The following is a 144,179-nucleotide window of genomic DNA, read 5'->3' on the forward strand; positions in this document are numbered from 1 at the left end:
TGCTTTGGTTTTTTCCCCCCTCTCTGCTTCTACTGATTTGCAGAGAATGTCCAGGCACACAGATTTAAAAATATTATTTAGACCTGTGTGTCCAAATTCTACAGATGGAAAGCACAAAAACCACTACTAATTGTCTTTGTAGAACACATTAAAATGTACCAATTAACACTGCTATTCATGAGTTGGGTATCATTACAGAACATCAAGAATAAGAAGCTACATATACAACACAAACTTCAGATAATATTAGTGTTGAAGTGGTCAAAGAGTAAACACAATACCTTTTTTAACACTGGCTAAGCTACCTGGCTACAGGACTGGGTGATTTTCCTCCCACCAAGTGTTTGGCAAACACAGATTTTTCTTCTTGTTATTTCTTTTCACTCACATAATTTCCAGTTTAAATATTAAATTAGGTGGCTTAGATCACTTTAAGTTTCCCATGAAAAGAATAATAATCCTTGGGGGAAAATGAGTGAGAAAATTAACACGTGTACATGTGTAGAGTTATTACTGATGCTTTTGCAAACACTTCTGCTGAATATTTGTGCTTCCTGTTTAACATCAGAAATTTCTCTCCCACAGATCTTGGTTTCACTCTTCGTTTTTTCCTTAGGCATTTAAATGGAACCTTTTGACATTTTTGTTTAGCCACACATTGCTAAGAGTTTCAGAGGCAGTAACAATACTGCTCTATGAGATATGTCATAAATTATATGTCTCATAAAATATTATATGTCTCATAAAATATTGCTCCAGTTTCTCTCCATGTAGAATCTAAATGTACAGACTTTCATACATAGATACCAGACAAGTAACCACATGTAAAACTTTACAAGGATACAGAAACCAGCATTAGGGAAAAATCATTTAGCCATATAATAGAAAATGCTCTGAAAGCAATGTCATAAACACAGGAGCTAAGCTGGGAAGGTAACTGTCCCTGGATTACGACTGGAAGAGCCCTCTGATGGTCTGAAGCTGGATGTATAGAACTGGCTGATCAGGTACTTTTTGACCACAGCAATCCGGGAGTTAATTATAATAAAGCAATAAAATTACTTTGGGAACGAAGGGAGATAAGCTCTGGAGATGAGTGTATTTTTTCAGAACTACGTGTCATCCTTACTTGTATTATTAAGAAAAAGTGCATTATTTTATCACTAATTCCACTGGGGAAAAAAAAGTGAGACAAAATCAGGAGACAGAATTTATAAGGTAAGAGCTCCAAAGCTGTACATCAAAACGAAGAAACTCCTCAATGCAAATCACTTCTTGGTTTCTGTGAGATCAGGATTAGGACTGGATTATTCAGAAGGAGGCACAAAGTTCCTGCAAAATGTAGCAGTGAAATTTCACTCTCATTTACTCATGAAGATGTTTAAAGCAGAGTCAGCACCTTCCCCAGGTAACGGGGGAGGCAGTGTCATAGCTAGAATGACAACATGGGAGCCTCTAAACCACATCCCTGTTGAAGGTCACACTTCCCCACACCTGGTAATCCTACAAAAACACATCAGGACTCGACAGAAAGGGAGAAATTAATATACAGACTTCTAGGAGAAGAGGGAGAATTAAGACTGTACACCCAGGTAAAGAGGGAAAACCATGCATTACCCCACACAAGGACACACTACACAGCACAGGGGGAAACCCCTGAGTTCTACATATGAATCACATTTGTTAATAATGAAATTATAACCCAAACCACAAAAGGTATTCTGCATTGATCTTTTTTCTTTTTCTTCAAAAAAGATAGGAAATGGGGACAAAATTGCTACTGTCTCTCGCACTCTAAGAGAAACATGTCTCAATCGCACAGGCTTTGTACTTCAAGTTTGGGAGAACCTGGGAGATCAGTCTGGGCATGGGAAGATAACATTTGGAACAGTAAGTATTCAAAATGAAGCCCTTGGTCCTTCTCTCATTGTCTTGCTTCCTGTCTCACACAAGTGGTTGTGGAGCCACGGGAACGACTGCTCCCTTTAGTCCCTAAATACCAACATAATTTAGGTTGTGCTGTATTTGCAACGTGAAGGAGAGGGTCTCAAACACTCTGAAACTGTTCTACTTAATAATAATCATGAACACAGCTGCAGAGAAAACCTGCAAGCCAGTACACCATGGTCAGGCCAGCCTCCACCTGTCCTGGCTCTGGCCAGGATTCAAAGCAGTGATTTTTCTCTTTGGAAAATGCAGCCCATGAGATGAAAGAACTTGTCTCCACACTCTTGGTAAAACATCTCACCTGCATGCTGCACTCCATACTCACACTGCTCATATGCATATCCGCTTTCTAAATGACCCTCCTGAAATTACACTCATTGAATAGTGTAAGATAAGCTACAGTCTTTTATTCCACAAACAAATGCACCAAATTTTACGTACAGAAAGGTCCAAGTTGAGAAACTCCATCTAAAATTTGATCCAAATTTCTATTCCATACCATTTCTGCATTACCACTGCCCTGTGCATTATCAACTAGAATTCCTCAACATAACTGGGCTCCTCCATCTGGCAACACAGCTCAGGTCTAGGTTTAAAGAGTGGAAAGGTAGTGAACTCCTGAATTTTGAAGCCTCAACCAGTGTTTTCTAAGGAGTGATATTTTTGGTTTGGGACTAAATGCACACAAACAAACAAACAAACAAATAAATCTACTATGATCTTTTGTATCAGTGTCACAAAAGGCTTCAGAAAAGCCCATGAAGACTCTTACTATTCCATTTTCTACAGCAGTTGAGTCCTGTTTAACATAAAGCCAAATCACAATGGTTCCAACGTGACAGTCACTTCTGATGGTTTTGGCAGCAAATGCAGTACGAATTTTGCTATTACACTATAAAAAAAATGGAAAAAAAGACATTTTGTAGCCCCAGTGGCTCACTGTCACACTTCCTAAAAAAACACAGAATGGACTCTTGGATTAAAAGAATCAGAGAATCCTCTTGCCATCCTCTAGATGTTGGCATCCTGAGAGGTGACATCTTTCCAAGAAGTCCATCCTATCCATTACATTTGCTTTTTCCTCTACTGCTTTAAGAAACAGTTGGTCAGTCCAATTCAGCAGTAAATTTTCTCATTTTCTTGAATTCTCAGTATTTTCAAGAGATTTTCATGTCCAATATTATCAGCTGATATCATCTCCCTTTTTCAAAGGATACAATCACTTGCCTCTGCCATCAGGGGAAGTAATTTTCAGCCATAAAGTGTTTTACTGAATTCCAAAATACTCAGAATTCCAAAACTAAAAACATCTCACCAGAAAGAGAAAAAAAAAATAATCAACAAAACCCACATATAATTCTATCAATAACCTTCAATTTTCAGATGCTTGTGCTAACAATGGCTAAGTCTGACATTCAGTAACCAATTGCACTATCTGCATAGGACAAGAAAGAACAATCAGCATTATATGTCCATTTAAAACAGGAGGAATCAAAATCTGAGGGTAATTTCATGTCAAAATATGAAAAAAAAAAAGAAATAAAAATCATATTACACCAAAACAAAATCACAAAATCTTTCAAATAGGAGATGTTTTACAGTGATAATATTTCATTTCCTTCTGGAAACATCAAGAGCTTTTTCTGAGGTCCTCAAAAGCTGCTCAAAGCCTCCAATTTTGCACAGAAAGCTAATTACCAGAAAAGGCTTCTGCAGAGTAGGGATTGGGAACCAATGACAAAAGTCTGCTGCTTTACTTCAATACCTGGCTCAAATCTTTACACCTCAATCTAGGAAAAAATGGCTTGTGTTAGATCTGCTCATTAAAGGTTGAAACAAGAATTATTTGCAATAAAAAGAATATATTACATAAATTCAGCATCTAAGGGCAACTATCCCTATTTAAAATCCTGAAGTGTCCAGGATATTTACACCCTATTTGTATTTACAGTATTAATGGGCTACATCCTGCATTACACTGAACTCCTTCACTTTTCCATTGTCCAGAGGTGGACAGTACCTTTATGTTCACCTGTTTTTATGTGGGTTTTTTGGTCCATCCTGTTCTCCCTTCCTACCCTTGGTTCTCCTCTGTGCAGTGTGGCCATTCCCAAAGCAACATGTTAACGTTTGGATGCAAATGTCATTCCACTGACAGCAGCACGATGAGGTGATTACAGTCCAACAAGCCACAGTCGTTTTTACACATCTGTGACTGGTGTTCTCTGTGGTTAAAAAGGGAACTTTTCACTGCTCACACGTTTACTGTTCCCCACTTTACCTCATGGTTGTACTACTGACATGCCAAATCCAAATCTTTTTTTTGAAGGGGCACAAAATGACACATTCAAGGACTTCTTGGCTCCTATTACATCAACTCCTTTATGTAACTAAAACTTTTAAACTGGGATCTGAACAGCGCAGGGGGACAAAATGCTTAACTCTCTCATGCATTTGGTTATGGAATCTATGACTGAAGTTGCTATGATGCATTTGCCACCAATAAATCACTGTCAATCTTTCCTGCAGCGAGATATGGAAAATGAAAAGTACAGTAATTTGAATAACGGTGGGAAGGCCAATACCCCCGAAAATTTCTCCATCGCTTTGGCTTCCACTGCCAAATTTGTCACTAAGAAAGTCCAGAGACCAAGTGACAAACCAGCACTAAAATTTCAACCTCGCTTTCCACAGTACATTCTACTGACCTTCGTATCTGCCTGTTGAAGCAGAGAATCATCCAGAGCAAGGTTACACAATGTAATTGTGTAATTTAAACTTGCACTCTGTGGTTTAATAGGCTTCTCATGTGCTATCGAGATGGTGAAAATCGAGCAAGAAGAGTATAAACTCTAATCAGATCACTGTGGTCCTTTGTGAAACCTCTAACTACATGATCGAAGTTTCAGTTTCCTGCACTTTTTATTACTGGTGAGCAAAAGTTAATGGTAATAGATATGATGAGGTCACAGAGCATACGGCTTTATGGTATTTGGATACTTTAGCCCACTTGCCTCAGATTATAACCCATTGCTTCAGCAGAGCAATTGTGAAAATCAGTCCTATTCTTTCTGCTACTGTGCTGTTCGGTCTTGCATTTCTGCGAACTGCTTCCAGAGCTGCAGAAATGCAAAAACTTCTTTCCCAAACTCCAAAAAACTTCGATGCACAAGGCTTAACTCTGCTGAACACAACTTTTCTAGGAATCGTTATTACCCATCACTACTTAGGAGCACGTTCAGCGTAACACAAAGCAGCTTCTCTCCCGTATTTATACAGTTAACAGAAAGGATCTGGATTTCACTTGTCATGGCTGGGCGCTATTATAACATGAATAACAGGAACAGTGCACACATTTAAACTGAAAACATGTTCTAGGTCTGAAGGGTTTCACACCTCCTGCAATTCTGCCACCTAACCAGCCTCCACTGGTTAGGAATTCAATACTCCAGTCTCCTCACTGGCCAAGTACCACAGACATTCACTCTCCCCATTACAACACAGATGTTGGGAAAACTTGTTTCTACCAATACCTACAGATCTTTCCAGAGCATTCCATGATGCTCTTTCGGCACTAAAGGGAAGAACTGCTCTGTAATTTCTGAGTTCCCCATTTAGACTGAGAGATGGGCACGAGCTGATACAGGTGCTACACTGATGGTCCAGATCACGACTGAGTAAGAACACCCAGATCTCCTCCCAGCCCACGCAACTGCATTTCCTTTCTGAGAAAACCAAGGCACAGAGGGAAGGTGACGCACGCACGGGTCCTGCCCGGCCACGGCGTCATGACGTGGCTGGGGCAGACATGTAGATCTTAGGGCAGCTGCTCTCCTGAAATCACCACATTATGAAACGTGCTCTTACCACACTGGGATCTGGAATTTTTATTGTGTGCTCACACACACCGTTGAGACCTTGAGCAGCTCTGATCACTGTACTGACGTTCTTATGGCCAGTCAACTGACTGTGATTTTTCTACACATAAAACACTCGTGTTGAGTTTATGTTTTTTAAATGAACTAGGGACGCTGAACTGCTGTGCCTAATACGAACAAATGCAGAGTAAACTCGTAAAACTTATCTAGACAGGAAAAAATATTTTAATAGTAACAAAGAATTGCAGACACATACGAAATTCAGCTTGTCTACTACAGCACTTGTGTTAGGACCAAAGATGGCTTTGCTCCATCCGTGTTAGTAAAATCATCTTCAACATGAATGAAAAAAACAGAATATTCCTTAGCTCTGAATCCCCCTGACACCCACAGAGGATTTTTCTAGGAAAAGATACCTTTTCTTCAGTTTTGTGTTTAAATTCATATCATGCCAGGTCCCTAGTATGGAAATTTGCCCTTGTAATCACTATTAAATTTGCATTTGTATTCATTATTTCTGTGGTGTTTCCCTTAAAACTCTCACTCTTAAAAATGAAGCAAATTACAACTATTAGTTGTTTTTGGTGAAATAGGGGAAGGGATGCAGTGCCCTCATTTCCAAAGATGAACAGCAGAAATTCAAAGGGCTCAGGCAAGGACAACAAAACAAATCAAATTTCTGTTGTTTTGTTGGTTTGTACAGCAAATAAGTAGAACAGGAAAAAAAGCCACAGGAAAAAAGTTCCACATAATTTTGAGTGTCACAGCACAGGTAGACAGGAAGACTCACCACCTTTCCCAGTACAAGGACCAAAAGGTAAAACCATCAAATAAACCAGGATCAAAACATGCAGAGCTGCAGTAGGTTGATGAGTGGAACCTGCAAACCATTTGTGCTGTGAATCTAAGAGTGGTTCAAGGCAGAGCCTGGACATACACTGTGGGTTAGTTAATACAAAGGAACCACTTCCAACTGAGTAATTCCTCTGAGCTGAGAACAGCTGGCTTTGGGGATAGTTCTCAGGAGCACCATATGCCCTGAGTTTCTGATTGTGGCTACCTCTGGAGAAAAATCCGAATGAAACGGACTCTTCAGCTGATGACGCAAAGCTCCAGAATTTAAGAAAAACAAACTGTTATTCTCCTCCCAGTGTTGTTTAGACTACATCAAAACAAACCCTTTGCCACTTCAACAGAACTCCACTACACTCCACAGAGAGAAGGCTTGGCTAAGATGGACAGAGTAAGAGGAACACAGACACTTCTGCACTAATGCTTGTAACACTCGAGGCAGTACAGGACTACAATGCTGGCCTTGGGTATGACAGTAGGCAAAATAAGTACGTGTGGGGAAGCCCCTGCTCCTCCCCGGTGAATTCCACACAACCGAAGTGAAGCAAGTGGGAAAAGTGAGCAAAGGGAAAATGGAATCAAGAAAGTGAACTTGAAGAGAATGGGTACATTGACATAACAATGCCCATATCCAATTCTGAGCCAACCAGCACTGAGGTTGTGCCTCAAGACCTTTTGTCCCTATCTAGTGACAAATCTAGGCCATCTGCTTGGCATGTGAATTATCAGAGCCCTCACTAGGGTGAAACACTACTCTCTGTCTGTGGTTTGTTAACTTCCTGTACGCTTATAACCTGACACTGGCCTTTTGACCCAGCAGGGCAATTGCCATTTGCATTTTACCATACATTTCTTAAATCCAGACAGAGGGAAGAGTTTGGCAACAGCCTAGCCTGTCACTGTATGTGCCAGTCTCTTCTCCACTGCTAAACAGTAATACTGAAAAGCAGAAATCTTTTGCCTTTGGGCTTTTTGTCCACTTCTCATTTCAAAATGAAAACAAGTGCTGTTCTTCTAATTTGACCTACACAGACTATTTGACAGACGTCAGCTTCTTCCCAGCCACAATAAAGCACCTCTTTGTCTATTAGGTTGACCAGGATGCTCTGATTTGATTTCCTCTCTTCAGGACACCTCCACTTTGCTTTCCCTCACAGAACTGTGCCTCATCAGCACTGTGTTTGGGTTGGTCTTTACAGTTCTGCATCTAAAAACAAGTGTGAAACAAAACTAGCAGAGGTTAACACTTGTATTATTTTGTGGGCATACCACGAACACTTTTAGCAGGTTTGGTGCACATTGCACTAAATAGGAAACTGGTAACTAAAGTTTTGACATGGGCAACACTTCACTGAGGAGACAGTCTAAAAAAATCCATTTGGATATAAAAGGAAAACATGAGAATACAGGACTAATCATCCTTGCAAATGTATGCTGGACCTACCGAAAACAGATTATACCTGGACAAAAAGAAACCATTCAAGTTCACCCAGAAATCTTGCAAAAATTAAACTATTTCCTCTGTAAATACAGCACATGTGTTACATCCTGTCCTAATCCTTCCCCTTTATTAATAAACCTTCCTAACTTGACATTCAGCTATAACTCTCACAGTAATTCACTCTGTCATTCAGACTTGCAATCACCCCAAATTTTACCATAAAACAAAAACCCTGACTCTGAAGTTCACAAAAAGCAGACTATAGTGAAAGGAAACACCAAGGCTCCCCACAGCTTAACTAAATCCACAGCTATTAAACAATTATCAACAAGATTTTTAGAAGGATGAAACTCGTGTCAGTTCCTAAGACATTAAATGACTTTCCCCAAGGACAGGCTAGTTTATAATCAGAATTTTTTTTCCTTTTAAAGTGTTCGCACTTAATGTCAGTCCTTTCAATGAAAGATTACTCCAAACACAGGTTTTGTAAAGAGATTTCCAATTGTCAACCATTTTCAGATCATTTTAGTTAACCCTCCAAAATGAAGTCTTTCTCACAAAAAAATCCCCACTGACGTTCTTGCAGGGAGGGAAAAAAAATCCCTCTAAGAATTACTCACTTTGGGATTGGTTATTTTTGGCACTTTCTCTTGAAACAGGAGGTACTTACCCTAATCAGGGACGACATTCAACTAGTTTAATCCACTATCCATTCCTATATTTAAATACTAATACATTATGGAATCCATTGCATTTATCTGAAAACTATTCTACTGGTAGCATCTATCAAACAAATACATTAATAAAACACTTCCCTGGAAGTGTTCAAGGCCAGGTTCAATGTGGCTCTGAGCAACCTGGTCTAGTGGAAGGTGTCCCTGTGCAGGGCAGAGGGACTGGAACTGGATGATCTTTAAGGTCCTTTCCAAACCATTCTATGATTTCATGAAATACAGACTGCAACATGGAGACACGGATTACTGGCTTAACTCGGATACTGCCATGGCTGATCTTGCTCAACAAAAACCACAGCATCCTCCTATTTAGCAGGTTAGAGATTGTGAGTTTTACAATCACGGGGACTTGGGAAGTTTCCATTTTTTAAAATGGGAAGGATGGCAGGATCACGGACCTCTGCTAACACTTGACTGAAGAAAAAGATCTGCAAGCAGAAGTCATTCAAAAATTCTTCAAAACACAGCAAGAAAGAGCTAAATCAGACCATGACCAAAAAGTGATTCTACCCTTCATGAGACACATGAAGACACGTGAACCACTGCTGTGGTTGCTGTGACTCTACAGACAGTAACCTTGTACAAACATGTTACTACAGTAGGAGTCTGAAAAAAAGCCCTGCCCATGAACTGAAGTACCAAATAAGACATTCACAGTGACTCTAGCTGAATACTGCTTTGTTCTGCTGATGGAGAAAAGAGGCAAGCACCTTGATCAACAAGATGCCAAATACCTCAACGAAACCACAACCTGCCTGCAAAATTCACCAGTCATCAGGTTTGCAAGGGGAGAAAGAGAAAAAAATAAAAAAAAAGAGGAGATGCAAGCTTTCTGATCAGAAAGACACAAAAAATAAGTCTACACTGAGAGGAGTCAGATCCTATGTAAAAACTTTTCCAGGCTTTGAAGTTCTACAGACGAGGGGTTTAGTCAGCATGTGTCATTTACTTTTACTCATTTTCTAAAAGAGAGAATGAGCTCTTATTCTTTTTATTAGGCACAAGCACTACCAAAAGGATAAACAATCCACTAAAACAACATCAGGACACAAACATTCTTCTCCCTTTCCAGCTCCCTTATCCACAAGTACTTCTTTCCCTTTAACATACGTGTTTTAAAGTCTTCCTTGAAAATTTAGGTGAGGCTTTTAAAGTGTTTCCTAAAGCTTTTCAGGTAGGGTGCATTTTCTTCTAACAGTGTTTTAGTGTAACAATATTATATTCAGAAATAAAATGAGATATAAACCAACTAGCCTTTCATATTAGTCCATTAAAAGCAAAACTAAAACAACTACAGTTATGACATGGTCACTGCTACCTGCCCCCAATACTTTTTAAAGGCAGGATTTGGGGAGTTCAGCATTCATAGAGGCATTTCATTTCCTGTTAAAATGCAATCAACCCTGTGGTGAAGTTGGGAGAACTATCTAAATCACTGTACTTCTGAATAAAATCCCAAGTAATTCCTTGCCCAGTTATAAGTGAGCTCAGACTGTGATTCCTGAAATCTGAACAGCACAGTAAGTCGAGTGTTTCCAAATGTATTTCCATGAAATATTTTATAAGGAGAGAAATCTCTGCAGTGTTATAGAGCTGACACAGAAAAGACTGAATAGTGCTGAAAACAGTAAGAAAACAGTAAGGACAACTACAAACAAAAATGTGTCTTGTGCTTAGTACCCAGCTATTTTTTTAATGCTCTACAGAGTCAGAACACGATAATTTAAATCAAACATCTAAACCCCTTGAATAAAATGGCCTAACTTTATAAACACCCTGCAGAAAAGCTGACAATCAAGTGCTCAGCAGGTCACCTCTGCAGGCATAACTCCTGGTAGAAACTGGTTACTATCAAGAAAGAAGAAACAAATATAAAGCACCAGAAAAAGTTTCATACTGCACATACGCTACATACTGCAAGCTACAATAGCTACCAGGACTTCTGTGTGACCACACACGTGAAATGTTTGTACTTATTTCAAAACCAGGGAATTAAGACCTTATCCAGGAGCTTGGATCACACTGATAATTGACACCAATTTAGTGGTTAAGAGACAGACAACTGCTAATAAAAAGAATTACAGAAATGGACTGTGTTTAATCCAAGCAAAAGCATATTCTAACCAACTTCCAGCAGCTCCACTGCCCCTCTGATGACATGATCAGAACATGTAATGTGGGTTTGCACATGGAGCTTTATATGCAATGGTGGATGAAAGAGTTACCCCTGCAAGTCCTGCACATCCTAAATCCTACAAAACTTCAAACCACAGCAGTGTGCAAACCCAAAACGTATTCCACACAGCTTCAGCAGCTGAATTCACTGAGCAAAAGAACCATGTTTCAGATAATGTCAGAGACTGCCGGGCAGCAGGGGGAGTATTTGGCTCAGAACTACACCCAAAATGAAGGAAATCATGAATTCCAGAGGTATCAGCCAACAGACCCCTGAACCAGAAAAGAATTTAGCAATACTATGCAAGAGTTCAGTGTCAAAGGAGTGCCTGCTCTGAACTTCAGTACTGTGAGACACACCACAAAATGCAGTGGGTTATTTATCAGGAAGAAAATCTGTAAATACTTTAGAGCGGTGCATTTTCACTGCAAGCTGGAGAAAAGTGAAAGTCGCACACAATGAAGAAAAGAATGGCATTAAGATATACAGCAATAGAGAAAATGGTTTAACATCCCAAAGCAAGGAATTCTGCTGGAGTTTGTTTCACGAACATCTCAAATTTGGGCACCTAAGCTTACACTGTCTTTGCGAACGATGACAGGTAAAACCACCTTCACACAGGAAGCCAATTTTCTTCCTGTTGTTTAATCAACAATTACTAAGATTAGAAGGCTTCTTTCTTCTTAAATAATGCCCCAGGATATGTGAAAGGGTAGCTATATACAGATAAACAAACAGAATGATTATACATCTTTAGGACAACATTTTGTGTACTGTGGCAGTAGTTTATTCTATGGCATGTTCTCTGGGGGAGTGGGACATCCCAAGAGGGAAAAAGTGTTTCATGCAGAAAGCACAGACAGACTGCCCAAAGTGAGTGTGGGCTTCTCTTACAGCAGTCAATGTAGGTAAAATCCCTCTTGCTTGATAAAAATTCCAAAGTGTCATCAGGGGAGGAAAAAGAAAACTAATGATTCTTGCCATACAGGTAGAAGACATGAAAAAATGTGTAATAAAACCTCTTCTACATGACGCCCCCATCTTTTTCCCCCCCCCAAGAAAGAAGAGTATAAATACACTGAACAGCCTAATGCCAACTTACCAGCTCTCATCACATATCACAACTCTAATATTAGCACCCACATAACACTGACATGATGTGCAAAGTTCTGATCTTCAGCTGTATTTCAGCTGTAATTCTCATGACTGCAGCTTATGGAGCACCTCTTATGGCTGAAGATTGTAAAGCAAATCTATCAACTGCTGAGAAAGTGGGCCTTCTTAAAGCTTTAATAAGTGATTTAGAACTCCTGAAAGACATCGACGATGTAAGTGGGGATTTTCTTTTATTTGAAGATTCTTTCCTATTTATTTTTTCCTGTGTAATTTTGTTTTTCAGAAAAACTAACCTTTTCTCCCTCTTCTCCACAGATGGATCATCTTGACTTTTACACACCAAACGACAAGCAGGTGAGTTGAAACTTTCTGTTCTCAGAAGGACCTCTAGGGTACGGCTACTTCAAAATGATACATTATTGAGTTAGATCAAAATAAGTTGCTCAGCAGATAGTCAGATATAAAAGAAAAATCCGAGCAGTTTGAAGTCAACGTAGGGAGTGCAGTTTCTTAAAGAAACTTCCGCTTTTCATTTTTATTTTCGAACATGAACAGGCTGATAAGCAATATTATCTCATTGTTTTGTGCAACGTAATACAGAATGAACGCTCCCTATTCATCCTGCTTAGTACGTGGCTGAATTCACAGCAAAAATGTGGTTTATAGATTATTTAAAGACTGTATAAGACTTGCAAGAGGCAATACTGTTGTGTTAATTCTAGCACAAGAAGAATTCTGAGAATGAAATCAGACTTAGAAATGGATTAAATAAACCAGTATCCATATAAAAATGCCCACAGTTTATCCAAACTAGATCCAGAGCCACCAGCACATTCTGTTTAAGACATTTTATGTCTTCTATATCCCTCCAGTGATGAAACGCAGTTATGCTCTACCTAATTCTTTTCAGGAACAAAACTTTATCAAGCCCTTCTGGACACGTAAGCAATAAATCATATTTTATGGGACTGAGTTACTACCTGAGACTTAGTTCCACAAGAATACCATTGTGGTCACTTCTTTGTGAAACACTGCACATCAGAGAGCAGGCAGTGTTCTAAATGCAGCTTTACAATTACAAATAGGCCAGTGAACAAGAGCATCAATTATTTAGAATTGGGAAGTAGTTAAAATCTTTACAGAAATTATCTGTTAACTACTTTGGAACCTCTGGATAATTGTTTAATTCAGAAGAATTCTCACTTAACAGCGATTTTGTTTCAGTAGAGATCTGAAGTCAGATCCTGCAACCACTTCCTTATCTGCATCACTTTTCTCTCATGCTGGCAATATGAGAGAACTGGCAACATGACCTAACTACCTCAGAGCTCCAGTGCTTCAGTGCAAATGTTTGAGGCTGATTACTAATATACTGTCACTGAGTGCCTGAAACAGCTTGTAAAAGTGATGTGTAGAGTTATTTACCCTGTTCAAAAGCCGGGTCTGATGCAGATATTAGACAGAGCAACCAAAGTGCACTAATTGGAAATGCCTCTAAGAAAGGCCACCTGTTTGCTAAGACAAGATTTCCAGATGACAACCAGGACTGAAACTCAGTTTAGGAACAAATATTACAGCTTTGTGTTCCCAAGAGATATTCCAACTCCTCAAATGTCCTGTAAGGATTACTCACTTTTCAAGAGCTACAACAATCTACCACAGAACTAAGGCCACATGTAACATCTCATAACTTTAAGGGGAACAAAGGAACTACACGTTGTAGAAAACAACCAGCCCATTTCCTGGCATGAGGAAAAAAATAACGGGTAATTGGGATTTTTCAAATGGCAATAGTTCCACACATAACAATTTTGCTGACTGTTTTAGGAGTGTGGCCAGACAACTCTACGCTGTTACCAGAGAGAACTGACACTCCTGGAAAAGGAAACTGAAGGCCAGAACCGCATACATCTTCAAAATATCCAAAAGAATCTCAGGTGTCTTGAGGTAGGCAACGGTCTTAAGTTGATGCATTATAGTTAAAATCAGCTAGCAAGAGTTATCACCAACAAACAGAAATATCTGTATTGCAGGCAAATACTTCCTCAGGAACTGGATGCAAGAAGTGTGAAGCTCATGACAAGACAAAGTTTCCTGCATTTCACGAAGAACTTCTCACCGTTCTGCAATCTATGCTAAAAGAAATCTTATAACCATTTTTATTTTTACTGCTACATTATTTATTTGAATATTTAATTATGACTAATTTATATATTTTGCCCTGGGGCATACAACTGGCTTGCTGTCCATTTTGGGACCACTGTATGTTCTTAGTGTGGATGATAAGACAGTCTGTTCTAAGACCGTGCTTGATCCTTTCTGTAAGCCCTACGGGCTCAAAATGTCCTTTGGAAAACTTGTCAATAAACTGAGAAGCAACTATTTATTGAAAAAACTACTGAAAGTTACTTGTGGATTATATTTAATAAATTTCAATAACATACAAAAATGTCTTGAGTCTTCTTTGTTAAACAATACAGTCTTTTTTTCACTGGTGACTTACTACTCTACTTTTTTAAAAACACACTAAAAAACCCCAATGAAGTGTTTAGCAGCGTATCAAGTGTACAGGTACCAAACTCAAAGCAAGACCCCCGCAGATATCCTTTTTAAAGCAACATAAAATACCGGTTTATGCTGGCATACCAGCACAAAGTGTAGAGTTATTTACCCTGTTCAAAAGCCGGGTCTGATGCAGATATTAGACAGAGCAACCAAAGTGCACTAACTGGAAATGCTTCTAAGAAAGGCCACCTGTTTGCTAAGACAAGATTTCCAGATGACAACCAGGACTGAAACTCAGTTTAGGAACAAATATTACAATATTACAAATTCTACACTTCGTGTAGAAGTAACAGTATCAAGTTGCTTTCCCCCCAAAAAACACCCAAACCCTGTTTTCTGTGAGCCGTACTCCTCAGCTACACAAGCTTTCTGCAGGACACGTTTTTCTCACTGGCGTAAGCAAAACACGTACTTCTCAAAAATCTTCAGAGACGGGGAAACATTACAAAAACAGTAAAACAACTGAAATAACTGTGCAGGTAACTGAGGTCCCCGAACACTTATATACCCAATTCTTTCCAGTTACAGCTGATGTAAAATCGATGACTAAAGTGATAACTCCATGTGAATGCTACTGCCTTAGGTATTGTCAGAAACCTTTCTGTGGAAACTCAGAAATGTGCTTACTTCAAACGCAGATGTGACATTGTAGTTTTATGCAGAAAGAAACAAGTAAGAGCACGTTTTACAATGCAAAAGCCACAACTCAATGCTAACAAGGCAGGTTACAATCTATGAAAGTAAGCCTACTACAAGTTATCAGCCTATCGTTTAGTCTTTGATGTGTTTTCCTGGTGGGTGCGGTATGGAGTACTTACACTTCAAACCAGACTAACAGTGGAAAGAACATCAGTTTCCTCGCCTGCTGCAAAGAGAAAATAGGCGTTAATGACAGCTTTCTGCCAAAACTGGGAAAATACTTACAGCACTGCTGTCTGCTGCTCTACTTCTCCTCTCTTCCCACGGCGAAGGAGTGCTCTGTCCCCACCCACAGGGACTCAGGAAAGCAAAATACTGTCAGTCACCTCAGCCACAAACAGAGAAGCTCCACCCTCTTCTCAAATCAGATGACAGGAATAACAGAAATACCTGAATACAGTATGACACAGAAGACAGGCAAGAAGTGTCTTCATAATAACTCTACCTTGTCAATCTTTGTAGAATAATCCTTCTCTTTACATACACTCCTTCTTACTTGATAAATTCTTAAAAGCAGACTGCAAAAATAATGAAATCTTTAAAGAAAGTGAGACTATAAGTACCGAGCCTCTGAAATAAACAGAAATTAGCCTTCAAAACATCTGTAAGAATGTAAATATTGCATGAATATGAACTGTATGAACGCTACTGAATTCTGGCTAGCACTGCCACCTGTGGGGTTCAGCGTGCAGAACCTTGGAAGACATCTCACACCTAAGTGACCACAACGATAAAACGGAGTGAGGTCGAGATTGCCTAGCACTGGCACTAAGCTGCAGAGTCAAATCCAGACACTCCCTTGAACACAACTGCTAACCTCCCCATCAGGTCTGTGCCTGAAAGATTTAGTGGGAAGCTGACCCAAGGGGTGCTGACTTACACTCTATTGTTCAGTATTGGGGAGAGAATGGAAACAGAACCGTAGTTCAATAATATACTGAAAATATATACATTTTGGCATTTGGTCTGCACGAACTTCTTTGGAGTTGGGCTACGATATTTGAGACAGCTGCAGACTTACAGTCATGGAAAGGGGAGGCTTTGGCTGTCCTGGCCCTAGTTTTGGGGACTGACACATCACTTTTGCTCAGTAGCCACGCTCTGCTGTGAACTTTCAAGACATTTTCAGGCTGGCTTGCTCCCCAGGTAGCAAATCCAAAAAGTGCTTCAAGACATCACTGCTGATATATACAGCTAACTGAAGAGTGAGGAAGACGCCTGTGATACACATGGTTGTAGTTGCTTTTGTCTGTCAAATTTACACCTAAATTAGAGGCAGGTTCACATACTTTAATAGTATTTTCGTGATCAGCTCGTGTATGGCCCAAACTGTAAAAGATGTCTTTAGAGAAAAAGGATATTATATTAAAAGCATCTGAAAATGCCTAATAACGTGAACTTTAGCACACATACCTTTTCCCTGGAAGTTGTAAAAAAAACTCAGCAGAACCCCTTAAAATACTTACAACAATTGGTTTCCTGAGCTTTTTTCCTCCTGCTTGATTGCACAACTCTAGTATCACACAAAAATGTATGACATGCATGTGACATAAAAGGTGTCACGTATGTGGCACGTGACATACCTGGGACATGACATCTATGTGACATTTATATGACATGCATCTGACATGCGACAGTGTGAAGCCTGAGATGTGGCATGACATTACACACGTGACACCTATGTGACATGACACGACGTGACATGAGATGTGACAAGAGCTCTGCGACCTATGTGACATGCCAGATTTGCCAAAGACGTCAGATTTGGCAAGTATGGCATGTTAGAGCTATGCTATGTGTATGTCAGACCTGACGTGTGCCCTGACTGTGGCCAGGACAGGGTTAACTTTCGCAGTAGCCAAGAGGGGACACAGCTAGGACACAGAGTGTGGTTATTTTATACCACTTCACATTCCCGGGGCAGGGGAAAAGGCGACTCTCTTCCAGGGAGAAGGGGTTCCCTCCAGTCAAGAAAACATGGCAGAGGGAGCTGTCCAGTGTTACCTATTAGAGTGGGTTTTCCCCTGTGTGAATAATTTCTTTTCTTGTACCCACTGTCATCAGCATTGGTGCTGTTTCTGTTCCTTTTCTTACCTTATTGCTGTTTCCAACAAATAGTTCTTACCTCAAACCATCTTTTGTGCTTCCAGTTCTCCTCTCCATCCCCCCGGCAGCAGGAAGGGGAAAATGGGAGAGAGAGAGCAGGGCGTGCTTTGGAGCCTCGGTGGGGGCACTGAATTGGGGAGCAGCGTTCCTAAGCCATGACAAGGTGTGTCACTTAACACGTGTGAGTCAGTCCAGAAGTGTATAGAACACTAACACACATGTGGTATGTCACATGTATGTCAGATTTGACACGTATATGTACGCAGATATAGTTAAAACATTGTCAAGGAAATTTATTGAGCTTTTAACACCCCTGGAAAAAGGCAACACTCCACTCTAGCCTGAATATGATGGCCATTGTCCAGCTCTTAGAAAGAAAACATTACATGGAGTAGCATGTGGAGCCAAGTGCCACAAAAAAAACAAAACAGCATCACACAATCTCCCAAGTTAACCAAGTAGTAAAACAAGTCAGTGAGTTTCAACAACTTGAAATTTCGTCAGCATAAGATCATTCCCAGAAGTGACTCCACGTACTAGTTACAAAAACAGATTAAGGAGAAAAAAATAGTAGAAAGAGGAGTTTGTTTAGAATCCTTTAAAAACAAGAAGCTGAAACATGACAACAGCACTAATATGTAAAAGAACACTACATAACAGCTTTCCACACTTGGATGATGCACAAAAGTCAAGTAACATAATGAAAGTGTATTATCTAGCTTAAACACACTAGTATTTCACAACACCACACAAAACCCAAGTACGGCATTTAACATCCTTTTCAACTTTATCCCAACGCTACCATATTCTTACCAGAATTCACAAGGAAGCAACTTCCCCCCTGACAGGCACCATTTTTCAGATCATTATGTATGCAGACAATTTTGTGAGGACTCATCAGCACAGTGATGAAGTCATCTGAGAGTGGAGGAGTCCAGCTCGTCCACCAGCACTAACATTGATGGGTTCTGGGGCAGCCCACAAAGGCTGAAGGAGCCTTGTTTCTGGTGACTTCTGTACCACATCGCATTATTTTCTTATTTACAGCTTTGACACCTGCAGAACACTTTAAATCTGCTACCAAAACCAGTGATTGTCGCTTAACAGTTGATTAACAGCAGGTAATTTGAAGTTCACTGGAAGTACACAATTACTTTTTAACCCTTCTGCCACAAACAATACATGGTAAACTACAAGCCACTTGGCAAATCCACACTAAACAAAAAACTCTTAAAAGAACTAGCAAAGGATGGATGCCTACAGATAAGGCACAGATTGTTCATTTTTGTTTCTGAGAAACATTCTCTAATTGGTATGCCTTTTTTTTTTTTTTTTAAGAAATCCAGCTTTTACTGATCTTTTTTCTTTCTTTAAAGAAATATATGAAAAAGGCAGGGAAAACAAAGAAATCAGGACAGAGAAATCCTGAAACCATCAAGAAAAAAACAGGTAACTCCTTAAGGTGAAAGTGTGTGACACTGGGTGGGGACGAGGGGGTTGAAATGAGTTGCCATTGGGGAGCAAAGCAAAACAGATTTACAAAGCCGCTGGATACTCCTAACCTATGAGAAAACATCAACTTTTGGAAAAGACTGAACTGTTACAGGTGATTTAGCAACTGCATTTAAACTGAAGAGAAGCAATTCTGGAGTTGTTTTCTTCCTCTAAATACAAACTTACAATTAAACATTTTACTAATCAGAGCATTACTTCACTGAAATAGATCATCCAAACTGACTTCACACACGATCCACCTCACAGTCAGTTACTGAACTGTTCAATATGTGGAGACTTCACAATCCAGGATCCATAGCTGTGCTGCTCTAAGTAGCTCTGCAGCAAGCTTTTAGCTTCTTGGTACAACTGAGATTGAACCTAAAACAAGAAAAAGGAAGACCCTGAAAAATCTCAAGAATGACGGTTACAGAGATGATGGTTACAGAAACCTGTGTTCTTTACCAGCAGCACATAATATGCACAAGCACAAGCACTGTAGAAAACAGTAACTACAGATCTTACAATTCCCTCAAATGCTGACAATGAGAAGAAGTTTTAGACTCTAAAAACATATCCCTTTTATATTTTTGGGCACTTACTGGGATGAGAAAATTGTTCTGATAAACTTTTTTTCAGTGTCTTTTCCGTTCCACTATTATCTTTATACAGAAAATAAACATTTGCTATCATTCAATACAAATCTAAACACATCAAGACTCAATTAGCAAGCGATTTCTTCCTGAAGTAGTTTTTGAATCATTTAAAAAAATGGTCTCTTGCATGTTTTGACAGGAGGAAAAAAAGATACAGATTGTTTACAAGCTGTTCAGGTGAAGCTGACAGCAAAACAGAAAGTCAGCCGTGGCCATCGCACCGGCTTTGAGAGCAGACACTAAGAGAGGACTCAGCCCAACTCCCCCTCCCCGCAGCAGCTCACCTTGGCCTCGTGGTATGTTGCCACCTGAAGCAAATCACTCCGTCCTGCTTCCTTGCAGAGCAGCCTGAAGCGACTGAACATGGCTGCCTTGCAAAGGCGGCTGGCCATGCAGGTGCCGCTCCGGAACGGGGAGCTACGGCCACGGGGAGAGAAAACAGTCAAACTCAGCAACAAAATCATTACAGGGACATTGCTCCGATCATCACAGGGGGTTTTTTTCCTCCCTCTTAACACTTTGTGAACAGTACCGAACCGGAATTTGTCTCAACTAGGATGCTAATTCATGTACTGTGAAAACTAAAACGTGCACTACAAGAGATAACGGACTGGAAATATCTTCATTCAAAGAACTGTTTTGTTTCATATCTTAGTATCCCACTGTGGAGTTACAAGAGCTCTGAAACTGCATCTGAATCATAGGATGCATTCAGCCAACACAGGAGAGAACGCCTCTCATGCTGTGGCCTCCATGCATAGCTTAAAAACTGAATACTCCAATGAACCAGTACAGAACAATCAGGCTAACCATGATTTCCAATGACACGAAGAGAAATCCTAACCTTTCAGTGGTTTTTCCGCTTATCCCATCCACAACCTCCACGGATGCATCTGTCCATGTCCAATTCAGACTAAGAGACCACTGTTTTAAATCTGTTTGAACCGGTTGTGCAGCTTTCACCAAGTAAATATGAGATCTGTTGACCAGGTAAGGCATGGGAAGCTTTGATACAAGTTCATCATCAAGACGCTTCTTTATACTTATTTCTAGTCCTTTTGTATCCTTACAATTTCCATTTCCTATTAAACAGAACAATATCAGTCACACGTGAGTACATCAAATTGAAAAAAACCCCAAGAAATCTAAGAATGCAGATGGTTTCTGCATTCTTAGAAACTACACTACAGTTATTTTTTGACATAAAATCAACGTGTGGAAAGATCAGCAGATGAGTTCCAATATTCAATTTTACAGAACAAAAATGATTTCACACTTCCTTCTCCAGAGGCATCATTATTTCCATTGGATGCCTTCTTTTTTGAACAATTATTTTTCATCAACTCTTTTTCTGCTCCCTGCAGAAGACACCACTAAAACAGAACTTGGATATTCCAGATCTGAAGATATGCCAGGGAGCTTGCCCACATTACACCACATCCAACAGCACTGCTAAATACCTACTAAATAAATATACTTTGGTCCGCTGCATGTCAAGGAAGGGTCAATATTTCTGTTGTAAGGGCAATAGTAATTACAGATTATTATGTTTATTTTGAATACTACTTAAGTAAGCATTTGAGAAGTTTTTCTATTTCTTTCAAGTAATGAAATGACTAACACTGTCACCTTAAAGTCACCATTTGACTGAAGAGTAGACACAGCATTTGTCACATCTGATATTTTCTCAATATAATAAAAAATGTAACTCGTTAGAAAAAGCTGAATTTCTTCTGTAACTCAAATACATAGAAAAGGAAGGGCTGGCAATCTGGTAAGCTACAAGAAACCCACAGTGTCTGAGTTTTACATTAGGGCATTCCAAAGATGAGTAAAAAATACATACGCCCTTAGTACCTTTTCAGAAAAATACTGTAATTCTTTAGAGAATCATCCGGTTTAGTTAATGGTTTATAAAATGTTAATCAAACCAGAACACAAAAACATACAAAGACCCCACTGAAACCTGCATTAAACTTACCCACAAGAATATTGTTGATATACACTGGTTCAATGAAGTGACTCAGCAAGGCCCCCTGAAGACCAACCACCTCCCACTTTGTCAGTTTGTCACTGCCTGACATGCTGCTCACTCTGACAGTTTTAGGGGGACAACAAACAGCCAGGTAAATCCTGCCTTCCAGAGCGACATGGAGACTCAATTCTTCACTGGCTTCGTAAGCAGACAGAGATTGTGGACCCAGATGTCTACAGTAAGATGAGAATGGCTTTCAGTGAGAAGGCACTCTGATTAGAGATTATTGTAAAGTGATATCTAATACATTATTAGAGAACAAATGCTTATTTTTGGCTTAAGTAACACACCACCTGTTAGTAAGTGGCCACACTTTGCTACTCAACGCATTACTTGCAAGCAGCTCCCTCCTAAAAATCTTTAAATAACTCTATACATAAGCCAATCCACTGTATTAGAAGAAAATACTTCTCTGAGTTTGTCTCAAGACAGGACAAGCCAGAAGGGGCAAAAAGAGAAAGTGGTGAACCTGTGACCCATCAAGTATTTCAGGGTAGTTTACAAATGCATCCAGTCTCATCAACCAAGTCTGGGCAGGAGCTACAACACTGAAAGTCACCTAAAACCTCCTGCAGTTCTAACAGAAGGAGTTCCTGCAATGAACTGGCTGTGACTTCCAGGTCACAAGTCTGCCTTCCCAACCCCCCAAATTCAGCATGAAAGCAACTACCTGGATGTATGTATGAAAAAGTTACAATAGTATGACATTACCCTACCAATAAAAGGGGACACAAAATAATGTTGTCCATAACTTGGTAAACCAATGATTGCTGCTGTCAAATATCAAAACCATTCCAAAAAATCCCAAACTTTCAGAAATTTAACAAAAGTTGGAAGTGTAAAGATAAGCAGAGGATTGTATTTGTCCCATCAGGGTTCTCTCATTACTTTTTATCTACAAAGCACAGCAGTAGACTTTGGTTTCAACTCAAGCCTTTTTGTACTCTAATCTTGTGGTGCAAAGGATGACATTAAGTCATCACATCCACTTGATCAGTGGTTAAGTTCATGATTTATTAGTATTTTAACTGTATGAGAAGGGGGCACATAGTTATCCGTAATAAACAAAAGCTCTTCCTGAATCTTCCACTACAACATCTCCGAAAACCATGGTACTTACACATCTGACTTTAACTGAGCAGTTCCTTTTGGAAGTTGGTTCATGTAGAGAGAGAGAGTTGTATTTTGCTTTAGGGTGAGCAGTTTCGAGCCTGGTGCTGTACAAAATATGGATCTCTCCGACTTTGCTGGATTTTTATTATAGAACAGCAAGAGATGCCTATACAAATATCTACGAAAGAAAGCGTTTAATAACAGTTAATGTGAAAAAAACTACTTTGCTTACTAACACACAGACACGTTTAATTCACATGATTCGAAAACAATCTAAAAGATACTAGCTACAAAATGCAAGTGCCAAAGTAAAACTGAGAAGAACTGGCTGCAAGGCCACTATTTGCAGGCACCTCCTCACCTAAGCAGGGAACGCCTGGCGGTGACAATGGCGTGGCTGTCGTGCAACACTCTGCCACAGGGCTCGAGGCGCCGGCTGTAATTACATTCCCCTGTTCCCAGAGCCACAACCTCGTGCTGCCCGCCTAAAAAGAGACATTGTGGGAGGTTCATCTGCTCTGGCTGCCATGTGCCCACCAAGCTGCTCTCTGGGAACAGCCCAGGTTTCCTGCTCCCCAAAGCTCACAGTCCAAACAGACTTGCCTTTTTCGATGATGAAGGCAGCCAGTGAGCTCCCACAGCTTTGGTACTCAGGATGTTGGGCAGTCAGCCTGGTAAATACTTCTTCCAGTGCTTGTGAAAGTTTTGGATATATAGACCATCCTCCTAAATAAAACAGCAGAAACCAGTGGGACAAATTTGCAAGTGGGAGGGGAAAAAGCAGACATGAGCAATCACTTGACAAACTTTAAACCTGAACACATGGTGTAAGCACTACTATCAACACATACTTTTGGGATTCTGAAGATTATCAGAATTAAAAAATAAGTTCAAGAATACCTAAGCACTTTATGTTTTTATCATTCATTATAATAAGGCAGTATATTGATCAATTTTGATCACCTATTGCACACTAGTTCAAGTAAGGACAGAAATACTTTTTATTTATACTGTTTATTTCTGTCATCAGTTCACTACCTAAATTCAAGCAATTTAACGAAGTTCCCATTTATGGAACCGACCTAGTGACACTAATTCTTACAGCCTTCTTCAAAGAGAAGATGTTTAAAATAACAGTACCATATAGAGACCACTAAATGTATTAAAAGAGGAACCAAAAAAGGGATCTGCTGGATAATTTGAATCAACAGAGAACAACAAGATCATTCCTTACCAACACAGGTCCTTGAAACACAAGCAGAGTTTGCTGGAGTTTGGAGCTCGGCAGGAACACAAGGAAAATCTAAGAATTTAACAAAATTTTGAAGTGGGATGGACATTGCTAATTTCTAAACATGAATCTCACACTTACTTCCAGCAAGTCAAAGTTTCTAGTTCCCTAAGAATTTCCTTTTCTATCTGAAGTCCCTGTAAACTTACGGCTTTTTAGACAACAAACCTTGAAAGAAGATAAACAGTACAGTAACTGAATTCTATTTAAAGCAGTGGGGAACCCTTATAATCATAACAATTCAACACCACTTGAGATGTACTTCATGTCGCTGTACCTACTGAGTAGCAAATCAAGTGAAACAACAACAAGTAATTCCTTCAGTATTCTTGGTTCTGTACTACCAACTGATAATACACAAATGACAAAGGAAAAAACCAGTTTCAGAATCAAAAGACATCTGCCCAAAGGATTCAAAAAACCTGACAAAGGCCCTGATGCTCAAGCATTTAATAAACCCACAGAGGTTTTACATAGGAAACCTTTAGGGCCAGCTTTTTAAATCCTAATTAGGTGTCACTAGAATATTTACCTGAATCTTCAGATGAGTTTGCCCCTGTATTCTCCAAGCTAAGTAGCTCAGCAAGAGCCAGTTTAGCTGCATTTAATTTAGATTCCTTCTTGTTTTTTCCCAGCCCGGTCTTGTAGGAAACACCATTTATCACAGCACAAAAGGCAAAATAAGGCCTTATGATATCACCTTTAAAGGAGGAAAAAAAGCAGCCACAATTACTGAATGTATTTTAAGATAATTTATCCATAGCTTTATGCCCTTATATTAACGCCTAGAAAAAATACAAGAGAAAAAAAGACAATTTGGCGAAACACAGTTCATATCTTTCACCTCCACGAGAATTTCGTCAGCTTTCATGTTATGCACATTTCACAGAATTCTGGTAGCAGCCAGGATTCTATATAATTCATCTGATCAAATTCTGTGGCACTTTATCATGAGATACAGCTGTGCAGACAATAAAAGGGCAGCCAGAAAGAAACGTATGTGAAGGGTAGTGCAATCAACAATAGAAAAAAAAAATCATCTGTACTAGTGCCACCAATACTAACTGCAGAAATTCAGATAGTCTCAAGGATAAGCAGGTAATACTTTATTTAGGAAAAGAAATATTTACCTGCCACACTAGTTTCTTTCAATTCAAGTTGCATGTTATGCATTTGGGCAAACTGATGCAAGGCAGATACTGAGTTTATTGCTCCCTCTTTATATTTTGTAATCAACTCCTGTAGCTGATTCTGTGAGGGAAGTGCTGACAATGGTGATGCGTGTGCCCCTTTAAAAAGAAAAGGTTATTAAACAAAATTGAGAACTGAACACACTCGCTGACAGCTTAAATCTGGTTACAATAAATGCTTTTCAGACGCTTCTTAGAAGAACAAAAAGCAACAAGATGTACTGTAGAGCACTGTTGCTTTGTGTGGAATCCTACATTAACACCACCAGCAATTCTGAAACGGTATGCATATCTTCTTTTGAAAGCATCAAAGCTTTCCCTCCGAGTAGTAAATCCAGCAACCTCTGAATACAGACAGATATTACAAATAAACACAACCTATATCCCTCTCCCCACTCTTGTAAACCAGTGATCCAACGGAAGTTGCTGATGGCAGATTCAAAACAGCAGAGCCTATGGTTTTTCACACTAAACTATGCAGCAGAAGTCCCTGCTGTAAGACACTGTAAAAGTTTCACCAGCCACTAGATGGACAGAATCACCAGCTTCAGGGGTGTGATACACTCAGACACAAGTACCTCCCAGCCAAGAAGAACTAAAATAAATCCTTGTTTCCTAGTCTCATAAATAGGTGCCTTTATCTCAAATACAGCTGTTCGAAGTGATGGAATTCAAAATACATGCTGGGACATACGGAACTGCAGTTTTCTCAACGATATCTACTAAAACTCATGCAACAGAACATTGCCAAAACATAGCCTATACCTCTACAGTACTTTCAATGTCTAACTTGAACTTCGTAATTATGAAATGCTGCAGACTATAGACAAACTACAAAAGCCTACAACAAATCAGTAGCCAACTTCCAGCACGCTAAAACATAGCAAGAAGAGGAACAAGTAGGAGAAGATGCTAAGAAAGTAATTAAAAAAACCACAGTGATAAGAAAAAGCAGCACAGGGTTGCAACACCATTTGCAGCTAATCCCAGCTTGTAATTGAAAGCTATACCTGGATTTTCCATCACCCCTGGTTGCCTGCGCCACTGAGAAGGTGGAGGAGGATCCAGCCCTGGAGTCACGGGCTCCGAGAGTTTCTTCCGAACTGGCTGCCTGAAAGCCTCACGTGGCAAAATCCTCTTTGCTGCAGGGTCAAAGGCCGGCATCCCAGCACCCTGAAACCAGCCATTGCTGCTCGCCATGTTCTACCAACCTAAGGAACTTTAACAGTAAAGCCGTGAGCGGTAAAAGCACCCCGCAAACTGCAGCTTTCCTTAGCTGAGCTGCTTCGCAAGAGCGCTACAAACAACTCGCGCTCTGCCCCCCACAGGCCGGGGCAGAACCCAGATCTGGTGCCCTTCCAACCCCTTCCTTCCCTGACCCGGTGTGTCCCTCCAGACCCTCCCTTCCCAGCCGGCACCACCAGGCTGGAAGCCACTTCACCCTTTAGTTAACCACCTTCCCTGACGCGACCAGCTGGAAGGACACACCAAATCCTCAACCGGCAAACCACGAATGCAGCAAAGCAGACCCCTTTGAAACTTCAGGGACGAGTTCAAGGGTTTGTACCTGCGCTCCTCCTTTAACTCGGGAGAACACCCTCACCTGCCCGGCTCGTCCCGCTGTGGGTGGTTCCTCAGCGCCTGCAGCCGGCGGGCAGGCGGAGCGCGCCTGAAGCGAAAGGAGGGTTGGGGCGCGGGGGAGGGAGGTCCCTGCCGCCCTGAGGGGGTGGGTTCGGCCAGCCCAGGAGCCCTCACGGCACCTCAGACGGCCCTGAGGCGGTGGGATCGGCCAGCCCCGGAGCCCTCACGGCACCTCAGACGGCCCTGAGGCGGTGGGTTCGGCCAGCCCAGGAGCCCTCACGGCACCTCAGACCGCTCTGAGGCGGTGGGATCGGCCAGCCCAGGAGTCCTCACGGCACCTCAGACGGCCCTGACAGCACCTCTGCCCGGCGGCGCTTTAGAGGCGGGGACGCTCCCCCTCCCGCCATTTCGTGAGGGGCCGCTCCTGCCAACGGGGAGCGGCCGAGGCGCGAAGGGCTGAGGGAGGGGCTGAGGGGAGCGCGGGATATGTAACATTGTCTTGATAAAGGGTGTTCTTTAATGTTTGATCTGTATACACGTTCAAGCCTAATCAACGAGATGCAGTCCGTGCAACAGCAGCTAACAGGCTCAAAGTGATGTCCAGGTGTTAGAAAAACGAATCACTTGTTGGTAGAACTGCCTTATTAAGGTTTGGGGCGGGGCATGCTTCCATCGTCTCAGACCTAGGCGGAGGTAAACAGAGATGGGGGAGAAGGATGTACCACTGGTAATGGGCACAAAGAATGCAGAATTTATCAGCAAGTGCGGTGAAATCTGCCCCAGCTGGGTAAAAGGTAATTCCAGCATGAGCAGATCATGACCACCGACTCACAGACCAAGAAACTCATTAAATCAAAAGTCAAGAGAAAGACTGAGCATGCGGACTAATTAGTGTGACGGGTGACAGAATAATTAACCAACAGAAGACAGAATACTAATTAATAAGAGAACTATGTAACTTGTAGCCAATGAACACTAATTCCTTTGTTTGATAAGATGTATAAATAGTAAAAAGTTTTGATAGTTGGCATGATTGATTTATGGAATACCACCGAGCACCCAGGCTTGCGCACCTCTGAAATAAATAATCAGTGTCTCTGTTGAGTGTGTAATTATTGGCTTGTTGCACATGGGGTAAACAAATCCGAGGGTTTTTTTATGGTTGGGGCCACACTTCCTGGTTGCTTTCCAAGAAAGCTCCTGGCACACGGCCAGGATTGAGATTTACCTCACTTAAATCACACTCTGTGCAGTTACACTTAAAACACTTTCTTCTTGTTGTTCACCTTTCTTCACTGAAAAAAAAAATAAAGTCCTGTACAGTAGTTAAATTTTATTACAAGTGTAATAAACTTCATGATTTTTAGCACTAAGGCAATCACAGTTTCATAAGTTATATATATATGTATATATATATATATAATTTACACCAGTCTACATTGACAAATCAATTACTGGTCACATCAACAAGGGGTTTGTGTTATGGCAAATAAAACTTTTAAGAAAATTCACAGTTAATCTGCAAGTATTGTAAAGATGCAGGATCATATTGCACATAATAAAACGGACGCTGAGGAGCAGATTTACAGTGTTCCAGCTATTCCTTCACAGAATTTACATTGGTCATCATCATCATCATGCAATAACTTCAAATACAGAATGGTATCAAGTACCACAGTAAACAGTTACTCACAATGTAAGTTTTAAATAGAGTAGCAAAAAGCTGTTAGGTTTCTCTTTAAACCATATTTAAGTTCTTAAAATATAATAAAACACTTTGATAAAATCAAACGGAGTTACGGTTGTCACATTGTATTTTTAATATTCTTCTTTGTCTTTTCCTTTCTTTTCCTTTTCATCCTGTAATGCAGTACCAAGTTTCTTTATAAGGACTGACAAAACTTTGTCCAAAGGATCCATGACACCACGCTGCAGCCATTTAGGGATAGTAGTCCTTGCATGGTGAAAGCCTAGCTTTTGGAGGATGTAGTCAACACCAACAGGATCAATTTTTCTCCCAGTCCAGGATATTAATCTAAAAAAACCCAAATAAATAGAGGAGTCAATCTCAAATATATAAATATAGCAAAAGGCATTTGTATAAACAAAAATCAATTTTTCTCACTGTTACTTACAACCAACTTAAATCCAGCAAGCATTGTTTCAAACTTGATTTATATAGATAAGCTCAAGATGATCAATGGAACATCCTCTTGAAGGAAGAGAATGTTCAAAGAGGTGAAAAACCAGACTGGGCTGCCTGCAGATCATGTTTAAATTGATTTATTACCACTGCTAACACAAAATGCCAATTGTCAAGATTTGTTTGGCCTGATGTGTTGTTTTTATATGTGAATGAACACTCAGGTGCTGCAGAAGAGGTTTAAAAAACCCCAAACAAAACCCACACAGAGAAAAGTCAGTTTCAGTGATTATATACAGAGAGTAGTGAGTTGCTGCCATTCACACTATTCTTTTGTGCTAAGTTTGAAGTGCCATATAGCAACGAGTATATTATCCTTTTTTTATTTCAAGGTGTTTAAAAACTAAAACTGGAATGCTAAAAATGGAAAACTTCAGGATGAAAAACTGCATGGCTGGAAGTGAATGGGCTATTGTAGGACAGAGTGAAATTAATGAGTTTAGGTTTCCTGTATCCTGTTTTTGAAGAGCCTTCAACAGTATCCTTAATCTGCATAAATTCTAATCTAGAAGTCCATGCATAGCCAAAGAGACTGCAGATAAAGCAGCTTATTACCTGAGTGTGGGTTCCAAATGCCAAGTATTGCACATGAATTCTCTCCAGTCGACTGTAGTGTAAGTAATGCTTTCCTCTGCCTCCTTGTCAGTGGAGCTGTCCTCCAGAACACCAACTGAGTTCTTCTGCCCTGGTCGAGCAGCCAAAATGCGAGGAGGAAAAATTGCTGCAAAGTGGAGATAGGAAAAACCCCACACTAGTCAGTCTCAAGCAGCTCAGTTGAATTCTCTTTGAATTGAAATAAAAGAGAGGCACAAATCTCAACAAAAAGAGAACCACTTTGTGTTTTAGTTTTACAGAATTTCTGGTGCAGACCACATATTATTTAAGAATGAACACACCAAATTTGAATGCTGCAACTGAACATATTCATGTATAAAAATAAAGCATTCTGAGGTCAGAAAAAGGCATGTCTTCAAAGGACTCCGCTGGTGAAAGGATTACAATAAAAAAAATAAAGCTTCCTAAAACAGTTTACAGTTTGTCTATACCAAAGAGAAAGTTAAACTAAACACCAGGTGTCAAAACAGGAGCAAGATTATGACAGACTATATTTACTGTCAAATAATCGACAACTGCAGATTGTCAGAGAAGTGTTACCTCATAAAACAACTCACCTTTTTCTTTTTCTTTTAGATAAGCAGACACCAAGTCATGCAGAAACATGATCAATTCAGCATCCATAGTTACACAGATGTGGTCTGTAAATTCAGTTACTACACTGCATTCCACCTTTGGTTTAACACTTGTATCTACAGTCATATAGAAATAGTATTAATACACTTACAAGCACATACGGTATATGCAAAAGTACATAGAATTTGAATAAAAATCATTTAAAGATTTGAAGTCTGAAGATACCATTTTGAAAACAAGAGCATAAAATTTAGGCTCCTATCTCGTATTCCCTTTCTGAGAATGGCCCTCCTCTTCTCTAAGATTTTAATAAATATAAGAAAACCAGCCCCCCTAGGCACAGCCAATCTAGCTCAAATGTTCCTATCAATTCTCTCACTAAGTTTTAGTCCATAATCACTGGTCTCTGGACTAGATCTTCACTCTCTCAACAGATTTCCCTCTACGTTTTATGTAGAAACATAAAATGAAATGTCCCTCCACATGAAATTTTATCCTTTCTTGCAGATCTACAGGAATTCTCAGATTAAATCCTCTTCTCTTACCAGCACGTTACCCTTGTATTTAACTCCTCATTAGTGAGAAATAGTTTTAGTCCAAGAAAAACAAATTATGTTTACTGCACCTTGTAACGAAGGCTCTTGGGGCTCTTGAACATGGATAGATTTAAAATCCAGCTGCATCCTTGGCAATGCAAAGATGGTTTCAGTTTCATGGTTGTAACTGGAGCCACCTCTGAAGCCACTTAGCAAGCTGGAGCTCTTCACTGTTGTGCTGCTCTCTGGGTTGTTGGCATCAACATTCCGAAGCAGGTTCAACTCTGCAGGAACAATGGGAAATGTTTAATTGTGACAAGGCAAAAAAGGTAAGAAAGGTCACTTGTAAAATTGTATAATTATTAAGAAGATTATATCTTTGAGCCTGCTTCCAAAAGCATGGCTAGAAAAGGTCAAACAACCAAATGTTGTTGTTTATATAGTTAAATCCTTCACAGAGCTACACAAAAACATCTAATAGACAGGCCCTCCATTTGTGAACTTCAACCACTACCTCCTGCTGGGTCTTTCTAAAGGAATAAATATTAGAATAGTATATCAATCATTTAAAAACACTTTTCCAAGAAATTATCATCTGTTCATTTCTCACTATATGCCATATATATTTCACAGAAGTTCTATTAATGTCAACTAGTGACTCTACACTTTGTGACTGAAATCAACAGCTGTATTTTCAGATTTATTTTAACTGCTTGAAGGTTTTATTTTCCAACTAACAGTGATTTAAAGACATGATTCAAAATGTTTTAAGGCCTAGAAACAGCTCAAGGTTGAAAAGCTTTAGGCAGATGAATAATTTAAGTGTTAGCTGTAAGTGGTGATGGAAGGCTAAAATATATATTCCTACTTCAACTTAATCCATAAAACCTTTATATATAGTGAAAATACATCGTTACATTACAAGATCACAACTGAATGTGAAACAACACTTTTTTTGCATATAGTGAAAGAGGAATTTCAGCTTATTCCACTGCTTCATTCCAACCATAAGGTCCTCAGGAAGAAAAAACTTCCATTCTCCCTGTAGCCCACTTCAAGTTTAGCAGTTTTTAAGCAGAAACATCTCCCAGCAGATCAATCCCCAGACTTAATGAACATGAGACTCTAACCTTCATTCCTTGTGGCTGTAACATAATTGAACCACTCTTTCACACTGGCAACTCCATGGGGTGGATTTTCGTGGCGGCGCCGTGTTATCTTTGTGATTGTGGCCATGGGGCTTTCGAGGGCTCCACAGGGTTTGGTGACCATTGTGTTGTGGCCCAAATGGAAGTCCAAGGTTTGCACAATGTATGTGGAGTGTTCACTAGTACCTGGATTGAAGGAGTGGGCAGCACGGGGTGAGAGATTAAAATAAAAAAAAAAGGAAAAGCAGCTTGGTGAGGGTAGCAGGATTTTCTCTCCCTCTCCTTGTACAGGTATTTAACAGAAATAATTAGTATGCCAGTGGAATAAAAACTGGTATAAAGCTTGCAAACAACAGAATAATTACATCCTCAGTAGCTACAGACAGTAAAACTTCTTAAGACAAATACAAGCAATAAGACCATCAAAATTCATCATACAGAGAGAAAGGACTACATAAACACACACAAGCAATTAACATGTCAGACAATTCACTTTGTAGGCATATTATCAGGGACATATCCAGTATATTTGATAAGGTACTTTGCATTATTCTGCAGATAAAGTAAATTGTGCTAAAGATGGAGAGAAAATATATTATTTTTAGGTAAGTGGTATATTTGTGGGAAATAATCTTGATTCAGACTTAAAGAAAATAATTTTTTCTTTGATTTCGTCTTATATATCAAAAAATTTTAAAAACTCATTTAAAGGAATTTAGAGAAGTGAGGAAAGGGTTTAAATTACCATCTTCCAAAACTTTCTGGGCTTCTGTCCAAAATGCAATATTTGGTTCTTCAAGGTGAAATAAGGCCCATGATTTTGAGCGGAAATTAGGCCCATGAAAACAAGCCAGTGTCATGTGGTTTCCATGCAAACTCATGGATCCTCCAAATTGCATTCCATCTTCTGGCAATGGCATCTGAAACAAGGATATATGGCACCCAGATACCACTTTCAGAACTCCTGGCCAATGGCGATGATGGGCTGCATCCAACACTGGAAAGTAAACAGGAACAACAAACTTCAGGAAAGATGCAGAAAAGATTGCTGCCATAATTATATTTTTAGCAAAACATGGCATTATGAGTGATATTTTCTTATCTGTTTCATTGACACTGTTGCTCAGAGGAATTTTTGTAATTAAAACATCCTAATGGGAAATTATGTCATTTTTTTGTGCCACTTACATTGCTCTTGTGAACTTCTCTCCAAGTTGTTGGCCATTGTCTTGGGAGGGAGATAAGGAACAGGTCCCCAGGTGGACAGAGCTCGCTTGCTTGTATCAAACTGCTGTGTGAAGAACTCCTGGAGTTTCATCCCTATTTTTATTAGGTCTGGTGTTGTCGATCTTGAAATCATCACTTGGAAGATATCCCATTTCAAGTCCCCATGGACAAAGATCTCACTAGATATTGAAAACAGCAAGAACATTAGCAGTTAATCTATTTCCTACTGGCGACCCAACCAACTACAAACCAACCCCAAAAAATGAACTGGACAGAAGTCATTTGACCTTATCAAACATTACACATTTTAAACATAGGAAACATTATTACCTTTTATCAGTCATGCTTGAATCCAAAGTATTATACAGATTAATTTTCCACTCATCCTGCAGTTTAAGATCAGCATTACTGAAGATTCCCATTAGGATACTGGATCCCATATAGTCAACACGTGCTTCAGTAGAACCCATTGTAATTTGAATTTTATGATTGGGCTGCTGGTTTGGATGCTCAGAAATATGAGCTGAAATAGAAGCAAAGCAATACAGAAATGCAGTATTAGAGGTAAGGAAATCAGTTTTTCCAATGATAACACCTTTATGCCATCCAGAGGATACAGAGGGGACTGAGAAAGCACTGGTTTTTTTCCAGATGCATGGGAAGGCCATGACTCTGGTGTAGCACCAGAACACCCAGCCCCTTTCCAAAGCCAGTTTGGCATTTCCCTGACCATAAGCACTTGTGAAGGTCTAGGAGGAGCTGAACTGCTGTCAAATCCTTGAGCTGCCATCTGTCCAGACACCTGAAGGGTTGCACAACAGTGCAACAGTGTAATTTTACTGCAACCCTGAGACTGACTTAGCCCTGATCAGAAGGTTAACCCTTCAATTCAAAGTGTGTTCCATAGTCAGAATGCACAAGTAAGAATCCATGATTTTTCCATACTAGCAGGTTCACAAAGTAAGGTACTGTGTATATTCTTTAGTTTTTCGCATTTGTTGACTGGAGCATGTGCTAATACCAGGCAGCTTTCCAACTTACCCACCATCTCCAGGGTATTAACATCTATGGTACCTCCAACCACTCCCCCTCTGGAATCCAACTGGGATCTTCCCAAACCCACAGACATGCTAATTTCCCGATCTCGGCTACTTCCCACAGATAGACGACCCTGACTTTTCAAACCACTGGTGGTCCACCTGGAACAGAGGTGAAAACAGACAACAGTTATCCAGGCTGTCAAAAGAGAGACGAAATATTATTTACTGGAAACCAGTAAATAATGTGGTTTAGGCACGTGGGACTTCAGGATTAAGCATCGACAGTATTCATGAGAGGATTAACAGTTCCAAACTGAAAAAGTTAGGATTTTAAAGCTAAAGACAACAGGCTGTTAACAGTCTGTGGGGAAGATGTTCCTTTGCCCCCCAAACAACCCCATCTGTTAAAACATGCCTGATCTTGTTTTATACTTACGTAGTATTGCCCATTACGTTGCTCATATTCATTTGAACATTTAATTGTTTTAGGTTCATAGCAAAAACAACCAGTGTTTCCCATGGTGTTCCTTGCTGGCTTCCAGCTTTATTTGACTTATTAAATGGAGTTGATGTTTTTGAGAGAGCATCTAAACAAAAAAAAAAAGTAGACAAAAATTTACATTATTCCACATGCTAGGAAAATCTGGCAGAATGTATCCATAGTGAATATCACGAAAGGACTGACAAACACCATATTTAAAGAACACAACAAAACTATGAGTAAGGATAAATGAAAACTAGAGGATTTGCAATATGTGTTGCTTTAGTTGTCACAGATATTGATTCACTTCACAGATACCAATAATGCAATTTCATAGAAAGTAAGCTAACACAGTACACTTTAATTCATTCATTTCCGACATTTTCCTCTCTCTAAGCCATTGACTCTCCACTCCCAGGCACTGTGGAAAAGAATATTTTATGACTGCTTTTTACAAAGCAGTGGTGACAATTTTTTTCATACAACTGATAGAAATACTTCAAAAAAACTAAAGAAATCATTGTCTACTCACCTCTCTGAGGCACTGAGGAGTCAGACACACTCCTGGACCTTGTAACAGCTGGAGACTTTAGGCTGTGAGATGCTGTCCCGGGTGACATACTGCTGCTTGCACTGTGTTCACTAAAAACATTAGGTGACTGTGCCATGTGAGTAAAGGAAGCAGACTGGCAGGGCTGCTCCCATGTCCTGCAGTAGGCTTTCCGTGAGGATTCAGGAGAAAGATGCTGGCTCACTCCTTCAATGGAATCTGGTGTTCCAGGACCCGATGCTGCTGGAGGAAAAGCAGCACGTCAAATGCAGAACAACTATTTCATTTTTGACTAACTATATCCTCCCATATAATTAGAAGCATTTGGAGAGTGTTAAAATATATTTAGCTTAATGTAACTAAAGGTTTTCTACTGTCTTCATTAATATATTATAGAATCAGAGAACGGTTTGGGTTGGAAGGGACCTTAAATATCATCTAGTTCCAAGCCTGCCAGAGGCAGGGATGCCATCCACTAGATTAGGTTGCTCAGGGCCCCATCCAACCTGGCCTTGGAATATGCTCTTTAAATTATTCAATGACCTCCTTCATAAATTTTTAAATTCTTCCTTCTAGGATTTTCTATTAAACTTCTTTGAGTGACTGGGCATGGAGCCATTTATGATACATTTATATCTAGTCACACACGTGATAAGACACAGGTAATAAATGCTTATAAATAACGCATTGCACAGAAAGTTTTTTCATGATAAGCAGTCTCTTACTTGGCAGATTTATTGTTTGATCCCCAAGGAAAAGCCGTCTAGCAATGCTTCTCCTGTACCAAGCCCTGGGAAAGGCCAGAATCTCACTGAGTCGGCGCATGTCGTATTTGAAAGAAGCAGATCCTATATCACAGACAGCTGAAAAAGAAAAAGCATATACAAACAGTTGTAAATTCTCTGTAGTAACAGGTTTTGGTAACCAAATGTAATTAAAAGGCATTCAATATAGTCAAAAATCTTCTTCACCCAGCAGTTATTATCTCTGCTGTAATGCAAAAATAGTTTTCCTAAGGTTTTGCTATTTCTCCAAATCCAATATTAGATACAAATATATTTCATAAATGCAAAAAGGAACCTAAGAATATAAATGATGTCAAGTCCTACTTCTTTTGGATGTGCCTCAGACTCCTCACGTGAGGGCTTCAGTGGCAGATTAATCACAACCATTCAGCTGTTTGCCCAGTAAGTCAGGGGCAGAAAATGAGTAAATAAGTCTTTAAACCCCATTTTTACTTCCTTTAGTATTCAGGAATCTAGCTCGCACTGCAGCTTCATAGGCACCAGGTAGCAAGGGTCACATTAGGTGGGATGGACTGATGTCAGGGATGTGTTTGAGCCAGTCCATTTAGTTACATTAAATGGATCAGGAGGCTAAAAAGGCACACCTGGCAAACAGATACTCCAAGCACCATTACATTTAATATATCAATCCCTACCTCACTCATAAAGAGCAAAAATTTTACTACACAGCTGCAAGTAGATGGCTCTCAACAAACAGCTACAAAAGCTGCCCGGGGTGAAGTCCATCAGTGGAACAGCGGTTCCCTAATTGGCTGGACAGATGGGATGAAAATGGCAGCAGCATTTACCAGATATGTTTATCAGTGTGGTATCTATCTTGCCGGTAGCTTTGCTCGCAGACTGACTCTCAAAAAAGGAGGAACCTCCCGAGCGCCTTATCCGTGACAGGCTGACTTTCACAAACTCGAGGTTAATGCTCAAGGAATCCTTGCGGCCGGTGACCGAAGTGGGTTCCTCATCCACGTTTCCTAGAAGCAGGAAGGAAAAAAATTTAACCTCCCGCGAGCTTTTGCAATGTCCAGCTCAGAAAAGCATGCCAAAGTTGAACAAGGTTCGTTGAAGCAAACAACACCGTGCTATGTACCTAGGGCTCCTGATCCAGGGGTTAGCACGGTAACAGCTGACTTTTGTTTTCCAGCTCCATAGGGATGGAAGACGTAAAGGGAGAAGTCGGACATGCAGGCGGTAAAGCTCAGGCCTGAAGAGCTGCTGCTGGAAGTCGTCAGGTCTGACTGACTGCTGCTGTGCCGTGTCCTGCCAAGAGGGCTGCCCAGGCCAGGTGAGGAGCCTAAAGTCAATATTTTTTGGCAAAAAATTAGATTTCAAAAGCGTTTTCAAATGTGAAATAATACTTAATGTTAACAGCGATATTAAACAGACCAAGTACGCTTCAAATTATGCCCTTTAGCAGCAATGTAGCTGAAATATTCTGGGTATTGATGTGAGCCATAGCAGAGAATCAACATTCCTACACATATTACCTGGCGCTCCAGATTTGCTAACTGAGTTCTTTGAGCCACTCTGTGAAGTACTGCCACCAATGGACACACTTTCTGAGGGGTATGTTGTGCCTAAGGTTTCCAGTTCTCCTCGGTTTGAAGAGAAAACGAGATCCAGGGAAGGCAACTTCAGCATACATTCAACTCTTGATACTGGCAAGCAACTGAACTTGATTTGAGAGGGCTAAAGCACAGCAAGAAAAGAAAGCATTTAGTGGACAAATGTGAAATACTGAAAACATCTCAAACTTGGATTATAACATGCTGTGGATTGATTTTTAAATCTGAGCATATTATAGCCTTTTCAGACTGGCTTTAGAATTAGTAAGGTAATTGCATACAACTTGATATAGATACATTAATTTCACCAGGGCCAACACTCTTGGCCAAATGAGTTTCCAGCTAAAAGCTGAGAGAGGGTACAGATTGTTGTGGCTAATTTTCACAGGCAAAAAAAAAGTGTTAGAATAGGTTCTTCAATTTGGCAACATAATCAAGTTTATGCCAAGAAAAAATGTTGTTTGAGCAAAGTGGAAAAATAGCAACGTTCAGATCAAGCTCAAGTGCTCTGAATCACTTCACAGTAGCACTTTTCTCTCTTACACGTACAAAAATCCTGGACACATCAAATATTAAGCAGTATGGACGATGCCCTGTGGATCCTAACTGTATACTCCTACATTTTCCACATAAACTGAGAAAATCTGAAATTATTAATTTTGGTTTGCAATGGTACCTATAAACAAAGGATAGAAAGAGTAGCTATGAAAGATACTTTCAAAAAAAGTCCAAAACACAAGGACAAAGTGATGACAAAAAATACTCAGAGTTTTCATGACTTTTCAAAATAGCTCATTTCTTTGGTCTCCAAGGGACTAAAATATGTCAAAACTCCTATTTTATCATCACACTACACATTAATATCCCAGAAAGGACACTTGAAAATGTATTTTATTTTTTAAAAAGCAAACTTAGAAGCATAGATTATTTTAAAAGCTGTGACTAAAGTTACTAGCCTTAATGTTGAGTTAGAACCTCACCTGAACTCGTACATAAACCACCACATCCACAGGGAAGGACGAATATGCTGATGTTGAGGATGATACTAATGATGTTGTGGACTCTTCTAAGGGATCTTGTATATCAAATTGTCCCATGTCTTCATCCTGTGAACTGACAGCTTTTAACAAGCACAAAAACTCATTAGAAAGTGGAATCTAAAGGGAAAAGCAGCTCAGTGCCACCAAGAGATAAAAAAAAACATAAAGAGACCACAAATGCTCAACTTACCTGTGTAATTCCTTTCAATGGGTGTAATGGGAATGGTTTCCAGAGCTTTCTCTAGGAAATCCAGTAGGCAGGGGCTGATCACCATCTCCTCTGGCAGGGACTGGAGTGCAACCCACGCATAGAGTTTAGCAGTTTTCACTCCACCACTTCCTTTCCCTTTGGCTGCAACATTTAAAAGATAAATTTGTCTTATTTAATACGACTGAACAACAACTAATAAACATTACAAGAAACTTGATAACTATCAGCTGTTCCCTCTAATTTTCTTTATCATCTGAAGAGACATAAATCAGATCAGTTAGAAAAAATTAAGTTATTAAGTTTTCACTAAGAAAGCTGTGCAAAAAGAACTGTTAGCCTGTAATCCTCAATTGTAGTAATTCCATTGCTCATGTTCTTGACCAAACACTCTGATGTCATTGTCACCACCTCACTTTTTAAAGACTAGCACTGAAAGCTGATACACACAAATCCTCTCCAAATACCCAATGCAAAGTAACCACAGCTGACTGGAAATCAAAGTGGAATTAGGAAAACTAAATGCACAAGTCTGGAAAGAATGTCAGTTTAAACAGAGAAAAATACATCAAAAACCAAAACTGTAAATGGCAACTCTACTATATTTATGCAAAGAATAACTAAAGATTCTAAACCAGCATTTTTAAAGGCTTATACTATAAAAGTATTAAATAGTTCATATTTTATAGTTTTTATAACTTTTATAAAAGTTTATACTCTGGAACTAGCCAGAGTATAAACTAATAAAAAGGTTACTGTCTCGTAAATCTGTGGAAGAGGCTTGAATCCATGCTCACCAAAATGTAAATATGCAGAGAAGATATTAGTACCAGCTCCATTACTGTCTCTATGAAATACAGCTATTAGGATCAATAGATATAAATGGAGATATGGATTTTAAATTCTCCAAGAAAAATATCCAAACTACTAATCCAAACTACTGAAATGGAGCTTAAAAATCCTTTTATTTGTTAAAAAAGCAAGCACTGAATTTTCATTCTATGCAAACTATTCTGTCTAGTGCTTTTACTGGAAACCAAAGACAGTAAGACAAGGTAAAGTGGTTTCCATTCCAGAGAAGTGGTTTCCAGAGGAAAAGCACTATTTAATAAAAGTAGTATAAGCAACAATAAATGTGTTTCAAAACAATTCCGAACTAATAAATACTTATAGAAATATATTGCATAAAGAAATAAAGTAATTACAATCCAATCCCTAGTTTGGGGAGACATTTATATTATCATACAAGTGCAATTCCTGTAAGCTCCCCACTAAATGAAGAGCTTACAGCCATAAAACCAGCAAGACTCAGTAACTGGACATGATATGGTAAAAATTCAAAGGCAGAGATTAGAAAGAAGATAGGAAAGTAGAGAACAAAATTGAAGAGTAGTAGTATAAACCATTACAAAAATCTGGTAATCATACAGAAGATGGCCACTTAGAGGAGTAAGAGCTAATGGTTTAACAGCATGGAGAATTGAGGAAGGTGTCCCCATTTCACTGTTCTCTCCCAGCAATTCTGGTGATTTTATAAGACAAAACCCCCACACACCAACTTTCAGTTATTAATTTTGCCTGCTCGTCGAATTCTGACAAATTTTCAGCTTTGTATTTCAAGCCATATCCAAATGCTGAAGGAGAGAAAAGTGAATGTCTCAGAAACTGGAGGTGCAATCTACATAGCTCTAGATCTGACACGATGTAACGACACGCTCCTGCTTGAGAACAGGAATCACTGGAGATAAAACAGAACTTTTCAGTTTTAGAACTCAAGTTCCTCCAAATCATGGGTATATAAGGGCCTGCAAGAGTTTACAGATGTTTAAAATTTGCTTTCCAGCATCATTCTTTTGTTAAATGAGAACAGGGAGAAAGCAGTGACAGGCCATCACGGGGATACGGTGATTATGGCAGAAACATTACTGAGTCTGCTTTGGCAAACAAAGTCTAAAAATGCAGCTTTATGAACTGCATTATTGTTTCTGGGATCAGCTTTCTGCAGCCAAAGTTAAGGCTTGATAAACACAGAGCATCAGGTAACGTGCAGCCGGATCCAAAGCCAGTAGATTGCACCAAGGAAAGATATACGTCCATGACAGATTCAGAAAGTTTGTCTATAAGTACCTGATGGGATGGGTGGGGGTTGGGGAGGAAGTAAGGTGTTAGTCTTGCTGTGGATAGTGCTAGATAAAGGAGGAGATGTGGCAGTGTCTTTCATACCATACAGCTTGGACTCTTTGGAAAGAGTTCTTGGCAAAGAGGATCCTCGGGAAGTGTTTGGCGATTCGGTCTTTAGAGTCTTAGAGTTGTAGTGCAGCTGGAAAGCAAAGAAAGATCAATTTACTTCACACAAAGAACTCAATTTCTATACAGCCATTTGGTGTCACTACTTCCCTTCAAAATTTATTTGTTCCCATTATTTACACAAATACCATTGTAAGATACATCACATTCCAATTCATGTCCTACAAATATTAATATCTGAAAATTTAGTACAAAACAAAAAAATCAGTTAACAAACTCTAAAAAAAAAAAATTAACTGAAACACAGAGAACAGGGTAAAGTAATTATTTAGGAGCAATGTCTAAAGCTTGCTTCTCTGCTCTGTTGTGTCTCATGCATCCTGTGCCACCAACTATTTGTTCCTGCGCACACAGCTTTCTTTCTGTTTTACTGCATGGTGGAACTGTTCCACTACTAAACACAGGCATACAGAAATCTGCATTAAAAAAATAATAAGATATTTCAAGAGTTCACACCTCCTCTTTGTGCATAATACATTATCAGTGAAAATACATTACATAACAAAAGCTGTAGAGAATGTTTAATTCTTCCAAAATTTGACTAAAAGCAACAGGCAGGACATGAGGTGTAACTGTTATCCCTGAAGACAGCTTGAAATCCTGGAAAATGGACACACAGTCTTTCCATATCAAGAGACTAAAAGTCAAGCTATTTCAAGTGAAGAGCACTTGATTTATGCTCTATTTGAATTGCATGAAGTTTCCATGCAGCAGTGACTGACTTTTCCTGTTTTTACTCCACAGGATTTCAAATCACAAAATACAAGACCATTTCTGTTGAGACCCTTTCTTACTAAGATCTAGAAACAGTGACTGAATAAACAAGGGACTGTACAGTTTCATGGTGTTTGAGAGAAAACATTGCCATTGCTTCCCTGCTGAGTTACACCCTCCTTTTACCTTTACATCCACCCCTGGAATATAAAACACTGTTGTTTCCACATCACTCGATTTTGTCTGTAGAGATGATGGCACTTTCTTGCCAGCGAGTAAGTGAGTAGTAGATGCATAATTAGTTTGAAATTTCTTCTTTTTGGAAGGAGACTCTTGATCCAAACTTCTGGAACTCCGATCATAGCTCCTAAAAGAAATATCCTCATGTTATTAAAGGAATTTCCCATGCTGTACACAGGCAGAACAATTGCAACTTACGATGCTGCTATGAGGTGATAAATACTACAAATAAAGTGATGGTAATAAACTAATGCATATTTCTATGTTTTGCAAACAGGTCAGTGATTAGGTGTCATTAATTATCATACAGGTGGCTATAATTTAAATGATGGCAATATCAGAGGAACTCAACAGCTAAAGCAGAATAAAGTACTTACGCCCTGTTCCTCATAAGGCAACTAACACATTCCGTACCTCCGTAAACTGATGTCATCGTGCTCTTGCTGGAGCATTGTCGGGTGCAGCACACACTTCCCACAATCGATTTCCACCCTGATGTCAAGTTCAAAGTCGATGTTTCTCTCCGTGGTTGTGCCAGTCACGCTCCTGTTGGTGGGTGTTGTTGGCCAGCGCTCGGTGAAGAGCTGCTGGACCGCAGCAAAGCCCGTGGTTTTCTTGCGAGAGGTGCCCCTGCACAGCATCAGAACATGAGCATCACATCTACCTGCACAGCTGGTAGGAGGCTTTCCTGAACTGTGCCCACACTCAGTGTATCAGCTTTCAAAAACTTTCTGGAAAAGGCCTTATCTGATAAAGCAGCAACAACGCTGACCCATATCTTCCGTTAACACATTACATTTGTTAATATTTAGGGTGTTACAAAAAACAGCCTGTCTTGAATTCTCAATCAAAAAACGAAACAAAAATATACCCAGTAATTTGCATATTTGTAAATATCTGCATTGGTGCATGCACTTTATGGAGCTATAATCACTGGATAAAACTGAAAGTTATGCTGTATTTGACTAATCTGTCATTTGGTCCCAATAAAACCTGTTCTGTGCCTCAAAAAAGAACTTCCCAAATTTTTTTATTCTGTTCCAAGCTAAAAAATTCTAGCAGTTGCCTCCTTTTCCAATCAGAATTCCTCCTTCCCACACAGTCACCTCTGCTCAACACAACCTCCCCTGACTTCCACATCCACGCTTAAGGCAAAATTCGGTATTTCATCAGTAGCAGATTTTGTAGCTTTAAATGCAATATTTCAAGTTTGAAAGTCTTGAAAGTACACTCAAGTATTTTCTTCACTTCTGTGTTCTTCCTTAGGGCTGTTACTTACGGTGGTTTCTTATAAAAGTATGTCCTCTCTCTTTCATGGTCATCCTCCTTGTCAGAGTCCTCACTGCTGGATGACAAGCTGTCATCCCGGCGTCCTTCTTCAGGCTGGAAGGGAATGCCGGGTGAGAAGCCTACTGGAGTTTTGGGTGAAGCAAATACCGAGCATGAGCCTTCACTAGTAGATGAGTAATGGGAGGGACCATCAATAGTTACAGACAAAAGGTCCATTTCTGTCTCCTCTGGAAACTGATTATAGAAAGACAAAAAGATATTAAGTTTTCACAGATAAGATTTCCATTCAGAACACAGTAGATAGATCTGGAAATAAAGAAGCAAGAGTGCTATGAGAAACTCTCACTCTCAAGTTCCTCATAATAAGGAGAGAGCAGGTAAAGGAATTGCCAGACAGATTATGAAAAAGAAAGCAATGAAAGCTTAGTGGGGAGACGTTTGCCATTGCCTAGTGATTGATCTGGCAGCTGAAGACGTATCATGCTCTTATCAATTCACAGGATCAGAAGGAATGGAAACATTTAATTTAACAAATATTTGACAGAAAAGAACAAAAGACAGCCAAAATCATCATGACTTGCAGAGGGGTGATGCATCCCAGAGTGTTAGTGAGGTGGGAATGCAGGATGCTACACAGAATGTACGGCACCACTCTGCAGCTCTGGGCTGCGCTCCCGGGCACGCTCAGGCCAAATTCCAAAAAGGAGCCTCCTGTCTCTCACATAAAACACGCCAAAAGCACCACACAAGCAATTTTCCAACATTAAATTCTTAAAATGCCTGTGAAAAGTACCTGTGAGTGTTAAACACCAGCACTACCTACACAACGTTACTATAGAGCTACACAGTCGTTGTCTGCAAATGCCAATTAGAGCTCTGCTGCTGAACTGTCCTCATACTGTCAGAGATATATTTTTTTGAATATTCAGCATTTGATGCTTCTAAGTGTTTCACAGAATTTTGCTATGTCGAAAAAACTAGGCAAACTGGGCTTATACATAACAACAGGTAGGAGAGCTTTTATATGTGAATATATTTAAATGTGCAAAGCACATTTCCAGCTTCCATTTCTACCTCTCTCTCAGAAACAGGAATTTATTTCCTAGGACCATGAAGTGAGTTAGAAGGGAGAAAACGTACATTACTGTCTCTTCAGTTTGGTTTTTTTTTTTACTTTTTTTTTGGCTTGGTTTTGCCTTCGTTGGTCTGTTTTGTGTTTGGAGTTTGCTTGGTTAAAAAGGAAAAAAAATCTTTAACATTTTCCAAAAAACTGTTTTTGAAAGCAGTTAAAAAATTCCACCATCTGTTCTCAGGGTATTAAGTTTTGGCACATTCCCTACTCTCTATTATTTGAAAATATCTTATTCTGCATTAAATATAAGGATTTCAACAGAAATAAATGTGTGAGATGATGTCCTCCCACCTGGTAATTACTTTGTACTGGTGTTGATTGCTGCAAACTTGGAACACAACGTAACAGATGAAGGCACACACACTAAAATCCTCTTCTAAAGCACATTTCAAGGCTTGACTTAGGTCACTTTACATCAGCCTTGATCAGTGTCCAAGCAAAATCCCAATAATTCATTTTACAAACAGTTTTAGGTCTACATAAGGGTGGAGAAGCACTTTGATTGGTGTTCATCTCATATGTAAAGTAAACTCCTCTGCTTACTTTACATATTTAAATAATTTGAGATACATTCTGTTTAGCTGAGTGCAAAAGAGATGAAATATTGAAAAGCAGCTCCCTGTGAGATAAATTAGTTCTCTGGCAAAGAATACTTGTTTCTTCTCGGAAATACCTGAAAATACCCTTCCCCTGGACAGCTGGATTGTTGTGCAATCCCCAAAGCTGTTTGATTCAACTTAATTGGAAATGAAAAAAAAATACATAAATTAAAACAGTTACAATAAACTCAGCCATGCAAAACAACATTTTAAAAATGAGAAAACATAGCAACAAAAAAAGAAAATCAACAATTCAACAATCCAATTTAAACAGTCAGAAGGATATACTTGTAAGGCCACAGCAAACTAATACCCACTTCCAAAACTCTCCTGATTCAATTAATTTGTAAGTTAAGAAACTAAAATACATCTGTCTTGTCACAAAACAAGTCTATCTTCCAAAAACACATCCATAATTTGAGGCACGCACTAATGGAAACACACACACACAAAACCATTCAGGCAACTCAGGTTTCCTTAGATATTCCTATCTCAGGAACTTGTGACCAGCTGGCACAGGGAACATAATTATATGGCATATAAAGTAATTCTTACAGAATCTTGGATGTTGAAGGTCACTCTTGGCCCAGGAGATGCAGCATCTACACGGATATCTGGGAGGTCTTCACTGTCTCCGAGTCGAGAGCTGTAAGCAAAACCAAACCAAAACAGCTTGTTGGGTTTTACTACAGGATTTTAGGGTCATCCAAACATTTAACAACACAAATAACACTTACAATTTTGTTATGGAACAAAGTATAAAATTTTAATTGAAGCACTTAAAGTACATGAAATACTCCTGCGGAGGTATTCCAATTTGAAGCAAATTTCTGTTATAGAAAGTTCTATTCTCATAAGTCCAAAGAACTCTAGCACACCTCTCCACGTTTTTAATTTTCAAATCTTTTTACATTTGATACTTAATAATGCAATTTTTAATTCCAAATTTTGACTGCTTCAGCTAGATCTGCAGAGGCAAGAAATACTTTACTAGGAGACGTCATTATACAACTACAGTTGGCTCAGCAGCCATTAAATGATGAAACAAAACCAATGCTCGTTACACAGGTGAAGAGATGAAGTGAAAATGATCATTCACACACAAAAAAGCATCTCCCTTCCTTCTTCTCATTAAAACAGGCCTTTTAAAGGCCTGCAAATCAAGTGTAGAAATTAGAATTATTACACTCTACCATTTTTGCTTATATACACTTCCTCAGCATGTCTTGAAAGCAGGATTCTGTAGGAAACCCTAAGTTGTTGTAGAAGTGGAATCTTCTCAGAGGTTTCAAAAAATGGAGAAAAAACTCTTTTTACAACATGCCTGCCTTCCAAAATGACCTCTCCTATCCAGTTCCACCAAGTACAGCTGCTGCCTACAGTAAAAGGACTCTTAGAGCTGAAGTCCAATGGTTCCTGTGTTCCCTATGCTGCTGTTGCTATCACAGATCCCAAATTCCCAGCAGCTCACCTTGCTCTGTCCATTCTCTTCAGAGGTGGCCTTCCTGATGCTGAAATACTCTTAGACCGGCTATAGCTGGGTTTGTAGCTGAGACCCCACTTGTCTTTCAAGGAGGCAGCCTAAAACAGAAAAAACATTTAAATGCAACAACTGAGAACAAAGAGAAAAACTCTGGAAAGCTAAAATATTATTTTATGCAGCTGTGCCAGTAAAGAAAAAAGGTGGTTTTGTCCCCTAATAGCTAAAACGGATTAATTGGTCCAGCAAGGAATTATTTGTTAATATGTTAAGAGAATGAGTAAATGACATCTTCAAATGCATATTTTCTATTTCTTGTGAGTGTTCCAATAGCCCATTTACATTATACCATCTGTGAAATATCAGTTTTCCTATCATTATTATTATAAGGGAGAAAAACCTTTCCCTGCCCCTCCTACAGGTAAAGATGGTGCTGAACTATTTGATGCTTTTAAACTTCCTTTTCCATTACTAACGTTTTCCTTGCTTTAATCAACATGCAGAAAAAGAAACATTCAACACAAGGGCTACAATATTTTTAAAGTTAATTAATCCTGCTCACCCTCATGCTGGATCTACGGAGCTTTTTCCGAACATCCCGGCGGATATCGTTCACAGCCACCGACTCCAGCTGCTGATAGCGCTGGATTTCTTGATTTATAGTTCCTTCACTTGCCCCTAATTTTCTGGACGTAAATCATGGTTGAGTTATCTTACCAGCCATTTAAAAATCTGTGTTATAACAATGCTTGCCCTGAGAATTATCCAATTTTCTCATTTACTTCAGCAGTTACTTATGACCAGTGTCAAATAGAGCTGCAGCAGTATTAGAATAAATGTTTAATCTAAAATACAAAGTTGAGATACAAGTGCCCTTTGAATGGTGACAGCAATTTCATTACAAGTACAAGCAGTAAAACATGTCTCCTCTTCATTATTTAACATGTAATGACCAAGCTCTGTATTCTCATCCCAGACAGATCCATATATAATAACTCTGTCTGGGGGAAAGGGGAAAAAAACCCTAAGCCCAACCAACCATGCCTGTGGAAAACTATTAATAAAATTCACAGGAGTTCAGGTGAAATTTGGGACCTTTGAAATATTTTTTTCTTCAGGGCTTTCTCAATTATAGCACAGGAGATTAAAACAGCATGTCCAATAAGCAAAAACCAACTTACTTTAAGTCATCAATAACTTTAGCTTGCTCATTGAGTTCTCTAATATCCACCAAACGTTTCATGAATTTCCTTCCTCGCTGTTCTCCAGCCTGGATACTGGAAGGTCCCTGCCGTCGGTGATCCACAATCTCCTGTTTAAAATAAATGTCTAATTAACACCTTCATCAAAAATGGGCCGCGAGTACGATTTAACAATTGGCAAAGTGAATTTCACACCTCGAAATTTGGACTAGTGCATGCAAAAGAATCAGTTTCATCTCCAAAGGATTGGATTGGATTTTTTCCAGTGATCCAAAGCCCATCATTCAGTTAAGACACACTGTAGCTACTACATACATGTCCCCACGAGCAGGACCTGCCTGCTTTCATATGTGATCTGCTAGACTGGAGAAAATCCCGCTTCGCTGACCCCAAAAGATATTCTACAGGAACAGAGTATCGGTGGTTTGGGGGGCTCAAGCCCAGCAGGTGATTTACAATCCGCTGCCCAAATGTTAGCTTGGGTGCCTCTCCACACAAGGAACCTCCTCCACCTGATTTCTAAACAACAAACAGGAACATTAGTGCTCTGGGATGATGTTTTCACTGCTGGCAGGCAAGAGACACGTAAGATACACATTAAGGAATATCTGATTAAACGTTTTGTTGTGAAACCAAAAGGCAAGATCAGCAGCATACTGTGTACAAGTACCAAAACAGAATTTTTTTTTTAATTTGCTCATGTCAGTAATTTACTCTCCTGTGAAGAAAACCTATATCCAGCCACAGCTTTTACAATTCAGGCACCTGAAGTTATGTGCTGTGTCTCCGTATTTTCAAATCCAGATCAGTATTTCCACAGAACATCAGCAGAAACATGATCTGTGATTTCTTGCCTTTGAAATAAGGAGTAAGAGAACACAGACACACATTTTTGATTTGCAACAAGACTTAAATGAGCCACAAGGAGTAACACGCCAGACTGGGGGGAAGACTAAGATCTCTCCATTTGACCGAAGACTTCATCACACCTTTTCCAATTAGTAGCACTTATTTTGGTTGATTCACTTACAGCATGTATGGTGGGAGACATAGTGTCAACCTCGTCCTCGTCTGAAAGGTCAGCTATGTTTACAGAGTTGAGGTCAGCAATGTCATCAATATCCTCCTCTCCTGTCAATGTCGTGAGGGTGTTGCCCAAAGCATTCAGTCTTTTCCCAATGTTTGGATCCATGTGGACATCAATACCACACATCTTCCACAGCACATTCAGTGTCCAGGTTCCAGCACTACTGCTTTCTAGGGGGGGAAAAAAAATAAAAAAAAATAACCACTTTTTCCTCTTTTAAAAAATCCCTCATACTGAATTATGTATTAATTAGCTAAGACAGCGTTTGTCAGTTACAAAGAACTGTCTTTTCTGCCTGTTCTGACAAAAACATATTCCACAAGTAAAACACTTGCTGGAAATACTTCCCAGCTCTGAAGTTAGTCTTCCTTTAGCAAGTGAAACATATACACAGGCAGAACTAATGAAAATACATTCCCTTCAGCCAAGCTGATGACAAGGAGAGACCACCTCCAACGTATTGCAGCCAAATTACTATTCCAAAACAGAATTTCCAACAGCAGGAAACATAAAAGATACCTTTCTGCATGTACAAATGCTGACCTATTTATTCACGTCTTGAACAACGATGCTGGAAGATTTTTTATGTGTAATGTGCCTGCTGAATATCCTGTCTTCCCAGGATTTTTCTAACAAGGGCATCACCTTTCAGCATCAAAATACAGAACTTGCTTTAAGCAGAACTACAAAAGATACTGGTTTCCTTTCTAAATGGATTCAGCTTGTTTGTCATCATTCACAACTCCACGTGAGGTAATTTTTTAATTTTTGGAGCATGTGTTTCATTTTTTTTTTCCCCCTCAGCACAAAAAAAGCGAGTGGGGGACAAGGAGCAAAACTACAGGGGCAGGAGACACTGCAGATTGGGCAAAGAGATAAAGAAACAAGAAGCAGGTATGGTGACCAATATAGAGATTTCCAGCTATTTTTGAGGCCTCTGGAGAATGTCCAAACTACTCAGACTGGGAAGAGAGGGAGTTTGGAAAAAATAGAGGCCTTCTCTGGGAGAGGTGAGGGAGGAATGGGAGCTCAGGGTGCAAAGTCTCAGCTCGAGAAGGAATGGAAGATTTAGCAGTCTCTAGGACAGGAAGCAATAGGACAGCATTCCTGTTATTGCAACTATTGCTGATTTTTCTCCCACCAAGGAACAATCACATCTACACTGTGTCTTTTCCTGCAGGTAAAAATCTGAAGCCAGTGTTGCTGATGTGACTCAAAACCTACAACAGCTTGGAAAGGTCACACAGATGAAAACATGGAGGATTTTACCGGGAAAACAAGACAATAAGCAAAACAAAACAAAAAAAACCCCAAACCACCAATTAAATTAAAACACAGTTAAAGGACTCAAACTTCATACTTTATGAATGTTTTATTTATGTAGGACTTGATTTATTAAAAAAGGTACATTACCTGCTGCAGCTTGTCCTGTCGTCCTAGAACATACCTCATAGGTACCATCTGGCACAACACCTACATGAAGGGTACAAAGCAGAATCACTGGTTAGGGAGGCAGTAAAAGTAGTTTTAGACCAGCCCTTCCAAATCCCACCCTCAGTTTCTTGCCCTCTATAATTAAAGCATGACTGGTGTTGGATTGGAGATTTAGTTTAAATTCCCACTGAATGACTTTTCTTATTTAGTGAAGTGAATCTACTTGGTAACATCCAAGTTTATACCAACTTAATACTCCATAAAAATTCTAGAATTTTCACTGTAATGAAAGATAGATAGATATGTATAAAAAATTATAATAATCTGTATTAAACTATTAAAAACTTAGTGGGATCTTATGAAATTATATAAAAGCAACACATCCAACTCTTCCAACGTCACCCAGACAGAACTTAAATTATTACAATGAGATACAAAGCAACAAAGTTTATTAATAAAGGAAAACAAAGGAATACAAGTTGTTAGATCCATATTATTTTGCTTTCAGAAAGTCTTTTCTTTAAGTTTTTTTGGGAAAGTTCAGAAGTTTTTAAAGTCAAAGGGAAGGGCAAAAGTGGATTTATATCTGAAATAGTACTGTCCAGTATGAAATCACACCCACTTACATGCATTCATGACGAGATCTCCTCTTATTTCTGGTTTCCAGTCATCCCAACTGGTCTCAAAGCCATCAGCAAAGCGGATACAGAAGTTTTTAAAATGACCTTTGCTGACTAAAGACTCTGAGGAGCAGGCAGTGATTAAGGTGCTCTCAATAGTCAGGACTAAAGCAGAGCCAGTGTCAAGATCTGCGGTGTGGTTAGACTGGAAAAGAAAACCACAGGGAGAATTCACTGGTCAGTGCCATGGCAAAGGGATACTGCACATGTATTAAATGACATTTATCTTTCCATACTGGAAACCTGATCCCCTGTTTGTATCTCCATATGGCCCATGACCACAGAACACAGGATCCATTCTTTTCTCCATGAAGGGTCACACATGAGCTGATTAACAATGACAAAAAGTAGCTTTAATTTTTATGTGATTTGTTTTGTGCTTGTTTTGATATCTACAATTATATACAGTCTTAAATACACAGGTTGACTCATTCTTTTCCATCCTTGTATATGAAGATCCATTAATAAGACAGAACATATTTTACATAATTTACTATCATTTGTAACACATAAGAGCATAAAGAGCCATTGGCTTTGTCCACAGCTGCCAGATAGAACATTCACAATCAAAATGTTATGTCATTGTGACTTCCAGGTTCTTGGCCTCATTACTCCTTTACATTTCTATGTATTGTGACCATTTCCCTCTACGTCATTAAAATGATTCATTTCTGTTCTGGAATTATTCCCCATTAAGAATATTCCCAGTTCAATGTTCCCTTACAGAAAAATTTGCATTAACACACGGCACAATGTACTGTGTAGCCATTACTTTAATACAGAAATTATATTAAAGTTAACTGCACACTAGAGAATACATAATCCTGTGTAACATATTAGACTTACCATGTACTACAATAACACAATTGTTGTCAATGACTGCATTTTAAATATCTTTTCTAACCCAATCTGAGATCCTAAATAAAACTGTTTGAAAAACAGATATATATATATATCAAATAGTTATTCACACTCTCTTTCCTTGTTTTAATTAAACAATCAAACAAAGGAATCAAAACAGGAGTTAAAGCCAAGTTTTCAGAGTTTCTTTATCTATAATCATATAAAAAACTTCTGATAGGTCAATTTTGCTTACCTGAGGTGTGTTTGTGATGGGCAGGCAAATTCCTAAGTCATTGACAGTCAGCTGAAGGAACAGGGTCCCAAAAGCCTGTGCAGAGGTTTGTTGGATTCCAGGCAACATATCTACTACTTCTTTTGTGGCCATGTGAATATCTTTATGTAAAGCCATTCTCTGTTCATTCCAGTTGTCATAAGCAGCCTTGTAGTTCAGCCAAAACAGCACAGCTTGAGGAGGAAACAAGAAATGCTTCATTGAAACCAACACATAGAAAAAAAATAATGCACATTGACCAATAAAGTTGTGGGGGTTTTAAATTTTTTTTTCAGCTTCTCCATTACTTTAAGACAGTGGATGTATAACAATGGACAGACACTCATTCAGGATGCAGTGATCAGGCTCCTGCTGCAAAGGACAAGATGGATAAATCTGATGATTTGCCATTGAAATTAAAATACAGAAAGTGCTGCTGCTTTAAGCATTATTCCTTTGTGAAGATTTACAACTACCTCCAAACCATCTGCAAACTAATCACCTCAGCAAGTAGAATTTTTAATGTTTGGAATTATCAACCCGTTGGCATAGAGTAGATCTCCCAAACTTCTCAGCTACTTAACACTTTGACTTAACATGAAATACGAGTTTTGAATAATCAAGAAAAAAAAAATCTTCTTTAGTATGAGGACAAATCTGTAGCAATTGTCTCTTCAATACCTCTATCAAAGGCCACAGGCTGAGCAAAGACAATTGGCCTGTTCAGAGTAATGAGCACAGCTTCTCTGTCTGATGAGCCACTGATTTCTTCTCTTAGAGCATTTCTTAATCCAATTCTTGTCTTGAAATAGGCAACTTGATGAAAATCTGAGCCAGCTTCTTCATAAACCTTAAATGTTCAAAAAAATGGGATGAGGGAAAGGTTTGCAGCAGGGAGGGGACAGGGAATTGGAAAAAAGAAATAATGAAAACAGCAAGTTAAGATCTCTCTTTTCCCCTTTTTCTCCTCTAACCAGGAGAAGGCTATTTGAGGATATTCAATATTTGAGGATATTCGATATTCTTGCATTAAATTCTAATCACAGTGTTATTTTCCTTATTTATCATAAACTGTTAGCTAAAATAATTGTTTATATATCCAGATCCTCTACTGTGACAGTTGATTTATAGGTTTTAAAATTTCTATTTGTTTCTAGGCATCACAAAACACTTTCATATCAGAGAACCAGTGATTCTAGGTAACAGCAGGTTTAGGAATACAAGAAGTACAACTGTCAAACCAAGACAGACAAACTAGGTCAAAATGTAGGTCTAGCCATGTTTGGGTCTTCTCTGATCTTATTATTTCATTCAAATACCCTAAAAATAAAAACAATATCAACAAAAATTTTGAGTTGGACTCAGCAGAGAGGTTATTACTGCTATAAAGGGCTAATAAGTTCTAAGATATTAATAGTATGGGGGAAAAAACCAAAACAACACCTCCATACTTGACTCCTTCCATCTTTTATGCATGTACACATTTGATACCCGATCTGGTTGTGGAGTGGGTAAGAACCAGCAGTGTAAAACAGCTCTTGGCTTGGTTATGTATTTTTTTAATCCCACACTACTAAGAACACCACGTGCAAAGATGTCGAGCACTGACCTGATGTTTAACAATCTGTCCTAGTGCCAGATTTAAATCCACCTGGCACTTCCCAAACAGTTTGAGGTAGCTGCTGCTTCCAGGCATTGCTTTGGTTTGCAGTCTGTTTGAGAGCTCAAGTTCAATGAGTCCAGTTTCAAATCTCACAGCGCGCATGGAGGGAGTTGTGGCTGTCACCTGAATTCCCTAAGGAATAAGGAAGGTACAAAGTTATCAGCATCTGGTTCAGGGACATAAAGAGAAGGAAAATAAAACAAACCACCAACAAAACCAATAAAAACCCTTTTCCACTGTGCAGCAGTAAAAAGAGGACATAATAATTTTTCCCATTTGAAAAGATTACAGGAACCAAACTTAAGGTCTTTAGGTCTTTTTCTTCATGCGGAGTATTCCTGATTCAATAAACTTTGAGATAAACACCCAAAAGCCACTAATAGCATCTAGGGCCACTGTTTTGTCATCATAAGATTACCTTAAACTGTAGGCTCAAGGAGTAAAGAAGAATTTTTGGTTTGTCTCCATCTGTTGTGCCATCATGTTCATTCCAAAGAGGTATCGGCTGCTCCCCTCCTGTACATGTTAAATATACACTTTCAGAGTTTTAACAAAGAAAACGTTTTAAAACCAACAGATACAAAAAGGTGAAAGTGAACTAAGCCTCATTTTAAACAGTGATTAATTGAAGATTTGTACAAACAAATGAAGGTTGAATGGAAGACATCAGTGCAGATTCATCTGCTTACGTACAATTAATAGCTCTCTACTAAGAAGGAAGGCAGAGAGAGTCATGTTCCTTCCTCCTGGGAAACTTTCCACAGGAAGGCTCAAAGCCTGTAAGGAGTAACACCTAGTTTTCAAAAATATATTATCTGTCCCCTGCACCAATGTATTCCTAATTATCTGACAATAAAAATTGAACACTTGACTAAATACTATGGAAACTGCATGAAAAGAAGAACTGAAATTATATCAGTATTTTCCAATGAGAGGAGGAAAGAGTATTCTGCAGTTATTTTATTTTTGTGTTTAATTCCTCACCCTGGCACATTTCATCCCAAGTTAGGTATCCCCACAGGCCCTAACTTGAAGGAGGAATCCTGGTTTTAATTCTTCCTGAGATGTGATCTATATTCCATCTTAGTTTATAGGAAGAGCTTGCTGCTGGAAAAAGCCAAGCCATTAATTCTCTCCATACATGCCAATTCTTCTAATTACAGTTATTTGGTGGTAAGAATAGGCAGTTAAATCATGAATTAAAAAAAAACCCAAACCACAACAGTAAATTTTTATCACTCAATTTTCTATCTGGATAATTTTCTTCTTTTAATCAACACTGCCTTCAACTTCAAGATGCAATTACTATGGACTGCTCTTTCATTAACTAGCTTTCAATCTGTGCAACTTCACCTTAAATAACTGGTACTTATTCAGTTTTTATATAAGGATAACATGCAAACAATATTTTATTGCAACATAAACCAGAATTAGAAACACCACTGTAGTATATTACACTAATTGGTGTTTTCAAGCCATGTCAATTATTTTGCTCCATGGCAGAAGGACAAAGCTATTTTCTGCCCCCATTGTTCTGCATCCAGCACCCAACTCATGGATTGCTGATTCCTGGTGAGTTCCTCCAACATGGAAGGTAACAGTCACATTTCAAAAACCATCAGGCTGCTACTTGCCATACAAATTTACAGTCCAGAAAACCGAAGAACAAGCAATGGTAATAAATTCCTCACATAAAAACACAGGATAAAAATACAGGGGAGATCAAACTTCAGAGACTAAGAAATGTAGTAAAATCTAATATAGGGCTCATGGTTTACCACTGTATGTTCCTCCATAAAAAATATTCTAATAGAATAATGACAGCTGATGAGGGTTTATTCTTCCCCTAAGCATTTTCTTACTACCCAATACTAATACATTTTGAAGGAAGCAAATACCAGGGTGTTTAAAATTTGTTTCTTCTTGGCCTTCAGGGACTCTGACATTTTCCATTTCTTCCACTGCATCTTTTAACTGCCTTGAGGGCACATCATCTAAATCTGCATATTTTTTATTACATGTGCATACATGAATATAAATACATATATAGATATATATGAAAGGAGGTAGATGTACACATAGACACTCCTTTCACTTAGATACCACTTTTTAGCATTTCTTTCCTCACAATGTTTCCAACTATTGATGAATCTTTCCACTAAAAATTAGCTGTATTTCTGTAACAGCCTTTTAGGGTAACCCAAAAAGTGTTCCAATCAAACAAAGCTGAACAAAGTGAATACAGAAAGTAACCCAGCCAAGGTCATGTCATGGATAGAGACACAGAGACTAGTGTCCAGAATGCCAAATTATCCTGCTTCCCAATAAAAAGTCTTGTTTATGACAGAACTAGAATAATTTCCAGAGCCTCTGTTATTATTTCACACTCCAGCTCTGCTTCTTGCTGCTGGAATTCTAGATGTGAAATGATGATGTCTCTGAAATAAAGAGCTGATCCTGAGAGCTATATCATGTTGCCATCAAACAAGGTTTAAGGTTCTTACTTAGAGTTGGGTTTAAGTGTTCTGCTTACCTGAAACCTTCTGTATGACTTCATTTACTTCCTTCATGAACACTTTTTGCACAAATACCAAATGGTTTAAAAGGTCAGTTGTGAGATTATGTTCAAAGGAGCCAACCTGCAGAAATAGAACATTTTAGAACAAAACTTAAGTTTTCAAAAGAGTGGATTTTTGGTTTCCAGGTACATCTTTTCAAATCCAATCCTATTGTTATTAGCATAAAAAAAGACAATTATATAGTTTTGTATTGCAATTTTAAAGTCGATTCTCCTGGTTAAGTTTATTTAAACAATAAAATGCAGGACTTGGTTAAGGTTCATGGAATATGTGAAATGCTACTTTAATTACAGCTAGAAATCCATTATCAGAAGAAAACAGAAATTAGCAGCCAGCCTCTAAAAGTACATTATTCTAATCACTTTAGGTGAATAAATTGACTGGCATCTTCAATGGTAAACTTACTGTGTCCAGTCTAATCTAAAAGAGTATTTATAAGAACTGGAGTCTGTCCAAGATTGTTTAAATTTGCCACTAAGATTTTTTAACTAAAATTAAAATACAGACATTTTCTAAAACTACTTGCACTTGGCTTTTGCCTTGGCTAGGCAGGCCCTCCCTTCAGTTTTACAAGCTGAACAAATTCAAAGACCCAAAGGCTTTTCTTCAGCCAGGAAATAACATAGCACCTAATTACACTTCTAATAAAGATGCAAACATCCGAAGTCTCAATTGCTAGACTATTTTTCTGACTAAAGAATCACAGTAAGTGAAAAAGCCCTGCTTTCCCCCCACAAGGCTTGCCTTGAAGCAGCATCACTTTTCTCCCTGTGAAAATTAACTGTAGAACTGGTACACAAATAGAACTTGTGAATAGAATAGAAAATTTTATATCATTTACTGAGGTTATATATAGCTTCTATCTATGGAGCTGTCTAATCACGAAAAAATAAACTATAAAAAAATAAAATTTTCTTTAAATTTTTTAAGTGTTTATATTCAACCTGTAAACGTGAGAGTTCTGGAGCAGGCAGATTATTAAAATAATATGAAGATGCACACATAGAAGTGTAACAGAGTGGAAATAACAAGTTATCAAGGATGTCTTCAACATCTACCTCAGCCACACAGCGCAGGTAGTTCCCCTGTAGGTAGTAGCCTTGCTTAGCAGGTAGCTCATCTATGCTCCAAATTTGGTCTGAGTAAGTGTCGTGTTCTTCCATGACATATTTCCCTGACATAGTGACAGGGGGGAGGTTGAGACTCGCAGAAGGAGGAATGGTTGACATGTCAGTGGCAGAGACTTTGGAAGTGAAGCGCAGTCTGTGGTTTGGAAGCTCGAAATTAAATCTGGTTTGGGCACCTGTAAAAGGAAGGCGGGGAAAGAAAAGGTATGAACTGGCAAAAGGATCTTTTATTTATCCTTAAATTTAAAAACACTTTTGGAATTAATACAAAAATAAAATATTGAAAATGTTACTGAAGTGCAGAGACCTAAAGAGCTATAAATATCCACCCAAATGACTCTGGGTTTTCTTTGTTTTTAAAGAAAATGAAGACTTCACCATAATTAGATGGAGAAGAGAGTCACACAAACCACATCAGGTGTAGTGAGGGCCTATAAAAGTATTCTCTACTAGACTTATGAATCAAAATTTAATTAATCAAAGATCATAAACTGACTTTAGCAGCCAGTGGGAAGCTTCCTGGAAGGAAGCTATAAAGGAATGTACACATCTTCATCTGCTCTTGCATTACCCCTCTGGCAATTCTGTATAACAACCACAATGTAAGTTCTCTACATAGCCCCCATTGAAGTCCACATTAAAAAAATAAGCTGGTAGCAACAGATTCAAAGCTCTAGTTATAATCCCAGCAGAAATACTGAGTGCTCCTGGATGCTTATAGGAAGGGCAAACTAAAAGCAATAATGTTTCTAAAGTTTCAGAGAACTGTTACCTGTCATTCCATGACTCCTCATTCTTCCCATCTTATATTCCGCCTTCAGAGAGGGCAGGAGCGCTGCTCCAATAGCTATACCATCTATCATGGCACTGAACTTGAGCACTATGGGTTTCTTCTCCAAGCCTTCTGGCAGCTGTGGGAATTCATTTGTTTCGACCGGCGTTTGATTAATGCTCGTCGGAGTCTTTTCGGAGGGCAAAGGGGTCGCGACGTCTTCTTTGGTCGGCTGGGGCCTGTTTGCCAAGACAAAGAGCAGAAAACCCTTTTTGTGGTGCTATCAGGGATATATGAGCAGCCTGACTGTCCCACACAGGTAGCACTGGGCGGCCACCAGCAGGCTTTGGAAGCGCCACGCAGGGAGCACTCACGCGGTGGAGGGCTGGCGGATGAGGTCGGAGATCTGCTTGGAGAGCTGGTGGGAGCTGCGCACCATCATGCTGTGCAGCGTGGCTGGGTGCTGGGGGATGTTGATGCTGATGGCTCCAACCTTCACCACGGCAGCATTGTTTGTTTTCAGTCCTCTCTGGGCACTGTAGAGGGCCTGGGATTTGGCAATGCTGCACTTCACGACAGTCCTAACGGAAAAAGGGAAGAGGAGTTATTTGCACGTCTTTCCAAGCGGTTACAGTTTTAGGTTAAAATGAGTTTTTAAGTGTTACCATAAGTCATTCTGTTTATAAACTCGATACGCATTCCTTTTACTTTCACTTGACACACACAGATGCACTACATGCCACAAACAACTATGCTACGTTTAAGAGAACTACAAAGTCATGCATTGCCAAAATACCTGTTAAACTGTTACTCTTGCACAAAGTAAGATGGTCTCAGTGCATACACACTAGACAGACAAATTTGCACACCCAGAAACAAAGAAGAGCCTTCCATTTCAACTCCTTTTCAGGAATACTCTCAAATCATCCTTTTCGTAAGAAGACTTAGCAAAATTTGATTTTAGCATCCAAATAGGTCAATGGACGAAATGCTCACTTAACATCCAGTACACAGCAAGTGATAAATGGATTTGTGAATTAATACTGCTGATTAATTCAAACACACTATTCCAAAATATATTGTCTAAACTTTATTTTAATATTGAGGAGGATATGGTTCACAATGGTTACCCATGATAAAAATACAACTGCACAGAACTGACAGCTTTTGTTGTCAAAATGAAATTTTGGCATAGCAGAATTCACTAAGGTCCTATTAAAAAAGATTATGGGGGTAACACATTAATGTTTCCCATCTGTGGTCAATTCCTGGAGGGTTACCCAATGGAAGTATTTTAAGCAGCCAACACAATATTACAGCCTCAAAGAGAAGGACATGTAGCTGTGAAGATGCAGTACATCAGCTCACATGGCTGAAAAATAGACTCTATAAACTGCAACATTACATGCAAGTTTCTCAAATACTATATTTTAAGGAGCATCAGTAAAATACTTTTTGTATCACAATTTAAATTGTTCCCTAGACAACTCAGTTTCGTGGTGGAAGCTACAATATTCTACGAATTCTACTCCCAGGTGTGGAAATACAAACAAAGAAAAAGATATCATCCTTCTGCTTATAATAAAGAAATAAGGCAACCACAGGCCTATCAACAGCAGATCCATTGACTGAAGCTCAAGGAACAGCCTCAGATTTTCAGAGCTATGCAAGGGCTACAAGTGACCTAAAGTGTTTATGGATAATTTTTTAGGACAGACTGTCAAGTAGAAATGATTTCAAAATACATGAAGAATTTACACAAATATGGAGGAGAAAACAAATCTTAATTCACAACTATTTTCAGAAAAACATTATACAAATAAACATTACTTAAGGAAAGTCCAGACTTATTTTAATCCACCTCTTTAATTATTTCTCTCTTGATATTTGCTTATTTCCTGCTCTCTTCCTGCTACCATTCAGGCTCAACTATTGTGAGGCCAATCAAGAATACATTTCCATCCCCATCTCTAACACAAAATACTACTACATTCAAACAATTTTAAAACATTTTCTTAATTAAAAAAAGTTACACCAACATAGGTGTTGCAAGAGAAAAATATTTCAGCAAGATTAACTGTGCTTTTCTGCTAAGATATTTCCATATTTCATGCAACAAATTAATTTCACTGTTGCTTGCCTGCAAGAGTGAAACTACTTCCATGACAGAATGAAATGTGGAACGACTGTCTGAATATACATTTATTTGGATTGAGGACTGCACATGAATTATCTACAATTTGCTTACCTACAGTGATATGCCTATGACAGATCTGGTTATAGATTATTAAAATCATTAATCAGTATTTAAGTTATGTGCCAGCAATGCTTTCTGAAAGAATTCTATGTTCTCACATCAATTCCGTCAGTAATCACTCTCCAGACAAACTCGTGAAAAAAGTATTTTTCACGAATAGTCCCACTACAGAACTGACTACAAGGCCAGCACTTAAAAGGTTTTTGGGAATGTTATAAGAAGGGAGGGAGAAAAAGGTCAGCAGGAGGTCCATAATCCACAGGAACTATTACACTGAGTCAGCTGAAAACTCAGGCAGTAGCAGATACTTGAGATGTGAATAAAATGATTCTTCCCTTAATTCCAGCATTCACGACTCCCCACCAGACCTATCCTCCATGGATTTATGCAATCCTTTTAATCGTTTATACTTTTGTTAACCACATCATAAGGCAATGAATTCAACTGCTCAGTGATGTATTAAGAACAAAAGTACTTCCTTCTCTGCTGGTTTAACGTTGCTCCCAGACAAAGAGGAACACAGATACCAATATTTTCTCTACATCACTTGCAGTTTTACAGTCCATCACCTCTCCTTCCAGAGCTACCTTCTATAAGGACATTTTGAAGTTAATCCTATATTATCACAATACTGAATATACAAAGAAGACACTGCATCTTTTGTGAGGGAGACCAACATATAGAGATCTGGGGGACATGAAGAGGGTCACCTTCATTAGCAGTAAAAGCACAGGCAGAGTTTTAAGCCCCCACAGCTTGATTGTTAACATTTATAAGGGCCTGTTTGGACAGATATTTAGCAGGCTACATTAAAAGCTTATCTAGGTAATACTAATGCTAAACTAAAATGTATTCAAGCAACATCTTCCTACACAATCACACACAGTAGGAATGCAGCCATTAGCTACACGACACAGAGGTAATTGCAAGACTATTAAATATAATAGTATGACATACAGAAACTCTTGTTTGGCTGTGCTTGTAGGAGATGTAGGAAAATCCTCCAGTCTACAGATGAAGGTTGAAGAGAAAGCAAGAAAAACAAAAAAAAAAGCAAATAAAGAATAAACATCCATGCAAAATTAGTCAGTTAATTACTTGTAACCCACAATATGACATTTACTTTCAAATTTACCAAGGTGAAGGGTTTGGGTTTGTTCAGGTTTGTTGTTTGCTCTTGTTGCTTTTAAGATGTATCAGTATTTCCCCTTTCCTTTTGTACCCTCCCTATATGGAAGCTCAGTAAGATGATGATGTAAAGCAGACATGAAGGGCCTCAGTCACCTTCAGAAACCCTTCATGACTGTCTGATTAAAACTCTCATTTATGCCCCTGAAACACTTTTATTGGAAGCAATTAGGCTGAGGAAATCATAAAATTCTCTATGTTTTATGTTCTTTGTAGCATCTTCCAAACTAACCAGGAATTCAAGGGAGAGAGACAGAGAGAGAGAGAGACTCAAGTCATGTTATTTAGTCCCTTTCCTACAACATTCATATTCTAAAACCAGATCACATACTGGGGGTTACCCAGCTAACACCCAAACTGTGTGAGGATGATCTACAACAAAGAGTTGTGGTTCAGCTGTTCTGCAACTCAAACAGAAAGAAATTCATCTAGGAACAAAGAAAAATAATGCGTGGCCTGTTGGAGCTTGTGAGCCTGGCAAAAAAAAACCCAAACCCAAAACAATGTGGATGCTGAGCAAGTCATTCACGACATCCATGCACAAGAAGTGATTCTCTCCCCCTCCCCTGTCAAGTTGTGTCAATTATATAAAGGGTGGAAAAGGCATAATTGAAATGTAAAAATGACATGAAGAATGGAGCATGATGGGAGTTCAAAAAGATATCTGTTAAAGAAACACTATAGATTTTAAATGGGAATAATCAGCATCAGTAAGTTAACTACTCCCTAAAAATCTTATATGGTTTGAACCTATAAATTTCAAAAACAATTAGAAGCTTAAGAGAAACACTACACAAACTCACTTCTCTGCACTTGAACAATTTTAAATTGTCAGGCTTCCTACTTACTGGATATTTGGGGTAATTCCCTCCAGCAGGACAATATTGACACCTCCTATGTGAGCAGTGGCACATGTCTCAGTCATCTTTTGATGTAATACATCTTTAAGAAAAAAAGGTATTTAACAGCATTTCATTCAGTAAAATACTTCCAGGTATGCCTACTGCTTGCAAAAACATAGTAGCAGGAAAGTAAATGAAAAATTACAGTTATAGTAGTTTTTTCATGTTAAGTAATATCAAATTTAAATTGTGACGAGAAAATGAAAGGAGTGACTATCTTCTAATATCTTCTAATAGAATTTCCTCCATGGCATTTTCTGAAAATCTTGCATCCTTTTAAAATCCTTCAGTATCCTTCTAAGCTTTTAAAAGAACTTATTGCATATTATTATACTACCACCACAAGTATTACACACACACACATAACATGCAAAGCTGGCAGTGAGTTTTAAATTACAGAGAACATTGTAGCTCATCCCACCTTTCATTTTCTCTTTCAGGGTGAAACTGCCATGGATCCTCTTCAGTTCAGACTCCATGGTCAGCCCCCCAATGTCTGCCTCCAGGTGGGTCCTGTTCACCATGCCTATCCCAAAGACTATGAGGGTCACGTGCTGCGGCTCCGACGTCACCAGGCTGCGCTTCCTGCCATTCTCCTGCTCGTTCTCAAACACCACTCTGCAGGCGGGGTCAGTCGGGCTTCGAACACCTGCAACACCACGAGTTATTTAAGGAATTATTCACCATCAATCCTTGGCACAGCTGATTTATATTTGTATTTGAAACCGAGGATCGTGTTAGGCAAATCACCTGTGCCTCGCTCCTTCCACCCTAATGCCATGCCAAGTGAAGCGAATCCAAGGCACGATGGGGACAATAATGAGTGATGTGGTTTCATTACTATTCATAGATATGTTCTTATGTATATTTATAGCAGCCCAAGTTCACCAACAAAAAGAACGATGCTGTCAGCTCTCAAATTTACTCTGCTGTGCTAAAATATGTCGGAAATAGAGAGCAATGATTATGCCAGATCTCAAAGCTTTGCGTGAAATTATGGCCCAAGCACCTGTAATCTCTGTGGGACTTAACCAAAATCAGTATTTCACCTTTCCTTCTCTCACAGCCAGGTTCACAGATTATTTTTTTTTACTGTCAGTCATTCTCAAGGCAAAAATTTTCGCAGAATGGTAATACACTAATTCCCAGTAGCCCCTTGAAAACAAAACAGCACCTTGGAAGGAACAAACTCAATCCACACTACACAATTAGTGAGAAAAGTTAAAACTTTTCATTTGTACACCATCTTGGTGAACTAATTACAAGCTCCCTCTCATCCTCACCACTTTAGCCCCTCTGATCCAAGTTTGATGAGGTGGGCAACTTCAAAAGCTAAGTTATGATCAAGCTTTAGAAGAACACATTTGAGCAAAAACACATGCTCTTAATTCCTCGGATTACCTGTTGGCCCAAAAGTTTCAGAAGACTTTTCTAAAATGCCAGTTGGATCAGAAATGAGCGAGTAGAAGTTCAACAGTTTGTACATGTTCTGCCAGCACTCAGCAGAAGGTTCGCTCTGTTCCGACACGGTAATAGAGTCCGAGTCATCCATGTGAATAGTCACGTGGTCAACTACATCTTTTGACCCTTTCCTGGACACTTTGGAAGTCCTTCGTTCTGACCTCCCCAGGGAATTCTTGTTCCGAGACTCTTTTTTGTTGTTCTCGTTGTTTGTCCGTTTGCTCTTGGTGTTGTTCACTCTGTTGACCCCGTTGAGGCTCCCTCGGGAGCTGCGGCTGAAGTCGGAGGAGCGGAAGTCTCTGTGCTTGCGGGTTTTGAAAGTAGGAGTGGGAGAGGCTGATCCAGCTGTGTATCTGCTAAGCTTGATGTCTGTCTGTGTGGCTTTGATGTCATCAATCATGGTGCTGAACTGATGGATGAGCCGAACCAGCGCCATGTCCACGTGCTGGCTGATGGATTGGCAGGAAATGGTGAAATTGCAGTGGAAGGTGTTGTAATAGCGTTTGTTCAAGTCGTGGAAGGAGAGGGCATTGGTGGAGTTATGAGGTGTGCACATGGACTTCTCCATCACAACAGCACTAATACTGAAAGTTTCCAACATCAAAGCTGGCTTGAATTCCAGAGGAGGAAGATTGACAGCTCCTTGCCTAAGGAAAAAAAAAATGGTACAAGTTACTGCTTTGTTTCTTTTTATGAGAGTGAGAGTCATATGTTTTTTACACAGCCTTTTATTTCCCTTAGAATATCACCTTCTTACCACAGCTCTAAATATAATAAAATGAACCTTTACAGTTTCATACTGTGTGCTACTGACATAGCAATCATTCAGTTCTGTGAAACTTAGTTTGGCATGCAATCACTCCATCATATCCTAAAGCCTTGCCCAAAATTGGCCTAGGGGAAGATTCAGCATTTACACATAAACTAACATCATCATTTACAGGATTAATTGTAAAGCATCATTTAATAGCCACTGGAATTTCCCCCACTATTATTCCCATCAGCTCTCCCTTCCCCAATCGCCAATTTTCAAAAGCAGCTGAGATTCCAATGCTTACAATTCCCACACCATTCCACAGAAAGATTAAAAAAAAATATTCTAAAAGGAAGACAAGATGTAAGATTAAAAGAATAAAGGTCGCTCCTTGTTCTGGGGAAACGCTTTGGAATTCTGTATGACCACGAAAAACGTACCTCGTGTTCTTTAACCAATACACATATTTTCAAGTATCTCACAACATACCTTCGGGCTCGCTTGCTTTTCCTTTCTTTTGCTGTGTCTGAATCAACAATATCTGCTCTGAGGCAGTCCAGAGTTCCTGAGAAGGAGAGGTACTCTCCGAAGTACATTCTGTAGCAGAGGGGCATTGCATCCTGAGACTGAATTCCCGTGTAACTCAGGAGAGGTTTGAAAACAACCTGCAAACCAAAACCCACTGATTTAGTTCTGATGGTCTAGATTATTCCTATATTCTTGCTCCACCATTTGTTGATGTGCAACCCCAGTTACCTGTGCATCTGCCAGCTGGACAGCAGGAAAGCCCTGGTTACCCTCTTCCACACCTGCAATGTCATCCTGACTGGTGCTGTGCTGCGAGTGGGTGCCATCCAGGGTGTTCTGGTCACTGGACAACACTGTGTTGAAGTCTGAAGCAGAAGGGATAGTAGGAAGATTGGGTGCCACACCTGAAAAATAAATACCCATGGAACACTAACACCACAGCAAATTTTATCACTACCGACTCCGTTAATTCAGCAAGATTAACACATGCCACATGCAGAGAAAATCAGAGCCACAGTCAGGTCTGTAACCTCACAAAAGTGGTATTTAGGATAAACAAACAATCTGATATTGCTGAAACAGTGTTAGTGAAAAAGAAAAGTAAGAATTATTAATAGTATTAGTGAATAAGAAAATTAAGACATATTTGAATATTATGAATGATGACAGGCTTACAAGAATAACAAATAAGCTGCAATAAGTTGTTACACATCTGTTTCTTTAATACATATAAGACTTTCAGTAATATATTTTTTTCTCCATTCCCTTACACCAGTTAATCATTCCCATTCCTAAATTACTCTCGCAGTAATGTTTATGTTTAGTCTCAAAATAATGTTTATGTTTGGTCTCAAAAGTGAACTGAGAAAGAACAAGAATTCCAATGTACAAACTACAAAAAAAAGGCATATGCAAATTCGATTAAAAATAGCCAATGAAATCCAAGGAACTCTGCAACAGATGATGATTTTATGGCTTAGCTTTTGGCAGCTACACATGGTTTTGGAAGCTACACTTACAGTTCCAAATGTAAGAAAAAGCAACATTTCTGGAGGCAAGGCGAGGGAAATGAAAACAACAGTTTTGCTTAAATCACAATTTTTCATTTTCTGCTCTGCTGAGAAGTCCCACAAGTAGCATTTTGAAATGATTAAGTTCTGTTGAACATAAGCCACTTGCTCAGTTACTTTCAAACAGAGTGTGGCAAACACAGGACCAGCCAACCCCCAAAAAAATCACCTCTTCAATTCAGCTGTAATTAGCAATACCTGTTGGAAGACTGTTGTGTCCAGACTTAGTGGCAGGACTTTCCTGCACCACACTTCCTCTGTTGCCCACAGCATTTGACATCCAGTTATAGAAACTCACAGAAGATGGTTCAGACAGCAAGGGATGCTCAGACAACATGTCTGTGGCCATGGTGTTTCCTACCCAGATAAATCAGGAGCTTTAGAATTTGTTGTAACAAAGTCAGCAAAACCAAGGAACACGGCACAATTTTACCACAACATCTATTTACTACAAAAGGAAGCCTAATTCTCAAGGTTTATTCCACTAAGTTACTTGTCAGACAGCACTACAGGTGCTACCACAGGAGTTACACTATGACACTAGTGGATGTTGCACTACAAGTGTCTTTGCACTTGTTCATCTCTACCATGAATTAAAGGAAAGCAGTCATTAAGAAACCAAAAATACCTTTTTTTCTGAACAATATTTCAGTCCCTGACAGCAAAGGAGAGAGGTTTTAGAGAAAATATAGTATCAAATTTATAATTTACATATGAAGAAAAACAGATAACACCACACTGAACAATAACATAGAAGACAAAAATTTCAATATATGTATTTCGAACTTCTAACCCATTTGTTCCAAAGACCATTACTAAAAATCTGCAAATTATTAAATGCAAACTAAGTTACTGGAATATTAGTTTTAGTCCACTTTTTGAGCTACCTACAAGATCGAGAAAAAAATTACAAATACAGAATGATCACTACGTTTCTTTATTCCTTCAGAAAGGCTCACTTAAGTAATTATGTAATAAACTCAAAAATTAAAGGTAGGGATAGGGAAAATATTTAATGTATTTTGTTAGCCGTAATTTCTTTTCCAACCTGATGCACTTGCTGTTTGCTGCACGATACCATTTCCTAGAAGCAATGTCTAGGAACTGCTCATTAAAAACTATGATTTTTATTTGGGGGAAAGGAGGAAGGAGGTGGGATTTTAAATAAATATGATATTTCATAGTGTGATAAACTGAGAAAATGATTCGGGCTAATAAAGAGGAAACAGTGTAAGGTCAATATGACCTGGAGAGAAAAGAAAAACAAATCCTAAAACTTAATTGGGCCCCTATAAAGAGATAAAACAAGTTACCTCCCTTTTACCTTGTGTAGGATTTATAGTGAGAGAATTTTGTTTAGTTAGCTAGATAATAGCACCTTTCTTAAAATTTATAACTTTGTATAGATAACAAGCAAACATCTGCTGAATGTCTGATTTAACAATATATTATATAATTATATAATTATATTATATTATATAATTATATTATATAATATATTATCTATGCTTAACATTCTTGTTAAGAAATATCTGTTGAATGCCTGACCTAACAATGTGTAATGTTTATACTCATGTACCTAACAATGTGTAATGTTTATACTTATGTATAATGAATATTCATGTAGTAGCTGGAAATAAATGTAGAACAACTGTCTTCTTTGGGTGTGACAGGTGTTGGGAGTTGTTGAACCCCTTCCTGATCACCCAGCGCTGAATTTGCTTTTATTATATAATAAATTCTGATTGGAAATCACCCGATTGGGTTTCTATTTCTCACAATAGTGACAACATAGTACTTCTTTTAAATCATTAAAATCAAATCAATACCCCCTTGAGCTTATATAGGCTACATCATACCTGTTCTTGTTAAAGAACTGCTTTTAACTGCAGCTGTACTTCTTTGAGGAGTCCCTTCCAGAAGGTTGTGCAGGCTTGGAAAACTCCCAGTCAGGTAGCTGAGCAGACTCTCTTTCCTTGGACTTTCCTTGACGGCCGTTCCGGAGCGGCCAACGTGCACCGGGGAATCCGTAGCTGTGTCTCCACTAGTGTAACTCAAGGAATGATATGGATGTATGCCCTTTGGGGAGAAAGCAAAGAAAGCAGTGAAGCACTGTGTAAACTGCAAAAAGGAAGGGACATGCGGTCTGAAGATGAGACTGGAACACAATAATTGTACTACAAGTTATTGGAAAGCTTTGTCAGTCTTAGGTTTGGTACCGTGATAGTTAAATCCTCGTTTCTGCTTCCCTAAATAGGTGAAAACACACAAAGGTTTAGGCATACCCTTAAGTGATGCACATATATATTGCTTTAAGCATGTCTCTCACATTAATTGACAAGAAAAACAATAAAGAACAGATGCAGAATATAAGTCAACTTCTGTAAGGTCAGGAGGATACCTTCCATGTGTTACACTTATAGTTCCCTTTTAGACATGTGATTATTCATCTGCAGCCAACAGAGCTGCTACAAACCACTTTCCCCCCGTGCACAGTGCTAGAAACTCACCTTTATTTTCAGAACAGAATCACTGTGAGTGTGAGTCTTGGATAATTTCCTCATGATCTCAGCACCAGTGACAGGCCCAGAGGAGCCGCTGGCAGGGGGAGGGCGGTTGGCTGTTCCTTCCAAGAGCATTGTGTGCTCACTGACAGTGGCTGGAACCAAGCAAAACCATTTTTCCTCATTTTTATATATATGGGGAACCAAGATTATCTATTTTTAGGCACATTTATTTACAGGCAGTCATGAACTTCCAAATTCTGACACACACCTACACACAGCTGTCTAGGCAATGTTAAGACAAATGAGAAAACTTCAGACATGGGCCTACTGCACTTGGTTTAATGATCCAAGTGTTTCTGCTGAACCAAAGCAGATATTTTAGAGAAGGGAGTAAAAATTTCCATCATATTGTATGATTACATATAAGTTTCACATAGAAACATCTTTGAGTTTGCTCCCTTTGCCTGCTGCCAGGCTTTTAACTAAAAGCAGATTCTCCTCCTGATTTTTGAAACTACTTTTTCCTCAGTTAATGTAAATAACTAAGTGAACTCAACAAAAAAAGAGTGCTCAAACAACATGTATCTATTTATGCCCCTCCTTTCTGCAGGTCTTATGCCAGCTCTATATCAAATACAAACCTAAATGCTTTGCTATAGATGCTTTGATATAGATCAAAAACAAAGCTAAATCAGCAGCTTATTTCAAATTGGGAACGTGTAAGATGGCAATAGAAATTTACCATTTAAGTAGTAAAAATGGGAGGGGGGAATAAAAAGAAGAAGAGAAAGTGTCTTCACAAAGAACAAATAAGAAGGTAGGTTTAAAGCTATGCCTGGAAGAATTCATTAGAATTGCATCTTACAACTCTTAACAAAGGTCAGAACCTGCACAAAAAAATCCTAATTCCAAGGTAGCATATAATTAAGTTGATGTGTTTTGTGCAGGAAATAACAAGACAAAGCATGTGAAGAAAGTGTGGTCTCCTGTTTTGTTTTTCCCTGAACAAGTACTAATTATTGTAATACTATAATTATAATTGGTAGCAGCAGCTTCAGAATGAAGATGATTTTAAAAAAGAAGCTTGATAATTCTAAAAAATGAAAAACATAATGTATTCAAGCATTAAAACTAAAGAAATTACAAATGCTCTGAGAGGATCTGCTTGTCTCCATGAATTTTTTTATGGAAGCAGAAGAACACAAAAGTACCTGCATCAAATTCAAATTCTGCTCCATCAGCACTTGTGTCACTCTGAAGACCCCCTCCATTGTCTAATCCAAGTCCATCCTCATGCTCATGGCAGGCATTTGGCTGCAGTTTCACTGGCTGGGTTGGTCTGTGCAAGCTGACTCCTTTAAAGGCTGGGGTTACCACAATGAACTTCATCCACTGCCTTGCTAAGGCAACTAGACCTTTCTTTAAAGTCACTAAGGCAGGAAGGCCATCACTCTTAAAAAGAAAAGATAAATTAAAATTTATATCGCAGCATTTTGAAGTAAACTTGGAGGGGAAAAAAAAGTCAAAGCTCCCTTAAGTCTTTGTGCTCAAGAGATTTATGACAAATATGCTGGCACCACGCCACAGCAATTCAGATAGAAGAAGCCAAAGAGCTGAGAGATAAAAATTGCAGCTTCATTGAACATAGTAGACACATTTATCTACATGACCTGAGGGGCCGAAAATAAACAACAGGAAACAGGTTTGTTAATATAAAAGTACTTAAGTAATTATAAGGCTCTGAACTACAGACTAAAATTCATAGCAACGCTAGGCTGACTGTAGAAACAAAACTGAAATTGAAAAGATGATGGTTTCTCCCATTGTTGGTAAGCAGTATTTTAAGAACATAAATTTGAGGCCAAAAATAGGGATTTGTTTTGATTACATCACTGAATTGTCCTAAAGAAAAAAAAAAAATCTCATTATTTTGACCGTAATTCAAACAGTGCTATTTCTGCCACAAACTGTGCTATTTCTGATCACTGGGCTCTCAGCTGAATATCACAGAATCATGTTGAAAACCAGAGTGTTTAAAGCTGACAGCTGTGGAATTGGATTATGAAAATGACACAAAATCAGGAATAAACACTCCTCCTTATGCCTAATGTTTGTTCAAACAACTATTTCCCACTACAATCTAGGCATTTACATTCTAAAGGCATCATGATTCCTAAGCCTTAAAGTCTGTGCAATTCTAGTTCCTTCCTTGAACTGTCTGCATTATCCCAGTATTTCTACAAGATATGAAAACTAGTTCCAAGGAGAGCATCTGGAATAAGCTAAATGGTTCATGCACCTACCTTAAACTTGAGATTTATTCAATTTTAAAACCGTGAAAAATGAAATCTGATAAAAAGGCCAGTGAAATCTGATAAAGAGGCAATGAAATCTGATAGAAAAAGCCATTAATAATTTTAAAGGCATGCCTGTTTGGTTTATGATTTGTCATGTATTTACTAATAAAACAGCTTGATAAACATTATGCATATATACAGGCCACAACAAAAATGGCAGATGTGAAAGCAAACAACATGAGAGAAGCCATATCTACTTATCATTTTGAAGATATATAGGAGTTTGGGTTATATTTCCTTGCCTGTTAACTTTCCTTAAACTGTTACCAAATTTAAGACAGTAGAATTGGTACATTTGAAACTAAAAGACTGAGCTATTTCCTGTTTTACAGGGTAACTCACCATGGTGGCATCCTCAATAATGGAGTAATTTGCTTGATGAAGGTAATGGTGCAATATATTACACAGTAAACAAGAAGGATTTTCTTGCAAGAAACGAGCCACCTTGGTAAGCCTGTTGTACTTGCTTCTCAGAGGGAAGTGCACACTTTTATTCTAGAATAAAATAAAACCATTTTCAGCATAGGAACATCCTTGCAAAGAGAGCATGAGCACGAATGACAGGATTTCACCCGTGATACAACAAACTCTAAACCCATTTTAAACAAAGATTTGCCACATGGATACTCACCTTACTTTCAACAGTGTATGTGAAAAATCATACTTGATGCTTATCTGTTTATATGAAGAAATAAAACAAAAGCCTGGATACAAATAGCAGACTTTATAAAGTTACTTCTGGACTAACAGACATATATGCAAAGCTAGCTGAAATTTTCGAAGAAACCATTTATTTGTTGTAGTTGAAGACAAAACAGGCATTTTTGTAATTTGGTTTAATGTTAGAAAAAAGGTAAGAAAAAAATAGGAAGGGAGGCAGGAATAAGAGACTGCTGCAAAGGATGACTTGAGTACAGCAGAAAACTAGCCTCACACATCAATTTTTCAGTGCAAGACAGGATCTCAACAAAGGGCATCACCTCGAAATCTTCCCACTAGATGGTGCCAACCAAACAAACAGCAGACAAAAATATTTCACTAAATATACCAGGCACTACAGCCATATTTCTTACTACTTTCATATTTCTTACTCTGGAGAGTAAGAAGCACAAGGCTTCCTCACTAGTAACACCTGACTATTTTTTGTTCTGAAATTTCTTGGGACTAGGCAGTGAATTCTTGTGACCAGTTCTGGAGCTAAAGGTTCACAAGAGGTGCTGTAAGTTTGTCAGTGAAAATACCCAGAATTCCAAACAGTATATATTCCTTATTGCACTGTTCTGTCCTGAGAAGCCCATGGATTTTACAGTGTACCTCTAGAGCCTCTGTCATAATGCAGCCCATGACAGCACAGATCCGCAGGGTCCCTTCGGTTTCGAGTTTGTTTAATGACGATTTCACCTGGTCAATGGGAACAAGCCAAGCACCAACTGCAGGTGTTGCAGTGCTCAGGAGGTTCAGCTGCCTATGAGGAAAAATAAAGAGAACTAGGAGTCACAGGCAGCAGCAGTAATTAGCAAGATTTTTCCAGTGCTGTTATGAATGACAGTCAAACAGGTGGAACACTGATGCAAAGAATTTATTGCCCTGAAGGTGAAAACTGGCAAAAGGTACCTGTGGTGGTTTAGACTCAAAACCATTACAAGTACCTAAGGCAGTTTCTGTTTTAGTCATTCACACACTCATGATTCCATCCACTTTTGCTCCTGCTGTTCCTCCCTTTTCCCATTGGTATTCCCTACTGAAATCATACAGTTTGAAATTGCCATCACTGACTGACTCCCACGTTAACTGTTACCAACCCCTCATAAAGGACTGTTGCTGAAGGGCTGAGGCAAGAATATTACCGGAATATTTTCTAATTTATAGCTCTATACTGACCTTAAACTACTGACAGATCGACATATTTGGCTTATTCTACATACACCATATGAAAAACTACCTTATCAAACATTTATACTGAAATTCGTAGTGCAAAAGAAATATCCTCCCCTGCCTTTCTCCTTCATACATTTCCATCTCACCAGAAGCTTTTAGTGAGAGGTTTTTGTTTGGTTTGGGTTTTTTAATCTTCCTTTCCTTCTTTTAATTGCATCTAGCTAAAAGTTTTCTAGCAACACTTCCATATAAATTACAACAATATAAAACTGAAGAAAGAGTTACTGTGATAAATACATAATCCAAAATTTTCATTTCCAGAGAAGCTTCAAAATTTGTTGAAATTACATTGAGAATCTAGTAAACACAACTGAAATTTAACAAGGCAGAAGTACCTTTTTTTTTCTTTTAAACCAGATAAAAGTATACCTTGAATATATATGGGCTGGAGAGCGCACATTGGTTGGGGCTGCAAAGCTGAACCAAATTTCTTTGATTGTTAACTTCATGCTGCAAGAGTCAGGGGGAGGAGGCATCAGGGGTATATCTTTTTTTAGATCATCAGATTCAACACCTTCATCCTTAAAAAAGAGGAAACACGAAGTCAAAAGTGAAATTGTTTTCCAGAATTATTACACTGAAAGGCACTACCATACCATACCATGCTCATAAAAAAATTGTTTCACGTGCATTTAGGCAAAGAAAAATAAACTAATGATGTCAAGTAACTCTCCCAAGGCAAAGCCAAGAGATCTTGCAAAAGGTGAAAGACATACCTGCTCGTCTGAAACTGAATTTCCATTAATATCTGAAGAAGGACTTATTCTATCACAAGGGAGGTTGTCTTCAGACACATCAGTATTATAACCACTACCAGTTGGGGAATCTGAAGAGTTATTTGATGCAAGCAATCCACCTCTCTCTGTGTCTCTTGATTTCCCCATGACTCCAAATGTATTATACAACACTGCTCCAGACTGTCTTCCTCCTGCAAAAATACCGAGACTGTAAAGGTTTGCAGGGCATAAATATCTCTAAGTTATACTCCATAGAAAAGATCTGCACTTAAGAGGAGAAATACACACCATTTGGGTTAAACAAGATGCATTAACATTTTATACAAGAATTTATCACTACAATTTCGAGCTTCTGATATTTGTTCCAAGTAGATACAGAGTACTCACATAAAAACTGTTTTTAAATACTATTCCCTGAAAAAAATAACTTGCATGACAGACAATGCATATATACTGTTGGTTTGGTTTTTTTTGCTTTTTGAAGCTAGTTCTCCCCTCCCAGAGCAAAAGCCTGGCCTCACATGCAGACACTTACTGTGGGTAAGGTCAGGATTTAAGTGATCAGTGAAAGTATCAATTTCAACAATTTCTTTTTAAGTTCGGAAGCAGATGAAACCAGTTTATATGGAAATATTTCATATACTGTTATAAGTGGTATTTACTATTAAAAGCTCCTTTACTGTATAACCTATCTAATTTAATTTATTTACCACAGACGTACTATTTCGTACCACCTGTATTCAACAATCTCTAATCAAATAATTGCTAAACTGGAAGATCTAACAATAGACTTGTTAGCAATTTTATCAGACAAAATAATATAAAGCTTTACCTTTTATAGTTAAATTTTCTATTCCACACTCAAACATTATCCAACCCCACTTCTCTTGACTAGGACCAATCCGAGCTACATCTGGAACAGCTTGTTGATCTGTTTCATCCACAAAAGCAAACTCATCCAACTCTTCCAAAGTAAAAAGAACTTTTGATTTCCCAAAAGGAATAGCTGTTATTGCACAAGTTCCAATATCTGTGAAAATAAACATATTTACTACTTGGTTACAAAACGAAAAAAACTTTCCATCTTCAAACAGCTCTCTGAAGTTTAGTGTTTTGGGAGTGTTATTCCTTTAGTATTCCTCAAATAGATGGGGGGGAAAAAAAAAGACAGAAAAAGATTAAAGTTGAAGCACAGGAAAGGAAAAAAGAAGCATAGAAGGAGGAAAAAAGACCTTGCTCTTGGTATGTTAATATGGGCATAATATAATAATACATAATATAGCGCACTGAAGGATATTTAAAAATGAAGTTCTACTTCGTGGTTGGAAGCATGTCTATGTCTGCACCAGGGAGATGTAAAGCACTAAGTCTCACTGATTCCCAAGAAAATCCAGACTCAAGCAGTTTTTAATTTATTAAGAACTTGGCTGTCAAAGATCCAGGAGGGTACTATGCCACCTCCATTTCTTTGATGTTCTGATGTAGCTTAAGTATAAATCCTTTCTTTTAGTGACATTCCCAGATGAAACATTTTAAATAATTTTGTACCTCCTCCCTATTAAGTCACACAGGGGCTAAATGTCAAATATCTGAGGAAAAGAACTACGCTGAGTCACTTCATATCCCTTTCAATCCTCACTCTCTGCTTCCAGTTTATAACCATATTCACTTTTGATGTCTACATCGAATGCTAAGATCCTTAGAAAGGCACTTCTCAAACCGTCTAAACAGAAGATGATGAGTTTTCTTGGTTAGAATTCCAAAATTAGCCTTCTTGAATGCCTGCAGCACACCCAACACAGGGAACTGCTGCTGAGATTCTCCCCATCACCAAGTGAAAATGGAGTTACACCATTTTAATGTCCTCTTATTGCTTTTGTTTTCCTCCAATTCCATTTGCTCACTCATCTTGGCACAGCAGTGGGCTGGCTGTCTGTTGTTTATTTATTTATGGTGTATTTTTTAATCACACTTGTTTTACTTCCTCCTGTCCTAAAGACTCTCATTCTTTATGGGACAGAGTAAAACATGGTACCAACTGGTATAGATTGCATCAAAACTGACTCAGTTCTAACAAAAAACTGCCTCTACTTTTGATCATCTTTTCCTGCTTAGTTTTTCCAGGATCAGGAGTTATAGCAAAATGTAATTCCTAGCTTCTTGAAGGCAGTTCCTTAAAACAAACAAGAAGGAAGTCCATGGGGCAGATCTCATTTTCAGTTTTAGAGTCACTATAGTTGAAAATCTATGGTTTGTCATGCTGAAATTGCTGGGACAACAGGAACATTATGTCTATCTTCAAAGTGTTAGAAAGAAGTAAGAAAGCAATGAAGCATAATTTGTTCCCCACATAAGGTGACAAGAACTGGTAACTGAAAAGAGATGAACTGAGAGGAAAGGATCTCAGGCCTGAAATTCCAACAGTGCAGGTCAATATTTACAATGCGACTCATCTGCCACACAAACTGCTTAGAAGTTTATCTTGATAAGTTTTAAATCTGCATACATTTACATCCAGCACTTTGTAGAATAACAGAAAATAATTCAGTTACCATACTAACCTTCTTTTTAAAGTATCTGCAAAATCTCCAGGTTTAAGAGTCTTTTTATCTGTGTTGATAAAAACACCACAACCAAATTACAAGATCGAGACCAAGAATTGTTTAATACCTGTTGTATCAAGGCCTCTAAGTTGTCCATGAACACGATGGATGTTCAATTTAGCAGCAATTTCTTTTCCTTTTTCTGCCCCAGAATTGGATCTCAGTGAGCCAGAAGACTGGGGTTGCATTTTGCTGGTTTGGATGTAACGATCGAATGTGACGGAATTCCTCCTGGTTTCTGCATTGTTTGAAGCCTCCTCAACTATACCCCTTTGAATATAAAGGAGAAAAAAAACAATGAAGCAAATCTCAGCTGGACATAATTCCCTTGATTATTTTTGTTTAAAGTTTATTACAAACAGTGCTATGTGCTATTCTTACCTGTTCATACGAACTTGTGTGGCAATTCGATCAAAACACAAAGCTACCAACGAAACGTGAGTCACGGTTTTGCTGGAAGAAACCCCTGGGGATTCATCCACAGATGCTTGTAGTAAACACAGGTTCACCTAGACAAAAAAATTCCACCAAAGAGGAAAGAAATTTAGAAAAACATGTCACAGCAGACATCACTAATTTCTGATACCATCTTGTCTTGTACTTCTCAGCTTTTGGGGAACTAACAGGGATAGAAACTAAGGGTAATTTTTGAGGCACATGTCTACTAATAAGCTAAACAAAAAGTTGTTACCTTTGGTACCGTAACATTGGCCTGAAGACCTTTAATTGTCACATTATCTTGCTTAAGGGAGAGATTGGTCTGTGCTGGTCCCTGGTTTGTTGTTCCTGTGGTGGTAGTGTCTATTTTTGTTCCTCTGATATCCTGCTTCGAGGATAACTTGAAGGGGGGAGAAAAATCAGTTGTTAGCACTGAAACTCAGAGCTACTAAGCTCAAGAGTAACAGGATAGTTTATTAGCACTGAAGCAGCAAGAGATTCTAACTTCATTTGTATCACAATACCATGATTTTCAGAGCAAGGGCTGTAGCACTTACAATAGGTCTAGATCCATAAGGGCAGTAATGGTATTCTGCAGTAAACTTTCTAATGACCAGATTCCAACTGAAAGTTTGAGTTCTACATATCTAAGTTGTATAAAACAACTCATTATGAAGCAAATAATTACTGTCTGCCACATTGTGAAGTCTAAGAAATCATAAAATATAAATATGGTCATTACCTTGGACAGAAAGGACTCCTAATTCTGTAGAACTACCACACAATTCTTTTCAAGGTACATTAATTTTTTAAGGTATCAAGTGAACTGCAAAAAACCCACAGGCACATTCACAGCTCTCCCTAACTACTGTGAAATAATAAATAAAGTCTTGCTGATATGAATATAATACTTGAGAATATCAGTTTTAGTAATTTCAAAGAACAGAATGCACGCTCTGATCTCATGCAAATTACTGTAGCTATGACTAGGCTGTCCAAAACAGAAAAACTTCAGTCCTGTGAGAGATTTCTGGTCATTGACAGTATATAACAGTTGATTATAGAAATGCATGTACATTAGGCACAAGATAAAAATAAGCATGTGTTCCAAATTAATATAGCATTTAGCTACTATATCTCAAAACACTGAATTAAATTAAAGCTTTTTCTATGTAAAATACAGAAAAGAGTATTCTTTCGAGCCATGTGCATTCTTCCAAGTCCTTGTTCCCTTCCTTACATTTTCTGAGAAGCTGGTTTTGCTGTTCTGCACAGCATCTCTGAGGACTTTGCAGTGCAGATCATCCACGATGGCTGCCGGGTGGCGAGAGCTGGCGCAGTGCACCATCGCCTCGATGTACCTGTGAGGGGGAACAAGCCACAACAGACCACTTCAACTTCCAGTTTCACGTGACACACCATCAGTCTTGTGCAATTAACACCACAGGGGAAAAAAAATAAGCACTGACAGACATAAAGGGCACCTCCCAGGTGAGCAGAACATTCTTCCAGCTGGGAAATGCAGAATTACATTCGCTGGGCACAAGGCCCTCCTGCTCCATCAGCTATGGTATTCAATACTTTTAACCCAAACCTTGATTTCAGACCATTTTTAGCATAGACTACAGTAGTAAAATAAAATTAATTACCTATCCAGTGCCTCTGCTACCAGAGGAGTCAGAACTACATCTACAGTTCCTTTCACTTCTACTATTGCTGTTGTCCGTGTCTGGAAGACAGGGTGATCCAACGTCCATTCCTCTGTGATTGTTTCATCATCTGTATTTTCTGCAGACTTCTTATCCAAAGGAGTGTAAGGTGGGCTAAACAGGACAAATACAGATTAATAATCAGGATTTGTAAAAAAAACCCCAAAAAAACCCCAAAAGTGTACTGGTATCATTTTAATTCTTATTAGAATTACTAGGTTTCTTCTACTATATAGCTTAGAAAGTACACAAATATAATCTCAGGCACTCCCTAGATTCAAGTTCAGCTTTTGGCCATGCAATGGACACTTGCCATTACCACCTCCCAAATTAATATAAATTAAATTACCATTTTTAATCTTGAAAACATACAAGTGAAATAATTTAATGTGTATTTTCTCTTTGACCAAACCCAAATATTTCATAATAGAATATCCTGTTCTAAAATATATCTGGTACTGAAAACTACTGCTATAAATCAAATTTTGGACGGGCTAGCAAGAGTCAAAATATTTAAAAAGAGCACCAGGAAAATTCTACTCTTAAAAAATATGCTAATAATGTTAGACAGTATTCAACTTACTTAGATGTTGATCCTGTGAGCTGCATGCCTCTGTCCAGTAAAGAATTAGCTGTGAGACCCTGTTTAACAATCTAAGATAAGAGTGCAAAGAAATTTATTACATTCCTTCCATACATGAAAAAAAAAAACCACCAAGGAGTCTTCAAACATTCCATTTGCAGTTTTTTTCTTGTAAGAATCCCTCATAAGCAGATTCTCCAATATAGTATACAGAAACTCCTAGGTTTATTTTTTAAATTACTTGAGAGATTACTGTGAAGTTTTTAGATAAACATTGACTCATTGCTTTTAAAAAACCCTCAAATACTAACCTACAGAAGGTTTGCATGAACACAAAGCTTTTCCTGCAAAATCAAAACTAATTGAATTCCAGAGGTCAGACACCTATTTTTTATCAAGTCATTTCCATTATTTTTGATGTATTTTGTTTCAGCTCCTTCCTTAAGCATGTATGTTTCTGTCATTTAAAAAAAATCATTTGCTAAATCTGAGTTTCAATTTTACTCTGAAATAAAGCACTTAGAGCCAGGATTATACTTGATCAGTATCAAATATACTCCTATAGAAATTCTGTATAACATATTTTAAACAAAACTCACATAAATATCATTCAGCTGTGTATCACTCAACAGGCAACATTTTTAAGAGCAATAATGACCATTCAGAACACACATCTCATCCACTGAATTCTAACTCCATCTTTTCCTGTCCACAACTTCCCAGCCACTCAGCCCCATGATCTGAAGTCAAAAATTCAAGCTATTCCTCAACAAAAAGCAAAGAAATTTCAAGTTTCTTGTAGCCTTATTTACACAACAGGTGTACTAAGCAACTTTAAGTTATTTTGAGTTCTTACTACTTTCTCTACTCCTCCATCTTCCATACCTTAAAAGTTGGGACAGAAAGTTGCTCAAAAGAGGATGAACTTTCTTCACTCGTTGGTGTGTCAAGATCTAAAGGGCGATGTAATGAGGATTTTGAAGTTCTTTTGTTAGTTGGATGCTTTACTGACCAGTTGATCACCTGGAACTGCGTAAGATAATTTTGGTAACATGCCATTACAGGCTGCTGGGAAGTTATTTGCTCACGTTCCACAGTCTTCTCAGAGTCCATGACATACATGTTATCAACATGCTCATCATCTCCTCCCAGAGCTGAAACAAATGAAGCCTGTGAAGGATGAGTCTTAATTGGCAACGTTTTAATATCTTGGCTAATTTCTCCATGGATTGTGCTTGTTAAGGGCCCTTCCACACTATGATAAATAGACCCTCTACTGTATTCAGTTTTCTGAGCTTGCTTTTTTCTCTTCTTCCTCCCTGGATATGTTCCTGGACCTTCATCACTACTTATTGGCTCAAACTCCTCTGCTGCAGAAAAATAAGCTTCGCTGTCGGCCATCGACATGCTGGAGTCCATGGAGCGATACTGGTGGAACGAGTTGGAATCTGCAGAGGGAGTGTATGGAAAAGAACCAAAGCTCCTCCTCTGCTTTGGGGAGTCCAGGACATTCTCGTCACTGCGAGACACGTCGCTGCTGAACTGCACCCCCACTGGGACAGGCTGCTTGTCTCCGTAGAAGGCGGCCGTGAGGCTCTTGGTGCTCCCGAGCCGGGCGGAGCACACGGACGATTGCCGCTTCAGCGGGGACCTCATGGGAGACTGCCCAATCGGCCTCTCCTGGCTGCCAGGGGACGCAGGACGGCCCTCTGCAGCCTCAACTGCAACACTGGAAACAGAAATCACAGGTTCATTTGCTTATATTGTTATTAATGCTTCTCTTTTTACATTACAGAAGCCGTCAGACGCATCAGTGGTTCTGCGACTTTCTATTAGCGTGGTCATTAGTTTCATAATGCTGATTATACACTAAATTCTGCCATTTGTTAGTCCATTTATCTACACAGAGAGGATGTAAAAACAAACATTAACAGCAAGTGCTGTCGTCTTACATGCTGGATTTTCTACCATTATCAGCTAATCATCCCCTATCAGGGATCCAAACTGACATTCAAAGTAGGAAATGTACTTCAGCAGCACCATTAGAAAACAACCAATGCTTTATAAATTGCTAAATCCAGGGCTTATTTTCCACATTCAGAGAGTACCAACCTTCCATGACCATCTTCCCTTTTGGCACCAGACAAGAACTCCTTCTGTCCCAGGTGATCCTCCGTGGTGGATGAGGGGCTGTCCTTCTCCCCTGCCAGCAAGGGCAGTGCAGCGCTGGAACTGCTCGTTTCCTCGGAAGAAGATGAGGAGCTGTGGGAGCGCAACGGCACTTGGAGGCTTAGGTGTTGTGCTTTCCTTTCCATTTCTATACCCATAGATCTGCAATCCCAATCTTTCCTTTTTACACCATTTGCTTTCCCTAGGATCAGAAACGGAAAAGGAAAATTGAGTATCTGACAACACACCTGCAATGGTCTCTTCCTTGCCCACTGAAATAAAAATCCTTATTAAATAAAAGCATCCTAGCATGTTGCACTAACAAAAATTAATAACATCACAGCATCAAAACATCAGATTGTCTTGGTAGGCTGCTTTCTACATAAGCAGAACAGACAAGTCAAAAAGAAAGGGTTTTACTCAGAAAGGAGTTGCATGTTAATATAAAAATTCAGCATATGAAAGCTTGCTTACTACTTTAAAGCTCTGTCTGCTCTTAGAAGGGCCCATGCCACAAGAACACAAGTAGTTGTAGTTATTAACCAGAACTGTAAACATTATAAAAAGTTAGGAAATTATATGTTTGGCCAAAATAAAATAAAAACACAGTACAATGCATTCTCACCATCTAAAATTTTAGGAATCTCTTTAGTAATTATCCATTCTCCTGGTTGCAGTAGAGACTGCCCGTAAAACATATCAGATTCTGCACTTGTGCTTGAGAAAGCAGAGCTGCTTGAAGGTGTCAGCTCCTCAAGTTTGAAAAAATCCAGTCCTGTTAAGGTGCCGCCGAAGAATCGACAACCACCGAGACAGCCACACTTGTTCTTGCTTCTCTTGTTTCTCAAATTATCATCAGGCCACAAAAACCACAACCTACAAAGGCAGAAACACAGAAAACAAAAACATGACCACGTTTAAATTCAGCAAAAGCAAGATGAAAAGATCTCTCTCTCTCCAATGCACCTCCTTCAATGGTGTCTCTCACCTCTTAGTTCGGTTGTCGTGTGTTTCTAAGAAGTGTCTCTGCACCTCATGTTTCGAGGGATGATCTGCAGCCAGAGCAATGTCAGCAGTGATGAGCCCCAGGTTGACAGAGCCAGCTTCCAGCCAATATGCCCTCCTTAATATGGGCTGGAGACCAGTCCTGCAGTTGTTCACCTGCTCCACGTACTGTCTCAGCTGAAGGTCCTGAATGGCAGCACTGACACCTTCGCCAACAGACTGGTTGTGCAGGTTGCAGTTGGCAATGCGTATGGCACCCATCTGAAAATAGGATTTAAAGCATGAACTCTGTTTATTTGCAAGTAAAACAAAGAGAGAGTGGCCTTAAACCACTTAACACACCACATAGCACATAGTCCAAAGAGATCTCTGTGAATTATTCTCTCCAAAGAAGCAGTTTTATATGCAGGCAAGCACATGCACAAAAGAAAGCAAGCTTAGAAATCCATTTCTGCCAGTTTTTAAAAAATAAATAAAATCTCTACTTAGAAGTCTTTGTAAACAGATCAAAAAAGAAAGCTCAACTTTGGACAGATGTTGTAATGAAACTTTAAAAAAATTAAATCATTAACTTCTTCACTGTCATGAAAAAAACTAAGAAATGAAAACTTACAAAATCAGATTGTTTGATATTACACATATCATGCTATGTCCTTAGACTAAAACTGCAATTATTTACTTTGAATACAAAACTGTATTAGCTGTACAATTAATAAATACCTCAATGAGACGACCATGTTAACCACTGCAAAACTCAAGAAATTCCAGATCCTAAACCTTAACTGAGATCCATATGAATTGTGTTATAGTAGCTTCTAATGATCACTCTTTATTTCTTGTTTTGATGCAATTCCAGTAGTTTTGGTGAATCAAACAGGAGGTTGCCCATCAAAGATGATCCAAAAGCTCTTGCTTTAGCCCTCCTGTGGAAAACTGGTCACTATAAACTAAGCCACCTGCCCAGACCATATCAATCCTCCCCAACACTGGTGTACACTAAAACAACCACAACATAACCCTGCCACATGCTTCAGAATTCAAATAATCTGAAGACATTGGACCAAGTTTCCTGCACAGCTTCACTCCTCTCCAAAAAGTCACCATGGAGCACCTGAAATTTCAGCTCGAGTTTCCAACTTGAAAGCAAGAAAAGCTGAAACATAACCCAGCAACCCACAGGGTTAATATTAAATTATTACTTCTCATCTCTGTCACAGATTATAAAGAAGCACTTTTTTTTTAAATTTGAATGAAACACATTCAGGATATAATTTTCTAGAGTGGTTCAGGTTATTAAGCTGCCTTTGAAAATATTGCCATTCATATTTATGCCTGCAGACACAGTTAATATTTGTGATGGTGCTTTTTAATATTGGATTCAAAAGAATTTTGAGGCTCAAATATATTTTTTTACTGCCACAGGGCAGCAAGCCATTGAAATGATGAGATACCACGTCATTAAAAAAATGTCTAAAATAATTATCATAGATTCTTGCTTGTAATGTGAAGCCATGCCCAAAACCTTACATTTTAAGTCTACTGTTTAAGACTGAATTTATTAACTAACAGCACAACTCTTAGTCAGTTATATCAGCATAGCAGTTTTCTTCTTTTCTGTTGTTGCCATAACTCAATTACCTCTAAACTTATATTTTGCTACACTCAGTAAATTATTCCAGATTTTTCCTGTGCAGCAGGATAATGGAAGAATTTCAGCTCTTCTCTGCACAGCTCTTTTTGAACAGAAGATTCAGTCAGGCAGTGGCACTAACACTTCTCCCTTCTCTATCAAAGATACCTCTTAAAGAGCTGTATCCCACAAGAGGATCATGTGTTCCTAAGCACTGACTTGTACAGGATCCATAGCAATCATTTCCGTTTGCTGAGTTACCAACTCACAGCACAAGTTCTTAGTAGTTCTCAGGTAAAAACACTGAGATTTACATTGCCCAGTGTTTTCTGAATTTTTTACACCACTCCTGCAGCTTCCACTCTTACTTTGGCAGATAAATACTCCTCCTTACCATTTTCCAGAATCATTAAGGGAACTTAATGATTAGAGTAGAAGCCAAACTGACCTACTCCTGGCCCAGTCCAAGCCAACCTTTCATCACTTCAAATTTCAGAAATTCTGCTTAGTCCATTGCATGTAAGCAAGCAATTAATTCAGGTACCTATTCTATCAAAAAATGCAAAGAACTCTATTGACAAAGAAGCATTTCAATTGCTGTTAAGAGAAATATTTTTACCTTTATGTTGGTGGCACAGCCATGTTCTACCACGTACAGATCTGCTCCATCCATGGCCAAGCGTGTCATCGTGTACTTTAAGTCATCAGATGTTGGGCATGGCCCAGGCACACAATTCATCTGGAAAAAAGGAAAAAAAAAAAAGGAAAATACATTTAAGCATCTAGTTTAATGTGTGCCAATCCTTTCATTTATGTTCTGTTTAACAGAGGCCTAATACTAGAGCAACAAGGAGTTATTTATTCTACAGTATCAACATGGGTATGATGGGGTGTTTCTGGCTGAGGTTCATTTTCCCTTGTGCATGTTTAATTCTTCTGTTCAGCAATGTCAGTGGACCCAGCTGGCTCTCCTGGCTTCCACTGTGTGTATCCACGGGAAAATCCAAAGAGAATCATTTTTCTTTTAAAACATAATTCTCATTTATCAAAGGAAACATTCCATCTGACTATATACTCCACGTGTCCTGATAACGTTAAGGCTCCATTTCTGAACTGTTTCAAAGAACCTGTGCACATATGGTGAGCAATTAAGAGGGATGAAAGGGTACCTTTGAGTCACAGAACCGACGATCAATCCCGTGCTGGCAAATTACTACGGATTTGGGCCTTTCCAGTTCGAACTCCCGGCACACCACATGGAATACAAAGGTCTGCCCCCACTCCAGAAGACATGCCAGCTGTAAGCAAACAACAACAGCACATTGTCTAACAGCACCTATGCAAACTGAACTTTTGCTGTTCAATGGAGAGCTGAAAGAACAACACCAAAGGCTGGGAGGTGGGCAGGGGTAAAAACAAAGACCCCACCATACCATTCTGGCTATTTACACAAAGGCTGTTTCCTGATTTTTATCCCTGTGCGCACCATAACACGCAAATGTTTTCACGGAAAACATTGTGACATGAAACAATTTCCTAAATTATTTCCTAATAAAAGGCAACAGCTTTTCCTGTTACAAACTGAGAAATTCACTGTAAAGACAGAGGTCTCCACACTTTACCACAAAGAATACCTCAAAGTACTTTACTACCATTCATAATTTAAATGGTCAAACTTGCTTATGTGTAAGCAAGTTACATTTGGAAAGCAGAAGAGTGCTTTCCAAATGTAAAGTGGTTCAACAGAGCACAGCTGATTCTTGCTAGACCTACTAATTAGCCTATTGTTGATTTAAGTCTTTTATAGAGTTAGCTCGCTCATAAAGGAAATGATTCATGACTGTCTGCCTCTGTTGTGAGAGGGAAATGGGTTTTCTTTGGCTAGCCAAAGGAAAGGGCACTTAAAATCAGCAGTAATTTAAATGGAATTTAATACAGCTGTGACTGTCCTGCACAAAACCTCTCCTCCTCCCTTTTGTGTTGTCCCTTCACAAGTTCTTACAATACATCACACTATGAGAGGAAAAAAGCCAATGACCCTGAAACAGCAAATTCAAGTTCTGCTCCATAGCAGTGCTGACAACTAAAAATAAATAAAAACCCTAGATGCTGCATGCAATTGAGAATGGCTTTATAAGGAAAGAAAATCCTTAGGTTCCATTAAGCATTTAGAAATGTTCTTTAACCTTAGAGTACTTTGAATCATCTATGTTTAATTTCAAATCACAAAGCAGTGCAGTAAAAACTACAGATTATTTAAATCAGTGGCAGCATTTTGGGAAATATCACTATTAATGTCTGTACATATAGCATGAAATTGTATCTGGAGTCTGTTCTTTAGATTTACTGAACCTGTTTCCTGTTTATGTGCCTTATTTTGATTTTATTTGCTTCAGAAGTCTCATGATGAAACGTGTTCAATCCTAGAAAACAATGCCCATTTTTAGAGGAACAAGAGGATGTAGAAGTGTCTTAAAAAAAATTAAAAATAAACAAAGCAAGCAGTAATTAGTAAATAGAATTTATGTACTTTTCTCATGCCTCAGAATACACTGGCAAAGCAAACTTCTTTAAAGAACTGGCAGATCACAGCAGAAATAAATCAAAGCGATCTGCCTGGATACATTCATCTATCATCCATCATCACTTGGAGCCATTCATCTATCTGGAAAAATAAATGTATCATAAATGGCACAACTAAAAGGAGTTAGTGCTAAGACTGAACTAATAAGATCCAATACTGGGAAAGCAAACTGTGTTCCCGTGGGACCAAGCAGCAGAATTTATGCAGTGAGCAGCAGCACTGTCTCTGACTTTACAACGTGACTTGGACAATACTTCATTTGGCACCTCCTATCCATTTATAGAAATTATTAGATTTTCAAACTATAAAGGTTACTTAAGGCACAGATGCATCCAAATCCAGCTAAGACCACGTGCTTTCCAAAAATCCATGCCATACCAGTTCTAGAAGAAAGAAGAAAGGTAATACTTCAAATTAAATAGTTTTTAGATGGTACCTGTGGGGCTGTAACTTTGGCTGTAAGGCTCCCAGCCTGGACATCTATGAGCCATGCATATTCCAAAGTATCACTTCCAAGGGGCAGACCTTCTGCTGAAAACATGGCATGAGCCCTCAGCTGCAGCCCTGACAGGCTGATGTGACCCTCCCGAAGAACCTCATCCACTGCAGGTCTCTGTCAAGGACAAGGGAGTTAAAGGCAATTCTTTTAAAAAAAAAAAAATCTTAAAAATAATATTTCCTAGACAACCTTCTCCAAAATGTTTTTAAGCAAAATTAAGAAAATGCAATCTTGTCTTTTGTGCGTTTCACTAAAACACAAACTGGACAGAAACAAAGATTTTAAAACAGGATTTTCCAACAGGAAAGTTCCTAACAAAAAGGAATTCAGTTTTAAGATCAACACAACTTCCACAATACAGACACATACATGGAAACATGTAAAAATCAGATTACTGACTACCTGATAGTTGTCATTAAGAAACAGATTCACTGGAGACAGTACAAGCTGAAGCATTGTTTCCCTAAATCCTTTCTTCATCTCGAAACACAACCTTTCCAAGAAAGCTGTAGGGCACTCTGGACCATCTGGACTGCAATGCTAAAATAAAAAATAACCACATCTGTTTCAGAAAATACACAACATGGTTGAAATTTTGAGATTAGTGGCAAATCTCTGAGTAGGAAGCATGATAATTTTCCTTCAAGTGGATACTCAAAAAGAAGCCTGTGAAACTTTCGACAATTGCATAAACAGCAATTCAAGACTATTTGGGCAAATCCAATCTTTTATTCCCGGGGACCTCTCAGAATACAGCTGCACACAGCAGAGTGCACCATTAGAAGACAGATTTGCTCATTAGCAGAGAAATCATAATGGTCAATCGAAAATATCACACAAATTAAGTTCAGTGAATAAAAATCATATAAAAAATTATCCAGTTCTGCCTCCCAGATAAGCAAAACAAATGATGTCTCAAATCAGTTTAGCCACGGTTTCAGCAGAGAGTATACACGCGCTTTGGTAAGCACCACAGTGAATAAACATTCCAGGGAATTAAATTTAGCTCCAGATTAAGAAACTAAAAAAATAAATAAATTAAATAAAGCAAATTATTTTAGGATTTTAAAGCACTTACCACTGGTAATCGCCCATGCACTTTGTACAAATTAACAAGCACAGTGATATCCCAGGGGCGTAAAGTGAGAGGGTGAACTGGTTTGACTGAACCTTCGTTCTCTTTTTTGTCATTTTCCACTCCAACAGCTGTCCAGCCAGAGCTTGAGGATGTTGACAGGGACAAAACAGGGCTTGAAATAACCTCCTCAAAATCAGTGTACATGTCATCTTCCCCGAAGTAATTTTCCTAGGAAAAAGAATTATGACATATAGGAAACAAATGAAAAACATGTAGACAGTGTATTGAAATACAAATCCAATCTTCTTCTGTGTGTTAGTCCTCCCTAAAATAAGTGGTATAGCAACAACCTACAGCTAAAGAAACATATACTTCAATTTTATGAAAACTGGATAGTTTAAATGAGCAAATTTAGGCCATGTGCTTTCAGTAGTTTTAGCAGTACTGGTATTTTAGATGAATGTAATACAAATATTATTATTGACATTTTTAAACAGATTTTGTTCTTTTAAAGACAGATAACAGAGTAAGAACACAAAACACATCCTGCAGGAAGTCACCCTCATCCAATTTTGTTTCCAACTAGAAGTCTTAAACATGCTTCTAAAATGTTAGATCATAAACACTTCTCACTCGGGTCTAAAAGCCACCTTGTTTGTAAGCAAATCCTCCTCAATTATCTAAAACCAAAGTAATTTTGCCAAATACTACTGGGAAAGAGAAAATCTATCACTAATAAAAATTAAAGAAAAACCAAAACACACCTTCTTCTATTTTACTTATTAAATGCATCAGAATCAGATTTCTGAGAATTTGTCACGCCCTTGCCCTTAAAAAAAAAAATAAAGAAGAATTTTCTTTGGGTATTTTTTTATAAGGCAGACCCAGCAGAGGGTGGTAAGAAATCCAGAAAGTCCTTAGTAAGAAACAGGGTGTGCAACACCAAAAAACTACTTCCCAAGATTACAAGGCTTAACGGTGAATGATGCATGGACAGGAATCTCTATCACATGCATTAGAAAAGATAATGAAAACAAACTGGAAACAACATTTCAACCACAAATCGGGAAAACAAACATAAAAAAAAACCTCTTAGAAATTCTTCAAGAGGTGCTCCCAGCACAGCTGGACAAAAAGATCAAAACAGAGCCATAAAAATTATAAAAAGAACAATAAATGCACATTTTTAAAACAAGGTATTAATCTAAAATTTCCCTTGAGATTTAGAAGAGAAAAAGCTAGATTTCATCTGAGAAATCTGCACCTAAAAATTAAATCATTATAGAAACAAGGATCTAATGTAGCACTGTTTACATCTACCTCCAGAGGCAAAGAGCACTGAAGAAGTGCTGCTTTGCTTGGAAAGACAGAACTACCTCATGAATTATGGGTTCCAAAAAAAGGGGCTCAATAAACAATTCAAACATGGGGGCTTTTCCTCTGCATCAGGAGAAATCAAGCTTTCCAAGATGCAACACCGGCCTATTTTTAATCTTATTTATTTTATCAACAACATGAAAAAATAATGAGCTTATTTGCAAGTCCTATACCCTAAAAAACTGCTATTCATTGCTTACATGCAATGCTTATATAAATTCATGAAAACTACTGTTTCAGTGATCCCCTGTCTCAGAAAACTCCTTATCCTCTGACTCAAAATAACAGCCCGGAGAGCATTACCTTAGCCTAGATCTGCATAGGTTGAAACAGACCTCCAGAGAAAACAAACAAGCAAAAACCCACCAAAAAAACACCCCAAAACCACACAAAAAACCCCAAACCAACAACCACAAAAAACAACCAAACCCCAAGTGTTTCACTGGTACTCAAACAGAACTGTTGTGTTCAACTGCCTCTGCTCTTGTCACCGCAAGGGAAGGTGAGGGAGGTGGGAAGAAATTCAACTGTTTCTAGACACCCTAAAAAATCAGGAACGGAAGAGGCCACAGCAAAAGCAACACAAGCACATTGTAAAGAATAACAGATTTACATGAAGGAAAGGATGAATCATTCTTCTTCACTATTTATTGAAGTAACTTTTTAAATTAAGCTTATTCTCCTGGCCTTCCCCACTCCCCTCCATGATCCCAACTCCAGAAACTTCACAGAATCTAATTAAAACAAAATCAAACAGATAATTGGGGCACTCTGCAGAACTCAAAATGCACTAAAAGTATGGGTTCTGCTATAACTTGGCATAAAAAGGGTTGTTTATATAAGCTCTAGTTATAATTGTGATTTTATGTTTTATTTTACTGCTGCAAAACTCCAAGAAGAAATTTTCGGCACGTGTCCAGAGCACACACTATGCCTTGAAAGGAAAATGATGCTGATGTGGGTCTACATATATATATATATATATGTATATGAATTTTTCTCATAAGCCTGTGCCAATTGAATTCATCCCTATCAACAAAGTCATTCCAAACTAGTGCTTCCAGAAAGTTTCCCTCCAAATTCACGTCTTCTGCGGAATTCCAGTTTTCCATTTCAAACTCATCGTTTCCCTTTCCTACGTGTGGCCATTCACAACTGTGTTCCCATGCCTACCTTTATGGACAGAAAGGCTTTGAGCAGGGGTCCATAGAGGGTTATCTGGGAATCTGGGGAGAGTTCCAGTTCCACGTGGAGCTTATCCGGGGGCAGCTCGGAGGGGTCGAGGGGCAGGCGGGTGGAAGCTGTGGGAGATGAAATCACACTGTCGGTTGTTTTCTGCGACGGCCTGAGCACAGACAACATTGTTTCTTCCATTTCTGACACTTTGGAACAAAATAAAGCAGAAAACAGATTCAGATCACAAGCCAGGCTTCTGCTGGACAAAATTCGGTGAATATCAATGTGTATTAAAGATATAGCTTGTATTGTGTAATTATGTGAACGTGTCTGTGCTACAGAACTGGTTTCTCATCTCTTGTAACTATGGGAAGACAAGAAAATATAGAATATTTTAGTCCATGTTAATTATGCAAGAGAAAAACAATCCCTCGAGTTCTGAAAAAATATTCCATTTATTTATCTTGCTTTTGAAGTTAAACAGAGACATGCTTTTATTTCAGCAGCATAGAAGATTTCCCACAACCCACATCTACTGCAGAGTAAACAAAAGGGAATAAACATGAAAAGTGCAAAAGTTGTATTAAAAAACTGACTCAAAAAAAAAAAGAGAACCAGATGTTGCTACCGCAACAAACACGTTCTATGAGCAGCACAGATTAGAAGGAAACTGGACTGTGCTGGATTATTCAGTGAAGGAAGCTGCAAAATTACCTGTGTATGCACCAACTTTCAAGTGCAGGTTTCAATTGCTACCATTCTGAGTAAATGTTTTCAAAATGTGAAGAATGCACATTTGACACGAGCTGGCAGTCTCACAAGAGCACTGAATGAACATCTGCAAAATCAATCTTACCTTTTTCTGCTTCGTCCTCTAAAATTTCAGTTCTTTTAGATGTGAATTGTTGGAACTCAAAACCTAAAAATGCTCTCCAGCATGTCTTCTAACACCTGCTGATTGAGGCCCATTCAAATTAGCCCTCATTATTCTTCTAATACCTCTCCTTCATCAGTTCTCCTTCTCAACTTGAAAGAGTTTTATGTCACCCCATAACTTCCTGCATACCTCCCTCTGCATTTAAATTAACTTACTTGTATCTGTGTTTAATGTTTTATAACTTTTTTTGCAAGCACATGCTTAGAGGATAGTTGTTATTTAGAAATATTTAGGCAGTTAAATTTAGAAAATTCTTCGATATTAGTGTTAGACTGACCAGTTTAACACTCATATCTGGTGGCCATGGTTCTTCACTTCAACAGGGCTACAGTGAAATCTCAGAGTTTCATATCCATAAGTGGAAGACAAAGTGATTATATATCACATATAATGTGTTCAAACATTTAAATCCTAAGACAACATGACTATATCTGAAGGGAAAAAAAGCTTAGAAAAGCTAAGAAACGTGATATTGCCAAAAATATCGTACTTCCTATTGAATATACCAATATTTAATATACCAAGTGGTATTTTGTCTTGAGCAACAACCCATTTAAGAGATCCACTTTGTTAAGGACAAGGAGAAAGGAACTGCAGACAGTATCCTCTTTTTTCCACAAGGAACTGGGACACAGTCTGAAATTTGGCAGCATGAAATGTTGTCAGTTTTTAAATCAAACCTGGTGCATTCTAAAGATCAGCACAGTCCCATGAGACATACAACAGCAGTGGAGTTCCAAATTCATTCCTGCAAGTGTGATCCAAGCTCACAGCAGCTTCCAAAACGAAACATGTTAACAAGAAAAAGGTAGTGACACTTACAGGATTGCTTTAGCTGCTCATCTGCCTTCTGAGGATAAATTGGGTGCCATGAGTAGTCGATTGTAAACATCACACTGGGGACTGTCCAGCATTCAACCCATCCAGCCCTTTCAAAAAGAGACATCACGCTTTTATTTGAAGTCCAATACTTCCATTAAATATCTTTCATGAACTTATGAAGTTGCTTTAATCACAAATGAAAGAAGCAAATATGATGAGCCAATATAAACATAAATCCAAACAAAAACTCACTCTTCTTGAGTGATGTTCCTCCATTTGGGTTTGCCTGTTTTCTGACCACTCTGACATTCTGAGGACATACAAGACTCAGGATTTATTTTATTAGGCTGACAGTCTTTCACCAGCATAAAGAGGGAGTATTTACTAGGATGACAATCTGGTAGGTACAAATGAAGATCAACATCTTCTCCCTAAAATCAAACATTAGGAACAGAGAAGTTCACTTTCATTCACTTTATGCACAGTGCTCAGGCTATTTGCATATGTATGTGTCATCATCTCCACTTTATAGGCAAAGTTAGACAAGAAATCTTTGTTTTCCCACCACCAATTTCTACTACAAACTCAAGAGTTCTATAGTTCTGAACACTTACAACTCCAGTAACTTGCACATAAAAACACACCAAACAATCTGTAAAACACAGGGGCACAGCTTTCAGTGATTCCTGTTCTTTTGTTGTCCAAACCATACTGTTAAAGTCATGTAGCGGGCCCAAGGCTACCCTACATCTCAACTAAATCACACTTTAAAAAGAAAAAAACCCCATAAATCAATGCTTTCTTTGCTGTAAAATTATATAAAATTATCAACATCCCCATCAACTAGTTTTTTATTTTTAGTAGCAGCAGATAGATTCTATTTCAGGGAAGACAAGAAGTACAGTCTTTCAAAGAATTATCTGCATCTGTTAAAAACACTTTATCATCATTATCTATTCTACAGAACCTCTTAAAAATCTGGAACACGGCTCTGCAAAACAGTTTGGGGGTACCTGCTCCAGTATTTGATTCTATCATTGAACATACATTAGGTTTTCACATTTCATAAATGAAAGGAAGCAGAATTTCAAGTGATAAAATACACACACTGACTAACAGCCTAAGTATATGTAATAAATACACATATTAAATGTGTGTATATATGTATGTGTGAAGCACATGCTTGTATATATTTTAAGAAAGATTTTTATTTTTACATATATATAAATAAAAACAGTCCATGATTAAATGCTTCATACAAGCAAACTGAAACCATTTGCCTCTGTGTTACTCAAAGAAAAATTCTATGAACTTAAATGAAGTGAAATAGAGTATTTTTCTTTCAGGATAGAGATAATTGAAAATGTCCTGATTCAAGAAGCTACCTCATATTTAGAAGAAAAAAGAACTTACCCTTAAAGAGAATCTAGTATTGCATGTGGTTGGAACAAAATCAGTGAAAGGCAGACTAAAAACAATGTTCAGTGTTTCTCCACAAGCTGCCAGATAAACTGGGAGAGAAGAGGAAAAACAACAAAAAAAATCTGTCAAAATTACTGCCTATTTTGTTCTTACACAAGTTATCAAACACACAGGTAAAAATAATGAAAATATATTAAAGAACTCAGAGGAAATTGCCATTTTAACTACAGTGTATTTACAGTAATAAATTACTGCTATAAATTATTCTCAAACTATTTACTCCCCATGGCTTGTCCGTTCTAGAAAGACACTGTACTTAGCACTATGAAATTGCAGGCAAACAATAAAAATATCTGTAGTATCTGATGCTTTTCTTTATTGCTTCAGACATCAGTTTTTGGACAAGAAAACACACATTGAAAGTTCCTCCGGTTTCTAATGAAGTGTTGAGCTCATTTTTAACTAGAAAACAATTTAATGATTTTTAATCCACCATCTTCTTTCTATGTTGAAATTATAAGATTTGAGCACAGTGTAAACCACTGAAATGCTGAAATATTTGAATTCTATCACTCTCTCTCTCTATATATATATAAATATACACTGTATATTTTGTAATAATTTTGCAGTATGTACTACTTCTTCCAAACAAAAAAATGATCTCACCATTCTCTTGTTGTTTGGTGGAACAGTCAATCCAATTATGTTGATTTGCTGCCCAAATCATTTCAAATTGATGAAACATGACTTTGAAGTTCCACATATATGGAACAAATGAAAAAATATCAGGTGCACTATCACTGGACCAGTCTTGGATCAAATCTAAATCCACACAAAGTAATAAAAGGTAAGTTAGTAGCAATCAAATGAGAGATTTCTTCTTTTAAGATTTCAGTGTTGTAGAAGTTCATGATTGCCCTGAACACATCAGCAAACAACATTAAACAAATCAATAACTGTGATAAGAGATCTGATAAGAAATAAATTTAAGATCACTTAACATAAATGCAGATCAAATTTAGTTCAGATATCAGAAAATTAAATTATGTGTATCTCTACTGAAAAGTAAGAATATCATGAACTTAGACACACAGAAGCATCAGGAACTTTGTTCTCAGAAACAATTTGTTGTCCTAAATATGAGAAACCAGACAACCTGACCTTGCACAACTCAGCAAAATTTGACAAGAAATCCCAAAGAAAGAATATTTAATTTGATATGTAACTTATTTAGTAAAGAGGTTACCTGTAAAGAAGCTTTTCTGAGCAAAGATGAAATGATAGGTTGCTTTATAAACCTCAAGCTCACATTGCCACGTCTGGGGCATGTTCCATATCCGGGGATAGCTGGCATTGATATGGAACTGTGAACAAGATATTAAAGCACCAGAATTACCTCAAAAGATGACAATGCTTGACCCTGTAGCTCAGCAGTTTTCACATATGTACCCTGCTGAATAATTAAAATTGTTCTCCTGCTGGGATGAACAGAAGGCCTCTCCAGTTCCTTAATAATTTAATCTCTCTTTCTGCATTTGAAGGTCAAGTGTTAGTATATTAATTTATTTGGAATGGCATATCATGAATCTGCTGGAGTAGATGTACCAAGCAATTTATAAACAAAAGTTTTCATCAATACACCAAAGAAAATCCCTCAGAATACAATATTTTTCAACCACTGATACAACTCTCAAATTCAAACATTAAAAAATATGACCCTAATAAGGTCATTTAAAAAACAATAAGAGGGGTAATCTACAGAATGATAGTATTGTAGAAGTGAAATGTTAGGCAAACAAAAGAATAACACAGTATTAGACCTGTCTCAAGTAGTTCAGGCACACTTAAGTACTTTTACAGTATTTATGTGCACACATTCTATAGCAGAGCTAGTGAGTGTAATCATTTATTAAGGCAAAGCCTGTATGAACATGTGGCTACACAGGAAATGAGGCAAGATCTGTAAATGAAAAACACTAACTTGATATATAAATTATGTAAGTCACTGGAGTTACATGTATGGTTATGTGTGTATGTATAAATTCTTACACATATAGTCTTGCAAAATACATTCAAAAGGCATTTTTCTCTATTGTTTAATAACCTAAAGGCTGCTCCATAGAAAAATAAATATATTCTTCATTAAAAATCCTCTAGAGATTGAAGTTCTATGTTTATTAATGCAAACTTACAGCCAGCATTTCTGCTTCCAGGAGAGTCCTGTACTGCATACTGCTCGTGGCATCAACGTGCAGAAGCTGCCCTTTAATTGTGGGTGAATAGCCTGGCAAACAAAAGTTATCAAATAATCATTCAGACACAAGAGTTACACCAATATTTAAACATCCTTCACCAGAGATTTCAGCAGGCCACTAACAAACAAGAAGTATCCTGATGGATTCACACCTTAATGTCTTGCAGTGAACTGGGCAAGGCAGTATTTTTATTCCTTTGCATAAGAATATACATCTCCAAGTCACAAAGGAAGAACACTACGAGACATTCACACACACAGGAATTAAGATAACTGCTCAGGAAAAAAAGATTAGGAAAAAAAAAATCAGGCTTAGCCTTAACTCACCATTTTCACCTACTGTCATGGGAATATTTATTTCCAAATATGATCCTGCACCAACATTTACATGTACAGCATTAGTTTCCTGCATTGCAAGAAAGGAAAAACGATCCAAACATTATTTCTAGGTTTGTTGCATCAACCAGTGTACTTCATACCTCTGGTTCTCATTACCCACACCTGGATTAAGGCACCTGATTATTCAAGTCTTTCCCACTTTTAGAAAAATTCCTGATGAACTACCTGTGTGCATCGATACCAAATAACACCACTTTTAGGCTTAACAAATGCTGAGGTCCACTATTACAAACAGCATAATCTGATCCAAGGTATGTGAGGGCAGGTGAATATGTATTTCTAACCCATTCAGTCCCCCAAAAAAGAACAAAACAGGTATATAGTGAAGTTATACTATATCCCATTTATAAGAGTGGCAACAGGGGAAAGAAAAATCCAAATCCCTACACATACATGTTTTGTCTCCCCCAACATCACCTCTCCAGTACTATTAGATATAAATTCAATATCAGAAGTTATTTCTCTTTTCATCATGATGAGCTTCATCATAGCTTAAGACTGCCCAGGAAATGTCCAGATCATGAATTCCCAAGACTGTAGAAGCCAGCATGGTTTAAGATGTAACTTGAAGGCTTAAAAGAAACTTTAAATAAGCCAACAAATTAATGCCTCTCAGAAAATACTACTCTTTGAATGCTTTACTCATAATTACTGAAGACTGAGGCAAAAATCACCCAGCTTTTAAAACCTGCAATAAACACCTGAGACAAGTAAAACTGTGCACAACCAAAAAGCAGAGTGGAACCACAGAAGACAAGTTAATTTCTTGATAAGGTTTCATTATTTACCCTATTTTTGGTAAAAAGCAAATCAATGGTGGCATCTGCAATAATATTCATCCGCAGTTCAAAAGCAAGGATCTGTCGTGGCTTCCCAGGTTGAGCAATTTCTGAGACTTTCATAACTTGGTAGTCTGGTGGGAAGAAAAACTTCCACAAGCAATCCCTAGTGGGGAAGAAGAAAAGAAAAAAAAAAGTTGTCTTTCATTCACTGAAGAAAACATATGTATATTTATGCATCTGTTTGGTTCATTCAATTATTTTCCTTTTAGCTGAACTTTTAGACAACCAATGGGTGAGATAAGAAAGAATGTTTGTTTAGAATCTTCATCATGGGAGCCTTCCAATTCATGACTGAAATTTCCAGAAGTTTCAATGACAAGAAGTTACTTTTGGACAAAAGCCATAAATGGATTAGAACAGAAATATTTTAATTCAGAAGGCAAACAAGGTATTTTTTTCTTATTATTTCTAATCCTCAGTTTACAAATCTGCTACAAAAACATAGTAGGAAGTTATCTATTTTGCTTCAGTTTGTGCACTAATAATTGATGTAATGCCCAGAAATAAACAAAATACAAACTTTAGGACCTCAGAATGAAAATCAAATTTCTACAGATTTATAGAGGAACATGCAACTACATGACAGGAAAGGCACAGCAACGAAGCACAGACAGCAGAGCTTACACAGGTCTCAAGAGGATGGAAATAAGCCTTTAGAGGGGGTTAATAGTTTCCTGCACCAAGCACCTGACCATTGTAGCAGCTTCAAAGTTTCCAAAACTCCATGTTCTATCCGTGGCACGATGCAAAAATTCCCAGTATGGATCTCTGAACTCTACATGCACTGCACAGGCACCAAACTGCCTTCTGCCAAGCCAGGTAAGATTATAAAAAGCCTACTGTTATAGGGCAGGCCTTCTTTAAAGTATCATTAATGATCCACTGCCCTCATGTTGCTAGTAAAAAGTTCTAGAAATTGACATTTTCTCTTAAATCGTCTAGGATTATTTTTATATATATATATATATATATATAAAATGACTACTCTTTGGTCTGCCATCCTCACACTCCTAAGGGACAGTTAATCATAGTAGTTTCACAGGAGAATTAGTGAAGGCCAAGGAGAAGTATCAGCCTGTAATTAATAGGGGAAAAGAGAGAAAGCACTGATGATGTCACTTTTACTTAATAGTCCTTTATTCTCTCAACAGTCCCATTGTCCTCACCACAAATACTCATGTGCAAAAGAGAGAAGTAGAGCTCTGGCCTAATATTTTGTCACTAAAATAACTAGATAATAAATACTTTGCGGATCACATCGAGGAATTGATTATCCTAAGCAGGGATGAATTATTCCCCCCTCATTATTTTCATAGCCAGATTTCTATTTCTCTACAATTTCCTCACAAATATGTAGTGTATTCCCACCCATAGAGCTTGATAAATCTAAAGATCACCAATTAAAAAGTTAAACCCTTACTATGTAAAACTTGATAAATAATAAAACTACTTTGCTCACAAAAAAGGGGACTTTAATTTATTAATTTAATAATAAAAATTCACAGAGGGGATTTAGGAAGGCTAACAAGATAAACAGCAAGGAATTTTCTAATCTTAAACCACTGGGGCAGGACTCCTCTTTCAGGCTGTCCAGTCTACCCTAACTCACACAAATTAGAAGTCTGAGCAATCCCACAATGGAAATTAATGTTTTCTCAGTAATATTAGATATCAAAGATGAAAACTAAAGCTGTAGATGATGGTACTACCTTTGCCTATCAGCCCAAGGACCGTAGTTGAAGTCTGTTCCTTTTCCACACACAATGTCCAAACCCCAACAGGGTGGCAGATCCTGTAATTTGCTGTCTTCGTTGCTGGCTTCTCCATCATTACTTTCCTCTGTCTCCTCTGGTACAAGACCTATATCACATAATACAATAAACAGATTATTAAAGGAAGCTGCTTCAAATTAGCATGAAAAATGTTTGCTAAGCACAAGACAGTTGAAGTGTCCTGATGTCAGTTTTATTTGAGATCACCATAGTATGTAAATACAAAGACATAATTCAGTGCAGACTCCCAGTGGAAAGCTAAGAAATATGACCAAAAATCCTTGGGATTGTCTTAAACACAGCTCACCAGTGTCAGTGATACACACAGCAGTTTTTAAGGATGCTTTTTACCAATACATGCACATTTAGTTCCAAATCCTACTTACAAACCTTGAAAGAAAGATTAGGTTAAAATAATTTCTACAGACAATGCAAGTAAATGAAAAGGAAGACTTAAGTATAGTAGACCCAAAATTAATCATAAAAATTCAAGAAGTCTAAGAAGAAATTGTCTAGCAAGTCCAGCAGCCTTCAAAAATCCCTTAAAATGTTATGTTTGTATTTAACAGAAGGTACCTGGTTCATCCATATAGTAATAGATGTCAACATCATTGGATTGCATCACAACAAAACCTTCACCCATCAGCCTTGGTGGTCTGTAATGAAAAAATGGAAAGATAAAGGTTAAAAATCCACGTGCTCAGATTAAGCTTTATGAATTCAAGTAATTTGAAATGCAACATATTAAGCATAATGAATTTGCATAATGATTTGCCAAAAAAATACTTGTTCATTATGTTGCTGTTATTATTATTATAATTATTACATCAAATAACTTAAAGTTTAGTTATTTTAAGCATGAGAATACCATGTTCCTCTCCACAAAGACATTTCTCAGATATTATAAACCACAAGTAACTACCAAAGTTTTACTTTCATTGTTTCTTTCTGTCAAGAGTTCCTTTCTCCTTGTCCTATATTGTTCTTTCACCTGCTAATTGTTTTCTTACTAAAATAGCACTCTAAACCAAAGGGACAAGACATTCAGTAATTAGACCATTAGTTAATAAAAAAAAAAAAAAGAAAAAAAGCTGTTCTGCCTCAATAACACTTCCCTCAATATAAAAGGATGTGATAAAACTGATAGACAAAACACTTCTCCTAACACTATTATACCGATATATTGTAATCCCTTTCTTATAGTGCTACCACATGTTAATTTACATATTAATATATTCTATAGTAGTAATACTATTGTAATGTGAAAATTCTGGTTTTACTGCAAAACGTGGTTTTGCAGCTTTTCAGTCACTTTCATAAGTTGTCACTCCTAAACCAAAAAAAAGCCAATTCCAACGACAGAAACACACAGTGTAAGAGCGAGACCTGTTAGAAGCACATTGCCCATTACCCCACAGCTCATTTCAAGGGCAGGACAGCTTGGAAAACACACAGAAGGCAGCAGATGCAGAGACCATGCACTGCCAGAAGTTCTTCAAAAGCAACAGAGCAGGAACCTTGAAATCAATTTTACTTTGCGAGTGAAAGACTAAATACTTTAACAGCAATTAGATAATGGCAACGAACGATAATGACATTACATCATCATTTTCAAGTATTTCCTAATACCTATCCTGAACTTCCACTTCAAGCCTGCTGGCTTAGTTGCTGCTCTCCAAACTTGCTCTGCTTTGACCTGCTTTTCCTAGCACAGTTTCTTTTTTTTTTTTTCCTTGGATTTTGGAGGATTTATTTGCAAAGGGCGCTGGAGATGCTGAGGTGGGCGTTTGTAAGATAACAGGACAGTTTTCAAGGTGAGCTTTTGATGTTTGTATTGATTAGGCAGTCTCTCACAAACTTCACCAAGTCACTCAGCTGTTTGTCATACCTGCATTGCCTGCAGGAAATTCTGAAATTTAAAACACCCAGCTTAAATTTTAAGCCAAAGAAGCATAAGAGGGCAGGGTCTAAAGAGTTAAACACTCTCCATTTCCAGTGAACTGGGTAATTTGTTGAATCCGCCCAGTAAATTAGAGCACATTTTGTGCATCCTTCAGCCATCAGGAGCTGCAGGGATGGTAAGAGCACAAAAAGAAAATACTTAGAGGAAGCAGGAGAAAAAGCTAATAGTTTGAGTATCTTAATCCTATTTTGTTTTAATCTTGTTTGTTTTCAATATTAGTTGGAGAAATTTCCTTTGTCGTCATGTTGGAAGAGCAAGATTCTGTGCACATCCACAAAATGCCCTTTGGAAAATACATAGAGGCATATTACAGACAGCAGTATTTGGCTGATAAAAAGCCAATTAAGGTACAGTCAAATGATGTACAGTTTATTTTATTACTTCATGCAAGCCCTCTTGCTTGTGTTTGACTTACTTCAGCTTGTTAAAGCTGCATAACCCCACTTATGCAGAATACACAGAGGTAAAAGGATCAGCCATCTGCCTGTAACAGATAATATGATTTCCACTCCACCAAGTATTATGCAGCTTTTGCCCATTTTTTTTAAATATTTTCCAAACCATATGTGAATCAGCTTTACAGAAGTCAAGACCTTAAACCTTGCATTTAACTCACAACTAGAATATTTACCACTGGCAAAGCCTGTGACCAGCTGTAACACCTGAAAGAAGGAAAATAAAGTGGAATGCGGGATACCTCAACCCTGGAAACATCCAAGGCCAGGTTGGAGAGGGCTCTAAGTAACCTGATCTAGTTGGAGATGTCCCTACTTATTGCAGAGGAGTTGAACTAGATGACCTTTAAAGATCCTTCCCAGCCCAAACTACTCCATGATTCTATGTTTAATCACAGAGCAGAACACACACACACACAAATAAAAACTTAGATAGAGACAGAAAACCAGTACTATTCTCCACACACAAAATTGTTTCAAAGATGCAGAATTTAAAACCTTCAGAGTGGTAAAAATGCAACTGTCTAAACACACTAAGTAAAATACAGAAAGACAACCAACATTGTCTTCTTTTTACTAAAATAAACAATAAAATAACATGGATATAAAAATACCCCAAACTTACTCATCGTTTTGCAGACCAACATATCTTGGACTTGGAACCAGCATGACTCTAACATTTTCCAGTTTTCCTTTCACAATGTGCATAAACTGATCGAGGTGGCTCGAAGGTGGTTTTGTGGTGTATGTCAGAAAGGCATCATCAAAGTTAATGCAAAGTGTTTGTGGCTGATAGTGATTCCCAAATGCCAAGCGACCCTAAAGCAAAAAGCAAACCCAATTTCTCATTATGCACTCCTCCTTTATATATATGTATCTATTTACCTATAATAATGAAGTTTAATCAGATATATGCAAATAAAGACCATGGACAAAAATCCTGACCATAATCTGTGCATTACCTAAAAGTACTACCTCGTACATTAAACTCTCAATATTCTCTCTAAGTATCTCTATTAAAACATACAGGAAGAAAAGAGAATTAAAAACCAACTCCAAACACCTCTGAAAAGCCCAACACCCCACACTTTTTACAACAACATTCATTACCTAACTTAATTACTTGGTGATATTCTTGAAATCCTTACAAGTCTAAGACACTGGTATTTCCCAAAATACTGAGAACATTACCACATTTCCACCAGCACCAGCAGGATTTGTGACTCTGTCAGGGGAGTGCTGGTGGTGTAATTTTAAAACTTTATTAAAGCACGAAGGAGAACAAAAGCCTCAAATAGAATGGATAAGAAAAATGAATGGCAAGCTTAATTTTTAAGGACCTTGTCGCTTACCGTGCTCACATTGACTTTAATGACTGGAATAAGTGACCTCCACGAAGAAGAAGGGTCTTGAGATTCTGTTTTTACTTTAACACTAAAGAAAAAAAAAAAGGAGGGGTTATTATTTTGTCTTTTCTTCAGAAGAACTAACCAAATTATTCTTCTAGGGATCTTCAGTGCACAGATCTTGGGGAACACTTCTTCCCTAGCAGATTACTTGCCAACTCCTCCAAGCCTAGAAGAACAGCAGGAAGCACACAGAGCTACACCTTGGCTGCTGACACAGGTAGAAAGCAAGCTGCCATGGTTAACTCAGAGCAACAATAAAATAAATCTTCCTCGGGGGAACTTGGTCTGTTCTAAATACTCCTATTGAGGCTTTTTCATTTCCCAGGACATTTCCTTCCTCCTTCCTGTGCCTGTCAGCTTAAGATGGAAACACAAAGGGACTGGCTCAGAGGCACAGTCCTTACTCAAACTCAGGATTGACACAGCATCCTGCACCTGCCCACTAGGTAATTTAGTAACTGGCCAGCAGCAGTGAAAGGACCCAAGTCTCATTAGATCTTCCCTGCTCCTGACAATAAATCAGTCTGGTGTGATTCTGCTCAGAGAGAGACTTGCTATTGAACATCTGACTCCACTACACGTAAGCCACGTGGAAAAACTCCTTATGTACCCACACCATGTTTTCTGGAGTACCCCATAAAGAGGAATTAACAGAAGAAAGTTTGTGTAGCTACCCACAATACCACAGAGATCCTCACATTTTGCCCATTCAATGTCTTGAGCAGCTGTTACTTCTACTGAGCAAACCCATCATTATTCTGCCAGCACAACCCTCTTCAACACACGCTCCCTTTCTACACTGTATTTCAAACAGATTTTTCAGCCCGTCTCTGATCATTAAACAAGAGTGTTTGGTTTGGTTGGTTGGGGGTTTTAATTATTATGGCAGGAAGTCTGAGGAAAGGGAAGAGATTTAGACTTTCAGGCTTGTCAGTGCAATTTCTCTCTGCTGTGCTTCGATCATTTGGCCTCCAGAGCACACGTTGAACAAAACATTACCCAATTAGTTCAGGCCTTTGCAGAACAAAGCATCAACAGAACAGCAAAATGAATAATAATTTACCTTTCAAGATTGGTATGTGTTCTCTGCCTCCCATTTACTTGTGCTCTTTCATCATCTTTCTTTGCTGGAATTATTGTGGGATCCAAGCCAAACAGTTCCTGAAGTTGTCCGTAAAGCTCAGAACGGTTGTACACGTGAAATTCGAAGTCATTCACCATAATATACAGTCGTGTTTCTGCCTTTGGATCTAAACAAATAGCAGGAAAAGAGTTTCTCATTCTTTTTCAACATTCCCTTGGAATATTTGCAGTTTCTCATATATGCACATTTTGCAAAAACAATCCACAGAGTACTGAACAAGCTGCTGAAGTAATATTAAAAAGCAGTAAAAAACTCTACAAAATAATTACACCATCCCAAGCAAATCAGTAAAACTTGGCAAATAAGAGAGTTGCATACAAAATATAAAACCTGAAAGGCATTTCACCCTTAGGTCACAATCCAAAAATAAATCCAGGCAAGAACTGCACAAAATGGTAAACAAAGTCTATGAAAACAAACAAAATCCCTTTTGATGCACAGCACAGAAGCCTCAGTGCAAACTTCTTTTTAGCACAGATATCAGTACTTGAGATCAATTCCATCTAAAAAACCCATGTGGTTTTCTAGCCAAGCTCTCTGGTACAGCATGCCTGAAATGGGAAAAAGCTTTCTTGTACAGAGAAACAGGAAATATTCATATGCAGACCTAACAAGATCATACTCATTTTGCTCAATCAGTCCACATTTTCACAAATTTAAAATTCTAACTAATATCAGCTTGACTCTCTGATACTTAAAACCTAGTTTAACATCTGCTGATCATATACAGAGCTGGTTGGGACATACTTCGACATACTTTTGGCTCAGATAGTATGACCTAATTATGGAGTTAATGTGAGGGAAAGGCTCGCACCATTTCCCCCTAATTACCCAGTTGAAAGAGTGCCCATTACACATTCACTCCAGAGACCTGAGCTGCTCTAAAAACCTCATCTGGTCTTTCTAAGTCAAATAGACTTTAGGAAACTGAAGCACCAGTGGTTATCACAGCAATCTGTAACTCTGGGGGTACAAACTGAAGGCAACACTTCCCAAAGACAATATAAATTAAAAAGTCAGAGCAAACACTGTTGTGATCAGGGTCAGGAAAAGAAATGCAGCTGCCCAAGAGCCAAAGTTTAGAGACACCTGCTTGATTAAATGCACTCTCTTTGCTAACAAATTCATTTGTCCCCCAAAATGACACGTCTATACAGCACTCTGTTCCAACAACAGCAACCCACCTTTGACCTCTCGCAGCCAAAGTACCAGAAATTTCCATATCATTATAAAAAAAAAGGAAATGTATAATAAATCTCCAGAAAGCACTGACATCACAGTTTTCTTGAACAGGAGACAGAGAAAAGTTAATGAGCCAGTTTCAGTTCCTTCCTGTTTTCATCAGAGCACGATCAAATCCGTTTGTTCCCAATGTTAACTTGCATCAATAAAACACAGGCAAAGAACGTCATGGACAAGGATTGGGATACACACCAGCTCACCAGGGAGATCTAACTATCATCAAGAACACAAATAAATATAATTTTTCAATTCCTGGAGACGAGCATTAGACTTCATTAACTAAATGAAATCATAGGTAGTAATTCATTTCTTTAAAGGAGATTTAAAGAGACAAGTGTCTCTTTCTCCTAATAACAAAAACGAGGTTTGACCTCCACACATCTATTTGCCCAAAACACTTTTGGAAAAGAAAAACAGAAAAAAGGCAAGGAAAAAGACACAAGCAAATCTAAATATCATCTTATTGAATGATTCAAAGAAGTATATATGTAGGTTATGTACAAGTAACTACCAGACTGAGAGCAAAATACTGAAGTTTTATCAACAGTTGCTGATCCAGGTGACTAATGTAACTAAGGGTTTGAAAATTGCCTCCTACAGAGCTTAATCAAGATGCATTATTTATTTATTATTTATTCAAATGTTTGTATCATGCCCACCCAAACAACTCAAATACTAAATTAAACCTGATGGGAACATGACAAAAGCCACTCCTGACAATAAAAAGTAGAGCAACTGCTTCTCAAAAACAGTATTTCCCCTTCAAAACATGAACTACACTACAGGGTCTTACAATGTGAAAATTGATAATGTGCTGTGGCACCTAAGCCAAGACATCTGGGTGTGCCCTATTCACAACCTGATCCTCCAGCTTTTGTCCCTAAGCCACTTTCATTTCTTAGGTATGTACAAAACCTACTCTCCAGTCCCAGTATGATTCAACTTAACACTGAAGAGTATTTTAATCATGTTACTTTGTTGTCAGACCTGTACACCTCTGACTTTCTTGGTTACTTGGATGTGGTCTTAAATACCACCATCAGAAAACTTTAAAGCCTTGCAATATTGCCATGCAAAAATAACAGCATAGAAGACAGACACAACTATCTTTACTGCATTAAATTCATTTCTTCATTCTGTGAGCCACTAGAGAAATCTGTTTTAACTAGCAGATGAAGGCAATTCTATGAAAACCTGTTGGACAATAACCTGTGGTTGGAAAAATCTAATTAACTCTAAGACTAGGTTCCATTTCTTGAATTATTTTTCTTACGGCATAAAGAACTTGAATTGTGCCCTATCACCTCAGAGGGTTGGTAGTGCCTCAATAAACAGGAGTGAGCAGCTCTTAGTAGCTCCTATCACTATAAGAGTGGTGTCTCACATTCCCCTGACTAATTGCAGCGCTGCTGAGTTGGTACTGACACAGCAACAGCTGTACAAGCTTGCTGACAAGTCTAAGAGGCTTCACACCATCAGAAGCCACTTCCAAAGGCAAGATAGCAAAAAAAAAAAACACCTCCAAGGTTCAATGACCCTCTCAACTAATGTCCTCAGCTGTAGACAGCTGCCATTTCTGGACCTCCTTGAATTAGCAACGGAGCTGTGATGGCTTCAAAAGTCAAGAGAGGCAGGACCCGAGACCCATTCAACAAGATTCTAATCCTATAAATGATTAAGTACACATCCCTAGGCTACTTATGCTTTCTCACAGTGTTTTTTGCAGATACACTTAATCTCTTGCATCTGGGGTTAATCTTCAGCCAGAGATAAGGAAGAAAAATAAATCAATTTTTCACACTTTCCCACTTCTACACCCACAGATGTCATCAAGACGTGGGCTTATCAAATACTAAAGAATACTTTTGCTGAAATACTGAAAGTACAACATCAAAACTGAGAAATTAAAATCACTTCCAGAACATAAGATGTCTCTATTCATCATAGTTATAAACTTCAATACAGAGGCAATTATGCTTGGACTACAGCTAATGAAGGCTACTATTAAGATTAACGGTTTGTCTTAAGAAGGGTTCATGTCCCTGATAATGAATCCTGTATTTATTTCATTGTGGTGTTCTCGTCTGCAACCAGTTAAAAGAACCTTCTGATGATTCAATGTACTTTAGGTACATATTAACAAATCAATTACACATTTGTGATTGAGTAAATAAAGTACTTTTCTGTTGGCCATCTGTAAATTTAAACTTTGAAACCTTTTTGGGAAACCTACCATGCTGTTTCTGCTTAGGGTTGTACATCTTCCACCAGCGAAATATGATAAATCCATCCTGAATCCTAAATCAAATAAATGAGATAAAACAGAAGTTAAGAGAGTAACAATCCAACATCCTTTGTGCAGCTGCATGACATGTTGCCTTATGCAGAGTGCAGAGATCTGCAATATTAAGCAATATTAAACAATATTAAGTGTATAAGCAATATTAAAGCACAAAGGGTTACATTATAAAGGATGCAGTGTAATATTATACAGCTACTGCATTAGCTGAAACTTGTATAGTACTCCATTGCCTTCTCAAGGCTTTCCAAATTTGACAGCAAGAAACAAAATTACAAGCTATTTGCTAGTGTGCAGTTCATGGAACGAATCATTCTGAATTCCAGTAAATAAATGCAAACTACTTGGCCAAGATGAATCTTCCAGACTGAAAAGCAGGAGCATGGGGGAGTCAAAGACATTAATGAAAAAACAGTTCTCTTTCCTACTCCAAAGTGTTTTCTTTTGCAAATATTAAGCACAACTACAATCTTATCCAGTATTCACTCCCAAATGATAATGCTGAAGCAGCAGACGAGTAACAAGTATCCAGGAATGTTAAATACTATAACCAAATGAGGCAGTTTAACATTTATAAATATACTGCTCGTTTGTAAGGCTCTATTTTGATGTGTGTTATTTATATGTATACATTTACTGTATTGAAAATCGTTATTTGGAAGAGGGACTGCCTTGGAAATCTGTACCTGATGGACATGTCTTCTGTGATGAAGTAGATTTCACGCACCATGACTTTTCCAGAGAGCACAGAGAACGAAAAGGAACCTAATGTGGAAAAAAGTTTATCAGACATTAGCCTGAAGCTGTTGATCCTTTATATTCTGAGCAGGAGGACTAAAGTATTCAATATCTGAAATGGTTTAACCGGCTATTTTGAGTTTTCCCTTTGAAGGAAAGTCAGAAATCAGGAACGAAAAGTACACAACTAAAAGATGGTGGGTTTGGCACTACCCAAGAATACAACCAGCCCCCTGAGTCACATTAGTCACCCAGAAACATTCAGGTGCCTTGCAAAGCTTGTGAAAGGAGTTAGAAAAGCTATTTTCAACATTTATAGTTTCAAGCCACTGTTTGCAAGACTGTAATTGGAGAAATAAAGATTCCTGAGAGACTAATCTTTTAAATTTTAAATGGCTATAAGGACTTCTGTCCAATTATTATGAGAAATTGTGTTTACAGCAGGAAGGATTAATAAGCATGAAAAGACCAGCAGGTAATGCAATAGCCCATATTTTTCCTAAGGCTTTTCACCTCACCCACAGAAAGTTAAGTAAACCATGATTTAGAAAAAAAATAAAAAATCAGCATTAATCGACTGAAACTAAGCTGTAAATCATGGCATTTAATTAATGTTATGTTCTACTTACTGATTAAGTTTATAAAGAATACCATATCTTTGGCCAGCTATATCAGCTGTCTTTACTTAATGGCAGTTTCACAGAGAAATTTTAATAAAAGCCTATAGATCAAGTGCAGCAGCCAATAAGTATTTCATCTATATTGCTCTTCAAAAAGCTGGATTTGAAGATGGTTTGGAATACAGCTCTTAGATTCTTGAGGATACAAGCAAACGAATTGCAGGGGTGTCTTTGGCAGGCAAGTGTGGGTGGGATTTTTTGGTTTTAAGTTTTCACTACATTTATGGTCAGTCCTTGCAGACAAAGTCCAGAACTAAAGTCACTGCTGTTCTGTGAAGCAGACAGAGGAAGGCAGAGGAGTAAATGAAAGAAAATTCAAAGTGTGATTGGAGCGAGGTTGTGGGCTATAGCCCTCTGTGACTCAGCACCAGATATTTTTGTAATGTGGGTGAGTGCCCAAGGGATTTGTACTGACCTGTTTTATACAAAAATGTTTGAAATATTTTAATAAAACGTTAATGGATTTCGATGCAAATGTTCTAGCCAGTATCAATTCTACATGTCACAGTCCCAGTATGGATTAACATGGTTAGTTGTTCTGACAGCTTATTTGGAAAGCAAGGACAGTGCTGGAACAGGGACTCAAGGCTTGAGACTCCACTCCATAGCGAACATTTTCAAATGACTATAACAAAGGAACACTGATTTTTCCCTCAAGTTTTTAACAAGTTAAGGTATAATAAAAAGCAGTAAACAGTGCCTTACAGTGATAATGCAAGTAGTGGCACTACATTAATCACAACTTACCAATATGGATGTAGCCATGTTTATATAATCTGTTAAGAACCAGCGTTAGAATGAGTCCAATGTTCCGGGAATTATAATAAGTTAGGTAGATAATCCATCCACAGGACAATATTGTTGCTGTTGAAAGATTACAATTAATTAAAGCATTTTTAAAGTACACTGACCTAGATAAAAACCTTACCTATTCAGACTATCAGGCATAACTGTTCTTCCTAGTCTCCAAAATAATGATGGGACCCTTTAATGAGTGTTTTCAGAGGGAGGGTGTGAAAAGGGTGTGAAGAGACAGGGGGGAGGAACAGAAAACTGGAAGTCCAGAAAAATATACATTCTTCACTGCTCTTCCATTCCCCAATATAAAAAACCTGTCCTCCCAGAGGACTTGCAGATTTCATTACATCATTACAAACCACATATTTCACTATATCACTCATCATCTAAGAAGTCAGGTTTTATAGATTGAACCATGTGGTCATTGATTTCAAAACACCTTAAAAGAAAACCCAACACCACAAAAGTCATACTACATTCCTTCTCTACTCTTCTCCAAACTGTGAACTGTAACTCAAACTTCTAGCCTTTCATATCTTATCACAGGAAACAATATTATCACATCTGAAATCTTTTCCTGAGCTGCTGCATCCTGAGACAAACATACCAGTCCTTGGGTTAGCAGAAATCTGTCAACAGCTCAAGCATGGAATTTGATAGGAAAAAAAGGAAATAGCAATCCAATGAGAAAAATGTAAAAAAAAAAAGAGAAAAAAGTAGGTCTGCTAATCCCCAGAGTAATTTTTACTTTAGTTGATTAAGAGCTAGTAATCTATTTCTAACTACAAGGGTTCTCAAAGCTTCCAGAAGGACAAACCCAAAAGGAGTGGCACTGTCAGGGAATGGACTAGTCCTAATTCACTTTTCTGATAATTACCATTCCATTTCATCCAAGGCAGAGTAGGAAAAAACCCTGAACTTTGTAATAGAAATTTTTCATTTATGTGTATGCTGCATGCTGAAAACCTCAGATTTATTGTGACTTTTATGGGAAATAAGAAGTACAGAAAGGCATATGGGTATGATGCCTTCACTCTGCAGAGGGTTCAGATGATCACTCAAAGAAAACCCCCCAAGCAAACTTACAAAAAACTTACAAAAACAACCTGTCCTTTTACTGCCCCTTAAGTTTTTGCAGTGCTCCATAACAATGCCTGTGCCTTGTTGAAAGATGAGGTGAAGGGAGAAGAGAAAGCCTTGCACAGTAACTTTGTCTTTTCCTTAGTGGAAAAGTGTGACCAAAATTCAAGTAGCTCACACCCTCGGGCAGTTCAACGGCTTGACACGTCAAAACAAAACTAATCTGTGGGGGTGATCAGACAGGAACAAAGCAGGGAGGGTTAAAGCTACATCCCAGGAGAGAAACTGCTCTTGGCATTCAGGAAAGGCACACTCCAAGGACAGTGTTTGCCTCCCTCACTCTCAGATGAGTAACCCACTGTAGGGCCTCTATCAGGGTAGGGAAAAGGGTGGAATGACTCACTCTCAGAGGGTTCATTCCAGCAATAAAGCTTAATTTCAGATTAAAGGTCAACCAGACACCTGGGGTCAAGAAGGTGCCCTCTTGAGGTGACATATGCTGAGAAAAATCAGCAAACTAGTGCAGTTTTCAGGCACTACAGTTCTGATCCACTGCCTTTACACCACTAGACCTACCTCTGCCTTTTCCCCTCACCAAATTCAGTCTCCACTCTCAAGTGACAAATCCCACAAACTCTATTCATTTCATGGCTGTATTCTTGATTTTAAAAGCCTCTTTACTGAAACCATGTTTTGGAAATTATATCTGGAAAGTTGCACTGCATGTGATTTTCAGAAATTATTCTAGAATTGAACAACATGTTCATTTCTGGAATTCATCACCACTTTTACTGGGATCAATAGCTGTTCCAGCATTCAGGAGAAGAAATTACTGGTGTCTTTTTAATGTTCTCTTATAACAGGATGCCATAGGTCAGCAGATGAAAGCAAAGGAGGAATGGCTGGTTGGAAGTAGGTCAGTTAATAAACATCACTTGAATACATTTCTATCCAAACCTTATAATAACAGGAGGCAAGTCAAAGCTTCTGGAGACAAATTTTTCAGATCTGTTCACATTTGTTCCACGTTTTACCAGTGAATTCCCTTATTTTCATCTTGATTACACTGAGAATTTTATGTTGAGCCCAAACTTTTTTGGCCTATGTCTTTTTCATTCAGTTTGACCTACTGAAAAATAATTCCAGTATGTCAATAGCCAATAGACTGCTTTTACCTGCTGGAAGTGAAAAAACAAAGGTATTTTTCCTGTGCTGCCCCTCACTCCAGGTCCCAGAGTCAAGGCTGAAAAGCAGGCATTACCTACCTTTGGAAAAGTCTAAATTCATTACACACCTTAGGACTCTCACCTGGACACAAACACAACTTAATACTTATTTTGCTGTCGTTCATCCACCTATCCATAGATTCAGAAAATGAAAGTACCTACACAAATATAGGCAATAGCACTAGTGTTGTAAAAAATTCAGCATACCCCAATCAGGCATGTTTACAAACCCAGCTCATAACTGATTACACAATAGTTTGGCTTAAAGGTTTATTGTGGCACGCAAATTAGTCTTGAACTTGTGTCATTACACACAACAGTCTTGAGATCACTTTTCAAACTAAACCATATTAAATGGCAAGTAGGTACAGATTGGTACAACGTTGTTTTTGTATCTGCCTGTCATGCTAATCCTTTGGTATGGTATTACAAAAGAAATTTAACCAGAACAGGATAGATTAACCTTACCTACTAACAGCCAAACCACGTTGGAGTCATGTTCTGTTAGGAAGTCTTCCAGCTGCGTGATACTTGGGACAAAACTATCATTTTTTCTTTGATCCATTGCTACACTGTTTTTGCACCAGCACCTATAGAACTGAAGGAGAAAAAAAAACCCCACACATCAAAATCAAAATGAGTAACAAGCACAGTGCAGAATTACGAATTAACTTCTTTTAGTCCTTTAATAACACCTTCATGATTCTCAGCTGCCTCTTCTTCTGCTCTAGAAATGCTTCCATTCATCTCTGCTGGAACAGTTTCCAGGCACATGCCTCCCCAAAACAAATCACAGGTCAACAGAATGCCAGAATATGCTCTCCAAATTTAGCACCATGAATGCCCTGTACTGCATATAAAAGCAAATAAATGTATACCACTGTTGTGCCATAGCAGTAAGTCAAAAGATAACTGAACATACAAGTGAAAATTAGTCTCTGTTAAACCTCCTAACATGCAAAAATGTAATATGAGACTAAACTCCTGCCAAGAAAAGGCCAAAGCAGACACCATCGGGAGTTATGGAAAATTCCCATAACCTTCTACTCTACTGTGTCCATTAATTCTTCTTCTTTAGATGGATTTGTTATAAAAAGTGACTACATGGTGTCTGTGTAATAGAGAGCAGAAAACCAGTCCTTCTGATCTCACACACTTATTCAAACCACCCATAAATCACCTTGCAACTGGGTTATATTAATTAAATGTGATTAACAGGGTGTTGCTCAACTCAGCAACATCTATAATTACAAAGCAGTATTTTCCTTGCATTAGTTTCATTGGAATTCTTTTCCCTTGTCAAGCTTTCTTACAGGAAGAAAAGCATTAATTCTGCTTTATCTTTTCGGTTATGGTTTTTTAACACCTTCCAGCTCCTGGCAGTCTGTCTTCCTGTCAGTACTCCATCCTCAAAGAATATGAGTAGATTTTATTCCCCTCCTTTATCAAGACTCTGATGCTCTCCATCAAGGGCTCTAGAACATAAAACTAAGTAACATCCTTAGTTTTTCAGCAGCGTAACAGCTTTGGAATAGTCAGTATTTAGAAATGTTACCAATAAAAGTAACAACTTATCCAGTTTTTCCTGTAATATCCACACTACTCTCATTATTGGAAAACAAAATGTGGAAGAAGTTGGAAAAAAAATGCCTTTAATGCACTTGTTTCTCTTGTTGTACCTTGAACCAAGAGCCTGTGTTTTGAACTAAAATACGAGTCCCAAGAATAATTGCTATTAATTTGTCCACTACCCTTTCTGTAAGAAGGAGTAGAATAGGGAGAAAAGAACATGAAAGCAGTAGACAGAAGCAAAGAAACAACAAAACCCCAACCAACCCCAGTTTGCAGCAGTGATGATAAAGAAGTTACTTACTCCCCGACAAAGAAGGATAATAAGTATCACACACACGTACACAGACTTGAAAACAGAAGCTGTTGTTTTAGAAGGGATGTAACAACAGCAAATTAAATCACATAATGGCACTGTGATTTGCTTTAAGACATCCACAGTACCTTAATAAAAAAGCCACATGTCAACTTGTGTTATGAAGCAGATGATGCCTCTGTGGGCAGCCTCTGGGAGCCTTTAACCCGTGAATCACAGGGTAACGGGAGAAACCCAAACCAGCACTTCCAGCATTAGGGAAGGAAAGAAGGAAGAACAACTTGTTTTCTCCCTTTCTTACCAAGGGACAACAGGGTCACTGATGTGATCAAGACCATCAAGGAACTGCTGTCAGTAGGTGAGGACTGCCTATCTATTGCCTCAAACACCACCATTATTTAATTCCTTCATGAAGCAACCTGGGGCTTTTTCCTAAGAAATTATCACCCAAAGTTACATGATACTGAGACAGGACTTTAAAAATCATTAAATAGGACTGTGGCAAGACAACTCAGAGGCTGCAAGTATTGGACTCTTATATTTGGCTACTTAAACAAGGACACTGTTCATCATGTTTTGTCATCACTATCCATAACAATAAACTGGACATCCTTTGCATTTTTTTCAGGAATACATTTGCTATTTGCATGCAAATAAACTCAGGAATCCTCCATCAGTCATCATGTCTCAATACATCATATTAAGAGCTTCACAGCTGATCCTTTAACACCCCACCCCACTGATTTTTTGTTTGGGTAGTCTTTGCCCTTGATCAAGTGACCTGAGGAAGATGACGCTGGCAATGAAAGTGTAACCACCCAAAACCAGGCAGCAGCAACACTTGCCCCAGATGTGAGCTCTCAGAGGAAGCAGGTGCTTACTCCACTTAGATTATGAGGTAATTTTGGCCACATTAACTGGTGTAATAGAAAGGGGATGCAAGCAGGGACTGTAGGAGTACACACTGTTGATAACGCCCCTGTGCATTTCTATGGGCTGGAGGATGGAGAGGCAGGATCTGGATCATCATGATGCTTAACAGGAAGAGATGTAGCCCTATCAGGACAGATATTTGCTACTTTCAGTAATCAGCAATTCTTTCTGTGGAGACTGCTGCACTTTCCAGCCTTCATCTTCCATACCCTATATACTGTAAGCATATTTAAATCCTCTCACTGCCTGCAGTCTGTTACATTTATTCCTGAGTGCAAACTTACTTTGCAATCAGACCCAAGAGGAACTGTTGCACCCTCCAGGAACACTGACCCAATAGGTTGCTGAGCCGGTAATTTTCCTTCGTGGTACTACTGTATTCTTCTGAAGTAACAGTATACTTTGGAAACTACTTTTAGAAGGATGAGAGCCAAGTCTGGGTGTGAAACTGAGTCTTACCAACCATGTTAGTACGCAAAAGAAAATGCAACAAAGAGGAAGAGAAACCCAGAACTTTCCCATTTACATCTCTGCATTTATTTATAATCTTTTCCCAAGGTCTCTGCTGTTTTGTGATGAAGAGCTGAAATATAGTCCAAAACCATGACAAATGTTTGGATTTATTTGCCTTCCCCCCCGTCTTATTTTTTAAGCACATCTTGACTATCCAGTACGTCACTTGTGGCTCTCATTTACCACACACCACATTAATAAATAGAACATGTATGAGCTTTCTCCTGGGAAGGGGACAGAGAATAGGAAGATTCTGTGGCACTGAGGTGACAGAATCCCAATACTCTTATTTATTATCGGCAGTCCCTTAGGGCGTCACATAGTCGCCTTTCTGCAAGGGAATCTCTGAAGCAAGGAGAGACAAAGGCCACATCCTTTATTTTTTGATGCCCAGACTGAAATACTCAGGGCCTGCTTTTCAGGTTGTGCACGTTTGGAGCACTTAGCGAGCTCAAAGCAGACACTGGATTGGATTGAAGATGTGAGGGTTCAATAGTGCTATAGAGTTACACCTCCTGGTCAGCCAGGCTGCCTTTATAGCAGAGACACACATTACAGACTTTTAGAATTAATTTTAATTACTTGTGTCACACATCAATCCATTCTCCACAGCACTAAAAAGATGCAAGGGAAGTTATAATCCTGGGGGGATGCACTTCATTTCCAGCTTGCTTCCACTATTACAAACTCAATCCAATTTTCACTGCAACTATTCCATCCCTAAAAAGCCAAATACTCACAAGCAGCTGCTCCAAATCTTTATAAACCCCGTTTCAATTGCATCAAACAGGCAAACTAGTTTTAACCTCAGCCTGGCAAATTAACACAACACCAAGAACAAACCTCTGCTTGAACTGAGCCATTAAAAATTTACAGAAGGCATGAATATATGTAAGAGCTGGCAAGAAAGAAACCAGAGGCTCGGTCACCGGGCTCTGGGTCACCAGAGTGTAGTTGCTTGGCAGAGACAGCTGCAGCCTAGGGAGGAACAGCCCACCTGGAAAAGGCCTGTCCTGTACCTACAGCTCAGGACAGAGGCACTAAACCTTTTACTCAGTGCCTGGAAGCATTAGGGTAACATGGGTTTTGAGCTGCATAACAAAAGCAGAGAGAAAAAGAAATGTCTGTTTATCACATCCTTTGTAACACTGTTTTCCTGGCACACTCAACAGCTGAATAAAATGAGTGTCTGAAGGTGGGAAAAAACTAGCATTTCATATCGAGAAGAAATACTTGTATATGGTTACGAAGCAGGGAGGGACATAATGGACACTGACAATTCCCTTATTATTGCTAGAATTCATGTGGGGAATAAACCAAGAGTTTAAATTTGTCAGACATATTCCTCAGATCTTCACAAAAATCAAGTGCTTATTGAGTGGATGTTGATTGACATTATTAGAGGTTAACTACCATTCCAAGGATACCCAGCTCCAAACTTTCACAGCAATTACAAGTCAGTGGAGTCACAATTAGACCCAAAATGACACATTAAACAAGAGGAGGCAAATCCCTGTGGTCTAAATAAATGAACATAGATAATAGGCCTGGATACTTCACATCTCCAGTAAAGAAGCTGTATCCAGGGTGGTTCCGTAGAGAAAAGGAAAAATAAAAGGCATATTTGCATTTTACCCACTCCATCACTGTCTTTCAAAGGGTCTCCAGCAACAGCTGCTAAGAAATCAAAGCTTTAGCTTTGGTTTAAATTATATTATAAAGGAGCCTCACAAACGTATCACAACTGGACTGAATTTTCCTCGAAGGGTGTCCTTACACTGTCAGCACCCAGGCACACATCAGGCACATCTCACTGAACAAAAAGCTGCCAACCTTGGCACCTCTCCCAAAACACTCCACGCAGGCCCTAAGACTTCAAACCCATCCCAGCACCGCTTAGGAAGCTCAGCTACTCTTCAGTCAACAAGCAAGTGAAAGAGGAAGGAAGGGAAGGAAAGCCTTTCTCAAAAAACACATGTACACAAAGCCAAGTGGAGTGACAGCACCTGCACAGCAATTCGGCCACGTGACAGGTTGCATTGCCTTCATACCCCACGCCAAATTAAAGATTAGCAGTTCTTTTTTTTAAAGAAAAAAACACCTAAGGCCTATTTTCTTCCCTGTCTTCTGCTGCTTGAAGTCACACTAGCAGTAAACTGTAAACAAACCAAACTAGTGCTTTAATTACACTAATGAAACCTTGTTCCAGTGGGAACAGCTGAGCTGGAAACAGAGCCCAGGAGAGCCACATCTGGTTGAACCGGTGCTTGGACAGCCCGAGTTCAACTAAATTTGCACTACAGTGGCTTAGTAAATAACACCTTTGCTCCAAAATAATTAAATCAAAATGAAAGTATATCCAAAGGAACTGTGAGATAAAAGATAAAAGCCATTCTCACAGCAGCCTACCCGATGAGGCTGAACTTCACAGCACAAGTGATATCTTTTATCTTTTTTTAGTAGTACAGGACATGAGTTTTCATCAAAAACAAACCCCTGCTATGGCAACCAACACACAGTACTCCACTGCATCCCTCCACTGTGAGCCTAGGAGTGCCTAATCCAACCCTGGATGATTTTTCACTTTATTTTAATTTTCAAAAACTAAGTACATATTGTTTAACTTCACCTCCCAGGTTTGCTCAGGAGAAAGGGTTCTTTTCCTGCTTACATTGCCAGCTTTTGATGCTGCAGAGGGGAAAAAGGACAAAATCAAAAAAAACCCCACAAACAACAGAACCTAAAGGCTCACAACAGTAGAAATAATTCAGAACTTCCCTTACGCACACTCCTCTACTTAGGGAAAAAACCAAAAATACTCCTTTTTGGGGCTGGTCTCAACACCAAGGCAATGCCTTCTTTTCCCTCCCACTTGCTGATTTGAAGTACAGCTCTGTACTGCTGAAATACTCCATGAAACTGAGTCGTCTGCTCCTTACCTATAAATTTTTCCAGAGCTACACTTCCTCAAAATTTCTCCCCTGACATATCACCACAATTTTGGGAAAGGGGAAGTCTGCCATAAATCAAACTAAAAAAATCAATCTTGTGGCTACGTATGCCATCATCCTTAAGGGATGATCTTCATCAGTGTCCGTCCCAGCTTGAAGTCAACACAAAGATTCTGGCACTGCAACAAGTGCTATAATCAGTTACGTAAGGAGATAAGGAGTTACCAGGAGAAGGTATTACATTTCACAGTAAACACAGCATAATTCTGCACACTGCCAACTAAGAGCACTAAACTCTCGCCTATTTCCCCCAGGATAAAGTTATGCAAAAGAGCAATTACCAAAGAGCAGCTGATGCACATTTCACATGCCGAAGTTTTCTAACAGCACTCCCAAAAGGGTGAGTGACTCCAGCATGCCACACACGAGGATGAGAGCTCCCCCTGAACATGTCCATACCTCCACCCAATTGACCCCAGGCAATCCACCATGAGCAACATCTACTCCTGACCACTGTCAAATGGTGCAATCCTAAAGAAACATCCCTGAAGACCCATTCCCTCAATACTAGTTTTATCAATGACTGTTTGAATAACCTATTGACATACTTTTACAAACAAGAGCAATACTCCTCCCTCCCACACTCCAGTTTTCCTTCTCAGTTTGCCCCCCTTTCTGGCCCAATTGTTACACATAAAAAAGTAGAAACAAAAATCCTGCACGGCCGCAATAACATAAAAAAAAAAAAAAAATTGCCAGAAAAGCAGAATTAATGGATTAAATGACACAATAGAAGGACTCACATGGAAACAACTGTGGCCTTTTCAGTATTAAACCTGATAATATGTTGCAGCAAACTCCCAACTTTGGAAGTGCTCACAAAGTTGAGCGAAGGCTGCTGTGGAGATGTGTCTGAAGATGGGAAACCCATCCAGGCACAGGTTATGACTGGGATATTGGCCATATCTAACCTCCAAAACGCACCTCCACCGTAACAGTGCTAAGTTATATATTATATATGTTATGTGCATGTTATATCGATAAATTACACCAGGTTTTTTATTGTTAATGCAAAGTGCAAGCATGTTATCGTTACACAGCACTATGTAGCATTATCATTACAGCTGAGGACACGCCAAAAGCAGGTGCACCTGGCCTTAAACCCCCGTATCGTGTGTTAAACCCCCCTATCGTGTGTTAAACCCTCTCAGGGCCACAGGCACCGAACGCCTCCCCCATCTCAGGGAACAGCACGGGGAAACTTCCCTGGCAGGCCGAACAGCACGGGAGGCGCCGGAGCTCCCGTCCCGCGGGCTCACACCCTTCCCGCACCGAGGGGGAAAGCAGGGAAGCCCCGGCACCGGGAGGGCTGCCCCCCGCCCCTGGCCCCGCTCCCACGGGAAGCACGGCGGGACAGGCGCCAGGGGGTCCCCGGGCGCGGCCCCCGGCCCCTTCCCCGGCTCCTCCTGGCGCGGGGGCGGCTGCGTGAGCCCTGCTGCCGGCAGGCCCAGGCAGCGCGGCGGGGCCGACCGCTCCGCTCCGGGTCGCTCCTGGCGGACAGGGGAGCGCAGCCCCGTCCCCCGGTGTCCCCCCCCGCACTTACGCCATCGCCCTCGGCGGCTGCTCCCCCGCGCACCCGGAACCGGCGGCGGCGGCGGCGCCTGGGGCCCTCCCGCACCGCACGGCCACGGCGCGGCCCCGCCCCCCGCGCCGCCCGCAGCCAACCGCGCCGCGCCGCCCGCCCTCCCGGCCAATGGCGGGGCCGTCCGCCCCCCGGGGGGGCGGGACGGAGGGGCCGCTCGGCCAATGGCGGCAGGCGGCGCCTGCCCCTGTGTGTGTGTCTGTGTGTCTGTGTGTGTGTGCGCGCGGGCAGCGCCGCTCCCGCCCCCTCGGCGGCGGCGCGCAGGCGCGGGCACGGCGGGCGCGGCCCCGCCAGGTGTGCGCGGCCCCGCGCCCAGGTGTGCGCGGAGGGGCCGAGGCCGCGCGTGTGGCCGCCCCCCTGTACTGGGGGGGGAAAGGGGGCGCGGCCCGTAAATTGTAGTCTCGTTCAGTGGACCCCGCACCGGGCTCGGCCCAGCGACCGCGGCCGTTCGGAGCGTTGCGCCCGGGAGAGGGACCGAGCACCCGCCGCGCTCCCCTGCCCTCGCAGCTCTTGACTGAGAGATTAGTTGGCCGAACCGCTGCTTTCCTGCAGCGGTTCGTTTGCCTGCCCGTTGTTTGCGCCCCACCCCCCAAGCAGGTGGAGAAAAACCCGCCCCCAAAAATCGGATAAGAAGTGAACCGTCGGACGGTTTTTGAGCACGTGTGGCCGTGGCTTGACTGCCAGGTGTAGCCAGATACGATAAACACATGGATTTCTTTATGGCTTTGAAATCACCCAGGCGTGAATCCTACAGGCTTCAGCAGAGCATCAGAGAAAACCAAAGCAGTGAGTGTCTGTGTGTGTCTGTACCTCTTTCCATATGGCCCTTGCACAAGACTGGTGCTGAGCTCCACGCTCCCTCCATGCCCCCAAGGCTCCCAGAAGCTGCAGTATTCCATGTCTCCCTGGACAGCGAGCAGCAGGGCGAGGGGTACCCAGCCTTGAGCGCCTGGATTCCAAGGCTGTTCGTGCCACTTTGTACCTACAGAATCAATCCTATGGATGAGAAACACAGATTCCCTAAGCCAGGATCCTGACAGTGAGAACTATCTATGAGCTGCCTGGATGAAAGTGAAACTGAGCCCAGCTGAACAGAGGGCTCGTGGCTCCTCTCTACGAGTGTTCTTGCCTCTTGCCTCTTATTGCCTCAGGAACACCGCATGGTTTTCCCTGCAGATCCAACTTTCCACTGGATCAGCAAACAGCGAAGCACGATCCCGCTCGCTGCTCAAGGGCAGGGATGCCCCTGGGGGCCTGGCAGGAGCTCTTAACCTGGCACAGAAAGGCAGGATTATCCCTTGAGCAGCACCATAACCCAGAGGTGACCCCTCACCCCGGCTGCCCCTGGGCATCCTGAGCAGCTCGGCTGGACAGTGCCGTGCTCAGAGCAGCTCCAGGCACCCTCCACCCAGCACGTGAACCACCATCAAAGCAAGTGTTTTCTAAAAAGGTTTATCCTTCATGTTTTCTAATTACATTCCCGTCATACTAAACATAGTAAGAAAAATATTGTTTAAACATTCCTGGGTTTCATATTGAAGCCCCCCCTTCCCACCTCCTTCCCCGCTGGTGCTGGAGCTGTGCAGCCCAGCGATGCTCTGACCTGCTGTGCCCAGGGGATGGATGCTCAGGGTCTCGGGAGGCTCTTCCAAATGTTTTTATCCACATGGTGCCTGAAGGCTTTAATGAGGTATACTCAGCTAAGCCATGTGAAGAAATTTTAGCTCAAAGCCATCACTAGAGCCTGGGGAAGGTGGGCCTTTGCCTGGTGTAAGAGATGGAAAGGAAAGCTTTAATGCTGAAAATTGAAATATGGAGTTAACACAAGGAAAAATATTTACCTCTCTACGACTTTGAACTTATTTGTTTCATAAAGGGCACTAATATTTACCTACTCTGTAAAAGAAACGTGCACTCTCTTCTCACAAAAATATTTTTATGTTTCCAAAGGCCAAACTAGATTTATTTTTAAACTCTTATCAATACAGGGCAGAATGTGTCCCAGAACAACCAAAATAAGGCAGAGGGAGAATCTTAGTCTAATACCACTATTTAAAGTTACCAGGATTGAAATAGAAAAGCTGGGATAGCTGAAATTCTGGGTCTTAACCCAATATCAGTGGTGGGCAGGAAATGCAGAGACTTCAAGTCTACTTGTGCAACAGATAAAATCAAGCACTGCAGTTATTCCATGCAGTATTTTTAAGTAAAGTTCAGCTTAAGTCCAACATGCTGCTGTGTTTATATAAAATATTAGTACCTGTGTGTATTTGTAGCCTGCAATCCAACAGTTTCTCTTTGCCTTGGGACAGACAGCACCACTGCTCTTTTATATGTCCTTGGTCCCTTGCTTTGCTAATGCAGCAATAACAAGAACTGTTTCCAAAACCAACAGCAAAGAGTAATTTTAGCAATTAGTGGCAATAGCTTTATACCATTTTTAGATTTAGATATGTTCAGTTTTCAGACATCTCTGGTTTTACACCTGAGAGTTATTTTGTCAGCATTCTCTGACTTGGTCTAAACAAATTACTTCTTCTCAGGCTCTCACCAAGCCTTGCACCTGGACAATGCCATGAGTCACTGCCTCGCAGCCTGGGGCCATGGGGAGTGGGTGCCAGGCTTTTCTATTTTTTAGGTGGGCCCTTGGTGTTATGTCAAAGTTTCTGACCCCATGATTGCAGCCCCTTGAAGGCAGGGGTGTTGCATGGGTGTGCCGGGGACTGGAGCTGGTGGTTGCTGTAGGTTAGTGCTGACGTGAGGTTTGTGGACTCTCACAGCAGCCCTGCCTGATTGCCTGCTGCTTTTTTTGAAGATTGCATTTTTGAGATGTTTGCCCGTGTTGCTGATTTCCATCACCACTTTCATTCCTTCCATTGCCTCCCATGACCTTTTGGGGGAGTGTCTACAAATAAGCTCCTGATATTTTCCCCCTGCTTTCTTTTCCTTCTCTCTCTTCTTAAAGGAGTTTTTCCTTCATTTTCTTACCAAGAAGGAATGATGCTGGATTGCTGTCCTCAGCCCTTCCTTCTGAACACCGATTCCAGAAAATAAAATATATCTGACATTCGAAACTGATTTGTAGAAATTACTTTTAGAAGGGTAAACTAATAATCAAAGCTTCAAGATGTGTTATCCACGCAAACCTAAAAGCTCAGGTAATAAGAGAAATGAGTTGATGAATTACCTTTGTCTTCTCTAATCCAGTTGATGATTCAGATCTGAAGTACCGAGAAAGCCTCTCCCAACACATCAAGCCATTCTGGAGGCAGCTCAAGATTAACAGGTGAACTATAACCCACTGCAATAAGATTCAGTACCTTAAAAGCAGAGCAACATAATGACTGCAATATATATATATATTTATTTTTATGCCTAGAACTCTGAGATTTACTTTGTAAGCAAAGAGGAGTAGTTGAGTAAAAGCACTGTCTTTAAATTATTTATCCCTTTTCTGCTTTGCAGTGGAAGATGCTTCTCTAAACACTAAAAGCTCCCAAGTCGTTTAGATCATAGGCTTTATCTCTGTTTGATGCCATCCAAGGGTCAAAGTAAAGCTGATGTTGAGGCTGCCAGAATTTATTTATACAGAACCAGAAGCTGCTGGGTACATGACACTATTTAAGATAGAAGCAAAAACGTGATTGTGGATATTCATACTCACTTCTTGGACTTAAAAAATTTACTTCATTAGGGCAGCCCTGGCATTCTCCAGGAGAACAGAGCAGTCACTGCCCCAACTGACATTCCTGATACTCATGGGCATAACTCCTCTAAAAATCCTGCGACAGCCCAGTAAGCAGAATCAGACATTCACCATCGTGGAGCTGGAAGCTGATTCACCAGCATCAGTTACTTTATGAGACAACTCATTTAATCAGGAAACTGTGAGGAGCCCTCTCATAGCCCTTATCAGATTGAAAAGCCCTTGTCAGGCAATCCTCTTGCAGGGAGTTCTCTAACAATGCCATTGGGGAATTGTTTTCCTGATGCTGCATTGGGTATCCCAGGAGGCTGCAGAGTGTCTCAGACTTTGGGCTGGGCTCTGGATTGGATGGACCAAGATCTGCATGGTAATCATCTCAGAATTTGAAATATTTCGCTCTTTCTTCCATCTCAGAGAAAACAATCAAAAATAAATAGAAAACCCCACATTACTGCCATTCTGTGTATCAAAAAAACAAATTCTGTCTTCAGCTGTGCTTTAGTGAGGGGTTTGAAGTTGCTGGAGCTGTGACTATATCAATGAAAGTACTGCTTGGTTTACTCTTTCTCTAAATAACATCAGTGTTTACTATAAGAGTTCATTCTAGATTACATTAAAAACAAACAAACACTGAGCTGAGACATAAATAAATATAAATATTCCTTATGCAAAGTATTTACAGCACTGCAAAAACTCACTACAATAAGCCAGAAGCTGCTGGGTCGAAACACCCACGTCCTTTAGCTTAGGGGCAAAATCTTAAATTCTTTGGTTCTTTTCATCTGAGGATAAAATCACAGACACTCAGTTCAGAAAACAAACAAATACTAATAACTTGTATTAAGTACATAATTTGCCAGAGCTGGAAGTCACTTGTTATCAATTACAGAATTAATTTATTCCATACTTGACCTTTCAGTTCTCACAATGTCTTTTTTTTCTTCCAAAGCATATTTATTCAGGGAATTTCACTGAACACTCTCTGTCTTTCAAAGGAAATTGTCCATCTCAGGGTGTACCCAAAAACTGATTCCTCAACAGGTTCCTTCTGAGCTGGAAGAAATCCTCCTTGCTCTGAAAGTAGTTTACTGGCGTCTGGATCTGTACACCCGGACCCTAAGTGAATGCAGGAAAAATGTAGAAGGATCAAGCGATTTTTCATTAAATCCCTACAAAAAAATGTAAAGGAAAATATAACTGCATTTTATAAACAGGTGCTGTTTAGCCAGATTCACAGGAATGTTCTTGTGCATCTCATTCAGAGCTACTGCATACAGGTGATCCCGTGAGGAAACAGGCATCAAACCACTTAAAATGAATGTTGATTTCAGCAAGCCCGGGGTTTAGCTGGTAGAAGCCAAAAGCTTTAACTGGCAGCTTGTTAAAATTCATCTATTGAAGATGTTTCCAAACAGCACTAAAAATCCCATTTCTGTGAAAAATTAGTACTTTTAATTTCTGAAAATGACAGGTGAAAACAAGCAAACAAGTAGGGATTTTGTGAGATCCCATCACTGTATCTTTGGCCATCACTAAAACGCACTTAAGTGTCCTTGTATTGCACCTGCACATGTTTTTTCACAAAATCCTTAACTTATTATTTCAAAACCCCACCTTTCTCACCTGTCCCCCACATCACTTGCTGGATGTGCACACATGAAGCTTCATTGTGTTACTGCTTCCTTTTCCGGCATGGATTTTTTTTGGGGTGGATTATAACTTCCTTATTATTAAGAAAATGGTTGCTCTTGTGTTTTCCTATGATCTGTTCACTGAAACCATTAAAAACCTGTGCTTGGCTTCAGGTGAGTATTTGGAAGCCCCTAAAGATCCTGGATATCCTCCCTGCTCTCTGACATGTGTTTGCCACAGGTAACAGCAATATCCAGCATTGTAGAGCTCCATCTTGACTCTTTCTCTCCATTTTTTTTTCTATCTAGTTGCACTATTGATTTCTACTGAATTTTATTGTGTGTCTGTGGCCCTATAAATAACTATCTGTAGAGTAACTAGAAGCAGTTATGCCCATTCCTTCAGTGTTCACGTCTTATGTTTCACACACTACATTTTGTGGTGTTCTGCTGCTGATAAATGCCATCAGATGGTAGGTTAGCTTTAGGCTTTAAAATTTCTCTTATTTTTAGTTATTCCGGCTCTCAAAAGGAGTGCATTGTACAGAAACGCACTATTAGAAGAATTTTTGTGCTAGATGTATAGGCAAATTGTATAAGCCTTTTGTCTAGGCAATCTAAAACCTATTTTGAACATACAATGAGAAGTATTTACCAAGTAAAGTTTTTTTTTTAAACTGGAGACCCCATTCCCGGCCCTACTAATTATCTAGAAGAATGAACTGGCACACAGCAAGTGGGTGTAACACTCTGTTGCCAGAGAAAGAGGTGAAAGCACAGTCTTTTTCGTGGTTCATGACTATTTTTAACTTTAATTTCCTTTGTAATTATTTCCTTTCCTGGATTCATAAATCTGCAGTAGCCTGTTATATAAATCCCATCTATCCCATGTTTACAAATAATTCTGGCTTATACTCTATGTTCCTTGCACTCTGGAAATTCCCACAGTCTTGAAGTTTGGGTGTATAAAGACAGACACGGGATATCACCCCATGTTTAATACCAGCTCTGTAAAACTCCTTTTGTAATAACAAATACCCACCTACATTTCTTTTAACCTCCTCCAGCGTTTTTGTTGGAGAAGCTACTTTTCACTTAGTGTCTCAATGACTGCTGTGTAGCAGGACAATACTGAGACTTTGTGGGGGCTTATTCCTTTCATTACTTGTTCATTTTTTTGCTTAAAAGCAAAAAGGGTGGAGGAATCCAACAGTGAATTCTTCATGCACAAATATAACATGGATTTTAAGGGGTGATGTAATTGTGCAACTGAGGGAATAATGCTGCTTAAGTGCAGTTTTTAGGAAAATGACTTAGAGGTGAAAGAAGAGATCTAAAGGTAATAATTGTGGCACAGAAAACAAGACCAAAGGCTATTAAAATTGTGCTTGTGGAGAACCATTTAACAGAGGAAACGGTGATAGTCAGCTGTGCAGCAAATTACCGTGCAGTGCAACTTACCTGTGTTCAGCACTTGAAATGCTTGTGCCCTACGTGACCAAGGGCTTTGGAAGTTGTGTAGGAGATCCTCTGACACGTTACACATCTATAATGTCACCCAGTCTTGTGGAGAGCTGCTTGGCAGTGTTACTACAGAGGTGACCAAACTCAGTGAGAGCAGTGACTATGAGCGTGTGAAGCAACTGCTTTATCCATGTTTTCCAGGTCTTCTGAGAGCCTTCCAGGATAAATAAGAGAAATATAGGTGAAGCACTGACGAAGCTGTAAGGACAGTGTCTTAATTCACTGTGGATACCTCACATCTAAAGGCCACAGTGTCAAATTGCAAAGATGCTGCATCTTACCTTCCTGGCTTACAACACTTAAGGATGAGCAAGGTGACTTTAAAAATGTTACTTAAAGTAACAAGCAGCAGTAGAAATAGAAGAGGAATCACTTCAAGATGTACAGTGTTCAGGGAATTAATCAATGAGGAGTCAAGACTGACCATAGAGCTCTGAACCATGGAAAGCTCTCAAGCCCTCCCCTGGTAGACTGATGCAGTGGGATCATGCCAAGAGAGAGGAGAGCAGCATGTGCAAGGCTTGGTCCTGTTCTCAGTGAAATTACTGAAAGTTTGGACCATGATATCCATGGGTGCATGCCCTCAATGTTCCCCAGAGACCCAGAGGAAATGCTGCTGACACTTTCACAGTGTAATCATTGCAGATCACACTTAGTGCACAAAGCAGTACATTGTTAGTGGTAATAAAATATGATGAAAACTGGCTGGTGGAAACATTCAAAAATAATCTGTGTGTCATTGCTAATACACAGATCACAACCTTGGAGACATATAATTCTGATGCTGGTTCTGATTCGACCACTAAACACTTCACAAATTATATTTACAAGCAGTAAGTAATTTATAAAAAAGCAATTTATCACGTTTGCATTTGTTAAACCACGCAGCTCCCCTGATTGTATTCTGGCTATTCTGTTCTGCTGTTTGCCACTCTGCAAGACTGAGGTGGGTTTTGCCTTTAAAAAATCAGCTCTTCATTGCTCCTGTCTCATGGGTAGCTGGCAAACAACAGCTCAACATTTTCTGTTTGCACAATGTGTCCTCTCCATCTACCTGAACCACCCTTGAAAACAGTTTACACCAGCAAGTGTCCTTGGATCGAGGGTCAAAGTTATTGAAAGTGTTGGTGGTAAAAAGAGAAAACTTGTTGCCACTTCTGTGCTGTTTCATCAGGTGATATCTGAAATGCTGGATGCTTCCTATGGCAGTGGGGAAAATGGGGGAGATAGGGAAGCACTGCCTATCTTGTAGCAGAAGGAGCTGCACAGTTTCCCTTTCAGCCTGTGGTTAGTCTGCTTCCCAGGCTCACCACGTGCTGAGGAAAGGGTTTGTCGATAGACTTCCTCCCTTCCATCCTCCTTGTGATGACTAGGAAGCTTTTTTTAAACAAGGAAAGAGTCAGTAACACTTTGGGAAGTGTTGTTATAAGTGGCTTTTCAGGAAATATTGCTGCTTTTTTTCCACAGAAATACACAGAATGTTTTGTGAACCTGGCACAGCATCAACCCAGGGAGTTTGTAAAAGGAGAGGGATCTGTGAGTTGTTTTCTTTCCCCGGTGTTTAGGCATTCCTCTTTCCCAAGAATTCCTCAGAAACACCTATGAGTTCTCACGAGCAGCTCTACCTGCCCATGCATACCAGTAAATCAGAATATTCTTTCCAGAGAGATTTTCTTTGAGCTGTAGCCAACACAGCATTGTGCCAAATGTGACAGACACGTGGCAAACACTAACATCTCTTCGCCCAGATGCCCAATAGTTGGCTAAAGAAGAAGAGCTTTTACTAATTCGTGAGGCAAAAAAAAGAAAACTTTGGCTTTTCAGACAAGTGCCAACAAATACCCTGTTTTCCATGAGTCAAAAAGTGGTAGAAAACTGTTCAAAAGTCTACAGATTTATTTCCTAACCACTGTATGTTTGATGAGTTACTAAAGCAAGCTTCCCTTAGGGATGCTATCAGAGGAAAAGATGTGCCATGAGGTTTTAGGGAATGCGGGAGGATTTTAGGTTTTTGCTTTGAAATGTATTCCTGGTGTTTGCATTTTATTATTATTTGATTTACATTTGCAAGGGATGGGGAAGGAAACAGAAAATCAAACTTACTATGGAAACTGTTTTCAGCATTAACTGTGCAATATAAGCAATTCTGATCTCATCAAATTTTGCAAGTACAACTTGAAAACCTTTAGAAACAGGGCTTCTGCTAAACTGACAGTATTCCTTTGACTTTGGCCACAATAGTCATAGCTTTTGCAGACTTAGCAAAAAGGAAAACTGCTTACTTTAGCACCAGCACTTCCACAAAAAAGCAAGGCTTCTCTCTTTTGGCCTTCTGCAATGTAGGTGCCAGCTCAGTATTTCAACCTAAGAACAAGCATCTTTGTCAGTCCAGAGTCAGGTCCTGCTGGCAGGGAGCAGCCCTGGATTAGATGGTGTCCCCTAGGTGTGTTTGCCTTTGTCTCTGTCACCACAGACACATCCTCTGAACACAAAGAGCCCAGGAGGGATGCAGCTGACTGCTCAGCAGGTGCATCATTCAGGCACCAAGGTGGCTTTTGACTGACTGAGTTCCTGGACTTGTTACTGCTTTTTAATTAGCTCTTTTAATACTTTATATTGATTCCAGATCTAATCCAAAGCCCACTAAAACCAGTGAGGACAGGCTCTGTCAGGGCTCTGATGGTGATGACAGAAGTGATGGATTTGGTGTAACTATCTGCAAATATGAAACCCTTCTGATGGGGTGACCTGGCAGCCCTTGCTCCCCTTCCAAGCACTGCTAAGCGGATACATCTTCTGCAGAACCAAGAGAGAGGATGAGAAGGGTTGTGATGGGGGCAGGGAACTCATAAAGGGCTTGGAAGCTGCATCCTGGATGTTTTCCAGCTGTGTTGTTGATCTATCTTCCGAACAAACAATCCCAGCCTGGGACCTTGACACAGCCTTTTGGTGCCACTAACAGTTTTCCAGCTCTCAGGACACACTTGCCTCAGTCTGGGTCTGCCTGGGATTTAGAGGTGATGCCTGCTCTGCCCAGCAGGTGCATGTGGGGAAAACTTCCAGCTCTGATCTGCCAGTCCCAACTGAGGGTATCACTGTGAGCCCTTGATCCCGTAGTTGAGACCTAATCACTGCGAGCAGATGAGCATCCAGCTTCTTTCCTGCTTCCCCAGCCACCTCTGATGGCCATCTCTGCCTCAGGCCAGCCCTGGCACCCACACTTTCAAACAGGGTAGGAAACCACATGGAGATGGGAAATTACTTTAAAACAGAGCTCCTGTGTTTTAGAGCAATAATTATTTCTGTGGGTGTTTCTCTCTGGGAAAGGTGCTTTCTTTCTGCCTCGGAAAGACAGTGATCTGAGAGCTGAAATTAAGCCTCATCTTTACTTTTGAGTGTGAGAAGGAGGTAATTAAAGCTGATAATATCTGTAGAGAACAGCAGAACTCATTACATTCAGGAGGGGTGCTGTGTAGGGTCAGGTATGGGGGGTATTTGTTTGGGGGGTGTGGGTATGCTTTGTTTACATTTTAGACTCAAGCAAGAGAGTCCATTCTTGTGTGTGCTGTTTTGTTCTTGCTTGAACTGCAGTGCTGTGTGTTTTAACTTCAGAAATAAGAAAGCTCCTGCAAGTAATTCAAAAGATCATCATGTATTCTTTTACATTTATCATGTATTCTTTTACGTTCTGTGCTGGACTTACAAGATATCAGCAATTCTCTGAGCTGTGCAAGTCCTTCCTCAGCCCCCCCCACGGCTCAGCTCCAGTAACAAAGTGACTACCACAACCTTCTGTTCAGATAACAACTTCCTGATGACCTTATTGGAACTTTGTCAATGCCCTCCTGTTACCAGTTCCCGTAAAAGAACATGAGATATTGAATTAAATGTGCTTCTTTTCCCTTTGCATGTGCAGTGCTAAGGGGCATTCTCAGACAATTTCATTGACTGTTTCAGTAAGAGCTTTTGCAATAAATCCCAGTATCAGTGCACCTACATTGCCTCAAACATCAGGTTTATGCTTTTCGAGCATTTAAGATGCTGTTTCTGCAGAGTCTCTGGCTTTATCCAGACTGATAAGGAGTTTTTGCAGCAACTGGTATTGATTCCAGCCTGCCAAAGGTAGCACTGGCAGGCGACCTTCACATGATCTATGCAGAAAGTCTCTCCTATTTGTCAGCAGGAGCATCTTCTCAGGAGTACTTCAAATCGTTGCACTGCACCAGCATTTTCCAGAGCCTGCTCTACATTCATGTCCCTAATGGTGGGTACTTTAAAGGGCAAAAGGTTACTCCAAGTAGCAGAGGACTCACTGCCATTAACACCATTGATAGTCCCTATTGTAGACTCAAAGTCATGATTAAACTGAAGAACAACACTGCAAGCCTTACTCGTGTGCATAATCCTTATCACCAGAATTTCTCCTGCAAAACTCTTTTCTCAGTAAATACAAGCAGAACTGGCCAAATTTTAATTTTTTGCTCAGTAACTGAAAACTTGTGATAAACTCACAATGTATTTGGCAGTATCAGTAGGTAAGCAGGTCAGCTGGCACTGTTGTGCTTCCAAGCAGCATGTGGCCCTCAGATACTATTATCTGGAAATGAGCTCTCCCCTCTCAGTACTTACATACCACAGTCTAGACTTGCAGTCTTTGTTTTCCCTTCCATTTTACTGGTTTGTAAATTCTTCTTGTAGCTCCTGACTCTCAGAAGTTCATAGTTTTTCTTCCATCTGTAGCTGCACTTTTGTCCTTCTAACCTGATCTGACTGTGTCTTGTAGGTTCCTCTTATTTTCTCTGCAGCCTGTGAAAGAGAAAAGCACATGCAGAGTCCCTCATTCATTCTGTCCCAGAACTTCTGAATTTGCTGATATTTTTTTAAATTGATCTCTTATTTATTGCAAGTTCAGAACAAATACAAGCTACAGTGACAAGAGAAGAAAAACATTTTTCCACCTTTTTAAACTTCTCATAAGTTAATTACTAGTTAAAATCTATAATCAGAAAGAAGGAAGGCAAATTGTCTCTCGTTCTTATTGAACCACATACAAAGACTGAATTTTATTATGACAGAAAAGGAAAGAATTTGTCATCATTAACTGTAATGTTTTCGGGAAGGAGGTTAGATAGGAGACTTAGCATCATTAGAGGTTTTTATCTAAAGATTTCCTGCCTCAAGTAATTGTTCTGAAGAAGTAAACACATAGAGAGATTATGTCATTAGTTCTCTTTAATGAAGTTCTGTGCTAAGTGTTGTTTTGTAGGCTCATTTGAAGAATGTTTTAAAAATCTCTGAGGTTCTATTTATTTACTTATTTTGCAGATGCTATGCAAAACTATGCTGAAATAATACATTTTGTGTTCACTGTATTTCTACTGGCTTAATTCTTTGAAATCAAATGAGGTGGCTGGTTATGTGATTCCTTTTCATATTTACCAGCAGAGCCTCAGCAAACTAACATGGATACAGCAAATGTGGTTAAAAATATGATTTTTGTATTATCTTTTATTACATTAATTGCTAAGCAAAGTGTCTGATCAACTGATGCACATTTCTGTGCAGTGCTGTACTGTGTAGTCTATACAAAATATTTGGAATGGATCACCTACTCACACACTACCACTATCCCTCATTTAGTTATTCTAAATATTCCTCCTGTTCTCTGCTCTTAAAAGTTATTCCCATTGGAAACCACCATCTTCCATTCTGCAGGAAGCAGAATTAAAACAAGAGAAAGTGTGTTTAGTTTAGGCAAAAACACATGTGCATTTGTGCACACACCTGGACAGGTAAGTGCTACTTGGAAGACCAACAGCAGCACTTTTATAAAGAATATCCATCAGTTCTCATCAGAAAATTCCATTTTCAGCTGTGTATAATTCTATTAAACTTGGTAATGCAGCATTCTAATTTTAAAAGCAATTTTAAAGAGTTTTCCCAGAGAAATTTCTCCCCAGGTCCCTTACTGAGATGTTTCTCTGAAGGAATCTCATGAGAACTTTTTGTCTGTTCTTGTATTGCAGGGAAGGTCTATTAGAAATTAATTTAAAACATATTTTCCTGAATGGAGCTGCATTCTAGCAGCTGTTGGTGGTGCAAGTAATACTCCAGTGTGCCACCAATGAATCGTCTGATTACAGAATTTGAGATGTTCACAAGTGGAGAAATTCCTTAAATTAAACATACTTTGTTTCCTCCCCGTAGTGTTTTCCTACCTTTAGGACCTCATCCTCTAACAACGTTTTGACCCTTCTTAATTCGTGGGGTAGGATAAGAATTGTCTTTACTGACTTTATTACATCACTTCTCACCTGTAACTCTCAGTGAGGTTTGAAAGCTTAAAAAGGGAGGGGAAATAATCTGCCATTTGCTTTCTCATTGCACTCTTAAGTGGAATTGCCAGTAGGAGATCCCTAATGCCAATGATTTTTCAAGTGCTCCCACCTTTTTCAAAATTTTCATGGAATTAATTTTCTTTTCCCATACATTCATACGCAGGGAACTGGGTAAAAGCTGGTGAGGGAAATAAAATTATGATTCAAAAAAAAATATTATCACTTGGGAAAATCCCTGTCTTCCAGTGTGCTGGAATTCACATGGAAATAAAAGCTTGCGAAGAATTATGACAATCCCCAAAGAAGGCATCCTCTTTCCATACGTCGGGGCATAAGGAACATTCTTTTCCTCCTAGGATTTGCACATGCCTTAGGGGAACGAATAACAGTGGAGAATTACTTTATTAACCACTCCTGCTCCCAGGTTCCTGTGTAGGACCTGCACTGTTAGTGGGACATCATGGAAGAGACTTGAGTGAGCCTACAGGAAAGATGGAGAGGGACTTTTTACAAGAGCATGGAGTGACAGGACAAGGGGGAATGGCTTCAAACTGACAGAGAGTAGCTTTAGACTAAATATTAGGAGGAAGTTCTTTGCTGCGAGGGTGGGGAGGCACTGGAACAGGTTGCCAAGAGAAGCTGTGGATGCTCCATCCCTGGAGGTGTGTTCCAAGGCCACGTTGGATAGGGCTCTGAGCAACCCGGTCTAGTGTAAAGTGTCCCTGCCCATGGCAGGGGGTTGGGACAAGATGATCTTTAAAGTCCCTTCCAAGCCAAACCCTTCTATGATTCTCTGAGTGAGGCTAGTAAAAGAAACTGTAGAAAGGCTTCATCATTCCTCCCTTATGGAGACTAATTTTCCTGCTTCTTTGTTCCCAAAGGCATATTAGAGAAGAGGGGGCATTTGTTCTGTGTCTGTTTCTTTCTGAATAATGAGCAATCCTTTCTATTATCTGATTAGGGCTTGCTACAGTCCAAATTAATTAAAAAATTAAAAAAAAAAAAAGGAGGAAAATAATTATTTTAGTATTCCACATTGTTGAATGCCTTGGACAACACAGCTGCTTGACTGTATGTTTGGGACAACTCCTCTTGGCTGTGGCAGCTGTGGGCACGTGGAGGGCAGCAATGGTGGTTCTGGGCAAGCATATTCTCAGGATAAAACCCATTGCTTGTGCAGTTCTTTGGGATTATGTTTGCAGGTCCCTGTTCTCTGAGGCAAAACTCCTTTGCAAAAGAACATTGCACTGTTTGAGGTGTTTTGTTAACAGCATCCAAGCACACAGGTAGGATGGAGCTTTCCTCCCACAAAGCAAAAACACAAGAACAATTAATAAAAGGTCTCCAATTCAGGGGATTATTCTGCCTGTGACTTAAGCCTGAGGAGGATCATTATCACCAGCCAGCAGAGATCTATAAATAACCCACAGAGCTGAGTTTAAAGCGTTGGTTTAGCTTCTCAGTGGAAATTCAGAGCATTGTCTAAGTGTGGTTAGAGGCAAATATTATCGTAAAGCAACTTATTGTTTTATTTCACAGCAGCAAGGAAATAAGCATTTCTCATTATCAGGACAACTGACATTATTCCAGCCCGTCCCTAAGACTTGTGGCAGAACAGGAAGAAAAAATGAGGCAAAGCTGCAATTCCCCAGCAAGCCCTTTTTCTCAGAAATGGGAAGAAGTGGATACCCTAAGTCAGGGTCGTTTTGCGTGGAGGATTAAACAACCACTTGAAACTTTTTGGCACTAATGACTTCAGCCAAGGTGGAGCAGGTGACAGCACTTCACATGCCTCCCTCTTTCTGTCTATCAGTCTGTCGAGGCAATCTCTTCTTCCACACCAGATTGTGAAGAAATGTTGTTTCAATAAGAGTTTCTTTTATGTGTTTCTATAAAGGGTGTGCACACATTTATCTGGCCAAGTATTTTGCATCTCCTTCAGCTGGCTGGTTAGGATATGAGGGCTTGCAAGCTTTATTAGGTGGTAAAGTTGTACTGTTAATCTTAGTTTCTGCATTGAACCCCATGCCTGGTAATGTGGTCCTCACATCTTTAGTGAAAAAATGTTGTATGCCTGCCAGTGAAAACTCACAGTGTTTTTCTTACTAAAACAGTGATATTACCTCCAAAAGTGTTGATAAATCCATATACAAAAGCAAAGCAGTCCAGTACCATGCTGCTAGAACTGTGATCACTTAAAAACAGTGCTTGAATAGGCTAGATCTTCTATTTTTATCAAATCAACATCATTATTATTATTATTAATGGCTACAAAAATAGTTTCATTGTTCTTAAGAACACGTACAACATCTCTGTTTACATTATCTGTCTAGAAACACTGAAGCAGCGTGATGCTTCCCTTCCTTAGGAGATGAGTTGCAGGCAAGAGGTATCTGGGGAAAAAAAGGAGGCTTAAACATGGATGCCACATCCTTGGCAGTGTCCAAAGCCAGGTTGGATGGGGCTCTGAGCAACCTGGTCTGGTGGAAGGTGTTCCTGCCCATGGCAGGGAGTTGGAACAAGATGATCTTTAAGGTCCCTTCCAACCCAATTCTATGAAAACTACTGTGGTTCTATGAAAAAAAATTTTTTTTTACATGTAAAAGCTGTATCACTGTAGTTGGATAATAAAAGTATAATTGTCCATCCAGAGTGAATGTAATTATGTATATACCAGCCTATGGAAATAAGTGGATAAGCACTAACAGTGGGAGCTCTTTGTAACAAAGCTGTCCTTGAAGCCTGTGACTCCAGAAAACTGTGATATTAAGGTGCCATGGCTGCACTCAGACTAGGTCAAATTAGGTTAGAATGGTTTCAGTGAAAGAATCCATTTTCAAGCTATACATTGTACAATGAAATTAAAAATTAAAATAATAAGGGGAAAGAAGAGGAGGGAAACAAGGTAGTGAGAGCCAGGGCCCTGAGTGCACCAAGAGAACAAATTATGGAGTGCTCATTTTGTAAACTAAATTTACTCTTTCGTGGTGAGGGAAAAATCATTTTTAAATATTTAAAGGAACAACTTTCCAACAACATTTTAGCAATAAAGAGATAATTTGCAGAATTCGTGGAATCTGCATTGCTGGGCACACCTCAGGACAGGCTATACAAATATCTGTGAGAGCCAATACACTTGATCCCAGAGAATGGAATTGATGGCTGGGATTATACTCAGTTCTACATATCTGTGGTTTCTGAGACCTCTGTTATAGCTAAGTAGATCTTCATTTAAATGTGGTATCCTATAATTACCTATAATCAACCCCTGCTACACAATAATACCTTACATTGGTCACTGAATAGTTTTTTAGGTAAGAAAGCTCAATGCATAATTTATAAGTTGTTTTGTACACTTCTAATGGATGTAAATTAATAAACATTTTCCCCAGCCTGACTAAGAAACTCTCATCACATTTGGCCAACCTATTGACCTCACTGTCTAAAAAGGCAGGAGAGAAAATGCACTTAAAAAGCAGCCAGACTAAGTGGAGTGACCTGTACACATTCAGTATTTCATAATCTGAAAGACCAGTTGTATTTACTGTTATTGCAATCACAACACAAAGATGTATTCCCAGAAGCATTCTCTAGAATAGAGCACGGTGACTGCTAATACAGCAGCAAAATGGCCAGTCCAAATTCAGGGCAAAGGAGCTGGGCAATGACCCAAAAATATTTGCCTGAGCTGCGACTTAGCGAATGAGAAACCAACATTTTGGTTGTTTGAGAGCAGCTCTCACCCAGAATGTTTTATTTTCCTTATCTCCAGCCTGTCCTGATTTCAAATGTATGTCAAAGTTATTTTTTATCCTTGAAAATTAATGAAAATTATTTAATTTCTCATGCACAGACAAAGATGTATGCATGTTTTATATCAACTACTATTTTTTGCTTTTTACCAACGCTTTACTTAAAAGCTCATAAAACTAATGGGTTTGCTCTAATAAAAAGGAAATCCCTTGAGACCTTATATTCCCTGGCTGCACAGAGCTGCACAGATGAGGGTAAGCTTCTCATAAATCCCTTCAACCTGAAAGATGGAGTAAAACTCAGGTTTCACTGTGTTCTGGAAGCCGGGAGGCATTTGCAGGTATCCTCAGCATCCAGGGATGTAACTGTTTGCCTACATGATCCAAAGAAACACCTTCAGAAAACAGCAGGAATCATCACACCAGGAACCTCCTCATGTAACTGTCTTGTCTTGGGTTGTTACCCACAATCTTCCTTGTTATCTCCACTTTCAGGCCTCTCAGAAACAATTTCAGTTTGTGCCCAAGCTGTCATGGGTGTGAAAAGCTACTGCTTTGCATATCATTTTCCACCTCTCCCAAAACCTTGTGACAGGGAAGTTGTTATTTGTGACAGCTTATGCCTTTTCGGTGTCTTCTCTGGCTGCTGCAAAGAGAAGAAATTATCATCATCTCTTTCCAGCTGCCAGCTATGACTGCTTTGCAAAGCACTTCCAAGCCTTTCCTGGGGTGGAGGCAGATCATCTGGCCCTCAACCTGTTAAGAGTTTAGATTCTGCTTAACCTTTCGAGTAGTGGCTACACCACAGCAATTATTTATGTTCTTTAAGCTCTTTGAAAAAATAAAGCACTCTGTGAGCATTAAACATCTGTTCATACGGCAACATAACCATTCCCAAGCGAGTACTTGCACAGTGTTGAAAGGTCTGAAATGAAAACACTTTTAAGAAGCACAAAATTCAGGTGACATCAGGTCTTCTTTTTGAATTTTGCTCATGGCCTTGGAAAGCAATGCCCGGTTGTCATGTTCACATCACTGCTCACAAGTGGAGCTCTCTGGACAAGTGTGGGATTACCAGGACAGAGGAAGCTGAACCCTGCAAGCTTTGAATAGAAAGCCAGAATAGCTTTTGTACTTGGGACCTTTTCACCTTCTTCCTCACGTCCTCCACCTGTGTTTTCCTTGCATCCTTCTCCCAGGGAAGTGTCCAAATCTGACAGGAGCCAGAACAAATGTTGCAGTAACCCATTTGGCACTTAAATGCCCATTTCCAGCAGTGGATTCTAGTGGAGCTGGTTCCTCAAAGTGCTTAACATGCCTGTAATGTGCCTGTGATAATACAGAAGAAGATAAAGGTGGTAAAGCAAATCCTCTATTCTTGTGTTCTGTAGGACTTAGCAAGTTCAAGTCCACTGGTAGTAGCTGTTTTTAATTCACTCCTGAGAGCCTTTCACCTCTTTCTCTCCATGTTTGTAAATTCTTCTCTTCAGTTTCAATAAAAACCCCACCAACTCATTTTGACAACAAACAAACAAACCAAAACCAAAAAGGAGTTACCAAATTTAATTGCTCCTCATCCCAGCAAGGACGTTGTGAAGCTCGCAGGCAGTTCAGAGGCTGTCAGACAGAACTGTTCTTTTAAAACCTCTGCATAAGTTTACACATATGTGGTATATATGTGAAAAAAGCATATATATACTTTTTTAAAGAAGGAAAAAAAGGAAAGCAGAGAGGAAATGGGAAGTATTCAAGAGTAATATATATTTTTTTGTTGAAATTTGTTTCTTCATTTTATCTTGCTAAAAATCAAAAGGTGGTTAGCAATGCCAATCATGTTTTCAGAGAAGAGAAACCAAATGTTTGCTAAGTGAGCTCTGGACCTAAAGAATAGCCTCAGTCTTTCAGTTATGGCTTTATTTCTGTCTCTATTTCGAGGTTTTAAAATGTTATTTGTTAGTAAAAGGACCAAGTTGCAATCATAAGTTGCATGTTAGCAGTTCTGAATGACCTCTGTTAGTCCAGTTCTGACATCACATAAAATCCATGTTAAAATACTGCAACCTTGGCTCTTCTGTGTTTCCCAAAATTCTGGAATTCCCCCATCTCCATTTTGTTGCTGACATAAAATATCCTCTGCCCTAGCAATTCCTTTTAGGCTTTCTCCTTTCTGACTCCAAGGCACCACCTGACTTTAGGGACCAAATGTAGGTGGCTAAATTGGAAAGCCCTTGTTACATTCCCTAATGCAGGCATTTAGAATGACTGTTTGGAAGAGCTGCTCCTTTTCTCCATTGATACATAAAGACACCAGGAAGACTCTTAATTCATTACTTAATTTAGAAGTTAGATAGTGTGATAGCCTCCTTTGCTCCTATTACTGCTCACTGGAGGATGTTCACCCCGAAGTAATTTAATAATTATGAAGTAAACAACTTGGAGGTAGATGGATTTCAAAAGCTCTTTTCCTTTATCACTGTGGAAAGGTTCTACAATAGCTTTCTAGCAAAGGACAAGAGAGAAGCAGGTAAAACACCTAATTACTTTCAAGGCAAGTCCCTTTAAACTTAGGGAGAAGGTTTTGTAGCACTAATGGGCAGCCAGGCAACCACAGTAGATGCCCTGCTTTGCCCTTTTCCTAAGGGTGTGGACTTGCCACAAAGAAGGCAGCAGAGAATGATGTAATTCTGAGATACTTATCCATTCCAGCCCTGCTTTTGCCTGTAAAAAAGGTTTAAATGTCTTTTTTTTTATTTCTTAATTCTGGGTTAATTCTGATAAAAGGTTTGATGGCTGTGGGCTAAGTAGGTTTGTTGCATTTTACTGGCTGAAAGGGAAGAAAGGCAGAGATCACTGGATTGTATCTCTGCTTTCCCAAGCCTATTCTCTTCGTTTTACCCAGAGATACTTCTGTCACAAGACCACCACATTTCTCAGCCACACAAATTTTTGCACCTTACATTATTATAATATAATAATAATAATAAATTATATGTTTCATAAATAAATCTGTAAATCAGACTGCGGGACTAAAAAGTCAAGCTACGTACAGTCAGTAAGTTTTAACAGAAATCACGCAATTTGTAATTTTTTAATAGAGGGAAAGGTCAGAGGAATATATACATTTACTTTTAATCCCAAATCTGTGTTTGGAACAATGCCCTCTGCCAGTCAGTTTTAATAGGGACATAGGATCTGCCACGCTCCATTAAGCCAACGATCCATCAAGTCCAATCTTCTCCACTTTGCTTGGCAAACGCAAGATGCTTCAAAGGAAGGCAAATTGCCCGTCATGCACTTGGCCAATTCTTCACTTTGAATAGTCCATTGTGCAAAAGCCATTCCATTCTTCATGTCAGGTCCTTGTCCCATGTGGTTACAAATGTTAAAGTAATCAAATGGCATGAATGACCCAATGTACCGTTTTAATAACATTTAAGGCTGCGTTTATGCTCTGCTTGGGTCTGTTTCTCTTGAGCTGTCAATTGTTTTTGTGCACAATGCCCCTCACATTCATTCTCATTATGTCTCCTGTTTCTCCTTCAATTCAGCAGCCAAATAAATCAATAGCATTCACAAATCCCCACAATTTTGCGTCAGTATTAAAAAATCAGTTATGATTTTAAATAGATGTTAGAGGATATTTCTATTAAACAGCTACTTGGTGTAACAAACAGCACCCACTGATCAGAGCATTACAGTGGTGCTGAATTTCCTTCATTTGAATCCTACTCTGTTGCTGCACAGGAGGATCTTTTATTTTCTGAGGTGTTTGCCAAACCACCTCAGGCTCGTTGGAGGCCCACCCTCCCACATCAGGAGTATCCTGGGCATCAAGAGTATCCAAGTATTTTCTGGGCAATGCACAGAAAATGCCTCAAAAGCCAGACTAGTGGGAGACAACTGGAAAATAAAGGCAGAAGCAGCACTACAGTGACTGGTATGTTTTATATATATATTTATAGTCTAGGATTATATTGTATGTTCTGTGCTGTTGTGCCCTGCAACACGGGAAAGTGGACTCTCTGACATAGGGACTCTGTATCTATATAGAAATCAGAAGGAAAAAACTTTTAAAATAAGTACATGAAAAGAGACAAGCAATGGATATTATAAAATGCAGATTTTTCTTTTCTTATCTAGGCTAATTTGGGTAGAGCTTCTGTTTTTCTGCACTGCATGACAAAGAGTAATAAATATGAGAGGGCGAATAAATATAAGAATAAAATAAAAGGGAGAGAAAATGTAGAGGAGACAAATGGAAGAAAAAGTTTATGCAGAACACAGAAGGGCTGAGAAGACAAAAGAGAACAATCTCTGACTGAAGGCCAGTAAAATAGTACCTCAAATGCAGCAGGGATTGATCCAAAACGCCCAGGTAACATTTCTCTTGACATTTCCTTCCCCAGTTTCACAGAGTCCATGGTGGTGACAGGTAACTCTCTGCCAGAGCTTTGCTGCTGAACTGGCTCCAAACGCCTCAGTGAGAACTCCTGATAGTTGTTGCTCCGTTGTGCAGGGATGGCAGCAGAGGGAAGAGAGGAAAGATGGGCCAGGTAAAGGAATATAAGTAGGGAACTTGTATGGGAACAAGCAACATTTATGTGCCTTGGTACACAAAATTTCCTGCTTATTTTTCTTCATGGGATGTAGAGTTAGGTCTAACATCTCAGTTTGTCACATGGATCTTTCAGTTCCTGCAGAAGTCAAGGGCATGCTAGTGCCTTTTATCTGGATTTTATTCCTAGATTCCACAAAACTGGATGCTGATGATTTAATTGGCTCAGCATATCTAACTTAATAGGGCTACAGGGAGACACTGTTCAGGAAAGTGTCTGGCAGACCTTTTAGGATCTAATGAGCTATGTTTTTGTAATTGGGGGGGTGTCACAGGGAAAAAAAGGACAAAAATGCTGATGCACTCGTGCTTTCTTCCTTCCCTTCCACCTCAATATCTACACCTCGTTTCTCTGGGGATGTCACCTCTGAAGATGGCCAAAAATAACCTCCAAAATATTTTCAGTTTTCTCCTGTTTATCTCACTGGTTTGGGACAAGTCAGTGTATCACTGTTGGCCTTTTCAGAACTTTGCTTGTGTTCTAAATAATTTTCACCCTCCCCTTTTTATAATGCATGTAATTCTGGGCGTGTTTTACCCGACACAAGGATCTTCCTTACAAAGCGTCAAGAGGAAAGAACAGTTCTTTCAAGCTGCATTTCTGTCCCTCACGTATGACAGAGACACCCATTTCTATCAGACAGTCACGTGCAGTCAGTCCTTTCCATTTCTGAGTGTTGGACAGAATGGGCAGTGTAACAGAGTCACTCTTGCTAAAAGGTTTGCTGAAATTATACTGAATTATGTCCAGCACTATCTGAACCTGAAAATGCACTGTTCAAAAATGGCCAAAGCTAATAGCCTGTTTTAAAGTGGCAGTTAAAGGGTTCCCCTTCTATGGTTTATGATGTAATTTCAAAACCAGAAAGTTTAATTGTGTGAGGCTCTCGAAATTTTTTTATCTAATGCCGCAGGTTACTTATTTTTTGATTATAACCTATGTAAAAGGGATGTTATTAATTTGAGTACCCAATTTTGGCCACAGTTTTATTTTTGCAACTTTTTAAAATGGCTCTGTAGGTCTTTTAACACACTGGTTTTACACACAGGATGTATATTTACACATCAGTTTTTAACGAGCCCTTGAATAACCTTCGGAGCTCTTCAAATGAATTCCACACTCACATCAAAGTCCACAATGTGCAGATTCCTAACTTTCCAAAATCTCAACTTGGCAGGCACATATTTCTGTCAACAGCTGTTTCATCTGATAAGCAGACCATTTGTATCACTTTTCCCTTACAGACTAATTTTGATTCTCAGTATTTCAAGTTTTCAGGGCTTATTCTACCTCTTCTTATTAAGATGAATTTTCTTTGTGCTCTCTATTGGTATCAAATCCCTAGGTTAGCTGAACCTAAAAGCAGAGGGGGTGGGATTCCTGGACAAAGATTTCATTGTTGCAGGCAGTTTCCACTCAGCAGCTGTGGCAATGTAATGAAAAAATATTGAGGGAGATGGAAATACCTCTATTATAGTCATAGAAATGCTTTCTGCATGAAAGACATTTCCCTGTGTCTGTCTGTCATGTTATCACAAAATACTTTACCTTCTGCTGAATAAGCACCTCTGGTCTCATTTTCTGAGTTTTAATGGGAGCTGTAGTTGCTCCTAAAAACCAGGACATGGGTGTTTTAAAAATTAATGCAGCCTATGAGGGTCTCCTGAGGTTTACCTTTTCTCCTTAGTTTGTCTGAGGCACCAGTCCAGCTAGATTTGGCTGTGTCCTGAAACCCTGGGAAAATTTCTCCCAGCTTTTCATGGGTTCCTGTTTTTATTAAAAGCCAAATATGAATCTCAAACTTCATGGAAAGCGATTGCAACGTGATTGATGGGATTGACCTGAACTCACCAAAAAAAAAAAAAAAGCGACAGTATCCTTAAAGGTTTTCTTGCTTTCCTTAATTTGGACAGTGAAGTGGGAAAGGTGACCCCCACACCTTTGTGTCAGTACCTGGTCACACATGCCGGGGTACCACAGGGAGTGGTGAAAGACAGGACTGCTGAGGTTCTTTACCCTTTCACCTCTACAACCACCTTCCTCCCCAAAACACACATTAATTCAATGGCACATCTACCTGTTACTGACAACAGCAGAGTTATTCTAATTTTCATGGCAAAAGATATTGTATCTTCAGTATATTTTAAATTGCCTGCAGGGAATAATTCACAACTACTGTCACATCTCCCTTTTTCCACACTTACTCATCTTCCCTCTCAGTTGCTTTGAAGATTGCTACCAGCAAGTGCAACAGAAATAGTGTCTTTCAAAGAAATATTCTGTTTGTTTGGGGGTTTTCCTTTCTTTCTGTTATTGAACACCCCTCAGTTGCTAGAGACATTGGCATTTCCTCACTCTTTTTTCTGAAAAGCT

General features: G+C 39.1%; 2 protein-coding genes across 15 annotated transcripts; both read right to left on the reverse strand.

The window, feature by feature from the left end:
* Window positions 1-18,860: 18,860 nt before the first annotated feature.
* ADAD1 (adenosine deaminase domain containing 1) lies at window positions 18,861-27,243 on the reverse strand. Of its 4 annotated transcripts, none has more exons than XM_039378383.1 (12): window positions 26,897-27,243; window positions 26,304-26,504; window positions 25,234-25,392; window positions 24,636-24,803; window positions 24,047-24,115; window positions 23,416-23,538; window positions 23,174-23,297; window positions 22,820-22,990; window positions 21,646-21,872; window positions 20,509-20,746; window positions 19,949-20,081; window positions 18,861-19,389 (listed from the first exon to the last, which is right to left on the reverse strand). In XM_039378383.1, the coding sequence occupies exons 2-12, from the start codon at window positions 26,491-26,493 to the stop codon at window positions 19,276-19,278; spliced, it is 1,716 nt and encodes a 571-aa protein (XP_039234317.1). In that variant the 5' UTR covers window positions 26,494-26,504; window positions 26,897-27,243; the 3' UTR covers window positions 18,861-19,275. The 4 variants fall into 4 exon arrangements, with proteins under 4 accessions (XP_039234317.1, XP_027597357.1, XP_027597395.1 ...); XM_027741556.2 differs by having other exon boundaries at window positions 26,304-26,512; XM_027741594.2 differs by having other exon boundaries at window positions 26,861-27,243.
* Window positions 27,244-28,192: 949 nt separating this feature from the next.
* Window positions 28,193-120,284, reverse strand: KIAA1109 (KIAA1109 ortholog). Of its 11 annotated transcripts, XM_039378382.1 has the most exons (87): window positions 120,201-120,284; window positions 112,784-112,913; window positions 109,959-110,075; window positions 108,480-108,558; window positions 107,728-107,792; window positions 104,172-104,358; window positions 103,052-103,133; window positions 102,325-102,518; window positions 99,858-99,937; window positions 99,219-99,369; window positions 97,456-97,612; window positions 96,596-96,674; window positions 96,207-96,298; window positions 95,261-95,378; window positions 94,681-94,836; window positions 94,006-94,103; window positions 92,845-93,023; window positions 92,593-92,699; window positions 90,831-91,039; window positions 88,281-88,508; window positions 87,605-87,742; window positions 87,140-87,316; window positions 85,289-85,417; window positions 84,739-84,858; window positions 82,473-82,750; window positions 82,110-82,360; window positions 81,428-81,686; window positions 80,201-81,044; window positions 79,316-79,386; window positions 78,673-78,846; window positions 78,264-78,384; window positions 77,277-77,423; window positions 76,967-77,094; window positions 76,653-76,855; window positions 74,815-75,012; window positions 73,962-74,173; window positions 73,615-73,766; window positions 72,622-72,772; window positions 71,650-71,802; window positions 70,162-70,402; window positions 68,954-69,102; window positions 68,303-68,522; window positions 66,642-66,800; window positions 65,602-65,777; window positions 65,335-65,510; window positions 64,032-64,738; window positions 63,052-63,279; window positions 62,577-62,670; window positions 61,498-61,548; window positions 58,658-58,864; window positions 58,284-58,522; window positions 57,443-57,687; window positions 56,339-56,444; window positions 54,224-54,321; window positions 53,752-53,937; window positions 52,824-52,992; window positions 52,125-52,336; window positions 50,975-51,173; window positions 50,328-50,387; window positions 48,854-49,084; window positions 48,143-48,339; window positions 47,807-47,937; window positions 47,188-47,311; window positions 46,617-46,726; window positions 45,701-45,791; window positions 45,220-45,282; window positions 43,404-43,648; window positions 42,539-42,754; window positions 42,071-42,251; window positions 40,991-41,183; window positions 38,846-39,007; window positions 38,596-38,735; window positions 37,538-37,739; window positions 37,141-37,344; window positions 36,845-37,024; window positions 35,976-36,113; window positions 35,233-35,490; window positions 34,656-34,806; window positions 34,221-34,378; window positions 33,510-33,702; window positions 33,141-33,358; window positions 32,698-32,949; window positions 31,935-32,138; window positions 30,894-31,088; window positions 30,250-30,384; window positions 29,633-29,798; window positions 28,193-28,909 (listed from the first exon to the last, which is right to left on the reverse strand). In XM_039378382.1, exons 2-87 carry the CDS (start codon window positions 112,878-112,880, stop codon window positions 28,693-28,695), a joined length of 15,258 nt encoding a protein of 5,085 aa, XP_039234316.1. In that variant the 5' UTR covers window positions 112,881-112,913; window positions 120,201-120,284; the 3' UTR covers window positions 28,193-28,692. The 11 variants fall into 11 exon arrangements, with proteins under 11 accessions (XP_039234316.1, XP_039234313.1, XP_039234310.1 ...); XM_039378379.1 differs by lacking the exon at window positions 48,143-48,339 and having other exon boundaries at window positions 35,233-35,493; window positions 48,858-49,084; window positions 90,831-90,958; XM_039378376.1 differs by lacking the exon at window positions 48,143-48,339 and having other exon boundaries at window positions 35,233-35,493; window positions 48,858-49,084; window positions 65,602-65,738.
* Window positions 120,285-144,179: the final 23,895 nt, after the last annotated feature.

This window comes from Pipra filicauda, unplaced genomic scaffold (assembly GCF_003945595.2).
Source record: "Pipra filicauda isolate LSUMZ 115617 unplaced genomic scaffold, ASM394559v2 scaffold136_size1984543_pilon, whole genome shotgun sequence".
NCBI classification, from domain to species: domain Eukaryota; kingdom Metazoa; phylum Chordata; class Aves; order Passeriformes; family Pipridae; genus Pipra; species Pipra filicauda.

Coding starts and splice junctions, on each gene's coding strand:
- ADAD1 (XM_039378383.1), bottom strand. CDS start 26,493: ATGGCGAGCAGCAATGGCTGGTTTCAGGGTGCTGGGATGCCGGCCTTT. Junction 23,539..24,046: donor TGTTTCAAGGACCTGTGTTG/GTAAGGAATGAT, acceptor TGTTTTATTTAG/GAGGATGGTCTATATATCCA. Junction 19,390..19,948: donor CAACATACCACGAGGCCAAG/GTGAGCTGCTGC, acceptor TTCTTGTTTTAG/GTTCAATCTCAGTTGTACCA.
- KIAA1109 (XM_039378382.1), bottom strand. CDS start 112,880: ATGGATCAAAGAAAAAATGATAGTTTTGTCCCAAGTATCACGCAGCTG. Junction 42,755..43,403: donor TACTTTTATAAGAAACCACC/GTAAGTAACAGC, acceptor GATGCTGTGCAG/GGGCACCTCTCGCAAGAAAA. Junction 30,385..30,893: donor CCAAGAGCCTTCGTTACAAG/GTGCAGTAAACA, acceptor ATATGACTGTAG/ATACAAGTGTTAAACCAAAG.